Raw genomic sequence first — 144179 nt, 5'->3', positions numbered from 1 at the left:
AAGGGGAAGTGCTCTCTCTTGGATAGAAGCCAAATGGCAACTATTACAGCAAAGGAGAGAGACATAAGGAAGTGAGGGCAAAGCATTAAATGCAAACTGCATCTCATATTGAAAAAGTCTCAATGAGGAGATCATCATATTCACCATGATGCTGGCTCATGATTGAACTTCAGTAAGAGATGGAATTTACAACTGTCCTTTCTCTTCTGGTTATTGAGGAGAGGCACTCTGTCGTAAATCCCTGAAGCTCAGTTTTTTTTTATGTAATCGCTGCTGATTCTCACTGCATATCAGTGCTAAGCTACAGAGAGTGGTTTCCTCGACAAAATATCATCCTTTTCTCAAGGTTATACAACTGAAAAAGAAAAAGAAAAAAAAACACTTGGCTTGCCAGACCAGAACATTGATTATTGATAATGTTTTATATAGTGTGACATTATCATTGCTGCATGTACTGATCATACCTTTGTCTCAGCGAGCCAGTGATGGGGGTCTTTCACTAATCCAGGTTTCTGTGAGATTGCCTGTTAAAACAGTAGAATAACAGCATGTGACAAAAAATATGTAGTATTGAAAATGAATGCACACAAATCTCCTGTCTCCAGTCTCCTGTCAAACACTAAACTTTTGTGAAGAAAGTCTGCTGCCCATCTAAATTGGTGTGTTTGTATTAAACAGCATATGACACACAACACACACGTAAATGAGCTCAGGGAGTAGGTCCCATCCCTCCAAGACAAGCTTGTCAGTATCAGTGAAAGAAACTGACTGACTGCCAACTCCTAATGACTGCTGACACACAAACACACACACACACAGGTTTGTGCAGGTATTCTTCATAGAACACTGCACAGACTTCCATTCATTTGGACAAACTAAACAAAGTGTTAACCCTAACAACCATATGCAATTAATGCCGAACACTAACCTTCACCTAACCACAATTCAACTTTAAAAGCCCAGCTGCTCAGAAATGAGGTTCTGTCTCATTAGGGCCTACCAGGTTTTGGTCTCCACGAGGACCACTGGTACTGAGGAGGTCTGTGTTTAGGCCAGATAAGATCCTTAAGAGGTAACAAGTACAAGTACACTCACATAAACACACTTGAGGACAAGGACACTCACGGATGCACAGATAAACACTCACATTAGTAGTTACTCAGTTGAGGGTCTGCTTCTGCCAGTGATATGAAACTGTTGAGATGTGGCAGCTGTGACTTCACATGCATTTTTATTTTTTTTATTTTATTTTAAACAAAAGGCTGATAATAATCTCCTCATGCTTCATTATCTTTTAATTTATATAAGGAGGTGAACACATTTCATTTGTCTAATCTGTTTATTTTAAAACATTGTGTAGCTGACTTTTCTCCTTTATTAGACCGTGACGGTGCTGACACAAATAGGAAAGCTGGAGGAAATATATGACATGCCTCAAATGATATTGTGGTAATATGTAGTATAATGTGTCTTAATGACCAGGACAATCTAAAGTGACTCTTTTATCTAAAACAGGAAAAAGCTCTCCTGTGCCTTTCTGTTGCCTGATATGGCCAATAATGGAGTCTTATTGATTCCTATGCTTATAGATACCAGTGACGGGCTGTGTTTAGGTACCACTGAGGCATGAAACAAGATCCAGGAAGTCCAGTTTAAGTAACAAATCCATAAATTTAAGGGCTGACAAGAAAAGCCAAACATGAGGCCAAAATACGATACAGCACTTTGTAATACTGACACAGAGTTTAACAACAATAGGAAGTTATCATGGCAGCAATCATTTTATCCTTCAACATGACCAAATATTCCATATTGTCATACATTATTGTAAGCAATGTGAGTTTAGAAATGTTAAATTGGATTGTCTCAGAATATGACATAGCTTGCCCTGAAACAGTGGTTGTCTTTGAGCTTATATCACAGTGCAATGTAGGACTACCATTATTAAACCACAAGCAAAAAAAAACTGCCATGATTGTTTCCCTTTTGTCAGTGATGGTCTGGGACAGCAGGAGCATCAGCCTCAGCAGGCACACAAACGCAAAATTAACGTATATATATTTCCCATGTCCATTTAAGTTTAATATATTAGAACCATTGCTGATTGACAATGAATTCAAAGTAACAGGTACTTGATCATAAACTGACAAATGGTGACAGAGATTAGAAATAACACTTCATCCAAGGAAACAGGAAGGTCTGTACTAAATTAAATGACAAACCATCCAATAATGGGAGACACTGCACTAAACGATGAATGTCAACCCCATAAATGCACTTGAGGATGAGGTGAAGGGATTACCAAAACTATTTAGGATTCATCTTCTGAAAATGTCAACAAAATTTTGTACCAATCCATCTGGTAGATATTGAGGTTTCCTCACAGTCTAAGTGAAAATTCTGCTCTGCAGGTGGCACTACAGGAAAAGTCACCACACAGACACATATCTGCATGCAGCTGGGCACAAAGTTGACAAAAAAAGTCAACTTTTTTTCAAATTCTCCTTTGTGGCAGGGTGTTTACATCAACAGACATTGAAAGCAGGCAGTGGGGGGTTTACCCTTCCTGTCCCATGCCATGTCAAACATCCCTGCACAGGTGTCACAGCAAGTTTTTCCACCTGTTACTCAAATTCTTATGCAAACAAAATGAATTTCCCAAGTTGTTGCCATGGCAGTTTAAAGTAGAGGTAGTGCTGTGCAGTGGTTCCTGTCGCTGAGAGTGTACAACTGCATTGGCAAAGTGTGACATGATGTGGGAAGATAAAAAAAAAAAAAAAGCGCCTCATCTGTGCCTTTGTCGTTACTCTTGCCAGAGTCATCAAAGACTGTTTTGGTGTGTTGGCAGACAAAAAGGAGGTGAAACTGCTGAAAACTTTAGATTTTCAGTTTAAAGGGTTATCTGCGAGGCTGAAGTGAAAGAAATGACACTATTTTTTTTCACAGGCATTCCCGTGGAGTCCTTGTGTCTGCCACAGCTAATTTAAATATGTGACTGCATGCTTCATGTGTCTCTTTCAGAATGTGAGTAAATCTATGACAGTGTGTCTTTGATTACAGTTTGTTTCACGTCCCGCTGAGAAAAAGCTGAAGACAGCTAAGCTGCGAAGATGTGAAACCTAACAGCAGGTGGAAAGGACACAGGAGGAACGACTTTATTGATATTTCCACTGTGGCATTTCACTTCAAACTGTTTAAAGTAAAGCGAAAAAAGAAAGTCCAAAGGAAAATGATATAAAATGACAAATGTATGGCGCCCAAGAGGAATAAGATGTCTATCAGAAGTGGGTCACAAGTGAGAAGAGAGGGGAAACAGCGTTTCCCACCGCACTGATTCACTCTGTAGCAGTATACAAGAACACTTGCAAACACACGGTATTTTGATCTCATTCACAACGGAACCTGTGTCTATGGAGCAGAATAAAGAGTCAGGTGCAAACTACAATAGAAACTGAGATGACGTCTGGTTGTCTGCGAGGACGGCACACAGGTTATGGGTGTTTTTGACGGCTCACAGGTGGCTGGGATTTCTTATGGTCTCAGAGTGATAACGTGTGAGAGATGAACACATCTCTGAACAGACACAAAGGATTATTGTTGTTTATTATTGTAATAAAAAAGCTGTCAAACATTTGTCCTTTCATTATGAAACTATGGTGCACCGCCAATGACAATATCCCACTATTATTTTCATTGTAGGGCGATATAAATTACATATCTCAGTATTTATACACTGACTCTTTGATTGCCAACTGAAGCATCTTTTAACAGGTCTGACTGTAGATGTGTCTCCAAACTCTGTGAATGGTACAAACTCTGTGCCCTTATGGCAAGGCACAGCTCCTAGTAAACTTTCCTTATAACTTCGAATTAGTGCGATATTGTCCCACAACTTCTTGCTTTAATGCATCCGCAGAGAAATAAGAACACAGAGTATCATGAGGTAATTGAAACCTAATATATCCATTAACTGTTCATTATTTCACCCATTAGTCCAATCACTAGTTAGTTTGACTTCTTTTCAACATGGCAGATTACAGATCAGGCTGGGCAGTGGCTCGCATGTCTGGCTTCGGCACTGCTGGTCCAGATTGGGTAATCCATAACAGCAGATAAGAGCTGCCTGGGTTCATTAGCCTGGAACAGCAGAGGAAAACTACCACTAAACAAGTTTGTTTAACAGTGTATGAATACATATGTTTTTTTTTGCAGTAGACAACATGAATAAAACATGTTTGTCAGAAAGCACTTCAGAAACTTGGTTGCATAATAGCTTTTTAAAATTTTCTATAACGAACGCTAAGATTAAGATCTCTTTCTCAAGAGAGTAAACAAGAAATACTCATTACCAGCCATGTCAAACCACAAAAAGACAAAGAACTCGGAAGGATAGAGATGGTTTGATACTACAGAATTTTAGTAGGATAATAGGATACTACAGGAGTTGTTTTTTCTAACCTATCTGCATTTAATTAATCATATTTTTGAGAAGTGAACACCTAAAAGCACCAAGGGAAGGAAGAAGATAAGTTAGTGCCTAAAATGAGGCGGAGAAAGCAAATAAAATGGTATCCTCTGCATACAATATGAACCTTAAGGTACATATTAAGGATTGTCTGCATGGAAGAAGTATGGAAATAGTAGATTAGTAAAATAAGCCACAGTGCTATATGCATTTGTAGTTATTTTAGCCAGGACTGACTAGCCTAGTCTTTTGTTGGCTTTTTTGTACCAGTCTTTTTTTCATGTGGGCAATTGAAATGACGTAAATTACAAATTGAAGAGGAGATTTTAAGCTTTAGTTCTTCCTACTCTGGGCCACTACAGTTTTTCCATTCTCATCAACCCTCCCATACACTGTGAAACTATGGGAAATCATTTTATTTCACAGGAACACATTACTTTCTCAGATGGAATCAACACAAGCTGAAATAAACAAGGAACTGCTTTAGAAAGTTGGATTGTCTCAATCAACTACAGCATCGTTTCTCAGACAACAGTCAACAAAGGACCATTATCTGACAATTTCAGCTGATTGCAATTGTTGGCTTAAAAGTTCATAAACAAGTCTAGGGCATATCGAGCTGAGTTAATTTCTCATCTTTTAATTTGATAGTGGTCAGAAAATTCAAATTACAGACAAAATGTAACGTAATGTCATTAAATACCTGTAGTTTGTCTTCACCATCTCTAGCCAGACTGTGGCAGGCTGCATCTACTTCCTCACCCAAGGAAGTTAGGATTGCTTCTTGTTCTGCTTCCATCCGTAACAATTTCTCCTTAAGCTCTGATTCCAAAACGAATCTCTGTTCACCTGACCTGACCTGTGGAAGATGGCAAAGAGCTGACTGGGCAATAGTGGATGCAAACTAGAGACCACTCTCTGTCACCTGGAGTTTAGAAGACAGTATAGAAACATGTATTCACATCGGGTTGTCTGCGGGTGCGTGAACATACTCTGGGTTCTTTATTATAAAGTGAAAAGTGATTACAGTTTACACAATAATAAACACATAAATACAAGTTCAAATACAACAATTCAGTTTCCCCTCATATAACACACACATGTAGTTCAGTTTCTTGCTATGGCCAGTACTGTCGATACGTTCAGGATCTCTACCAAGACATAGTGGATCAATATGTCGGAGGCACAGGAATCAACTGATCAGTGCTGCTCAGGGAGCGTGAATCGTTATCCTGTCCCAGGGATAATAAACCACCCACGTTACATTAATAAGAGCCCCTTTTTCTCCATTCACCCAATTTCAAATCAATACATGGATCCCCCCAAAGAGGCCCATACAACTTATCAGAGACCTGTCAGAGAGGTACTGGCTGTTGTAAAACACCTTTGAACGTATTGATAGAGGCCCTTTAAAATAGTGCTGATTTGGCACCAATTAACCTTTCGAACCACTCGTAGGTTTTTATGATCACTTGACCTTAACGGATATCCTAAATCTTAATGCCAGAATAGGAGGGAGGATATCTCTTTTAAGGTTTGAATGCTTTTCTTGCTTCCCATTGTAGACTAATCATAAGTTTTGTTCTGGTTGAAGGAAGAAAGAAAGCTCTGTTCTGATCTAAATTTTATTTGATTTTAGTTCTTTATCTTATTCAATACTTGTTAATGTAAATGTTAATTTTTCATTAACATTGGTTAAGCAATTAAGAGTAATTCTGCTGACATACAGACAGAGCCAAAAACAGAAACTCCTTGGCAAAAGTAAAAAATAAATAAAAAACCTTTTCTGATTTATGGGTTGTTTTTTTACCATTTAAAAACTGCTTCCTTTTAATGTCCTTGGACTTTTTTACGTCACGCTTTCACTGATGACAGAGAAACAAAAACCTTGCTCAGCTCATTGTGTAAATAATTAAAACCGATTACTAACACATAAATTGTTAGACTATGAACAAGGTGCTATATCAAATAAGAAACAAAACAGAATCTGGTTTAGTCATATATTGCTTATCAGTAAGTATCAGTGTTTTTTAAATATTAGTCTTGCCCACATTAGTTAACAATTAACTGAAGTGTTCTATAACTTTGATATTGGTCACTTTGTTTAAAAACACAGCAGGGAGAAAAAGAGGTCTTACTTTGTCATCCAGTTTCTGCTTGAGTAGATGGTACTTTCTCTGGAAAAGTGCGTGTGCCTCCTCTTTTGTGCTCAGCTGCGTTGCAAGCTTATCACACTCATCCTTCATCCTGTCCAGCTTGATGCGGAGGACACCACACAGCTCCTTGTTTGAAGCTGCATCTGCCTGGGAGAGAGCAGATGTGTTAAAGGGCATGATGCACAGGCAATAATCAGGACAGATGGTTTGCTCTCGCCACAAACGTGGACTTAAACCCTGTTGCAGATTTTGGATTTCCCAAATCATAAAATATGCTGGGGGAATTAAGAATCCCTTTACACAAATGCTACTCTGTAGATCATAAATATATCATTCCAAATGTGTCATGGGGTTTAAACATTTGTTTTCCCAGACATGACTGACATAACATTCTGTGCTGCACAAACACAGAGCAGTCAACAGTCATAATTGGTCAAAAAAATAGTTACATGCCATTGTCACTTCGCTAAAAACAAGACCTTAATTCCTGCACAGACAAAGGCAGTTCAGACATTAAAGCTTCCAGTCTAGAATTATGGAATTTTTACACACAGCTAAAAATTACAGTAAAGTGGAAGGAACAACAATGACTAGGAGTATAAGGAGTGACACAAACAAAGAAAAAAAAAGGAAACTCAGAAGTGCTTGAAGAGAGAAGTGAGACAAAAGATTGAAAATCCAAAATTAGAACTATTGGGAGCCAGTAAGAAAGGATTTAGATGAGGCAGACAACAAAAGAGAAGATAAAGTGGACCAGAAATCAAAAGAGAGGGCAAGAAAATGCTTCTTTTTTTTCCTGACGACTATATCAATATCATAACAATATGCTTCTGGCAATGCTGTATAAATACTGGGCGGGAGACATCTGCAACAACTGTAGGCTAGTACTTAAAAACATTCCCTTGTCCTTACTGCACTCGTAAATGACACCATTACAATGAGCTATCTCAGATATTAATGCCATCCAGTGCGGCTAATGGGCTAAACTCAAACCATATCGGAGACGTCCATGCCCCTTAAGAAACAATGTACCCATGTGGACTCATCGTGGTGGTAGGGTGATGCTGGAGTGAATCAAGAGGAGTTTGCTATCTCCACCATTGCCATGATGAGACTTCTGAGGCCTGATATTGGAGTTTTTAAATATTCACGCTTGGAGCTTTGGAAAAGGCTGGGAGGATCCACAGGGCACCACACGCCATTAAGAGCTTACCAATTCTCAATTCACTCGTACTCTCATGACAGCGCCACGACCAATGGGGAGAACTACTCTAAATGAGAATTTTGTCTGAGTCTCACTGAGACGGAAATATGCCAGATGTTTAGCAGCTAAAGCATGTTACCCTTTGCTGAACCTGAGGTGAGTGCCAGCAATACTCTAGGTCAAATCGACTGAGGCACCCTGTGATCCATGCCCTGGTATGAAGAAGGGAAATCTCTGGGTGGCTTATGACCTTGACTTCTTTGACAAAGTTAAGAGTGTACAGATGACAGATTTTATTTCAGTCTCATGACTGGACCCTAAATATGTAGCCGCAGCCAGTTAGCTCAGATTAAAGGCCACTGTGTAACATTGGCAGGAATTGAGTCTACTAAGAAGTCTATTTTTTTGCTTTAAATTAAAAACAGTTTGGTTTCTGAGGCATTAGAATAAGCCTTTTATGTGCACTTTAGGCAGGGGCCCGGATTGGGAAGCTGTCATCTTGCACTGTCACATTTTTACAGCAGCCCAAATGGACAAAGCAAAGTGTTTTTGTCTTTTGTAGGGCTTACAGTGCAAATGAAGAAAAATCCACAAAATTATGCATAAACCAATAAAGGAGGAGAAAACAGCAGAGAGTGTCAAATATTTTTGTTTCCTGACACACCTTGGAAAAGTAGGGATAAGTGGAGGAGTCCTTTGTTTCTTGTTGCCTGCAGTCTCACCATTAGATGTCAATAATTGTAAAACACTGGACCTTTAACATAAAGCCTAGAATCAGAGCTACACTGGCTTTGTTTAAATGCAACAATACACACCAGCACCTCTTAAGCTCACTAATTAACAAATAATAATTTACAAATGATGTCTTGCATAATTTACATAAAAAGGGAATATGTGCACACTATTTGGGACCAGATGTCAAAAAAACAGTAAAGACATTGGGAACAGTCTTTATAGTAAGCTAAGCTAACCAGGTGCTGGCTCTTGCTACATATTTAACAATAAGACTAGAGATTGGCGACATCTAACTGGACAAAGCAAACAGACATATTCCTTTCACTGCACATTTCTATTTATAGAGAAATAAAGGGATCTACCTGTGCCTCCTTCAGGTGTGCCTGCATTTCACAATCTTTCTTCACCCTGTTGTCTTCCATCAATGACTTCAGGTTGTCCAGTTCCTTCTGATGCACCTCTCTCTCAAGCTGCAACTGTTGCCCCAGTGCTGCCCATTCCTTCTGTGTCACTGTCAGCTTCATTTGGAAATCTGAAGCACCTTTCTGGAGCTCCTTCCTGGAACTCTCCTCCTCAGCTAGCCGCTGAGCTAGCTGTGCGTGGGCTGCAGTCATCTGCTTCAGGGCGGCCTGAAGCTCAGCCTGTGTGTCCTTCTCTCTTTGAGACCTACGGGTTTGGGTGTTGACTTGTTCCTCCAGCTTCTGGTTCTGTTCCCTTAGTCTGGCTTGGATGGTAGCCTGATGCCGAGTCTCTTCCTCTAGAGCAGCTTTAGCCTCCCTTACCTAGGATTACAAGTAGGATCTTATAATAGCTCTTTTAGGACTCGTTGCTCAAGACCTTTGTACATGTCCTTTTTTTTCAGAGCCTCAATCTGAAATAGACAAAATCCTCTACAAATGTTCAGCCATGTTAATGGTTAGACAACTTAGGAATATTGATGTGAATGTAACCAACAAACAAGGACAATAAATGCATATCTTGCCAGATATACATTTCAATGGCACTACTTCAGTGTTTGCTGACTCTTTCTAAATTGTTACTGTCATTAAATAACATCCAGATAGTGCTTTTTATGGTAGTAGTGTGATTGATGTCTTCCTTGAAAAGCTGATTAACTTGTCTCGAATCAATGAACTGGGGGTTTAAGAATATAAAAAGTAGAAATACATTGTTCAGTGTAAATCCATGGTCTATCATCCTATGAGCGAAATAATTTTTTTTGCTTCCCTGGTGATGTGAAAGGAAAAAAAACTATTTCTGGATACTCATTCCCACACCTCCCGAATTTCCTGCTCCAGTGACAACTGCCGCTGGCGGCTCTCGGACAGTTCCACGTCCTTGCGATGGAGTTCTTCCTCGCGCTGGGCCAGGCGACCTAGGATTTCAGAGAGCTCCCTGCGGGCTGCCTCAATCTGCTGGCTCAGCGCCTTCAGTTGGGCCTGTGAGCTCTCCTTTTCCCTGGTTGCCTGGGGGGAGCAAGAGAAAGCACAAGAGTGGGGGAGAGGAGGAGTGAGAGGAAATGAAAAATGACAAATGAAGAGGAGGAGGAAGATGGTGTACAAAGAGGAGCTCTAACAATAATGATGAGAGGGAGAGAAAGAGTGACAGAGAGACAGAGGGAGAGGAACATACGCAGTACCAGCTCTTGCACTGATAGGAAAATGCTAGCACTCAGCTCCCTGATAAGGGACAATGGTCAGGTCTGTTCAAAGCAGATTGCTTCTAATACTCTGGCTTTGACTGGAATTTGCAAAGACTTTGCTGTAGCTCAGAACCTAATCATTTAATTGAGCACTTGATTCTCTCCCCTAATTCATTAAGGGGGCAGAAATGATTCTGTAATGAATTCATGTCACGTTGAGAATACCAGGTGGGAATCTGTCCGTCTGTCTCTCTGTGAGGCGCGAGACTGCTGACTGTGACTTTGGAGGTGACTCACTCAGTTCAAATGGGATGGAAATCACTGGGAGGTGACTTTCCAGCTAACCATCATAGTCAGCCATTAATTATTCAACTAAAGCACAGCTGCTGTAACATAGCAGGTGAGGGTAGTCAAACTACTTGACTTCATGTTTGGACCGATACATTATTTAGGGGGTTTTAATCTGACTTTGATATAAATCCCACATCCTGTATGCTATTAAGACAAGTGTGAATTCAAATTAAAAGAGCAAGGCACGACTATGCATCCTCTTTGCTTTGTTTAGGTTGAAAAGCAACATCAATAAAAAAAACGTGATTATTACTAGTATGTTTTCAAGGGTGTTCAGTCGCTCTGAATAGCATTGTCACTATTTGAAATGGAGTCCAGTTCCCATCCCTTCATCATTAGAGGGCTGCATGTAGCCATACAATGTAGACCGCACAAGAAATACATTTATATAATGTGTTCAAACAGTATAGAGGATACTATGTTTGCTCATATCCAAATCCATTTCAGCTATAAAAGATAATCAAGGCCTTGAAGGAATTCAACATCTGTATTTCCTCAGTGATGTTTGAGCTTTGTAATGTTTTTATTTCTCTGAAATAACATCATGAGATCTAAGCTTGTATGGTATGGCAAGCATTTCACTACTATAAGAAAAAACTGCAGCACAGCTACACAGAGCTGCAAAAACATGTGAATTGTAGGAACCTGACTTCTACATCCACTGATGCACTCTGACATCAGTGTTTTTTCCCCAAACTACAGGGAGAGTTTGGCTGCCATGAATTTTATTTTTTCCTCACCCCCTGAGGTGGCACTGGACATTAATCTGCTACTGGGGTTGAGAAACGCATTCCAGTACAAACTTTATTGATTACTTCACTTTTTAGAACGTGCTGTCAAAGTCAAAGCAGTCAAGCGCGAGCTAGAGACCACTGCTAAGAAAATGCAGTGTAGAGAGTGTGAAGTTCAATTGTTGTTAAAAGTGCAGCCAGGTGACTCACTGCCTGATGTTGGCGAGTAGTTAAGTGGACTCACATTTGTGCTGCAGTTGCTCAACAGTGTCAACTTATACACAGTCAATAACTTGATACTGGATTCTGTTGATTCTGCAAAAACTCAAGAGAATTTCTAAAACTTTTCAACAGAAGGATCTGATGACTAAGAGGATTTGATTGGCAATTCTGTGATGGTTCAGTGTATAATAATAATCACAGTTATGCATGACTGGTGTCAGATGTTTATGTTTTTACATTGTGCATTTGATACACTGTTTGTTGTACATCAGAGATGGGCAGCCGCCAATGTGTCCTTGCCACACACAGTCTAATTGTATTGTTCCTGCTACAGTTTTTTTTTCCTGTATAGATCTCATCCAATCCTATTCAGCACCATGGACAGCACAGTATCATCAGTGCTAAGCAAGTAGTCTAAAAATACAATATACTGGGAAAGTAATTATCCGACACACCTGACCTCAGTAGAGCTGTAGCCACCTTTATTTAACTTCCTGACATATACCCCTGACTATTATTTTATTAGGATCCTAAACTTCCCACAATGCAATTCAATACCATTTCTGATATCTCTCTGCCTCCCCTTTTCAAACCCCATACCTTCAGTCTATAAAACAAATTTCCCGTTTAAAAAGGTGTCCGGTTCAAGCAAAAATAACAGGTGTGGGAATCACAGTAATCACAGACTATGATGCGATCACAATAGGTTGCTCATGAATTGATTCTGTGACACCAGATATGTTGTAAGACAATCGTCCACAAAACATCAGGCTATCTGTGTAAGCGAAGGAGAAAAGTTACCACCAAAAAGGCAAAGAGCAGGCGCTGCATATTGATATTATGTATTCACTGCATTGTGGCGTTCATTTCACGGAACTGGACAACCGAGATGATACGTGCTCTACCAAGTTCATAGAGTCACTAGACCACACACATGCCCATACTATGTGTGGTATCTTTCCATTGTAAAAAAACAAAAACTACCTATAAATGAACAAAAGGCAGAACAGATATGGGGTTAAAAGGTCTTGAGAAAGTACTGTGAAAATTATGTTTATGGAAACTAAAGGTTTAATAATATTAATAGTAATGCATAAATGCACAGTGATGCAATGGCTGAATGGATAGAATCATTAATTGTGCATCCATCTGCAGCAACCTTGTGTATTTTGGCTCTTTCACTGCAGCAAGCAAATTTAGGCAAAGGCAAAAACTATGCAATGAGGTGCTTAAAAAGTCTAACCAACCAGTTTTTTTTGTGAAACTGGGCACATTTCAGAACTTCTACTTAGTATCAATCAATGCATGAGCAAAGGTCTTAGTAAATAAGTGATAATGACAAAAACAGTGGACTATGCAGGCTCATTGCCTTGCTCATGTACTTTACTTTTATGAGAGAGAATTCTTGCAGATTGAGTTTTCTTTATTGTTTTTGTTTGTCCCATCACTCTTGTAAAATCTGAAGTGGTCCAACACTTTTGATTAAGCATTCTCCCTTGCCTGTCGCTAGGGACGCAATGATTATAGATTTCGAGGAGTTTTATGATTATAATGAATTGTTATTTTTCAACCCTACTTTAGAGTGAATTACATAATATTTTGGAAAGTGTCCAAAAAAAACAACAACTCTTGAATCGCTGCTACTACACTGACTGCAGATGACAGGTTTATGATTGATTCAATACTTTGCGTGCTCAGTGCTTCATTTAGCAATAGCAACTTGGGCCATTGTTTAACTAATGTAGCTGCTGATGTCAGGTGGCAAGTGTTAACTGTGTCATTCTGTGGCCATGTAATTTACTCTCCACTTGGAGAGTGAGACTGGTGAGAGTGTAACCAGTTTCTGGTTACACTTGGTGTAGCTGAGCCTTAACAGCTAAACAACCAACAGGTTGTTTTTTTTGCACAGTTAATTGTGAAATCAGTTAATAGTTCCCCACCTACATGTTTTAACATAAATACTAACATTTAATACCAATGTATCACAAAAGAAAGTAATACAAAAATATTCCAGTTCATGTCATCAGGGTTGTTTTAAAGTCTGAAAAAGCTACAGAAGAGTCTACCTTAATGTTTTAACAGGATAACTAGAACTCAGTATATAAAATAGTGGACTGAATTTCAGGTGTATCAATAGTTGAAATGTAGAGCTAACAATGGCAAATAATTTATGTTAGTAATGTACTTCACTCCTTTATATAATATGCAGCAAAATATCATATATCTTGCATCTTGCTATTGTATTCATATCTTTTTATCAAGTAGAATAGGTCACATCAGACTTCCAGTGAGTTGCTTAGATGGAATGTTTTTTTCCCACAGTAAAAACTGCGATCAGCAGTTAGCAGCAGTTATACAGAAGCTACTTCTGGCTATGGTGTCAAAACCACTATAATGAATGCATCTCAACTAACCTGCGAGGCCTTGTCAGTATGGAACTGAACCTGGGCCTTTGCCTCCTCCAGCTCCTTTTGCATTCTCTTGCACTTTGCCCTCCACTGGCGCACAGCCTCCTGGGCCCTGGTCTTCAATTCATCTTTGCTCCTTGTACTCTCCTGCAGTAAAGCCTCCATGTCCCTCCTCTCCGCCTGCCCCCGGCTCTGGAAGAAATGACTGAACTGTGAATAACACGTATATTCATTCTTTATAATGAGAATCAAACGTTTTAATGATGGGGTGGCTCTGTAATGTCTTACTCTGAAAGACCTCATTAATTGCAACTTTAGTTTTTCAGTTCTTTAAAATTGTAATTGTGAGAAGTTGAGGCCCAGACAAGCCACTGAGTGCAGCATAATTCAAATTATCACCAGCAAAAAGAACTACTTGTTTAAATTACCAATGCCTTGCTGAAACAGGGACAAAAAAATACCTGTATCTCCCTTAACTGTTCCAGCATTCGTAGCTGCTGTTGCTCCCGTCGCGCCAGGTCTGATGATAATTCCTGGTGCACAGAAAAGAGAAAGGTCAAGGACATGTGCGTGTACTTGTATTAGCACAATGGTTTTTGGGTGGGGGAAAAAATCACAAGGGAGAGAAAAGGGGACATGTGGGTTTAGAGGAATGGGTTACGGACAATGGCAGAAGAGATAGCAGACGATAAAAAAAGGCTTGATCGATTTTAAGAAAAGATAAACAGTAAGGTTGCGTTAGAGCGAGCAAAAAGAAGAGAGCAGACAAAGACTAAAAGGTCAAAAGAAGGTTGAGACTGTGTTTACATTCTGCTTACAATTGGATTATGTACTACGCTGAAGTGAAGTCTGAGAGGAGAGCTGCACTGGATTAGCTTCGTATCCACAAGAAAGTCACTTTGAAGTTTCGAGTTTGATTGAAGTCCAAAGTAAGGGCGAATAAGGTGACCATGGTACCATTGTGGTATGATACTGAATAAGACTGTCAGTTAGGAATAATTAGTTATAGCCTGATTAGTCATAGACCTATTAAGCTGTATATGAATTCAGTCACTGAGAAATTTAATCTTTCTACTCATTCTCCTCATTATACTACATTTTTGCTCATTTACCATGAAAATGAAACATTTCAGACAACTATTTTCAACCAGACATAATAACCATATGACAAGCCCTCTGGTGATACATGCTGACACCCACTTCATCTTTTAACACCTACATAACAATAAGGGGGAGTGTGGGAGTTTTAACACATTTTCAGTGAAACATTAGAGATTAGATGAGTGTGCCCAGGTTTCAAGTTTAGTGATTCCTCCTAACTTTACACTGATACCCAACCGTAGCCTTGAATAGTCCAGCTCGGCAAGGAGACGTGTTGTTGTTTTATTTTTAGGGATAACGGACTGCCAGTTGTCTTGTGATCTCTGATTCCAACTGTCACTTCATCTGACAATTTTCAAGTGGCATGGATTTGGTGGAGGATGCAGCCACGGATGAACGGCGCCCTACCAACTGAAACAACCCTGCTCAGTGTGGGACTGCCACTCTTGGGGCAAAGTCAAAAGCATGTTTGTGTTTCAGTTGAGATACCCTAAATATTTCCCATTTAATCAACATTGCAAAGACAGGCAAATGAATGAGTAGTAGAAAACATACACAACTAAATGAAGTGACAATGAGCATTTGCTAAAGCCACTAAACAAATAAAATGTATGAATATTAAATTCAAAATATAATATAACAAATAATCATATTACACCATTTCTCTCTGTCTTAGACATACATACACACCTCCACCTGAAAGCCAAGTTTGACCCGTTCCTTCTCCTTGCGCTCCAATGCTCTCTTCAGTTCCTCAACCTCACCGACAACAGAGGCCTTGCACAGCTGGATTCGCAGCTCCGCCACTTCTTTTTCTAGGTCCGAACGATCTAACACATGTAGGTGCACAAGCATACACACAAACACAGAAGTAGGTTGATGTCCACTGTAGGTGGACACATCAATAGCTTACATTTTATGTTGGTTTTGCCAAGCTTGCAGTTAACCCGCCGCATGTCAACACAGTCAACCATATTATGCAGCCGGAGGTTAGGCCCAAATCTGACCCTCTCTGCAGAACCTGATCGCTCAGTCACACTGGCTGGGCCAGTCTGAGAATGTGTGTAGCACAAATATATTGTTTTTTTGTTTCTCATCTGCGTTTGTATTGACTGACATTCACACTGTTCATGTCTGTAAACAATGCAAGCAGTAACCATGGTAACATTCTACTTGCGAGGAACAGGATTACACAAAGTCTGTGTAGCATCAGCATTTAATAACTGCATCAGAATTGGTTCACTACATCCACAAACATGTGACTCAAGCCACACTCTAACAGAGTGGACTTCCTTTTCCTTATCCTTAAACCTGCCACCTTCAGGCAAAAGAAAGCAGGAGTGTTTGCACTCCTGCAGCAGGACTGAAGACGGTGTGCAGTTTTAACCATGCACGGTTTCCAGGAGCATATTGAAATGGATTTATTTGTAAAATAAAAAGCACAAACATGTCAGTGCATCTGCTCCATGATAACAACAACCTGGAGGAAAAATTCAGCATCTTAAAAATAAATCAAGCCCAGGCAACATTTTTCGAGTAAAGATGAATATTTAAGCAGATCTGAATTTTGAATCATCTTCACCATATGCCCCTGAATTTTATGGCCCCTTCTTTAATATTTTGGAGGCTTACATGCATTGTTCATGGTCAGTCAGTTCACTTGAGGTTGACTAAGATCTTATATATGTGAACAGACTATAAATTGAGTGATTATTCAGTTCAATCTTTATTTGCAAAGCACTGATTCATAACATACATTAGATCAATGGAAATATATATGGGAAATATTTTTTGGGGTGTGTGATATATATCGTTTACGATAGTATCTTAATTGTTGTTTTAATGTTGTGCAAAATCACAATATCAGAGTATGTCGAAATCATTTTGCACAAAACACAATCTCTACCAGCCTCGGAATCGACGTCGTTAGATTTAATAGTTAAACGTGGATCATCCTCACTCACATGGAGGTGGCTTGATTTCGAAAACACTGATTGTTGACAGTTATTTTCAGGCTTTAAGGGCTTTTTAAGGCCAACTAATGTCCTAAAAGCAACATCTTACACTTTTCTCACTAGCACTTACATGTCCTTTCACTGTCGTTATCCTTGCTATCCCTTTATCTGATCTCCGGGCTCTCCCTTGCATTTACTCTTTTCCCCACCGTTACAGGTATTTTGATTAAAAATAACAAAGATAGCCAGCTTCTTCACAGGTTACACAGTTGTCAATTTTACCTACGTCTCAGTCCTTTCTGTCATGTTTATATTCCTTTCCTCAACTCTTGAGTCAGGTAAATTCAGTACCTTGCCCTCTTAGTCCACCTCTTCCCTCCAATCTTTCAGTATGGCTACCATGTGCGTGAGCAGTAGCCTTGGAAGTTTCAACCCGGGCCCTCTGAAGCTCAGTGTTATCGTTCCTCGTCCTCAGGAGTTCACCACGCATGTCCTCCACCTGAAGATCACACAGAGAATCACGTATGACTGTCTCTGACAACTAAAACAACAACACAGGCCAATTTCTGAAAATTCTCTTTGTAGTTCCTCACAGAGGTTTACTGAATGTCTTTATTTACAATCAGGTGCAGTACCCACAAACAAACCTGCTGAACTAGTGACTCTCTGCTGTCTTCTGACTGATCTAAAAGCCTGCGAGCTCTCTCCAGATCCTGCTCCATCTGAGGAGACAACAGAAAGGTCAGAAAACACAACAATAGACACGTACATAATTGATGTCTTAAAATACTTGAAATAGAATGAGGAACATGTACTGTATATTTTATTATGTGTAACACACTTATGAACATGGAGTTTAGGATATTGTATAATTTAAAGGATAAATATGAAGCAATCGGGATACAAAATACAGCAATCGGGAAGATATCAAGAAACGCAATGACCTCTGTGAATATTCAGCACAGCACTAATCTTATGAACAGAGAGTGATGTCACACTCCTTCGCTGTGTCTTGTTGTTAGGCTCTCTGTTTTGGGAGCCAGTTAGGCAGTTGCATTAGAGCACCACAGACAACGTCACACTCTGTATGTATAACGCTGTGATAACGAGTGCACAACTTTCACTCGGCCGTAACAAGAGACACAGCGAGAAACGAGTCGCTCGGAAGCGGCAGTAAGTAGGTCAGTGTCAGCTAAAGGCAACACTCCAGATTTACATCCACAAAAAGCTTGTTAAGTGACGACAAGGGTTAATAATGGTATGGCATTTCCATGATATACAAAAGGGCTCCAAAGTGACTGGATGCTGGCCCATCTCCTCCTGGACAAGTAACATGATGAATACAGTAAGTTTTCATTCATTACGGTTTTCCTTGGTAAAAAAAAAAAAAAGGCACAACAGCTAACTGGCATTAGCCGTCACAATAGCTTTTGATTTGGTCCGACATATCTGCTCAACTGCAACAAATAATGACTCTCAAGTATTGCAAATTGGACTGCTGTTCAAAGCCAAATTACCGGTATGAAAGAATTAAATTAATTCAACATAATTTCCAGCTGATACATTAAGAACCTCTATGTCAAACTTTTAAAGTGTAGTTATTATGTATCACAAACAGTGTTTTAGTCCAATAAACAAACATTCTTATAAAGCTCTTTTAAACAACTACACTTGTTTAAAAGAGCTTGGTGCATCTTTCATCTGAAAACCGGCTCTGTCAAGCAATACTATCAGACCTGGCTGACGGAGTGTTTGTGTGTATACAGTGGCAGAGCAAATAATGAGGGTGGTGGCAAGTATTTATCCCATCAAATTGCTGAACCACCAGTTTTTTTGAGCAGCAGAATTCACTTCTGAAACTTTCTGTGGAGGCTCTTAACGAGCACAATGTTGCTGTTCCCTCAGTCTGTCTAAACATAAAACAAATCACTTCCTGTGCGCAGCGTGGCAATGTTGCCAGGTGGCAGAAGATCTAAACATAACAGCCCTGACAAACACAGTGAGACTCATGTGGAGCTGATAAGACTTACTCAGAATTGCGTGAACTCATCGCACAATGGTTTGAACGCACAGTTTTAAGAACAAATCAATTTACCTTGGACTTCTCTTTCTCTGCTTTCAATAACCTGGCTGTAATGGCCTCCTCTCTCTCATGGGCTTGGACTTGGCGCCTCACTAAAGTCTACAAAACACAAGCAAAAAAAAACAAAACACAGGATACAGCATTTGTTATTATGAGCTCACACATGTACGAACACTGTAGGGATGCAACATCAGAGTACCCACAGTGCACCCTGTCTCTACTTCCTGGAACCTGAAACTGGCATCACTGTTTGATTTGTACATGAGCTTAGATCCCACTCAATCCAAATCATTCTGAGCAGGCTGTGGTGATGAATTGCCGGCTGCTAGCAATAACAGCTACCCAAGTGACTCATCATCTATTTGATTCACATCACAGCGGGTCCATCGGTGGGGAATAAATGTGCCCTCTGCTCTCCCTCCTCTCCTGCTCTTTAGTAGTAAAAGAGATTATTTTCCTCTTCATTTCCTCATGCTTGTTTATTTACCCTTAATTTTTGGACAAATGCATTATTTCCCATCGCCCCAGGCCCTGCTGGTGTCCCATTAGGGCACTACAGAGGAGTGGGATGCAAATGAATTGGTAGCCACCATCATTACACAGTGTGTTGAAAAGTCTATCTGGAGAGGGTTATCAATCTGGGTACAGCTCCACAGTGCCCCTCTGTGGTCTAAAGTTAAATTGCAGCAGACATGATTGATTAAAAGAGACTGATGCCAAGATACTGATTAGCTTATAAAACACTGTCCTCCACACAAGTAACCCAGATATAAATATTCAGTTATTTAAAATGAACAAACATTATGCTGATGATACATAATGTGAATCACTCTTGTAACTAAATTGAAAAAAGAAATGTATGCAAGCAATAATACAAGCCAATGTGTTCCAAACAGACAGATGTGCATCTCTCAATGAGCCTACACCACGAGAGTGCAACCAGTGAGAGCGCTCTCATTTGTTAATGCTTTTAGGCAGATATGTGCCTAAAATGAAGAGAAAAAAAAGAAAAAGACAAGGAAAATCACACAGTGAATGCCCAGCAACCATTTGTACTGCATCACAGCAATTCCCTAAGAGTACTTTATAGCCTCACGATGAAGGAGAGCAAGAGGACCGGGTGACACAACAGGGAATGAAGAAAGATGGCAATGCATTAGAGAGAAAACCCTTCAGTGAGACAATGACTCGCTACGGTATAGAGAAATCTTCTTTTGTTCCATATTCTGACTGTATTCAAGCAGATGTAATGGATAGCACCACAGTAATAAATCCCTGTACCAAACTGTGTGGAGGATTACTAATCACACTGATCAAGTTAGTGAATTTGGCTGGTATCTGTTCTAAATAATAACCTTTCACGTCAAAAATATTTCAGCCATCATTTCAATTTATTGGTACCAGAGGTGGCAACCAGAACAGTAACAATAAACTATTATAAACTATATAAAGTAGTAGTGTAAGTAAGTGTAGTAAATGTCCTACTGACTTAATGTCCCTTGACTGTATCTCTTCAATTACTCCTCATGCTGAAAAACAAGATGAAGGGTCCTTGATTACACCTGTTGCAAAGTGCCAAAAATCAGAGTACACGCAGCGTCTTTCTGACTGACACAGTTAGCTGATGTTTCCTGTCCAGCAACCAGGTAGTGTAGATAGTAAATGCAATTGTTTTTCATGTTGTAAACTACCTTTGAGAACCTTTTAACCGTTATTTAAATAAAATGATTGCTGTTGTTGTTGAGCAAAAAGCAGTTTGCTGTAACTGTTAAGAATATTAATAAAATTAACCTTTTGTGTAAAATTTTGATATCGTGGTAACCAGACACTAAGTCTGAGCATCATAAAACATTTCATCCTTTGGGGACCAGGAATGCTGCATGGTCATGCATCAAAGTTATATTCAACACATTTTACTGAATGTTTTTAATAATACAGAGCATGACTATTACTTATAAAAACAATGATTTCATGACACTGAAAACTCAGTCTCACGTCTGTGGAATGACCTTCATCAGACAAAATGCACTCCAACTTTGAAAACAAAGACCAAATGAATACTTAATGCTTCATGATTGATATTTTCATTTTCAAATCAACTTTCAAAAAAGCTGCTCGACAAGTACAGCAGTTCGTGAAATCATACCAGAAAGTATGAGTTTGTTTGGCCAATTATTCTTTGTCTTTGTAGCATCACTTAGGATAATACATCTAATGAAACATTTGCTTCGAAGTTGAAATATTGGCTTTTCTTAATCCTGCACTTAATGACTAACAGAAGGCCATTTATAATCATCAGTAGTTTTTTTTCTTTTGGTGCTTTTTTCCATACATCATACTACGTCTTTTTGTTATTTACTGTGTTTTTTTACTTCCATGTTCTGCTGTGGTACTGATTTTACTTTGCTGCTGGAAACTTGAATTCCCTAATGAACTAACCGACACTGATTATCTATTATATTATTGGAAACAGTACCGGCATATTTATAAAAAAATAAAAATCAATCCTGCTCTGTTGGTCAGTGTCACTGAAGTGTATTCATGTATACATGTCCTAGTTACTTGCTTACTGAACCACTATTTTGCATTAATTTGTGAAATAATTCTGGCCATCCCTTGTGTATTTGATATCCTAAATAAATACATTTGTTTCTATCTTCCCTGTCCACTGAATTTATGTGGTTTCATATTTTCTTCAATATATTTGGTTTTATTTATGTATGTGAGTGAACTTGAGCGTGTCAACAGGGAGGTGTGGGATGGAGGGATCTCTGTAGACGCATGGTGGCATAGAGTGTTACCTCCTGCAGCTCGTCAGACAAGGCCACCCGCGGCTCGGGCCTTCTTTCTCGCTCCATGCTCCTCTCTTCGCTGTGCATCTCTCTCTCGAGCTCCTGCAGACGCCGCTCCACGCGAGACGACACCTGCAGACAGTCAGACGGTCAGACAAAGGGACATGTATACACACATATATATATATATATATATATATATATATATATAATATATATATATATATATATATATATATATATATATATATATATATATATATATATATATATATATATATATATATATATATATATACATATATACATACATATATACACACAAGTTAAAGTTTTGTGAAAAAGGAAGAAGTTGGTCTGAAGCAGTCTTTTATTTTGAAAAGCTGCATGCACCATGCTTTGTACTTCCATCCATCAAATCACTGTGAAGACAGCTCTTTAAAGTCACACTGTGTTCACCTTTTGTGACACACTGCCAAAAATACATTTGTAATGAAATACACAACTCACTGTGTCTTGTCTTTGGGAAGTAGCCACATGCCCTGTGAGCCTCTCCATCGCTCGCCTGGTGTCAATATCAGACCTATGAGAAATAAACCATTCAGCAGCCTGGAGATATTCACACAGCAGTTCTCAGCGGTTTTGAAAAACCCTATTCCAAGACATCAGAATGCACACGCAACTAAAAATAATCATGCAGCTTCAAACGTTATATGTAATATGGCCTTGTCAGCAGCCCAAGGACAGAGAGCCTTTTTTAATATCTTCAAAATGTCAAATATTAAGGCATGTTCCAGAGAAAGTATTTTTTGCTGTTGGATCTCTTTAAGTTTCCTGCGAAACCTTTATCATTTCCTCATAAATAACATATCAACAAATCTGAAATCCATGCATTTCTTTTCAAAGCTCAAGCAAAACCTATTTATAAACAGTGGATATGGAAAGTACAATATGAGATCAATAACCTGCACTGCTCCAAACCTGAGGCAGGACTTTGAGTTGGTGTACAAAATAATGCAGAATACTGTTTTAACTGTGGGGATACGCTGCAAATCCATGTGCACTTTGTAACTTATTCTAAATCAGTATGTACTAAATTAGTAAGCCTTATCCTTACCCAAACTGTTGGTAATTGGCAATTTAAAACAGGCAGACAGAAATGTAATTTAGCATTTAATTCTAATAAAATATAATGGAAAAATAGTCTTACAAACACTAATTTATCCACAAAATAAATACAAAAAGAGATACATTTTCATTATGGCGGCATCTAAACGAAATAATTCATTTCTGCCATTTTATTCTGTTGCCAAAAGACTGTTTTCTGATAAACAACTGCAAAAAAGTAGCTTTTATTCAGTCCTTAAAACCCCCTTGTGAGGGAAAAAAAACAAAACAAAACGGTGATCTCAGATACCTATTCCTCTTGAAGACTTCTCTGTCCAGGTCTTCAGACAGTCTCTGCTGGTCACAACGAAGATCCCTCAATGACTGATGCAAAGAGTGAATCTGTTTAAGACCACAGGTACACAGTAAATACAAAATATAGGACAAATGCAAGACTTATCAAAGCTCTTTACATTATGTCAACTTTCTAAAATTAGGAGAAAGTTACATGTGGTTACATTGGTGTGTTGCATCACTTACATCTTCTTCTGCCATGCTGACATCGTTGAAGCGAACACCAACAGACTGTGACCTCCGCCTCCTTGTGGCAGTGCCAGTGTAGTCCTTCAGTGGAGATGTGGGGTAGAAACGGTGGCCTTCTTCAATTACAGACAAACAAAAGTTACAATAAATCAAAGCAGGTACCAGAGCTTCTGAATGCTGGTGGCCACTTTGATAAATGTCTGTTCAACCAAACACAACACAGCAAACTTCACTAAAAAGGTGCAATACAGTTAGCAAAAGCCTTTTTGTGTCACTATACCTGACCCAGAGCCGCCCTCCAGCTCACTGGTATGTAGTGTGGAGGCTGATGCAGAAGCACTCTGAGCACCATTGGATCTGCTCAGCCTTTGGGTTTGCAGCTGATTGATCGACTCCTCCAAGTTTTCTCTGAGCTAGTGCAGGAAAAAAAAATGATGAATTAACCAAGAAAACAGAAAATAAAATACAGCTCCTGAATAAAATAACACCCCTGCAGATGAGGACTAGAGGGTAAAAAATAAACAAAAACTGCATGTTGAATAAACAATATGATAATTAACTGTAAGTTCACTTGTTAAATAGTATTTTGAGCAGGGTTTTTTCAGATGTACTCATCATATTTTATGAGATGTACTGCTCTAAGCAAAATTCTGACAAGTGCCTTCATGGAAAACACACACTGTATTTGCACTCAATTTTTCATGGCTGAAGTTTGTGCATAACTACAGGAAGTGAGATGGCAAGAAACAAGAGTCAGAGTGCAAGAGAGGGTGAGATATCAAAGTACACAAAAGCCAGAACAATTGTATTTTGAATAAGAAAAAGGCATATTGCTCTACATTAAATTAAATAATATTAAACATAACATGAACTTACTTTAAGCAAAACAAAATCTGTGTTTCACTAACGAAACATCTACAGTACGTATCAGCGTCAAGATTTTTAAATGCACTGACAACAAGCATTTGAAGAAAATCTGGTGTCTAAACATGGCTGCATATGTAGAAACAAAAGCAGCATCAAACCATATGTAAATACATAATAGAGCAGGTATCTCACCAGTGCCATGGCCTCAGCCTGATCATCAGTGTGGTCCCTGTACTGCCCCAGCATCCGGTCTACTTTAGTCAAGTTTCTACTGGTGTCCTGACAGAGAAAACAGATATAAAAGGAAAATCTCAAAAGATATATACACATGGCATATACTGCTTGGAATGCAATGAATGGTTATTGTTCCTTGTGCTAGTTTTGTTTGGCCAAGAACATTCCATAAAAGGTAGATAACTGTTTTTAGCACACTTCGCTTAAATTCCTGTCATACTGCAAAACCATCATACCACAACTACTTTAAGGGGCAGAGAAATTAATAAAGAATTGGTTAGAAAATTGCAATGAGAGACATAGTAGCTGGATTTAAATTATGTTTATATTTGTTTAATGGTGTAAGAGAGGATTTATTCATAGAAATTGAATATGCTACCCATAAGTATGTTTATGCTAGTGTAAAATCACTTAATAAATACAAAAATGGCAAGGCAATAATGGCATCCTTTATGGTATGTGAAGGCCACTGTAGTTACCAGATGTGCTTGGAAATGGAAGTGGTGGGTGGAGGATTCCTCTGACAATCGAGTCTCACTATTAGACGTCATTAAAACTGAATCTTTAAAACTGTGCTTGTTTTCAGAAATTTATTTACATCAGTAATCCAGGTAGGAGGGATGTTTTGTATAGAAACCCAGAAATTGTTCATTTATTTTTATTACAAGTTTTTAGGTCTCAGGATAAACATAGTGCAATGGAGCAATTGAACATTTTACTAAATTATATTAATTAAATGTTTTGGGTGTGGTATTAAAATTTTACATTTGTTCAATAAAATGTTTATGTTGTTTATCATTGTCTGCATAAACTTCTCACTATGTGGGTCTGTGTTAGCCGTGAACCCAAAGCAATACAACATTAACAATATATACTTAAAGCCTCTATGACTCCCAGATGCCCTCTGAGTAATTACCAAAACATTGTGGTGGTTTTCCTAGTATTCCTAGAGAAATATAAGTAGGTTATGTGTTGCATATCTGTTTATTGTGGCTTTATTGTCCAGACTGCAGATGAAACTTGGAGCTGTGTGCTGATGGAAACAGCAGCACTTGTGATTGAACATGCAGGCACATAGTCCAGCATCTGTTCAGGGGGTACTTGATTGCTGTTGACTGAGCATGAACTTTTTCCATTTTATTTTTAACAGTAGAATCCTTTCCTGAAACTTTTCATTTTATCCACAGTGCTGCTGTATGAAGCTGTCTCACTTTACTTACAGTGTGTGCTTCCTCTGTGAGAGGGAGAGAGACTCAATTGATACTCTTGGAAGTTGAGCTCCTTTGATAATGATTTGAATTAAACAGTTATGTAAGTAATGAAGTACAATGTACATTATTTGTTTATGTATGGCAGGTCATATAGCAATTTAAATATTCAACAATATTTTCTCAATATCGTGGATCACTGGTTATAGGGAAGCTGTACTAATATCAAGTTGTGTTGTGGCACAGCAGGAATATGTGATCAGTGTGGAATACACTACATTGATTGCTTTTAAGAGTATTTTTAAGAAGATTAACTTTGAGTCTGATGAATGAGTACCTCCAAAGTGTTCGCCAGGGTGTTGATCTTCTCGGAGATGTCTGCGGCTTGATCACCACCTCCGCTCCCACTGGCTCTGCCCCTGTCCCGGGCAGGTCTGCGGTGGGCTTCACGCCCCCGATGCCTGTGTCCACGGGTCCTATCGTATGAATCCGAACCGCTAGATGTGTCCATAGTTTGAGTCAGGTTCGCAGGAGTAGTGACAAAAAATGACCGATTGGGTTAAAAATGACGGTTAGTGTTGTGTCCTCGCTTCGTCGACGCAGGACGTTAACTGTTTACTAATCAGATTAACAAAAAGGGTGGGACAGTCCTGATCTTTTTTGACAATACATACTTATCATAGCAAACTGACATATGAGCTCCCTCATCGTCGAGTTAATAAGCCAAAAACAAACGTTCTGATTAGGAAAGCACTGTCCTGGGATGCACTGACTCCCTCACAATCAATCACAGCCGTGGACATTGTTGAGAGTGATGCTCCTCCTGGCTAGCAACAAGTGGCAACTACTGTGAACGATAGCAAGCTAACACAAGGCTAGCCAACTCATTTAGCTCTAAAATAGCACCGTAAAGCTACAAAACACCACGTGTTAAAACAGAGGAAATACTTGCATGCGTTATAAATACTTAAAAAAAGAAGACATTGCGAGTGTTAGCTAACAGAAAAGTAAGCATCAGCTTCTCCGTACTATGGCAACTTGAACTAGCCGCGTCTGAACAGGAATCACAACAGACCCCCGGCGACCGCAAAGGACGCTGGGAAGTGTAGTATGTTCACAATGGAGCGGTGAAGGAATTGTGAACATGTGAACTACATTGTCCAAAGTTATGCGATTGCGCCAGTGCTGCCGCCCTTCAGTTCGAAACGCAACACTGTGTGGGGTGGGAGCTGCACTGACTACAACAGAAAAACACAGCTGGGAAGATCATTGGCGCCCCACTCCCCTCCCTGCAAGACACTTGCCTCACCCGAAAAGCAACCATGATTGTGCGCGACGTCAGCCACCCTGCACACAATCTCTTCTGCTTCCTGTCCTCTGGGAGAAGATACATAATCATCCGTGCCAGCTCCACCAGACTTGCTGAACGCTTTCCCCTCTCACTCACCTCCCATCCACCCCTATCTGCCCCCCCACCCCCAAAAAAAACAACAACTCTGGTCTCTGAAGTTGCTGCTACTGTTTACAAGAGTTATCACATCTCTTGCACAGTTACTTTTTGCACAGCTTTTTGCACTGCACAATAGATGTAGGACTTTGCTGCCTGTGATTTATCTTGTTTTGTTTTGTCCTGTGTTCCTTTGTCCTGGGCTCTTGTTAAGAGCTAGAGAATTGTTCTTATTTAATATGCACTTTACAGCAATGTTAGGTGATGTTTTATCTGTTGTGGGATAGATAGCCAGAAACATACTTTCAATTCCTCTGTATGTCTAGTATATGTGGAGAAATTGACAATACATCTGACTTTGAACAGTTGTTTTCCTCCTTTGTACAAAGAAAACGAAATAAAGTAAAAGAAAAGAAAATAATTACATTTTACAATCACATGCAATAATTGTGTGTCACTGCACTTCTCCTTTTCTGCTCACTTCCACAGTGAGATGAGCATCATTAAGCTATTATTTTTTTAATGTAAAAGATAGGTTAAATATTTTGTTACTTCTTTACATTTGTACACTTGTTCATTCCACTTTTAACATTGTTATTGTATACTTTCAATTATTAATTTGTATTCTTTGTAATACGTTGCTTGTGCTTCCATCCATGCTGTTATAACAAGTGAATTCCCCCAGTGTGGAATCAATAAAGTCAAATCTAGTACAATTACATACAGTAAAAAATTGTACAAAGAGTAATAAAAGAAAATAAACAGAAATGAAAACATATTGGAGTAGTAAGCTGTCAACTATTTTTAACTTGATACACAACGAAAACATTATTCAATGTGTGGAAGGGGGAAAAAGAAAAAAAGAAAAGCACAACACCATTCTCAAGTCTGACACAAGAGTGCCTCAGAAGTCCACCCACCACTCAAGCTGAAGACCACCTCCAAACTGAGCACACAGCGACGGCAGCAGATGTCCGTCCTACAGCATCTGCACCTTCAACACCTCATCCAAACCTCCGGCCCTGGAGACAAACCTGGACATCAGAGACATCAGTCTGTTTCTAGTCCCCCTCTTTATTCAGCCTACTTTAAAAACAAACACCATAGACAACTTCTCCGAAACTGCTGTTGTGAAAGAGTGTTGTTGTTGTTGTGGACACCAAGAGGAACCTCCAGGTGGACTCGCAGAAGTCTTGGACACTTTGGAAGCAGCGACACTGGCGGTGAGCATGCTCTGCAGAAGCGTGCAGGTGATGACAACATGCGCCTTGTTTACGCTGCTCTGTGAGCCTGTGCTCGCCGTGTCGGAGGCTGATTCCTGCCCTGCTGTCTGCGAGTGCTCCGAGTGGCAAACTCACACCATCTCCTGCTTTGACATTGATTTTCTCCCCAGGTTTCCAGCGAGCACGGAGACACTGTGAGTAGGCGTTCATCTGTAAAAGTGATTCCTCTGATGTGTGTGTGTGTGTGTGTGTGTTTTCCACCTCTCATGCATATTGACTTTAAAGTGATCTTAACCCCGAGGAAAAACCATTATAGTGTCAAGAATATTCCTCCAAAGTGTTCCCACTGGGACTCTGAGGCTGTCTGTGTCGTTAAGCAGTTATTCCTTTCCAAGGTATTACCTTTGTCTGTTAGAAGATGACTAACAATTCATGCTCTATAGTTGTCAAAGTGACTTAAATGCTTGACTTGGTAAAAACCAAAAGTGTCTTACAATAAAATAATGACATTGTAATTACTGTCATGACGATTAACTTAGGCTGTATGCAGTGATTTAAATGTATAATCCATTCTAACATGAAAAGAGATTAATATAAACCACCTTCATAACCTGAAGTCATATACAGCCTGTAAAAGCACTAATGTAACTGAGCAGATGTCGTCATTTATGCTCTTTATTTGTCATCATTTGTCTCAAATTGGTCTCGACTGGATTGTTATCATTGTTTAATCGCATGTAATGTACCGTTACAGATCTATGCCGCAGCATATCCCATAGCACTTTAATTTATAAACACCTCCTGTCAACATGGTCACTCCCTAGAGTCAGTTTATGAATGTATGAAAATGCTCCACATTGCAGACATACATGCTATTCTTAGCCGCTAACACTGAGTACATCCTTACATTTAGTATATGAAAGAGAAAAACTAATAATATGGATGATTATTTTTTCATATGTCGACATTTGTTCACAGCCAAACCGCTATTTATTCACATTATTCACATTAGGCGTCTACGAAGTTCTTATTTGATATAATTATACTAAATTACGACCAGCTGTAGAGTATTTTATTAGTTATTAGTAATTGTTTGAGAGCACAAGGGGACGTTTTCAAATCGCTCTCGCTCCCATAATATTAATTCTGAAGTAGCACATGAAGAAAAGCATTGTTGTCCCCCATAAAGAACTATGTTGTTAATAACTCTGTGAGCACTTAGCAATTCAAAACAAGTCACGTTACCCAGTCGACAACAAATCCGCAGTCAGGTTTATTGTAGTCACAGACGCCAATAAATATGTCAAGATTCCCGTGTGCCAACATGATGTCATTGGCCTTTGTCCAATGTCCCCTTGTAAAAAACATGGCAGGGCTTTCGTACTTCCTAAACTGCTTAAGTGCAGGGTGAAAATTATGCAATCGGGAGTGAGTAGTTTGCCGTGGCCTGGCGTGACGGAAACACGCGCCCTTTTCACGGACTCCATGGCAGATGTGAAAACATGGAAGAGTGAGAAGTGGTGTTTCCATTTAAATCAGAAGTCCTCCACGATGCTCTCGGTCAGCACTGGTGTTGTCAAAATGGATACCGTTCATGATATTCTGAGTGCAATTTGAAATATATTGCATGAATAGAAGGTTGAGTCTGTTCATTCGAAACATAACACAGTTATTTGTATGTTTTCAAAGGAGACGGCGGGCTTAGCTCGCACAAGTCTCGGCAAAGTGTCGTCCAGTACGTTGGTCTGTGTCCAAATACCTGTAAAATTAATTACAGTCACATCGGCTGCTTTTTGTGAACGGGATAAACATTCTTCCCTCAACACATCAGCATGTTTTAGCTCTTGTTTCTGACACAAAATTCCCTCTGAAGCCGTGATATACACAGACACAAACTCTCGGAGAAGACGGCGCGGTATGTTGTGATAATCCTCATTCCACTCCTACGGTTTACTTAATCGGATCCTTTAGCCCCAAATACCACTCTGCGTCAATTCCAACATCAGCCATCACATCAAATTATCTCCCTATCAATGCTCCAATTCACACGTCCAAGTGCCCCCTACAATTTCCTCACATTCCTGTCCAAAGTTTACCCAGAGCCTTCCAGGAGGAAGGACGACATGAAAGCGTGACACCGCCATGTCACCTGCCAAATAAACCCAAAATAGAAGGTGAATTGAAGGGAATGTTCTAGTAGATGAGGCGTGAGGGAGTTTGACTTTATTCAAACACACATAAATGAATGACCCTGCTGCCCTTGTCGGGCCAATGGGGTCAAAGATTTTGTCATATTTGGTGTATTTGTCAGTCAACCTCACAGTTTTCTTATGAATCGCCGTGATGAGAATTCATAGCTATTGTGGCCAAGGCTGAGCTCATTTGACACTTAACTTGGTCTCAAATAAAATTGAAAATATACGTGACAGGGTTTTTCTTTAATTTCTTCTTTAATTATGATGCAAACATATGAAATAATATCTACAGTATTTCACTTACTTTATATCATTTCTGGTTAGTTTAGCTTAGCAAATGGACTGAGGGCATTTGAGGTCACATTCCACATTTTTTTCTATGTCATTTAGGTTTTTTTTTGTGTGTATAAAGCAAATTATGTGTTATTATTACGTATTAAACAGGTTTTTTTTCGAGGCACTGGTGGTGGAGAAAAGCAGGTTAACTGCTTTGCACTGTATGCAGTCTTCTTTGTGCTGAGCTAAGATTTTATGAACCTTGCATTTGGTTTTAGCGCGAGCCATGATTGATTTATAGATATGAGAATGGTATAGATATTTCCCCTCTTATTTTCCACAGGAAAGCAAAAAAAAAAATACATTTCCCTTTTCCTTTTAATGCTTCATTTATCAATGTCGTTAAAGGGTTGTGCTCCCAACAATCTCACAATTATTATTTTTTTTATCAGTAAAAACATTATGGTCAAAAACTTTCAGCACTAATTATGTTTTTTTCTTTAATCAAAGGAGTTTAGTTCAAAATGATTAAGTGATATGAAGAATAACGTGGAGAAACTGCTGGCAGAACAAAAGGTGAATGCAAAGCAGACATCTGTGTGTGTGTGACTGCGTGTGAGTGTACGTTTGCGGATACTTAAAGTTTGGAGTCCTTTCAAAGTAACTGTGTGTGTGTGTGTTTCTCTATAAGTGCCACTGGGAGTCAGAGAGGTGGAAAGGAAAAGCACAGACATGCTTAAAAGTCTGTGTAGCGTGACTCCCGGCTACGTCTGCATGATGCATTCAAATACAATATTTACTTTCTACAGCACATTTTCTCAAACACCCTGAGAGTTCCATTTGAGAATAATTAAGAGGAAAAAAAAGACTTCAAGGGAAAAGAGGGAGGGGGGGGGGTTAACGGCACACAGCGGTTCCAGTCTTTTAAATTACTCATATAATTTTTGGATTGGACTTGATAACTCGTGGTGATCAGTGTCCCTGTAAACGCTCATTTAAAAATGACTGAAGAGTGAAATTCTAATGCTGTTGCCTGAACGCTAACAGATGAGCGCTTCATTCTAATATAAGAAGTGGGGCGTTGAACATGATGAGCTGCAACTGCGATTACTGGAAACACTGACAGTCTCCACCAGCGTCTAATTTGCACTGATGGATCGTGGAATGGAAATGGTTACTGTTACTTCACATTCAACGATCACAGCCTTCCTCTATTTACAAGAAAACAAGTGGAAATGCAATCGTGCACGCGGCACTTTAAAAAGAAAACTCTCGAGATAATGAATCAATGTGTGCCACATGTACCCGGCTACCTTTCTTTTTCTATTAACTCACAGTGTTAGCATTCCGGGAAGACATTAAGGATTTTTTTGTAGCGTCTGCATTTTCTACACAAGTGGATTTTACACCTTATCACAGGAGGAGAACGCACAGGTTGAAAATGTAACGCACCCACCGTGCGAGTCACTGCAGATTTATACAGATCATAAATGAGACAGAGCCCAGAGTAAACACAGCCATGTTGTCAATCCAGTGTTGACACCCTTATAAATTATGTGGCTTCTCCCCACTTCAAACTCAATTCCCGGGGGCCTGTTTGTTTTCTTGAGTTTTCTCTCCAGAATTACACATTGACAGGGAGTCACTTTCGCCTTAAGCCTGTGAGATGGCCTCACTGCTCTTCTCCTCGCAATCCGGAGGGAAAACGCACGCTGGTATTTGGGTTTGAGTGAAGGCAGTGAAACACCGTGGTTCTGACTCGGGTGTTTGGTATCAGGGTCTGCTCTGTCTCCCTCTGTTTGTTTGAGTGTGTCAGAGTGTGTGCACGGTGCCGTGCCCCGGTGCCTGACTCACCCTCCCCCATCGTGTGAGTGTGATTCAGATGCCTGGGCAAGATCTGAGACCTTCTGAATTAGTCTATTGTTCCTCTGATGAAGCAGAGGTGCATGGAGGTGCTGCCTTCTTATACCTGGTTTCAATTGGGACATATTCCCTGCTGCTATAGTTGAGGCAAGATGCCGTGGGAGAGGCTGTGAATTCTGCCTCCATACTGCAGTGAGGAATGCAACATGACATGAACACATGTGGAGACCATCTTCACCTCTTTCTTCTATCATCGTGTTGTGATTCCCAAATCTAGCACAACAGAAAATCTGCAGCACAAATCACAGAGTAGAGAGGTTGAGATTAAAGTGCACAAATAATACTCTTTGACATTTTGGGATGGATGAGATCAGTATGCTACGACCAGCAGCAGGTTAACTTAATCAATTATGGACACGGGTAATAAATTCCACCTTAAAAACAGGTGTAAGTCCAAAGCTCACACATTAACACAGTATGTGTTTGGTAAAAAAACTACATACAAAAAATGTCAAATTTAAATTTTTCTCTTGCACAGCAGCCAACAGAGACTCCCCAATAAGAAATAGTGTTAGCATATTTCCCTCCATTTGTGCAAAATAGATACAACATGTACATTTTGGGCTTTAGAAGAACTATTAGGTGGATTTGTTTTACTTACAGCCTTTTTGCAAACCTGACAGTACAGAACAATGGTCATCGTTGTCACCAAAGCTCTAGTTTTAAGGCACAACATGCGCCGTTTATACTCGCATGTGAAGTGTCGGAATAATAGATGTGACAAATTTTACGTCAAATCATTTAATCCTTTCAGATTTCACAGTAAAAGTGTTTTCACATTTTATTCCACAACAGTGCAGAGGTGAATATCTTAACCCCACTCCCTGAAACGTTGTCCTAAACAGACCCAGACATTGTTTGACTTGGCCACTCCAACACCATTCAGTTCCAAGTCTTTGTTTTTTTTCTCCTGTTCCTAGAATAGTGGTTCTGTTTTACAACGGACTTCAAAGAAACCTTTTTTATCTGTACTAATTCATGTGTGTTGGGCCTTTATCTGTGATTCCCCTTCTCCCCTTCTCTCAGGTACGTTTTTTTATCTGGAATAAATATAAAGACGTTTTTCTTTTCTTTTAAGTATCGTTATTGGTGAGTAAACGTTGTATAATGTGAGAGTTCTGTAATGATTCAATGTTTACTCAATATCTTCAGGTGTAAGACATTAAAAGTAAGTCGTTTGGCATCTTTGCCGTGTGTATTTTCCTTTGTAGCTGAGAGTTACGTGAGAAGATGGATACTTTTCTTTTATGTGCTTAAAATAAAGCCATATCCAGGAGACCATTAACGTAGTGAAAGGAGCTAAATCAAACATTTAAAGCCTGGCAGAGGTGCAGAGGCAACAAAATCAAGTACAGTGCCCCCTAAATCACTATCTAACCCATAATATCTCTTTCTCCTTTTTGGCAAAACCAGGTTACATGATTTAATGAGCCATTTGCAGTTTTACATAGTCTAAACTTTGACGATGCTACTGCAGAATTAACCAGGTTTATCCCTGAAGGACCATGGAGGGTCATGTGAGACAAAGACATTTAAATGTTTGCCAGATTTTCAGTGTGTATGTTTTAAATAAAATGCATAAAGTAAGTTGATTTACCCGATTAAAGTAAGAGAAATGGCAGTAAAAATGCTCAGAAATGTTTTATGATGCACACATTTGGGTCATCGTCTTTAAAAGTTTGGGAAACACTGAAACTCGGTGGGGACACTCGCTCGAAGTGACTGAAAATGATAAAAAAAAAATCAAGCTGTCTGCTGGTTTATAGCTTTTTATTCATCCTACAGATGAATTGTATTGATTTTGTCATCTCATCCTGCCCTAACGTGAACAAACTGAGCAATTTTGCCAAACTGTCATACTATTTCTCCACAATTCTTGATATAAAAGGGTTGTTTTTCTTTCATCCAGATGGCTTTTCGAGACCCGTCTGTCATCGGTGCCAGCGGACGCCTTTGCCAACATGGTCAACATCTCGATGATGTAAGTGGCAACTTAGTAGAACTAGTAGTTTGTTCAAGGGCTCATACACAAGCTTCTCATCCACCTGTTGTCTCTAAACTTCTGTCACCAAAATAAAATAACTGGGACTAGATCGCACTTCCAAAACTGCCCGGCCTTTTCCCTTTTGCCTGCCACACAAGCAGATGATATGCTCTCTGTTTAGTATCACTGCTGGCTCCTAATCACAGCTGGAAACGCTAATGCGTTCCTTCATCAGGAATGTTGGTCCTCCAACCGCAGCGGGGCTTGGACATCAGCTTGGTATTTCACTGTGAGCTGATTGTATAGACTCCCTGTAGAGGTGGAGTCTCTCTGTGTAGAGGTAAAAATCCACTCGAGTCTGATCCTCAGCCGCCGAGTCCAACATCTGTGTTCAAGTCATGCGTGCAGAGGACCAGAGGTGGTGGAGACGCTTTGTGTCGTGTTTACAATAATTCTCTGTTCTCCGTCCAGATAAAATGATAGACTATGCGATAAAATGTCAACAGATTCCTGAAAACGAGCAGTTTTTTTAATTCGCTGCCCTGTGCCTGATAAATATTGCTTAAGTTTTTAAGTAAGTAAGACTTTAAGGTTGAGCCAGTGCTAAGTTCACGGTTTATTTTAAAAGCAAACTTGTTACCAAGTAATAACAAATGAGAACAGCGTGACTAATGACTAAGTAATGTATATGCGAGGTGCATACCTTTGAAATTGCTCCTGACTTGGGGGGCTTGGGAGACAAGGTGGGTTCATAAATCCAGGAAACAGTTGCAGGCTTTAGGATCATTTCTGGAACCACACACTTAAACGCTGTTATGAAAACAGGTGTCAAATTTCGCTTTTTCACGCATACACACAGGTACGCCTCTTTTTTTTCCAAAATAACACAGATGGATAAAAGAAGTCATTATTTTTGATTTTTTCCCGTGCAACTGTTGTTTATTTCTTTTAAAAGATATATATCGGTGGACGTGACGCTGCAGAGGCTGGAGAGGCACTCGTTCTACAGCCTGAGGAAAGTCACCCAGATGTGAGTAACTGAAGGGAAAGGGACACGCTCTCTATCGATCGAGAAAAATGTCTAATTTTGAATTGTGCCGGCAACAAATGCAAGTGTGGAAGGAGCGGATTATAAGCTTATTTCTCTCCCACACATCATTGACTTCTCGTCATCAGTGTGGTAAATATAGAGCAGGTTTTCCAAGTGAGAAAATAAAATAACCCTGTTGTGCGATTGCCAAATAAAGTATAAATAAAAATCTTTTTAATTCAGTGAAAGTAACCAATTATCTGGGTCCATTTGGAGCCGTTTTCACTGCGCTCAGTCTAATAGGCATGTTAGAGCAGAGGGGCTAAACAGCAGCCAGTATTTGGCTTCATCTTCTTCATGATGCAGCTCGGGGGGGCAAAATATTGCAAGGTGCACTCTACTCTCAATTATGGGATTGAGATTTATGGCCAAGTCTCTGGTTGGACTCCATACTTTCCAGGAGAACACCTCCGAGCACTTCATATATTACGCCGAGACTTCCCGCCCCGTGCGGAAGATTTGTTCCAAGTTACAACATTCTGTAACACGGCCGTTTGTGTGTACGTAATTTGTTTCCACTCTTCGATTACTGTATAAAACGCGGGCATATAAAGCTCCAGTATGATTTCACAGTTACAGATGATAGGACTTGATGTGTTTGTGGCTGCTATTTATCCCCCATTTTTAGTCTTTCCTCATTGGACTCCTGATTCTAGGTATCATAACACGGAGAGAGATGATAATTCACTCTGCCAGCTCAGGGTTGTGTCTGTGTTTGGGGGGTGTATTTTGGATCTCAGGGGCCTATTGGCTCCTGATTGGTGTGGTGCGGTGCCATCAGATAATGGCATCTCTCTCAGGTTTCCTTCAGGGTCAGACGCAAATTAATGCTCGGCTTCCTGCTGGCTGCTCGAGGCCGACAGCAGCTGCGGGTCGAGGAGTGCAGTTGGCGCTGAAATTTCGGAGGGGGCTTGCTGAAGTTAGAACCATAACACTATCGACCAGAGCAATTATCGCAGGAATTGTAAGGTTTATACCCAAGGAAAACCATTATACAGTAATAATGAGTCAACTTCTACACACACAGTTCAAGACATCTTCTGCCTTCCGGGTAATTTGTTGAGAAAACACATTTGTTTCATCTATTGAAGATAAAATGGATTTTTTATATTAACTTTAGGTCAAATAACTTTTTTTTTCTAACTTGATGCACAGACAACAATAACATTGAGGTGCTGGATGGTCACAGGTACATAAAGTTGAAGACTAAAAAGCAACTGCTGCACAACTTTTATAATAGTGTTATTGTGTTTGTTGAGTGTGTGCGGAGGTGGATTTTTGATTTTGAAGCAAGAGTAGCTTCTTGGGTGGTATATGGATGATATTCACGTAGACAATATGGGTCCCAAGTGGGTTTGTCCATGCCCACTTCAAGCCCGTGCCAACTTCTTACCCTTTCCAGGCTACAAGGCAAATTCTGCAGGTCCCATATGGTTTCAGTAACATGGACCCCATGTGGGCAGGTGGGGGCAACCATGGAAACAACGGACAAACCCACTTGGGACCCATATTGTCAGTCCAAATGTAACCCACATGGACATGCTGTCGATGCTTACGATGCTTCGAAATCAAAATTCAGCCTCCACACACTCAATAAACGCTGGCTGGGGTCAATTTATTAAAGTATGTTCCCATTGAGAGGAAAACAGATGATGAAGTGCTGCACAGTGAGTTCTGTCCTGGTTTCAGGTGACGGCAGTGAGTTATGGTCGGAAAAATCATGGAGCCTGTCAAACTGTGACTCTCAAGGCTGCACTATTTGATGTAAAAGTGACTTGAGATGATACAAAAAGGAAGTTAAATAAAGGATTGAAATAAATAACACTAACAGAGCAGTGTAAAAAGAATGAGAGTTTGATTCTTGTGTGTCTTCTCCCCCTCCACACTTCCCTGTCCTGTCCAATAATAGCAAAAAAGCCCCAGAAATATAAAATTAGGAGTGTTTTTAATTACTTTAAAATACAAATTGCTTGGCTTTTGTCGCCTTAAAATTGCTTTATGGAGGAGGCCATCTAGTGTTGCCATGTTTCAACAGTGGCCTGAACAGACAAACCAGCCAAAACATGCGTTTAACAAGATGAAAGTGTTATCTCGAGATGCAAATGAAGACGAACAACATCCTGTCTGCAATGTGAAGGCCACCGTAGCTCCTGACACGCTGTGTCACTAATTCCTACAGATCAGACTTGTGTCGCAACAGACCTGCAGTTATCTGGAGTTTGTTCCGTGTACGTCGGGTAAAGAAACTGCATGTTTCTTCTCTATGTTTAGTTTTGACGTCGGGGGACAGAAAATAAACCTGCACCGCATTGTACAGCACTTGGCAGGCTCGAAAAAGCAGATACATTAAGTCAGCGACTGGCAAGTGAACACAGTGAAGTATTTAGCGGCGAATTTAGCTGTTTTTCTCAAATGTTGGTGGAGCCCAATCTGGAGTTTAAAGGAGAGCAGCCAAAGGCAATAACAGAGGAAGAGAGCGAGAACACCCTTTTGCATGTGAACGGCCTCTTCTTCACTTTTATCATCATCACAATGTTTCCCATGTGTCAGTGATACTGTTTGTCTTGACTATGAAGACCTGACTCCTCGTTTTATTAAGGCACGATTTATTAATATGAACCTTTTTACATTGTTTGGTTAATACGAACGGCCAACGTGTCTGTGGCAACGGAAAGCAGGACCACACAGAGGAAAATGCACTAATGAAACACTAATTGGACTCCACTTCCCTCCTCCGTGGCTCTTGTGCTGAGCTTCACTTCTTCTCTTGCACCTTGCAATGTCACGTCAGCAAGTTTAAAAAACGGCACCGCAGACATTTCTCCTTTAAATATGCTCCAAACACATTTATATTTAAGTCATAAATATGTCTTTTTTTTGTCTGTTTGTTCCTCCAGTGAGATACGTAATGCAAAGAGTTTGACCTACGTTGACCCAGAAGCCTTTAAGCATCTCCCGAACCTCAAATACCTGTGAGTATTTCAGGTGCATTTCTTTTTTGGCAATGAAGATGACAAAAAAAAACGAGGGGATGTAGAGTTAAAATACTTAAATCTGGCAATAATTTAGACGTTGTGAACTAGTCAGAGAACGGGCAAGACTGAGTCATGCTTCATCTAAAATTAATGCAGCGGTACAGGCCGTGTTTAGACAAAGACACTGCACACTCTAAACAGAGATGGAATACAACAATTTGGCTCATGAATGAACTGTCAATCTCCCGCGAATCTGTGCGTCCGGTAAACAAGTATAAGCTGATGTTTCCTTCCAAAATTCCAAAGTCCACTGTTTTCGAGCTGTGTTTATTTTTACTGTAGTGTTTCGTTTAGTGTCATTTCACAATTACTTAAGCTCCTCCGAAGAAGTACAAGCCTTTAAGAAGCCAGAATCTTACTGGGACTCTTGAAGTTGCATATTGAACGAATTGGGCTCATTATGGTCCACTCTACACCAGAACCCAGAACGGAGATGTTTTAAATGCGGTTGGCTTCCTTTTAGTTTAAAAACTCCAAGGCTGCGTTTTAGTCTGCACGATCGGAACCGGAGACTTTTGGGATCACGTACAGTAGTTACCCGCGTTCACTTCCTGATTGGTTTTTATCAAACACAACTTGATGAGCTGCGAATAAAAAGTTCTGGATGGAGATTGTTTCCTAACGGCAACATAGTAGCATGAATGTAGCAGTAGGACTGTATTTATGATAGCAACGCTCACTGTAATTATGCCCGTGCAACAGAGTTGCCTCCCTTGTATTGTGATTTCCTGACTGTTTCTATCCCTGTTGCTGTTCAGGGGGATTTTCAACACCGGCCTTACTTTGTTCCCTGACCTGAGCAACATCCACTCTCGTGACATGAACTTCATCTTGTAAGTTTCTGCAAACGAAACAAACTATCTAACACAGGGGTGTCCAAACCTTTTTTTTATTTCTTATATTTGATAATATACCGAGAGACCCGTGTCAATCACTGAGAAAACACTCATCGGTGACAGCTGTCGGAATAGATATATTTTTGATTTCAAGGTTTCACAGCTTTAATCATTATCTGTCAGTTATACAAAACAACAAAAAAGCAGAGGAGCTTAAACTGTGAAAGATTGTGAGGTAGGATAGCAAATATGGATTTAGTGTAATATAACATAATAATATATAATTAAAAAGGAAGGAATAAGAGGAATTCTTATATGCCTGTTGTCTTTTGGATGAAAAAACACGTAGAAACATAAAATACAAACACAGGGAATATGGGAAGTGGTTTCAATTGTCTAATGTGGTATAACTGACAAGAGCACTTATCCAAGCAACATGTACTTCTTAACATCACTATAAAATTACAGCCACCATCACATCTCTGCCATCACCCTCTAAAAGGCTCAACTACTTGAGAACTCATTCATTAACAGTACATTTTTGCCTATATGCCATATTTCCAATGAAAGGTACTTTTTACATTATCACTTCATCCGCTCTCTACTCCTCTATTGCAGGGAAATTGTGGATCATCCCTACATGACTGAAATCCCAGCCAATTCCTTCCGTGGCATCACCAGCGATGTGCTGACACTGTAAGAACTCACAAGTATATTGTCAACAAATGTCAAATTTAAACTGTATTGTGGAGTGAGTCCAAAAATGGACAAAAATGGACAAAAATGACCTCACTCTGGAAACATGTTCTCACGCTGAACTGTCTCGGGGAAGACGGTAAAAACAAGACACATGACATACATAACATACATGTGGTTACCGAAGAGGGATCGTAATTTCGATACACAGCACTGGCGAAAGACCGCACAATTGCACGGGGAGACAAAACCTCATGATACAATTGTCAAATTACGAGGTTCTACTTACACTGTAAATGTCCCCGCTGCCTCGACATGGACTGAACGCCAGGATGTGGGAAGTGTTTCAATTCATCTAAAGAGGAAATCTGAAATCATTGCTATTTTGTCTTTGGTTTGTCTTTTGTTGCAGGATGTTGTATGGAAATGGCTTCAGAGAAATCCATCACCACGCTTTCAACGGGACCAGGCTGGATCAAGTGTAGGTTAACAATATTTCTATCATGTGTAGTCTGACATTCTTGAGGTGTGAACGAGATGAATGATTGCATCTTGTTTGTTTAATCTGTAGAAAATCTGGTGTGAAAAGGACTTTATAAAGGGTTTATTTCCTCTCTCTTTCCCCTTTGTTTCCAGTTTTGCTCGGCTAAGCTAACGGGCTGCTGTCAGGCTGTATTTATTCATTCTCAGGAGGATGACAGCATTCCTGAAAATGTCAGACTATTCCTTTAACAATTCGCAGTTTAAACATATTGTTTAATCTTCTTCTTTGTCGGTGTTGCATTACTGCCTCTTTCTTCTCTTTCCTTCACCTCTGTGACATCCCATCCGCTGCTATTTTCTTTAATAAAGTCCACAATGTCTTTTGTCTGGTGGCGATATCTCTTGAGTTAGAATCCACCTTTCCTAAAAAAAGATTCACTCCCTGACTTCATTTTCTCGGCCTGGATTAAACCATCTCTGACATCTGGCAGGTGTATTTTCTTACTCGGAATTAAACTACAAAAGCAGCAGGATCACAGCTGGGTCTCTCTGGGCCGTCTCATATGCACTGAACAGGGATTAAGCCCAGCTCTTGATTAACAAGCTGGAGTTCTCATGGGAAAATATGTATGATTCCAAAAGTGGGCTTCAGGAAGTCTGCATTAAGAATCCCAATCTCCCTTATACTCAGGTATACAAAACAAAAATCACTCAGTGAGAGTAGAATGGGTAAGAACTGCAAGAAATGTGTTTCTCCTCCTGGCACCCCCTTGGTCCAGATTCCCACATACTCAGGATATGAGGTATTAAAGATATTAATTTAAATATTCCCTCTTCTTTTAAAACACCTACTGAAAGCCCAGGTCCTTATAAAAGTCTAATTAAGCCATTGCTCTGTGACTTGTGAGTCTTACCACACGGGTGTTGATGTTGGCGCTTGATCTGCTCTGAGGGGAAAACTGAATCCAGCGCAGCCTGCCCAAGACAAACACGTCCCTCACAAGGCTATTATCCTTATTAAAATTAGGAATCAGACCCTTGTGTAGTGAGGGTGCAGTGTGTTTAAGGAGTACGCCATCACAAGGGCCCGCAAGGCGTAATGTCTCATATGATTCGACTACATGTCATATTTCAGCCCCCAAAACAAGAGAAAATAAACACAGGGATGTGCAGTGATGAGGCTTAGATGAGGAAAATATGAAAGCATGTCTGGCATCGTGATAATCTGAAGTTCTGAAATGTAAAGGATAACTTTTCCCTTAGTAAACTTAAACATCTTCTTCCTGTCCCAGCGACCTTCACAGGAACAAGGATTTGACCAAGATGGATGAAAGGGCTTTCGCGGGCACCATTAGCGGCCCCATGCTTCTGTAAGTACCTGAACTTCTTGAGCGCTTTAACAGCCGACTCACGGGTCACATGTACGAGGGGGGGAGGCGCCCACTGAAACGTCTCAAAGTGGCTCCGTTGTTTCAGAAAAGAGAAAGTGGCAGCCAATCAAAACAGGTCCTGCAAATTATTCCAACACAGGCGATAGCCAATTAAATCATGTTTGTGCATTTAGCTAAAACACTAGCTCAAAGGCTCGCACAGCGGCGCACGTGGCTAGCATTGTTGCCTCACAGCAAGGAGGTTTGCCAGTTCGAGTCCCAATCTGTGTGGAGTTTACACGTTCTCCCTATGAGTGCGTGGGTTTTTACCTACATGTGCAGAAATTGGACACTCCCAAAATGCCCGTAGGTGCGAGTATGACTGGTGACCTGGTCCAGGGCATACCCGGCCTTTTGCCTTACAGTATGTCAGCTGGGATTGGCACCAGCAGCCCCATGACCCTCATGTAGAAGATAGAGCGGTAAACAATGGATGGATGGACTACAGCGCTTAAATCCATTCATGTGATGTTTCGCGATGCACGTGAATCTGGCATTGAGGAAACTATTACTTCAGTGCTTTGTTTGAAATTTATTATACGGCATCAAAAGCCATTTCGGAGGTTTATATATTAATAAACGATAGGGCCAATTTCCTCACTCATAAAGTGCAGACTGGATGAGACGTGTGTGAAATTGGAGAGCAGATTATTCAAAATGTAAAAATCATTTCTCCACAGCTGTGTCTTTGACCAGGAAATCTGACCTGCATGCAAGTGTGTGTGTGTGGGGGGGGGAGAACTTCCTACATTTGTCTGACGCTGTTTAATATTTGCCATTTTCAGTGTTTTTAAAAGCTGTCAAACCTCTTTGCTTCCAGTCGCTGCTGTGGTTCTGCTCTAGCCGTTAAGTGTCTGATTAGGGAAACGGGGTTCGTGTGCAGGTCTTCATCTTCTGTTCCACTGAGGGAAAAAACTGTCCTGAGTGAGGTCACCTCCTGGAGGTCATGAGCTAAACATCTGGGAATGACAAAATCAGACTGACACTCTCAGGGTCTGTGCAGCTTTTACACAATGTGCCCCAGAAGAGGAAAAGAGAGAAGAGGACAGAGAAGTGGTCGGAGCAAATGGGACTAAAAAAGAACAATTGAGCTCTTAGCAAATATGGAATTGCTTGGCCTGTGTTTGTTTTATTTAATCAAATTATTCACTGACTTTGAGGTATAATGGGTTAGAAAGTAAAACAAAAAAAAAAAGCAGAACTTGGCCTCTTTGGCCCCCAGGAGGAGGGGTGGGGGGGAGGAGCGTCCTGATAATGGGACCATACAGGATGTTGGTGAGATTTTCAGTCCCCTGCATGTCTTTGTCCCAATGTATCTGAGCTTTGGCATGACAAGCAGGCGCAAGCATTACCACATGAAATTGCTTAAAGATGATGAAGTAATGAGGAGATCACTTATGGAAACAGATGGAGGACGCTGTCTGATCCAAGTGTGAGCTCTCTGGTCTCATCGGCTCTCTTAATATCTGGCGATACTGTGGCTGAAAGGTACGGGGTTGGTGACCTTGTGCCATAATTTCACTGTGGGATTAGGGTCTGGGGAAGATTCCAGGGTAGCAGGGATGTAGCGTAGATTTCATGACAGTGCTTTTTTTTATAACCTATATTTGAACATAAAGTTGCATCTCCAAGAATGTTCCATTGTTCTTCTCTATGTGGTGAAAGGGAACATCTTTAAATTAGTGGTAGCACCAAACTTTCCCCACACCAGTCTCCTCTAATCACCACCCTTTTGTCTTAAAGAGACGTTTCCCTGACAGGGATCCGATCGCTGCCGACCGCAGGTATGGATTCTCTCCGGGAGCTGAAGGCGCGCAACACCTGGTCCCTCAAGAAACTGCCACCTATCAAAACATTCAAGCACCTCTCCATCGCCAACCTCACCTACCCCAGCCACTGCTGCGGCTTCAAAAACCTCAAGAAGAAACGAGGGTGAGCACTGGTCTCTGCCCTCCATTTTGTATTCATCGACTGTCAGAAATGTAACAAGCAAATAAAATCCAACAGCGTGCTCTTGTAATGTGTGTGTTTTCTGTATTTGGATGGTCTACCACAGTGAGTGGGGCAGCTGCACTTTTATGGTGTGGATCTTGGCAGGGACTGAATCAACTCTCTGACGTGTTTACCTATAAGTTCTTACAGTGCTGCCATAATTAGTGTCACTCACTGCTGTTATTGTAGGACGATGGTTGAACCAGACTAATAATGACTCTCAAAACAGATTCCCTATTCTTCAGCTGGACGTATAAATGATTTGATTGCACACTAAGTGCTATGGAGGATTGCATCCAGGTCTGACGTGTGTTTTGCGTGTTTATTTTCAGCTTTCTCGAGTACCTGATCTGCAACTTGACTGCGCTCCAAGACCAGCATCACAAGCGCTCTGTGGGACCCCTCACCAGGACCTCTTTTCAGGGAGATAGCATGCTCGAGACGGTCTCTGACCTGGAGCCACACGACGGAGGTCAGATTGAGTCCCAGCAGCAAGACTGGAGGAGAGGTGACTTCCATGGCAGCCTCCACTACCACGCCTATTTCGGGGGCCAGCCGGATGAGGATGTGGGTTTCGGAGAGACTCTCAAGAACCCCCAAGAGGACACCAGCCAAGATTTTGACAGTCGTTACGATTATGTGGTGTGTGAGGAGGGAGAGGAGGTGGCATGTTCACCAGTCCCTGATGAGTTCAATCCTTGTGAGGACATAATGGGTTTTGGCTTCCTGCGAGTGTCTGTGTGGTTTGTGAGTCTGCTGGCCATTCTGGGAAATGTGGTGGTGCTACTGGTGCTGCTCACTAGCCATTACAAGCTCTCAGTCTCCCGCTTCCTCATGTGTCACCTCGCCTTTGCAGATCTATGCATGGGGATTTATCTGCTGCTCATTGCCTCCGTAGACCTCCACACAAGGGCCGAGTACTTCAACCATGCCATAGACTGGCAGACAGGTCCTGGATGTGGGCTTGCGGGTTTTTTCACGGTGTTTGCCAGTGAACTGTCCGTCTACACCTTGACAGTGATCACTCTGGAGAGGTGGTACGCCATCACCTTCGCCATGAGGCTGGATCGCAAGTTGCGTCTGCACCATGCGGCGGCCGTGATGCTAGGCGGCTGGATTTTCTGCCTGGTCCTGGCTCTGCTTCCACTCGCCGGGGTGAGCAGTTATCAGAAGGTCAGCATCTGTCTCCCAATGGACACTCAGTCCACAATGGCTCAGGTCTACGTCTTGTCAGTGCTGGTCCTCAACATTCTGGCCTTCCTCGTTATCTGCGCTTGCTACTTCAAGATCTACTGTGCAGTGCACAACCCTCACTACCGTTCTGGATCCAAAGACACCAACATTGCGAAGCGCATGGCGGTCCTCATCTTTACTGACTTCTTGTGCATGGCACCCATTTCCTTCTACGCCATGTCAGCCGTGCTGGACCAGCCTTTAATCACTGTCTCCAACTCCAAGATCTTATTGGTGCTCTTCTACCCGCTTAACTCCTGTGCCAACCCGTTCCTCTATGCAATATTCACCAAAGCCTTCAGGGGGGATGTGTTCATCCTCCTCAGTAAGGTGGGTCTATGTCAGCAACAAGCGCAGTTGTTCAGAGGCCAGACAGTCTCGTCCAAAGGAAGCAGTGGAACATCTCAGGTTCGCAAAGACAAGTGTAAAATTAGGAAGGGAGGAAGTGGAGGGCAGGAGGAGCTGCCCATCCACCTGAGGAAATGCTCCGGATATACCTGCCACCAAGCAGTCGGCCAGGAGACAAGTCCTGAAGAGAGCCAGAGCCTGAACACGTGAGCCAAACATCAGCTTGAAGAAACTGGGGGGAAAAAAAGTAAGTCAGGTTCAAGTGGGACCCGAAGAAGCCTTGAAGTGTTTGTGGACAGAAGTGTTTGGATATTTAACAGAAAGCGCCGGGATTCTGTATCTGCGTCAACTTTCAGGCTAAGTTCAGCTGTTTTCACAATTTTCGGCTGTGATGATTTTATGGTTCCAGTTGTTGGAAAAAACAGAGTGTCAGTGAAACATGAGCTGGACTTCATCTCATTTAGGGTCCTTTTTTTCTCTCTGATAGACTGCAGAGAGGAGGGCATAGACTATTGTACGTTAAACTAAAGATGCATCGCCAACAAACAAATACTGTACATAACTATGAATAAAGTCTATTTTTCTTTTATTTCATATTGAGTGTAATGTGTGCACATTATCTGCTTGCAGTGTGACTATGAGATAAAAGAAAAAGCATAAGCTCGTCACTTGTGATCGAAATACATTACAGTGTTTGATGATTATTGATTAAAACAGGTCACGTTGTCTGAAATCTAATGCATTTATGAAGCTGAAAAGTGAAGTGGGGTTTTTTTTGGACTGCACCAAGCAGATGTTTCTCCTCTTTTGGATCAAACTATGTGCCTACTGTTGTTTTTAAGTGTTGTCATGATGTTTCTCAAGCTATTAAATATTGGTACTTTCACCTATTGCTCAATGATCCGGCTTAACACTGTTTGCACACTCCCAAGAGCATGTGATCCAATTACAAAAGTAAACCCCCAGACACGTTTTAATTATTAGCCGTTTTCCACAAATTACACACAGGTATGATAATCGCAAATATATATACTGCAAAAACCCGTGTCTCCCCTCTGGAATGCTGTGGTTGTTTTTCTAGCGCGATCGTGCTATTTTTCCATCCTCTTACGGAAACGACTGACTTATACAATCAGTGGAGATAGCTTCGCCTTCGCTGGGAGAGCTTAAAGCAAATACAGCTGAGACATATGTGAGCTGCAGCGGCGTAACATGTGCGATATTGAGCTATTATGAGGTAAAGGACACCCTTTGACAATGGCAGCTTAACATCTGGTTAGTATTTCATCTGCTGGGTGACATTTTTTTTTTTAAAGGAAATATACAGATGGAGGGGGGGCTTTCCAGGAAAAAGGGATCATTTCTTTTGATTGCAATGTCGTCTTGAAAATATGTTTCACGATGGAAAATGAAGCGCAGTGTTACCAAATCTATATAACTCCACTGATTTCTCAAAGTTTGAAGAGTTTGATTTGGTTAAAAACCTCAAAACTGGAAGGATTTCTACTTTTTTGTTTGAAAAAAATTGAGAGTGGCATCTGCTCACTGTGTTCCAGGCCGGACTCATGCTGGAAATTCCTTTAAGGACTAAGTAACAGGACATCATGATCTGCTAAAATGTTTTCCACAGCTTTGTGTCCATCTCTTCCAGTCACCCATTAACAACAAATACAGTGTGGACCCTTCAAAAACGCTAAGAAGACAAGAGTCGGAGCATGACGTGCCTGGCTGCCTCTGTGAGGGCCTCCCCCTTCCCTTCCCACTGCCAGTTAATGTTAACTCACAGGTCATGCTTGTTTCACGAGGGTGTGCTCTTCAAGGTTAGTTAAAGTCAAAGTCACTGGGTGAATACAAAAACCATCAATATAGCTGCACAGAATTCCAGAGATATGTGGGTACGTTCACAGTCCAACCTGTGGACGGAGAAGGTCGGACAGAGCGATCGAGACGTGGACAGAATTCATTTTTGACGTTCCGAAGCCGGGCCTAAGAATTCCTCACATGGTATTACAAATAAACGCATCTCTCTCCTGACGATGCACTGGACTCACACCAGATTAGGTTGCTGAACTCAAAACAGAAACAGGAGGAACAGAGTGAACAAAGGAAGGTCACTGGCAGCAGGTTTGGAGCAGGTCTGGAGTTCCTGGGAACACGGAGTCGAGCATTTTTCATGTCATTCCTCACGTTATTCCATGGAACAACAGACACGAACGGCGCTCTTCAGGAGTCAAGTCCTGTCACGGAAAACTCTTCAATGGTAAAGTTGGGTGAACTGTGAAGATGCAAGGACTGGACTTTTTTTTAACCTCTAGTCGCATCAGCGTTCTCTTTAAATCCTGCACAAGACTCGAAGACGCAAGCCTTGAATTTAATGACATTAAAACTGATGTAATACTAATAACCTTTCCTATCTGATGCCTCCTCAGATCACGCTTAAAGTTTTTAATCTTGCACCAAGTGGCCGATGGCCGCTTGCCAAGAGCTTCTGCAGTTGAAGTGACGAGAGGTTTTATAAAACGTCCGCTGAGCAATGCTATTCCTCACTACAATGAAGAATTATCAAAGTGGATAAAAGGAGACGAGCTGGCACCAATCCCGGGACACTTGCTTTAGCACACTAGGTTCAGCAGAAGAAAAAAGCGTTGGAAAGAAAAGTCGTTTTTTTTTTTGCTGCAGCCAGCAGCCAGTCCAAGACTACAGACAGACGCCTTGACAAATCATGAATATTTGCATCACTTGTGCTTTAATCTGTGTGACACACGTCTTAAAGACAGTGAAGAGAAAAATCAAGCAAGTTTCCATGGTCACCGTCTACTTCAATGTCCCGTTTGACCAAAAGAAGAGTGCACAACGACCAACTGAGGTGGAAATTAAGTGTTGTGCTATAAGTACAGTCGGCATGTATGGTCCTCGTGGTCTCACAATAGAGATTATGCAGATGATGAGATTATGTCACGTGGTCCCAAGTGGAAAGTATGACTCGGGGCTCAGAGTTAGCGTCAGCTATCAGCAAATTCTTAACAAAAGGAGGACTGCGCTGCTATTTCCTCCCTTTCCTGTACACGACTGGGAGTTAAGGTTGCTGTTCTTCATCATTTACGTAGTAGAGCTTGTGCCCCAAAGCCTGAAAGACACACCAGTTTGGAAAAGAAACATGGTGGCGCAAAAAGGGCGGCCTCCGTAAAGCACATGCAGTATAAAGTGCGTTGATTCTGCAGGGTGCAAAAAAGCAATTCTAAACTTATACAAACACACCTATGGGAAGTACGTTCAGTTTCTGCCAATAAAACCTTCTAAATGTGACACACGGGACCTTTAACTCACGAGTTTCACTTGTGACGTGGAACAGAACTTTTTCCCCTCCAGCACCTCTGCCCACAGGACACACTCGATTCATTATGGGACATCAAAAGACACAAGACAATGGAGGGCAGAGGAGGAATCTCCATTAGAAATGGATAGAGGCGCTCCGTTGCCATTAAGCTCCACATTTTCTGAGACTAAGTCACCTTAACATGCCACAGCCAACGAGCCTACTATGTTGCGGTGAAGCCGTGCAAACCCATGCCGCTGATTGGCAGTCATCATCAGTAAGAAGAGAGAGCCAGAGTTAAAGCTAGACATCTCCGGGGCCTCATTATGAGACTCATTCCCCGGCAGCTCAGACTCTTATGTCTGAGTGCCCGGGAGTAGCAGGAGGGCCCACTTCATCAGAAGCAGCCAGGGATACATTCTTTCACAACGAGGTCTGTTCAGGCTGAATAAGTCTTTGTCAAGTGTGATATACTGTAGACGTGACAGCTGCCCACAAATCCGTGTACAATCAATAGCGAAAAAATCTCCTGGTATTCTCTGATTTGACTATAATCCATGACAGCACCTTTATCTCATAATTACCTGCAAAGAAACACACAGGGATTGTATCAGTTTGGGTAAGAATTAGAGGAAAAGCAGGGGAAAACGCCCAAAGCCCGACAGCCGCCCAGACGCTGGATTACACAGCGAGAACAGTCGAGTTTGAAAACAGAGCAGGGAAAATTCTGGGTTTTGTGCCACTGTCAAAACAAATTAGCTCAAGGAACTTGAACATATAGGGATTAAGATACTTAATGAGCTGTAACACCGAAACACAACGCACAATAAAACATCAAAGTTAACAGTTGGAATATCTCGGGCACATGTAGTGGAAATAACAGAAATGATCATATCAACTAAAGATGTATCATAATAATAGGACCTAAAATAACCATGTTAAAAGGTCCAGTGTGTGCAAATTAGTGACACCTAATGGTGATAAAAGAGAACTGCTCTGGCTAGTTTGTCCATTTGGGCTCCTGTAGAAACATGGACTTATAAATAACACAAAAAAACAAATGTCATTCCACTTTAAGTGATTAAGCACTGGTTTACGGGTAGAATATTGAATATTTCCGCCACTAAACCACACAATATTTTTCACAATATTCCTTTGAGGACAGTTGGAGGAAATAAATGAGATGTGACTGGGTTTGCAGCAACAAATTAAACGATTGTTTTGAACATAAAATTTGCAATCAGAAAAGCTGCAATTTGACTGTTTAATGCCAGTTAAATAAATGTCGTATGTTATTGACTTAGTGGGACCTTCATTGTGACCTGATCAGTTATTGAATTGGGAGTTGTTTCAGTAAACTTATAACTTTTTAGTTGTTTATTTTATAGTTTTACTGATTTTCAATCCTATTTTTTCAATTATTTTAATTATTTATTTGATATGAATCTTTTTTGATTACCTTGCAGGCACTGTAAAGTGCTATATAAATAAACAAGGATTGATTCAGTGTTAGATTTTGTTTAACATCTTAAAAAAAACAAAAAAAACACGATAAATATGAAAATCAAGGCTCGACTCAAAAAAGACCAAAAGTAGTACAAATAATAGTAAAAAAAAAATAGTAACAAAAACCACTGAATGCCAAGATCAACAGTGCTACATAACGTCCAGTTTAAATCCGTAACGCAATGACGAGCTGCAGATTCACAACTTGTATACAAATGATTTATTCACCAGATTAAAATTAGGGTTGGGGAAAACTAAACAAAAAAATAAACCTTAAGAGACACTTTATTTGCTTTGCCAAACACAACTTAGTGCACCTTCCGAGCCTTAAAAAAAACATAAAATGACAACATATGAACAACACATTTCCTTCAGTATCAGCTGGGGCACACCGAACAATAATTTGAACGTGGCGAGAACATGTTTAATAATCCTGAAATTAATTCAATGAAATGAAGACAACATTCAAAAAATATGATAAACATAAAATGAATCATGAGATATTATTATTATTATTATTATTATTATTATTATTATTATTATTATTAGAATTACTCATGGAGAGTTGCTGGGGGAAACTACCTACCTGAAATGTTTAAAACGTGTGGCACATCTTTCCACGTCATATTATATGAGGATAATTTTTATAAAAACAAAATGGATTAAATTCTGATTTAGGAATTCGGAAATTGTAAAATAAGTTATTTTTGTCCAATTACTTGTGAAACCGTCACTGTGTTTCCCTGATGTTGACGCGGTTGCTCATAAATCACATCGCCAAGAGCATCGACACACCAGTCCAAAAACACATACTTTATTTCAAACTGCTGCAACAGGGGGGGGGGGCACTAAAAACAAACTGCAGTGAAACACACACACGCCCCGAGTTCAACTCACTTTGATAGAAAATATTCTCGTCATTAAAAATCACAAATAAAACGAAAGCACGGGAGAACATGTGGTGGACGAAGAAATCCAAAAACACAGCGGTGCGTAGTTTTGCCAACAGAACCAAAAAAGAAAAAGGAACACTTTGATTATAAGAGCACAGTTTGGTGCGGCTTTCAATCACTTTCAAAAAAATATATAGCACATCTTATGAACTTCCAGGAATAAATAGAAAAAAAAACAAGAGCAGGACACTGTGTTGCCCTTTTAAAAAAAAAAAAAAAGGAGGGGTGATTGTGAAAGAGAAAAGCGGTGGTGACACACACACACACACGTGAACGCACGCACACACACACCACCACGTGTTGACTGTCACTGTTCCTCGCTCTCTCACAGACGACTGCACAGAACAGAGAACGCTGTGGTTACTCGTCAACTTGAAACTTTCTACACGATGAAAAACTGACAGTGCAACATTTTCAGACGGCTGAGGAGAACTATTTAAAAAAAAAAAAAAGCGCAAAGATACACCAGATACACCGACAGGACAAACATTCAGAGAGTTTGTACAATTCTTAAAATTCTTCCTTCTGTTCTGTGTGTGTGTGTGAAGTTTCGAGTCAAAGACGGAATGAAGCTCCAGAGAAGTAGACGATGAAAATTAGCGTTTCTCTCTTGGACTGTGGTCTACTGTTAAATGTGGAGATAAATGCAACTTCACGCTCATTGTCTGAACCCTTAAAACATATACTTTTTTTTTTTCTTTTTCAAATGTTTAAAACAATAACAGGCTGTTAACTACATAAAAACACAACTTTGCGATCTAAGAACAAAAAAAAAAATTAGAAGCCAAAAGCTTTGATTCTGGTCGTTCTAAAAGGCAGCGTTCTCGACTGGTGGCACTAAGTTTGGACTTACAAACGAGACACGAGTCAATCCAGTCAACCGACTACAGTGCATTATGAAGGTGATTCTCATTTACGGGGCGATAATGAATCATCTCTGACCTCCTGCGACAGGGCAGGTCGCGTCGCCCTGGTCCACTACACCTGTACCATGTAAAATGCTTACTTTCCAAAAGTGATGTGAATTCTCTCGGCAAAAAGGGGAAGAGAAGCCAGGAAGAGGAAGAAAAAAGAAGAAGAAGAAGGCGGAAACGACACTCCCCATCGCAGGCTTTTTCCTTCCCCTGTAGGTTTCTCATCCGACAAGGCTCGTCGATTTTACAGTGCCCTCACAGTCCTTTGGGTTTGTCAGAGTTCTCAAAGACTCCAGAAGAAGTTTCCTGAAATGACTCCAGTCACAGGATATGGAAGGATACTTAAGTGTCTGTTAACTGGATAGAAAGGAGTTTCAGAGTTCCTGCTCCTGCTTTGTTATGTCGTTTACCTTCCACTTCACCATTCAGCATCCCCAATGGCTTTGGAGAAGACATAGTCTCTCCCGTTTAGATTCATGATCCCGTCCTTCAGGTAGAATTTCCATTTGTTCTTACTTCTGTGAATCTGAGGAGCAAAGTGAAAGACATTAATTCTGTGGGCGTCAAGGAAACCGACACTGTTTTCAACTCACACTGGACTCTAATGTCTCCGGTCCATGCACGCAGGACGCTCAGTGGGACACGAGCAGTGGTTTAAACAGACGGTGACCTGGTATTTCTTGATCGGCCTTGAATTAGCAACAACCTGCATGTTGACTAGGGTTGTGAAGCGTTCACGTACGTAAAGAAAACATTTAAGTGTTCTTAGAGTCACGACAATGAATGATCATGATTATCACAGAAAAGAAATGACCTCAAGGTTAATGAGCGGTGAATGTTTTGTCATGTGATGCACATGATAAACAGGGTTCCCACACCTTGGTTGACATCAAATTCAAGGACTTTAAGGACTTTCCAGGTCCAATTCCCTCAAATTCCAGGGCCGAATGTGCCGACACAGCTTAAGATGCGAGGGCAACTTGTACGAGCCGATTCACCCATGGCGTCCACTTTTATTGATTTGCAGCACGGACAAGACTTGTCCTTGAGACCTTGGGCAAGACAGTCTTTGTCATTTTCTTTGTTGAGCCAGAGATCTTGGAATATTCATCATGTCATTTGCTCTCCCTTGCTTAGCGTTGCTCGCTCATTGTTCTGCACAGAATCTCATGTCAATGGCAGAGAGACACAGTGGACAGCGTCTTCAACACTGCTAGTAATTACGACTCCACGTTTGCGCTGCGAAACAGTAGGTGGCGTCCTAACAAGGGAGACATTTACCTAAATATCAACTTCTTCTTTCTTGCTCAAAATTCAAGCACTTTCAATGACCTATGTCTAATTAAGATGATTTTCAAAAACTTTCAAGGGATTTTTTTTTCCACATTCATAAACGTTTAAGGATTTCAAGGACCAGTGGGAACCCTGGATAAAACAATGATGTCAAAAATGAGTCGTGTTGCTGAGCATTTTGAAACAATAGAGGGCAAATTCGATGATGATGGAACAACACAGTTTAGGTCGTAGTAGGGAAACACTGTCAAAGTGTGTCACAAGAGTGAGGGTTGTTACATTTAACAGTGGTGTCACACGTTTATTAACCTGGTTAGAAAATGTCCACAATGTGACATCTGGGAGATCTTATTTCTAACAGCCGCCTATGAAGGAATGAATGAAGGAATGTATCGGAGGCAAAAATAAGCCTTCAACCTATTTCTATTGAGTATATTGTGTGAAAAGGAAATGTGTTTTGGAAATGACTTAACTCATCTAAGGACAAATTCTGCTATTACTCTAACAGCTAATTTATTTATTAGCAATCACTTTCTCACAAGGGCTGCAACTGAAATACACGTTCAGAGTCTACTACTACTTTAATCAAAAGAACAAAACAGAAGGCGGCATTACTATTACAAGTAATAAGTACAAGGCTATGTATCATGGCTTAATCACAACTAATGTAATGATATTATAAATATGAACTACACTGGAGTGTGACAAATCAAGCCCGTCTCCTCAAGGAGGTGCGAGGACAACGAACGACGACACTGAACGCGACACAACAGACAACAATGGCGGACATCCAGCATCTCTTTTCTTCTGTTTTGTGGAAGAGTTCCATTTAAAATGTCCTCAAGTTGCATGGGATATTCACACCCGTCACAAAGGACTTATGACCATACCGTACCATTTTACTCTGGTACCCCAAACTACTTCTACTGTGCTACTGTGGCATCTAGAGCCGCAACTAACGATTATTTTCATAACCGATTAATCTGTTGATTATTTTCTCAAACCGAGTAATCGTTTGGTCCAGAAAATGTCAGAAAATGTTAAAAAACGTTGATCAGTGTCTGTCAAAGCTGGAAACGATGATGTTCTTGAACGTCTTGTTTTGTCCACAAAGCAAAATGAATCACTTATAATGATTTCTTTGTGATATGGAGCAAAGGAATGAAGAAAATGTTCACATTTAAGAAGCTAAAATGATCAGAAATCATGTTTTAATCATGAAAAAAAACCTTTAAATCGATTAAACGGCGATCAAAATAGTAATCGTTTCGGCTCTAATGGTATCGTTGGGCGCGACGCGACTTCGGGTCATTTCTTACCTTGTCATACTGGCACACAACTACATTCTCTGTATCAAACAGCTCCTGGTCCTCCTCATCACTGACATCGTCTCCACTGTTCAATGGCTCCTGACAGAGACAAAAAAAAAAGGTGAGGGCTTGGTTATTGACTGCTCAGTGAACATACGCTCACTTCACACTCCTGCACACCTGAGTGACACGTAAACAGAGAGGGACACTTTTATCCTGAGATGTGCCTGCCTGCTGAGAGCCATGTGTCTGTTGCTAGAAAGACACACGGCTTAAGTGGAAACTACCAGTGCTACACAGAGTTCTGTCCACCTGCTCAGGACGGTATAAGATTCATGGGTTTTTTGCGACGGTCTCCCGGCCCACTGCCACAGCAGGATTTCCCCAGGATCATTAATATGAACGATGATGGGTGAAACACCGCACGTCATACAGGATGTGAAAGATTTCCTCTCACCTCCTCCACCTGCCCGTCCTCTCCCCCGTCCTTGTCCTTCTCCTCCTCCTCGTCTTCATCGTACTCCTCCTCCTCGTCCTCGTCTTCATCCGAGGAGGTGTCTCCGGTCCCGTCCACCTGCAGCATCATGGGAGGCTGCTGTGCTTGAGGCTGGGCTTGCTGCTGGGCCTGGGCCTGCTGAGGGCCCTGCGCCGCAGCCGCACCCTGGGCCTGTTGAACCTGCTGCACCAGAGCCGCGGTTGTTGCCTGACCGGGTTGTGGCGCAGTAGCCGCTGCCTGCATCACCTACCCGGGAGGGGGGAAAAAGGGGGACGCAGAAAGAAAACACGGTTGATATGACAACGTGACGATACAGCTTGCTGTAGGTTTCCAGTCTGCTTCATCCGTGCTGACTACAGGGGAAAAAACTCTCCCATCTTTAATATGGCGAGATTAAAACTGCCATAAAAATATAGTGGAAGCGGCACAGTGCGCTACAGAAAAACATACAAGCAGCAGAAACTTCCCGATAAGGACAATATAATCATTTATGAAGGAACAGGAGAAGTGCTGACCTGTGTATTGCCTTGGAGTTTGTTTGAAGCCAAGACGATCTGCTGTGGCTGAATGATGACTCCTGTTTGCTGGGGCAGGCCTCCCTGCAGAGGAGTCAGGACCTGGACACAAGACAAAGCCCTCGTTTTACACAGGCTCTGAGATTCGCGTTCATTAGTGCAATTTCACAAATGCTAAATCTCAACTGTTTTTGTTGCAAAGCGCACAGTAGTGACTGTGTTGTATCACATTCCAGTTGACTTTTAACTGATTTATTTGGACTCGTGTACAGTAGGGTCATGCTAAATTGCACTTTAGGGAAAAGATGTGAGCAGACAGTCTTCCTGATTTCCCAGAACCACTTTGTGTTTTTCATGGCTTTTCTTTCACCATGTTTCCAAAATTCTTGTGCCGCTCCGATGCCAGAGGAACCACAGCTACGCTGCTGCACAGCTCCATCTAACCTCATGTGTCAAGAACAGACTTGTGGACTGATTAGACAGAGAATTACAATTATTATGCACACAGCAACCACACTAGTAAAACAGATAATTGGTTTAATACTGTTGGGTATTTTTTTACTTAGTCAAACTTACGGAAAATTACTGAAACAACAAACAGCGGGATATATATATATATATATATATATATATATATATATAATGTAGTGTATATATATATATATACATATACATACATATACACACACATATATATACATATATACACATATATACATATACATATATACATATATACATATACATATATACACACATATACATACATATACATATATACATATACATATATATATATATACACACATATACATACACATATACACATACATACATACATACATATATATACATACACACACACACACACACTGTGTATACATTGATTGTTTGCTTTTCAATGACAAAATAACCTGCATCTTTGATTCGTTAATAAAAAATACCATTTGAGAAAGTAGCCATTGAGAGGTTTTTACACACTTTTTATAATTTTATGAACAAACCTACTAGTTTTTGGAGATTTTCTCTCCTTTGACCAAGTCTAGACGTACCTGTTGGATGACAGGTGCCTGCACACCACCGGGCTGCATCTGCTGCTGCACGAGGATGGGCTGCTGGGGCTGGTGGATGAGGTACTGAGTTCCATTGGGGCCGCGGAGCACCTGCAGGATCTGACCTGAGAAACAACGAGGCAGATGAGAGATGAGTGAATGGATCATTAGAGAAATCCTTCAAGTGTATGATTGAGGATAAAGATTATTCAAAAGAATATGCTTGTGGGAGTTTTTGTTTTTTCTACCTTGGCTGGTGATGAGCTGTTGGTATGGAGCACAACCTGTGGGCAAAGCAAGTGTTGCTGCAGTAGCTGCTGCACTCTAGAGGACAAAAGGAGAAGACGCATACAATACATGATGACAAACTTTTAGTCATCGCTGAGACAAATTAAAATAAAGATTAAAATGTACTATAGGTATAGCAGATGCACACACAGTATGACCTTAATGTTAAAATGCGAATACTCACACCCCCTTCGGCAGATGTGATGAAAGCTACATTTTTACTTTCATTCAATTTGTCTTAATAGTTAAACAATATGCAAAGGCAAAAAAGTGTGAGTTTAAAAGTGTTGTTTGTAATTTTAGAGGAAAAGCATGGTTGACGTTATGACATTATGAGCATTTGCTGTCTTTATTTCCTGCTATGCATGCTTGTGTATAATGACCAAAAAAAATAAATAAATAAAAGAGGTCACCCCGGCTTTGCGAGTAGCTCAACTGAATCTAGTTAAATCCTGCCAAGGTCTTACACTATTTTTGACACTATACAGAAGCACTTTTTGTTTAGTGGCCCCCAACGTTTTTCCTTCAATTTCATGTTTAATTTATCAGCACATAATTCACTTACCATCCCCGTTGCACTCATGTGCTGCAGGATCTTGGAATCCTGAACAATGACTTGCTGCTGGGGAGCTGTGGAGAGAAATTAGTTATTTAAAACCACAACATTCTAAAATATATGTACCAATTACAGTCAGTCCTAAAAAGTTCACAAATAAAATGTGTAAATGTGTATTTCGTTAAGACATCTGGTGTACTACTAGCTCATGACATCAAATTCTTTCTAGCCAAAGGTGGATAGATAGTTTAAACCTGTTTAATATCATATTTTACAAGTAAATTGATTTGTTGAATGCATTTGTTGCTACTGAGGTGCTGACGTACCTTGCTGCTGCTGTGGGGGCAGGATGACTTGTTGCGCCTGTGCTGGCTGAGTCACCTGCTGGACTTGTTGGACCTGCTGAACCTGCTGAACTTGCTGATGGTGCTGGTGTTGGTGCTGCTGTTGCTGTTGTTGTTGGTGCTGCTGCTGCTGCTGCTGCTGCTGTTGTTGTTGCTGCTGCTGCTGCTGCTGTTGGGCAGCCTGCAACGCTGCCTGCTCTTCAGTATGGAAGCCCTCCACCGCCTTGGACTGCAACAGTTTATTCTCCCACAGCTGCAACAACAGAGGGGCATCATTTGTAAGGATGTGTTTAACTGCAACTGAGAGTTGGGAAAATTAATAACAACAACATTCAGAGCTAGTTTTGCATTACTGTGTTAACACAGCCTTCCCAACTTAAAATAGATTTGTGGATACCACATTAATATACAGAGAAATCTATCCATCCTGGTTACTGGATGATTTCAGGCAAATACTTTCTGGGTGAAGCTTGAAACGACATCATTCTGAAGCAGAATATTAAAACACACCGCACGATACTTCTGCCCAAAATATTATTCCATCTAAGGAGGCTGTGCATAGAAACAACGGTGCAGAGGGTAGTTACCGTTTTCAGCTCCAACAGCACTTGCTCATCCACTCCCTCATCCAGGAACAGCTCTCGCACCTCGTTGATCACATCCTCAATCACAGATTTGTATAGTTTAGGCTGAGAAGAGGAGGAGACAACATGGTCATTATGTCATAGTTTGCCAACAGAGACAAAAAGAGTTAAATCAAACATTACAGCAGTGCCATAATACAAAAAAATAATCATGTCACATAACATTCAACTTTGTTGTGACAAATATACATTATATTGTGTCAAGTGGGATTATCTGGTGTATAGGTCAACTCGAAAACTAGTCCACTGCAACATAATCCCTGGCACAAACACATGCTGGCCACTTTATTAGGTCCCCCTGTTCAACTGCTTGTTATCACACCTGCCACATGGGAGAAACTCTCGTGTTTCAGCACTAAGACAAGCTGTTGACTTTCAAACCGAGCATCAGAACAGCGCAAAGGTGGATTAAGTGACCCTGAACGTGGCGCGGTTGTGGGTTGGTTGAATCTCAGTACCTGCTCATCTAGTAGGATTTTCACACACAATCCGGGGTTTAAACATTAAGATTATTACGAAAATATCCAGTGAAAATGCCTGGTTGGTGCCAGAGGTCAGAAAATGGCCCGAGTGGGGTTGAGATACTAGAAAAGCAACAGTAATTCACCTTAACTACTCTTAACTTCACAAACTATGTATGCAGACGACCATTGTTCAACACACGTCAAACCTTGAAATGGATTAGCTACTGCAGCAAAACACTTTATTAGGTGTCCCCTGTACCTAATAAAGTGACCTGTGACTGTACGTCAAAATACATTCAACTTTGCCCTGATAAATATGCATTGGTTTGTATAACAAAGTATTATCTGGTGCACAGCTGTACTCTTCAACTAGTTCACTGCAAAAATAATCCCTGGGATTTAGGTTTATATACTCAGTTTTGCATGTTTTCCTACACTAATCCACAGGACCCAGACATACATGTTTGTCACGACAAGCGACAACAGCACGTCCGTTCCTCTCGGGACACGGTGACGTACAAAAGATGCATACATTTACAACGTATGTATAATAATACAACATAAAGGGTTGCATTTCGTCGCCACAGGAAAGCAGTAACGTGTAAACCAGGAGACAAGGCAAGGCACACAAACACACAGGCCACTACGCCGCCTGAGCTGCACTGTCCGCCCGCGTCCGCAGCACGGACCTCGGTCTCTGCTTCCCTCCCCCTCGGCCTGTCGCTTCTCCACTATTTAAGGCACAGTCTGGTGTTTATATGTAGAGCCGGTGACGTAGCGTCGAGAAGCACCTTCCCATCCCGGGCAGTCTATATTAGAGAGCCAATATGGCGGTATAAAACCAGGCAGCGGAAAGGAGGAGGGCCAGAAGCGGAGAGACGGGAGACGTGGAAGCCATTTTACGGAGCGGCAACCTCCGCGCTCGACAACCACGTCTTGTGAACACCGTGTAGCGGAATGTGGAGGACATTTTCGGCGTATTTTCTTATGACTGTTTAGGTTTTTTTTTAAGCAGTATGGTCGTGTCGACGGGGAGCAAGAGAAATTTGACATGAGATGGGTAGAAGTGGTGTTTTTGGGGACGGCTAGCGTGTCGTCTGGGCGTGGAATGGTGGACAATGATGAGGCACTTGACTGAGCATTGACGACTTTCTACTACGGATACTTAATTTTTCAAATCGTACGCTAAAGTCATTCGCAGTGGATGATTGGAAGGTGCTTTGAGTACATCAGTATGTTAGTCAATTCTGTTCAAATCAACTATTTTAGCATACGTTAAGCACTGGTCCTTTGATCTCATAGTATGAGAAAAAGCAGTACCCACAACTACAATAAAGCACAACATTAAAGACTGACAAAGATCCACGTTTAGCCTTCATGTTTAAGTTCGTTCTGACACTGTATCATCAACCATTTCATTAAAAATCAAACCTGACAAACATATGGCACTTACAACTTCCATAAATACAACTTAAATGTTTTCTTTTTTTTAAACCAACACACCATTAAACTCATGTTCTTAATTATTAAAATAATATTGTTTTTCTTACGTTGTCCGTTGCTTCTACTAATTGTAGTATCAGTAGGAAAATGTTAGAAAAACTGATTAAAATGGCCGATTGAATGAAATACTTTTTATTTGAAAATTAAGTGTTCTTCTTAAGATTCATTTCACTGCAATAAATAAAACCAGTCTGTCGACAGCTTTCCAACAACTTTACCCCCATTTCCCCCGCTGACAATCCCGAGAGATTGATCCTTACCACTGGGTTCGAGTTAGCCGAGCTCGCCATTATACGCGTAGTGTAAGAACCACACGGAAATAGGGCGAGAAATAAAGCCAAAAAATTACGAAAAACGAACTAAAACAACTGGGAAAGATATTGCGAAACAGCCGGCATCACTTTTGTAAATAAAACACAGTTTCAGCGGTCTTATTTACAATCCCGGGCTGCGACTCCCCAGCCGTCCTCCTTCCGTCGTTGTTCTGCTTTATATACTGAGCGATGGAGCTGCGAGTGCGCGAGACATAGGGCAGGGTCAAACTGCACATAACGCGAGATTTCGTGCGGGGGAAGATGACTCATCATTACAGGTGGTGCCGGGAAATGCAGTTTAAACGGCGTTAGTCGGTGAATAAAAGTACATACTGTATAACGCATTTGACTCATAATGTGATGGTAGATATGGCGTCTGTAGTTTTAGGACCAGCTAATGCTGGACCAGCGGAGTACTAATAAATAGGAGATCAAAGGAATGCCTTTGATCTGCCCCACTCACGTCATTCTCTCTAAGAGAAAATGCAGGAAGAACCGTCAAATTATGATAACATATCAATAATAATGCTATTAATAATAATGCTAACAGCTAACACTATATAGATGGAAATGCTGACTCACTTAAGAGCAATCTAAAATAATATAACTCATTACAAATATATTATAAAGTTAGAATTAAAGTAAAATAAGTAAAGATTAAACATGAAATGTGTTTATTTTTGGTTTTTATACATGACTTAAGATATTGTATGTATATATAGTTTTTAAAATAAAACTACATGTGTATTCCCCCAGAAACTTACTAATACTTGTTGCGTTTGATGTGATGTTTTATCTGCCTTGAATGTCTTTGATCTGCCCTCTGAATTTATTTTCTATAGGGAGGGGGGGGAAATGCAGAAAAAGTAAAATATTTCAAAAAAGAATAAAAAGCAGAGCAAGGCAAACATTTTTGATGTAGGAGATAGTTACCATGAAAAAAAGGTGGATAATAATAGAATTTAAAAAAATAAAGCAAAACAGGAGCACTTCAGTTGGAAATGCTGACTCGGCATTCTCTTACTGTAAGTTGAAAATAAATAAAAAATAGAGAAAGATTTATCTATTTATTTTCCACAATTTAACTGATTAAAATCTACCAGGACCACCTCTAAACTTGTGTATTAATTCATTCAGTCATTCACTCGGCCAATCGTGTGTCAGCAGCAGCGTGCACATAGAGGTCGGGAGCTTCAATTAACTGCAACATCAATCACAATATAATGTCAGGGACTTTGACTCCGGAATGACTGTTGGCGGCAAATTGGCTTGATTGATTGTATCGGGAGAAAATGCAGAGTGAGTATTTCCTTGAAAAAGGCCCAACTCAAGTGTCAACTACAGCTGGAAACATGCAGCTGAAGGGACTAAAGCTCCAAGAAAGAACGCTCTTGATTAAAGTCAACGTTTTTCAGCTTTCCTAGACCACACTGACCAAGATACCCAGACAAGGTTTACTGAGGGAATGCCTTGTTGGTTATGTGGAGCTGCCACATCAGACAAAGTACTGTGAAATGGAATTTTTTTTTCTCTTTTTCAAAAGGACCGCGGCAGAGCAAATGACTCGTATGACACAGACATTCTTCACCAGCCAGGAGGAAATGTAGATCCAAACCAGCTGCGAGTAACATCAGACACCTCGGAGAAGAGAGGCAGGTCCAGCTATCACACTGGAGTTTAGTCTCCACTTTAATCTGCTCCATGAAGGATAAAAATGAAATAGCCGCTGATTGGAGTTTATTCAGAACAAACATGTGGAAACATGTTGTTAAAAAGAGAGAATGGTGAGTGTGGTTGGAGCTTTACATGTCAGTTTCCACAGTGGTCACACTCACCAACGTCGGACAGCTGACGACTGGAAACACGTTTCCCGATCTGACGAGTCTGGATTTCTGCTGAGGCTGCAAATGACGAGAGTCACAATTAGGCATGAGCTGCATGAATCAATGAAACTTAAAGCTGTCTGATGCTGGTTTAGGTGGGGAATGTTTCCTGACCACACTCTGAGCTCCTCCTTCACCAATCAGTCATGGCTTTAATGCCACAGACTGAGGAGTGAATGGAAACCGTGTTCATCCCTTTATGGCCACAGTTGTTTTCTAATGGCTACTTCCAGGTTTCTTGGTTTCACTGTGACTTTGGAACGTGCAGAGCAGGAACACTGGCAGCTGACAAATCTGCAAGAATGATGGGATATTAACATGTCAACATGGAGCAGAACCTCATTGGATTTCCAGACCGTGACACAGAGAACGGAGGCTGATTTAAGAGCGCAGAGAGGAATGACCCAGAATTACTTTAGTGCATATGTACATGTAGACACTGAGTTTGTCTGTTCTCCTGTTTTGTGCCTGGGTTTTCTCCAGGTTAACACAAAAAAAGAAGGAAGATATTTCTCGACTTGTAGGAAACTGGGGTTGGGAAGCACAATTTTTCATTTTTCTTTGTAATACTATTCTAGTTCTCCAAAGCTAAATGCAAATCGGTGAAGTATTCCTTTAATTGCACACTCTAAGTTCCCCGTCTGGTTAATAAAGGAGCTTTCATGGCAATCTAAAGAAGTTTCCAAACCAAATACTGTATTTGAATTCTTTTCACAATAAATGCTCACAATTCCATTGTAGTGCGTTGTGTTCATATTGTGTAGTACCAACATTCTGCCACTAGAGTGTGATCACACTACATCCCAGAACTCGAGAAACACACACTGGTTTGCACAGCTATTCTTTTTAGGACACTGCGTTCATTTAAACAATGCCTTAATCCCAACCATAATTCAAATCTGAGCCCCTTAACTTTAGAAATTAGATTCTACCTCATTAGGACCAGGTTTTGGCATCCACGAGGACTATTAGTCCTGATAAAGACAGTGTTCGGGACAGAGAAAGTCCCAAAGAGGCGACAAATACAAGCACACGCACACACACAAAAATCAATACTTTGTGTGGCATGCAACTATTTTACATGTAATTTAACAGGAGGGAATTGAAGTGAATATTTGGACGAGTCACGGGTCTTGTCTGCTTAATCAAAGACACACCTGCACTCGGCTACCAGGGGAAATTTCCCAAAACAATAAAGCTTTGCAATAAATGAGAACTGACAAGAGAAACGTTACCTCCACTTCTGTCTCCATGGAAACTTGCCTCGCTGGTCATCCTGTGGATATGGATGCTATAGAGTGGGGCACACATCACACCCTCTGTGCATCAGCTCACAGAGTGTGTGATGTGTGCGCCTCCTTTATGGTGAAATGTCACAACAGTTAATACAGACATATTTATTTGAACTGCGGTGAAAGTAAAGACCTCTCTGAGACTGACCACAGTGTGCTTTTCATCCTCTTGTGTCATGTCATTTAAAAAAAAGTCGTGTGGAAACGACTCCTGTCTGGCAGATTGCTTGTCAAGCTATGAGATGTGATGAAACATAAATCAGTGTTATGTTACCTTTGAGTCTCTCTCTCTGTGTTAGTGAGTAGTAAGATGCCCTCTAAAGATCTACAGAAGGCACACTTTTCTCCCCCCCCTCCGCTCCTCCACCCCTTCTTTGCTGTAGTTGCATAGCAACAGAGGAGCTGCTATGGCTCCAGTTGTGTTGATGGTGAGAGCGCGCTGCACGGGGAGGCACTGGCTCGAGATTAAGCCTGTCTCAGCTTCAATTATGAATGGGCTTCCACTGCCACGCGGCTCCAAAATGGCACCACTTGGATTAATAAGATGCTGAGGAACTCTTTTGGTTGCACTTAAATCTTTTCCGTCTTTCCCCCGGAGGAGGAGTGCTGAGTTTGACTTTAATCAGAAGTATTGAACTTAAATGATTAGAGGAGGTAAATGAATAATTAACTGGCAGAACAGGCATGGTTATGATAAGACCCATGTTGATGGAAATATGCAAGGTTAATTATTCGGGTCAGTCTCAAGAGCAAATTAAAGTCTGTGGTCTCACAATGTTGCCACTTCACCAGTAACAGGGCGTTGAAGTGTGGTAAAGGAATTATACACTTTATTATATTTGACGTAATATACTGCTTTTGTTAAGCCATAACCACTAATGCTGGCACAGATACAAATGCTGCTTTTCTACCAATGACTTTGGCTTTAGTATTTGTTTCACTCTTTGTTGATTGTTTGGTACATTCTAACAGGTTAGGGTATGACTGAAAACATAGAAGTTTAAAAAAGTGAATTTTACTGCTCAAAAAAACCCCAATCATCCAGCAGTTTGACAGGATAAATGCTTCTTGTCCCCGTCCGTCCCTGCGCTGCTGCTGCTGCTGCTGTCAGCCTTTAGGCATAAGCGAACTAAGCGATTGCTTGTAGTGTGTGGAGAGAAAAAAACAAGAGTGACACTGGTTTGGTGTAAATAAATAACTCAACTATTCTAGGCGACTATCCAAAACCCCCCCAAAACTTAATTACCAAGAGACTGATTTATTTAGATCAAAAACAAACAATTCAGTAAACAGCAATGTCTAAGCGTGTAATCTAAACGCTTAGTCTAAGCGTGTAATCTAAACGTTTAGTCTAAGTGTGTAATCTAAACGCTTAGTCTAAGCGTGTAGTCTAAACCCGTAGTCTAAACGCGCAGTGTAAGCGTATAGTCTAAGTGTGTAGTCTAAACGCGTAGTCTAAGCGTGTAGTCTAAAGGTATAGTCTAAATGTGTAGTCTAAACGCGTAGTCTAAGTGTGTAGTCTCTACACGCAGTCTAAGCGTGTAGTCTTAAGTATGTAGTCTAAGCGTGTAGTCTAAATGCGTAGTCTAAGTGTGTAATCTAAACGTGTAGTCTAAACGCATTGTCTAAGTGTGCAGTCTAAACGCATTGTCTAAGCGTGTAGTCTTAAGTGTGTAGTCTAAGCATGTAGTCTAAATGCGTAGTCTAAGTGTGTAATCTAAACGTGTAGTCTAAACGCATTGTCTAGTGTAGTCTTGTAGTCTTAAGTAAGCATGTAGTCTAAATGCGTAGTCTAAGTGTGTAATCTAAATGTGTAGTCTAAACGCATTGTCTAAGTATGTAGTCTAAACGCATTGTCTAAGTGTGTAGTCTAAACACATTGTCTAAGCGTGTAGTCTATGTAGTCTAAATGCGTAGGCTAAACGTGCAGTCTATGTAGTCTAAACGTGCAGTCTATGTAGTTTAAACATGTAGTCTAAACGTGTAAAACGTGCAGTCTATGTAGTCTAAACGTGCAGTCTATGTAGTCTAAACGTGTAAAACATGTGGTCTTTGTAGTCTAAATGTATAGTCTAAACGAGTAGTCTAAGTGTGTAGTCTAAGCGTGTAGTCTATGTAGTCTAAGCGTGTAATCTAAGTGTGTAGTTTAAACGCGTAGTTTAAGCATGTAGTCTAAGCATGTAGGTTAACCGCGTAGTTTAAGCATGTAGTCTAAACGTGTAGTCTAAGTAGTAGTAGGACTTCCCAGTTCACCCTCTCTCCATTCAAACACCAAATCCCACCAAGTGAACAGCTGACTCTACAGCTACTCATGCTGATGTAAAACCATGTGACTCTTAACCCCCGTGTGACCATTGACAAATTCAGTGACATAATGATAATTATAAATAAACAATAACATGCAAAGAGCTGTCATCTACCACTATAATAAATGCAATTTAAAGTGTCACATTGATATCAATCTTCTCTGAGGTGGTGGGAGGGGCCCCCCCAAAAAAAATCTAATTCACCTTAGGGCCGGCCCTGGCTGTTGTATCCACACAAAGGCTCCTTCAGTCAGGTCTGATAGTTCTGCTTGACAGAGACATTTTCAGATGAAGGACACGCAACATAGAAATAATGTGACATTGTTTCTGTTCACAAAGAAAATAAAAATAACAACAACAACAGAATTCACCAAAGGTTGCACACTTCTGAAAATTCTGTTGCCAAAACACTGCGAGTTTCTCTTTCACTTTGTTCTCGATATCTCACTACCTCACTTATCTTTGGTTAATTCCTTGCAGTTAAGGAATTGGTCACTCTGTGTCTCCACAGACACCAAAACAATCGTACTGAGAAACACAGAGTCACGTGGAGTGGACAGCCTCGTTTGAATCGAACAACTTACACACTGCAGCTTTAAGACTGTCAGAACAGAATAGTCAAACTAATTTTCTGCAACTTGTATTTTTTATTATTGCAACCAACTGGAAGACAATACATCACATAAACATCATTGTAGTTTTTCAGAAAATGGAAAACAAAATAAAACAACATTTATATATTTTTTTGCCACGGTATTGGACAACGTTGATATTTACATGTAGTGATGAAATAGGTCTTGAAATCATTCTTTGGCAATATGATTGCACAATACGGAGAGAACTGAACACTTACTAAAAGAAAGGAAACAAAAGAAAGAAAAAGAAGGAAAGAACGGAAAAAAAGACGACACGTGGGGGCGTACTCTGCGTCACATCTCACGGATCAATAACAGTTTTGCATTTTGACATCTCTAACCTATGGCTTTCCAATATTCAGCTCAGGCAGTCACAGAAAGAAAATGGCAGTATTGTAGATAACTTTGTCAGACAAAGAAAACACAACATGAACATGTGCATAAAAACGTAAACGAAACAATGGCAAGTACATCTTTCAGAGTGTGTCAATGAATGTTTGGCAGGTTTTGAAGGAAATACGTTGTTTTGGGGGCTTTTTAGGCAGTGAAGTTTATTTCATTTGCTTTAATATGTCCCAGGTTTGTTGGGTTTTTTCCGGACACGTGGGTCAGGGGTTCATCTTTCCCCAGGTCACTGAGTGAGTCAGAGGGAAAGAAAGAAAAAAAAACACATTCTCCCCTCGACGTGCCTCTCGCCAACCGAACACGTTATTAGTCACCACAACAGTGGGTTGTGACTGCAAATACAGCAGAGTGCTTGACCTGGGCCGCTGGAGCACTCAGACAAATATCAGAAAAGAGACGGATGGCACACAACAAGGACACTGACAGTGTGTCTCCTTTTTTTCCTTAAATGGACACCATACAAAATATGAAGCCAGTGATGCATGCTACAGGTGGTAGAAGACTGTACCAGAGGGTGGAACATGCATTTGTTTACCCGGTTGGCTTCAAACAGAACCTCGAGTGACTCTGCTGCTGCTGCTACACCCCATCCCACAAAGCTGCTTTCTTTTTTTATTCATATGCATCGCTGCATGTGAGGGAAAATTAATACTATAATGCGTTGCAGACTTAGCAAAAGCATGCCAAATAATGGCAGTGTGGCGGTATCTAATGTTTATCACTTCTGTCAAAGGCTCACTGCGGCTCTTTCAAATTTACGTCAAGTTTGTGTGAATGTTGAAAAAAAAAATCAAAATAAATCATCCACCTCTGATCCTCGGATTGGGCTCATTAGATAAATCTGTGACAGACTCCATGGAAGCATGACATGCACGAGTAATACATTTCACAGGGTTGAAAACACTGAATGCAAATGATATAAAACAACCTTAAAGGTGCCATATGTAAGACATGTGTTATATGAAGTCATAACATGACCATGATATGTCATTAAATGAAAATACAGAGCTTCACTGACAACAATGGTGCAGCCGGTGTATTCCCAATTTAAATGTTCTTTTGCAGGACACAAACTTTGTTCTTGTTCTGGTTTGATATTTTGTGCCAAACCCAACTGCCACACGCCCAGTGACAGGTTGTCTTTTACCTAAACCTACACTGAAACAGCCCCACTGCTCCTCTTAAAATCGAGGATAAGGGAAAACAAGCGATTGCAGTGGAGCTGTGTTAAAATATAGACGGCTGAAAGACATGAATGCTTTATGCCAAGGTTAGCTAATGGCTAAGCCTTTCCATTATGCAGTTCTAGCACTACTCGGCTTGACTGGACTCGACTTTTTGCTTTTTCCATCAGGGATCGTACACGTGACATCAACACACTGCTGACCACTGACTGGTCAGAGAGTGTCGTCACTGGAAGAGAGAGAATTTTTTGATTGTTTAAATGGCTGCTGTCCACAAACATACACTGTGGCTGCTGGGAGGATCCGGTGTGTTTGTGTCGCGTAGAAAACAACGTCATGGCAGTTTCGCGAAGTAATGGAAAAAAAAAAAAAAGTGCCTAATATCAAACCGAGTAGAACCGAGTAGCGATAGAACTGTATATGGAAAAGCGCCATAACGCTCTGCCGTTGTCGGTGCATAATTGAACTTATTTTAATGTTTTTACAATCCTTTTTTGTCGCCTCCTCTCATCAGGTTTCCCTTTCCTGTCTCTGCCTCTGAATCACTATCAATAGATTCAGCGTTTATAAAAAAAATAAAACACAGAGTGGGACAGTGACGTATATGTACGACGGAGGACACTGTGTAACGTGCGGGCGACCACGGCGTAGTAACCGCTTTAAATGCTTAAGGTAGCTGTTGTACATATTTTACATATATCACCTTTAACCGCGTCATTCCAACGATCCTCAACTCCCAGGTTATGCCACTTTGACATATGAGGTTCTTATCTGATTCCACACATTTACACTGAACAATGCGGATGGAAAATAAAGAACACATGTACATTGACACACAGGAGGGGGGGCGGGGGGTGGGGGAACCCAACCCCCCCAACAATGTTATAAATAAAGACAAGTTAACGTCCTGTCAACACATGTCAGAGACATGACAACAGAGGTACTGAGGGCAGGCAGGCAGGCAGGCACAATGTTAAAGGGCATGTGTTCCTGGGCACACAAACGCACACACTCTACAGACGTGTTCTGAAATAACACTGGGGTTAACACTGAACACCAAAAAATCACTGTACAGGCAGAAGAAGACGGAAGCCCACCCCTAAGAGGTGATTCAGCTGGCCTACATAAGCCTGAACCCGAAGCCCACAGGTGGCACCCTTGGGCCTCTAATTGCAGAGTGATCCCCCCCACATTCCTCCCTGAAGACGTGTCTTTGAAAGCCCGCTCAGAAGAAACATAACAGGAACCCAAAAGTTTTTTAAAGAAAAAAAAACAAAACAAACAAAACAAAAATCCAATAATATAACCACGGGTATAAGAATTGGCGGCAAAACTTTTTTTCTTTCCTCTAGATTCAAGGTTTATATGAAAATAAGTCATGCTTCATGCTAAATACATTGTTTATCTTACATGATCTTTGAATAAAAAAGATTTGCTTTTTATCTTATTTACAAGCACCCATGCAATATAACTGAGAAAGTCCTGCAGGTCAAATTGCTTCAATTAAGAAAGGAAAAAAATAAAATATTTTCTAACCTTTTTACAGAGTTGTCCGCGCGGGACAAATTGCTTATATCTTTATGAGGGTAGAGTGAGGGTAAACAGACACAAACGGAAATCTAAAAACCCACAGTTTTATGTATATAGTTCTTTGACGTCGTCAAATGAATAGGAAGGTTGTGGTAGCTATGGTATCTATACCTGGTGTCTACGCTTATGGACACAAATACTGAGGGGGAAGTTTCAGGGACGTTTACATAATGCAACAACAACAACAAAATGAAGGAGATATTGCCTCAGACCCGGCACACTATCCATCTCTATGGTGATAAACATGATCATTATTTTTTTTTATTTTTTTTCACTTTAATAAATCTATTCTTAAATACTATGAGTGCTCTTGAAATAAACCATGTCTTTACCCATGATGCTTTTATTATAAGTGGCGTAAAATAATCTTAAGTGCATGAATATATATCACATTGGGTTTTACAATTATTTTGACGCGTACGGTCATTCTCTCTCTAGCTGTTCTTTACTACTATGCCTTCTCTCATTTCATGTGTTTATTTTATTTTTTTCATTTTTTGTCAGCTGTCGTATCGGCTACATGAAGCAACCTGGTCACTTATCTTTGGCACAGTCTCACATTTGTGCTCGTGGATGTAGGAGAGTGATGCTAGCCGGCGGCCGAGAGAGTCTTGGTGGAGAGGCTGTGTCTCGTCGGCTCTGCCGCCGCCGTTGCTGGCATTGCTGCAAGATTGCTACAGATTCACAAAGAAACAAACAGGTAAGACAAAACAGCCGTCTTCTGCTCATGGACTGCACGCTCCGCGATGTGATTCAGTTTCGTCGGGTTCGACTTTTTCCAAATTAGTGACAAAACATGCTCTTTTTTTTTTTTTCCTTTTTTTTTTGTATGGCTTTCATCCCCTTTTTAAACAACAAAAACAACAAAGACACATGAGAAATACCCATTGATGTTAGTGTTGCTGAACATGTAGGAAAACATAGATTTTTGATATTGCCACAAATAAGTAGGATTCACCTAATGCCCTGCAGATAGATAGAGGGAGATGAGAAGTGTCCGTAGAGACTAATGCTGAAGTAACATTACCTGTTGACCTATTTGTGTATTGTATGTGTTTGTGTGTGTGTGTGTGTGTGTGTGTGTGTTTGCATGACGGTGTACTTGTTCTATGTGTGTGTCTTAGTTTCTCAGGGCCTCTTTCTGCTCCTTCTGGCCCTTGGCGGTGCGGTTTGTGATGTTGTTGAGGCAGGCTCTGACCCCCGCCAGGTGGAGCAGCGACCCCGCCGCCTCCTTCATCTCCTCGTCGTCGCTCTCTGGCGGCTTCTCCACTGCCGCCGCGCGCCGCTTTTTCAGTGGCAGTGTGTCGCTAATGCCCTTCGCTCGGTTTTTGGTCCAGGGCAAACTGCTGCCTGCCAGAGTCCCAGCTCCCGACCCCGAACTACGTCTCTGTCCGCGCAGGGGCTGCTGGGAAATGTAGGCAGTGGCGGCAGTGGTGATGTGAGAGTCCAATGGGATCTCCCGGGGCTCGGCTTTGACGTCTGATTGGATCTCCACGGCGATGATGTCGTCGTCGTCGTCCAGAGGGCAGGAAGACGCTGCGACCTGGGAGGAGCACAGCCTGCTGGGGGATTTGGCGGTGCTGTAAGTGTGGTCGTCCTGGAGGTCCTCACTGCCGGGCGGAGGGGAGTAGCGGGATGGGCTGTCCTGTCCTCGGCTTAGATAATCTCCCAGGGATGATCTGTAAGAAGCAAGGACACAGAGCAGGACAGAATATTGTTACTCCTGCTGTCACACTGCCAGGTGGCCTGCGCTGCCTCTGTACTCCTCACTCCAATGAATCTGCCCCAGTTTACTCTGCATTTGGCTAGAAAGCAAACGCCTGAGTGATAATCTATCACCTTTAAATAAGCCCCTTGGGCCTAAAGTGCATATTTCTCAGGTCAGATTAAAATCATGTACGCGTCTACAAATAGCTAGTCTTTCCCATAGAAATGAGCACGCTCGTTTTCAGAATGCGACCTACGCATTTTTTTCAAATGATACAGTGCATTTTGAGCAGCTCTCGTGTTCCCTCAGGTTGTGGAATTTGCTCAGCAGAATAAAAAGGACCTTGTAAGCCCGAAAGTCACACACACCGCAGGAGTGACGATCCTGCAGCAAAGCCATTTGACCAGTGTCCACTATACATTAAACTGCAACACGTATTTTTTTGCTCTATTAGTGAGGCGACGCCTCCTCTGTGAGACTTTAAAGGACAGGGGCGCATTCAGGCAAGCGATAAATCACAGGGAGCTTCAGCAGCAGCAGCGGCGTGCCCTGTCCCCTGGACATTTTCTCCCCCTTAAGAATGGGAGGGTTAGCATATTAATATCTTATAAGGAAAAACATGCTCCCCTTACAGTGATCAAATATTCACTGCATACCTTTAGCGAGCCTTTGGTTATGTTTAATTCATTAATTCTGTGGTGCAGACCATCATACTCTTGTGCTCCTATGATGGATGTGCATGTCCATGCATGCTGCGAACGTCTTTGGAGTCGTGAGGCCACTCCCTCCAATATACCTGTGTATGTGTGTGTGTGTGTGTGTGTGAGACGTTACATAACCACACCTGGATAAAAACTTCTGCCCAGTGGGGAGTGTGTAAATGTCAGATGTCTTTTGAACAGATGTAATTATGTAAACTATCTACTCGTGGAAAGTTTCAGTATGAGGTCTGGTTTGTGTAGGTGCGGTGCTGTTGTGTTTGTTTGGAGGCTACTGTGTGTGTGTGTGTGTGGATGTGGGTGAGGGTGTGTCTGTGTGTGTGTGAGGAACACGTTTGAGCAGGGAAAGACCTGACTGACATGAATTACACCGTTGAAAGCAGCAGCAGCAGCAGCGCTGTTTACCCACCGTATGGCCGAGGTTCTGCTTCCCACAGGGCTTACAGGTAGGGGTCTGATCACAGGAAAGAGGGCCTGGCTCCGGACACGGGCACCATTTTGGATCACACCACGAGGAACTGAAAGACAGAACAGAGGAAATTGCAACTTAGTCCACGTGCAAACATGAGTCCCCTTCAGACCTGGCATAAATATCATAGATTCAATCACGTACTACTACCAAGTACTACTGTTCATTCATAACACTGACCTTGTCAGGACTAGTCACCCTTGTGGAGATTAAAACCTGGTCCCAAAGAGGCAGACCCTAATTTCTGAGAAACTGGTGAAGTTTAGGGCTAAGATTTGAATTAGTTATGGTTAGGTATTAACAAATCATGATTAAGGTTTGGGATAACGCTTTCTTACGTGGTCCAAATGAACGGGAGTCAACGCATTGTGACAAGAAGACCAGCTCAGCAAACCTGTGTGTGTGTGTTTCTGCACGAGAGAGTCACTCAGTGCAGCAGAGCTCTACTTGCATTGCTGCAATGTGAAACGACATTATACACATTTGAAAAACGATGCTGCGTGTAAATTCTTTCCGAGGACAGATTGTGTTATGCGCGCTCCTGAATGTGGCCACATACGACCTCAAGCCACCTCCACATGTGTTTTTTGTGACTGCATCTGAAGACGCATTCAAGACGGACCGGGAGCGTTCACATCTGCGTGTGATCAGATCACACAGCGCTGATGTAAATCCGTCCTGAGTGAAGCCAACAAGGTCAAAGACACAGTTCATGCCACAGTGTTTCAAAGTTGATCCCGAGGGTTGATGTAAACACACGGAGAGGGAGATTCTCTCAAACCTTTTTGGACTTTGGCAGCAGCTCGGTGAGCATTCACTGAACATCTGAGGAGGCCAACAGGGCAATATTGATGAGCAAGGCAAGGTTAAATTGAGCAAGAAAGCGTCATAAATGAGTTAAGGCCGCTGCAAGTCATTCAATTACCAACGACCGCTGGGCTCGGCTAAATCCAACCTCTGATGCTGTTGGTTGAACAGCAGGAAGCTGGAATAGCACTGGTGGAGAAGATGGATAACGCTGGCCTTAATATTTAAGAGCATGGACACTATTTTCAGGTTTAGAACTTGTAAAAAGCAAATAAAGAGTGTCAAGGAATTTTCACACGAAGCAAATGAGACCAAGAAATTGATAGAAAACACAACGATATTTACCAACATTTCCCAAAAGGCTTAGTCCTCTTGGGATTTTCCAGCAAAAACACTCAACAAATAATTTGTTTAATGACCACCAACAAATATGCATGTAGTAGAAGCTGGACCTGTGAGGTGAGCTAGATTTTGTTCATTATGTCCCACAGGTTCAGTGTGAAGCAACACATTACAGAAACCCTCAGCTGACCACCAGACAGGACTGTGGATGTAGATGCAGACAAGCATGCTGGGAAAATGTTTAAAGATCCTACGTTTCCGACAACAGAGAGCCCATCATTAAGTCGAGGAGTTCTGGACCCATCCAAGCTCCCATGAACAGTAACCAGGCAGGAAGGGCCTTGGTCAGGGAGGAGGCCACGGGTAGGTGAGTTTCAAAGAAAGTGGAAAACCTGCCAGAAGGACAGGCATCTCTCCAGCGCTCCATTGTACTCTTGTGATTAACCAGCATATGGCAAGCCCACCTGGAGTTTACCAAATAGTGCTTTCTCTCATCTAATTAGACAGAAATTGAATTCTCAGGCATTTTAACTGGCAACTACCAGGTGCTGTTGATTACCTAACTATCACCTGGTGCCACAGCACTGCAGCGCGAATGTTGGCACCATCTTCCAGACAAGTCCTCGAAAAGAAACGGAGGCAGAGATGGAGCAACACAACACCCGGAAAAACACTTCCAGGATAATAGACTGGCTTTGGAACAAATCCTTAAATGTCCTCGAGTGGCCCACCCAAAGCCTGCTCTTGAAGCCATTTGAGAATCCATGGGAAAAGCTGAAGATCACAGGTTACAAACACCCTGATCCACTCTGGCAGCTGGTAGACGCGAGGCTTTAAGCTGCCACCTCTGTCACTGCAGCTTCTGTGCACTCAAGTCACTAGCATTCACTTGTTGATTGTTAAAACATTTGCAAATAAGTCGTATTATACATCTTGAGTGAAGTAAGATGCTAGAGCTAGCAACTGGTCACTACTAGCTTAGCATAAAGACTAAGAAAAAGTGGGCACAACATGCTGTTTTTGGACATAAACCAGATGTAACAAGTAAATGGATTAACTTTGGTTGAATTCAGTTACCTATAGGCTAACATTCGGCCCAATATCCAGCCTTTACCTTGAGCTACGGCGCTAACCAGCTATTAGCTGCTCGTTGGTCATATTTACTCAATTCTCATCGGTTTCTCGACAATAAATTCAAAAAAGTACATTTCCTGAAATATGTTTTAATAAATAGTCATTTAGAATGTGGCTGTAGACGAACTGAACATGAAATACCACCACCAGAGATGTAAACTTTATTTTCCAGTGTGTCCTGAGAGAGAAGAAACTGGAATATTTTTTCTACTTCAAAACCAACAGCAGATCGGGATAAAAACCACTTTAAAATGAAATCAAACCACCAGCGACTCCAAAGAAAATTTAGTTTCTTATGGGGCTTCAGCATGTTTCTATCAAGGTCAAACTCCCTCTCTTTCCCGACTTGTGAAAAGACCTAATCTATGCACAGAAGAGAAGAGAAGAGAAGAGAGTGTGTACATGTCAGCCAACAGCTCTCATTACTCAGGCCTGGTTGCTCACCACAGCTATCCCAGCTCCCTAAAACAGCTGTCATTTTCATCTCTAGGGTCAGTTTGAATTTTGCAAATGATGACCTGCTGTTTGCTTTGTCTGCTGCACAAGCATTTGTTAAGGTGCAAAAAAAAAAATAAAATGCCGCAGCGTCAATATACTGTCGCTGAAGACCCGCCGCCCCCCGAGCCAATACAGAAAATTTATGATTGATATTATGAGGAGAAATCTAATTCTCCCAAAGGAACCTCGCGCTCATTAAAACATACAAGTTGTCATGACGAGGCTCCGCAGAAAACAATCCCACAACGTGTATTTGCTTCATGCAGTAACACATGAAGATGAATTATGATAGGTCCTGCTTGTCGTTTGTCATTGTTGGTGTGTCTCTCTCTCTCTCTCTCTCCCTCCCTCCCTCCCTCTCCCCGCGGCTGGCTGTGTCCACAGTAATCTTATTGACTCCAGTTAGCGTGGCTCTGCCCCTGATATCTCCAGCTCTGCTCTCCATAACCTTATAAGTAAGTCACTGCACAGAGTCTCTTTTGTAATCTTGATCACTCGTTGCGTGGTTTTGTGCGTGCGTGTGCGTGTGTGTGTGTGTGTGTGTGTGGGCAGTGCATTAGGTCTCCCCGGGTTGACATGCGCCCACCCCTCCTTCCCCACCTCTCGCTCCAGTCAGGCTTTGGGTTGCCATAGCAACGACTCCCCTTCCACATGCCACAGAGAGGTAGATCATGCATCAGCAGAGAAAGTGATAGAGAGAGAGAGAGGAGGAAAGGAAATACCAAGCTTTGTTTGACATGGCCTCTCATACTTCAACCCCACACTCCTGACCACTTGTGTTTACCCTGGATACACACACACACACACACATATGTACATGTGTGTCCTCTGTCTTTACCTCCTCGCGTCGCTTGTTTGAAATTCTCGGCAAAACGCCTCTCTTTGTCTTTCTAATTCTGTCCTCGCGTGTTGATTTCTTTCTCTCTCTATCAAGCCGGCTGTCGCTCTGTGTATAGTGGTGAGTCATATCTCCAGCCGAGCATGCATGCTGTCTCTGCAGGTAAAAAAGCCTGGGACATATGCTGAGGAGATGAAGTGACAAACTAAGCTGGAAGCGAGCAGGCAGCACTCCCAACTCGCCTGTCCTCACTAAATTTACATTGAGAAAAAAAACAAACATTTTACAAGCTCAAAGCAATGAGGAGGGGAAAAAAGAAGCAGGAAGTGGGTTTCTGCGTCTATGCTTCTTTCCTGAAGAGAAAATATCCTATTTTTTTTTTTCCCTATGTCTGGTCAGCTGCTCTGCCTTTTCTGTCTGCTTCCTACGTCCTTGCCTGCCGCCCGGCTCTCTGCCTGCCTGCCCGTCTGCCTCTTTTCCGAGGCGAGCGGAGCCCTCAGCCTCCCTCCTCCCCTCTCTCTGCTCTCGTGTGCCTCCCCTGCTTCTCCTGTTAAATGAGTTCCACATGGCCCCGCAGGCTGCAGTCGCCGCACGGTCGGCAGAGGAGCAGAGCAGACGGACGGCGAGCGCACACAAAGACGCACATGCTCCGCGAACTCGCGCGCGCACGCGGAGAGCGGCGGGTTCAGAGGTCACTTCCAGCAGACCTTGAGAATGCAACTGTTTGCATGTGGCCCCTCGCTCAGTCAAAACACTCGGTGCCTGAGTCTGAGGGCAGGATACTAGTGTGCTAATGTTGTCTGACTGGCTGGTGCGCTGAAGTGGCCGGCAGTTTAACTGGCTTGTGTGTGTGAGACACTTCAGTCAGAGTGTTAGAGTGGTTTGCTGACATGTGCAATAACAATAAAAAAGAAGAAGTAACATTTAACTTATGGGACTTAATAAGCCTTTAAAACTTGGCTTCAGAGTCTGTCAAACACCAGTTGTCCTTTATGGTACATCCTCAGCGATTGGATTGATTTCCATTTATTTCAGTAGACGCAAACAGACAAAAAAAGCACATTTTCTTAAGCCGTATTTTTGAAAGGTTGGATAAAGTTGGCTCGAGTTAGTTTTAATTTGCCCTTTTTTTTTTTTTTAACTTTCTCCATAACATACAGCACAAGGTGAAGAGAGTGCGTTCAAAGACCACAACACGGCGTTTTCGCCAGAGCTGCCAGCAGAAAGTGCAAAGCTCCTATCAGGATATTTCTTTGCTGAGTGTTTGGCTGTAAAAGGCCTGTAATTTTGTGGCAGAAACGGATCAAGGCTGTTTTTCTTTGAAATCGGGGTTGAATAAAAGCTTGTTTTAATTGAGCGGGGACATGACCAGATGACGGGTTGTTGGATTATGGAGAGCATGGCACAAAAAAATTAAATACTCCCAAGTACAAATCGCTGCTTTCTCGCTGTCTGTGGCTGAAAAACAGCCCGGACAACAAATATAGTGCAATTAGACATTTAAGAGTGGGTCAATTTTTCCACTGGCTTGGATACCCACTTTTTTTTTTTTTACAGCTGACAGGTTAATAAAGTCTCCAAATGAGTCCAACTTAATGGCTTCTTTTTTTTAAATGAGAGCAGGTAACATAAGAAGTTAAATAAAACAAGAACACTTTGGCTGAAGTGATCCTCTATAATTTACAGCCACTGAATGATGAACTTGTAGAGGTGGCGTGACGGGTTGGGTTAAGGACATGGCTCCCAGCCATGGTCCTTGTGTTCATTCTGAGCTGGTGCTGGGCCACAGGGAGAGGCAGATTTCAGCCTACATCAACTCAGAGCGCAGCAGCTCTGGAAGCTCTGGGAATGGGAGATGGAAGTAATAAGAGAGGGCACTAACAGCCCCCAACAGCCTCTCTCTCTCTCTGGCAGTACACCCCACCATCTTTTTCCTTGTCTTTGCCTCTGGCAATCTACCGCAACTTCCTTTCTCCCTTCTGCCTCTGAATATCATGCCCGGCCGTCCTCTCCCTTCTGAAGCGCATTATACATTTAAAAAGTTTTTCTTTGCCTGTCTCGCGCTGTCACATGTGCACTCCGAGCTGGGCTTTCCAACTGTCTACCTATCTATTCATCCATCGATCTATCCATCCAGCCTCTCAGACTGTGTGCGTCTAGAGGGAGTCCAGGTTTTCAGACACTCTCTCCAACATCCCGGCTCCTTGACCATTACTACTCCATTATCAGCGGCAATGGAGGGCGCGCCGCAGACGCCTAATGTATCCATTTCCCCCCTCCATTTAGGACTCGGCAGCCCAGCGAGCTCCCGGAGTGCTCCCTGATTGGGATTGAATGTCCATTTAAACTGCCGTCCAGCCACCAGTGGAGGGGACGGAGGGAGAGGAAGAGGAAGAGGAGGAGAGAGGAACAATGGGAAATACAGGGTGAAGGTGTATAAGAGCGACGGAGTGTGTCCGTATGATTTGTTGATTGAAGGAGGCAGGGGGATTTTGCTCAAGGGGCTGCGATGATTAATCAATTACAAAATGAATTAACCGTAGACTAGAGGTCGACTGTTATGGGGTTTTCTCATGGCCAATGCTGATTTATAGAAATCAGGGCGACCGAAGGCAAATAGTTCTTTTCTGCTCAATTTTAACTGTCAATCCTGTTTAATAATTACAAATAATACAAAAGAAACTTTAGGAACTTTAACCACTTATTGAACAACATTGCTTATCTTATGTCTGCACTAAGCAATAAGTGCAATAAGGTACAGGGTTTTCAACAAGAATGATGCGTAAAATAAATATTTAAGACATGAACAGGTCATGAAAAAATAATTTTAAAAAACAAACGTGAGTTTTTGTGACTTACCAACATTTAGTAAGTTTCTGACAACAAAAATGTGTTTTTTTTTGTAATAATTTGACGATTAATAAATAATGATTGGCCAGTGCTGATCATGAAAAATGGAAAAATCGATGAATTGGTAATCCTCAAATCAACTATTCAGTGTGTGTGTTTTTTCTAAATAATTAATAATTAAAACAAGTTTTCAGCTTGTTGTGTGTGAACGTTTTCTGGTTTCTTTGCTCCATAAAAGAAGGTAAATCATGAGAACTGAATCATTTTGGCTTTCAGGACACAAATAAGACATTTGAGAACATCATCATGTGACATTTTCTGGACCAAACAAATACTCAATTAACCGAGAAAGTGATCAACGGAGTAATCGACGATGAAAATAAGTCAGTCGCAGCTTCTATTTTGCTCCCAAAGCTGAGATTTTTTCCCCTTGCTCACTTGCTGCATCTGCATCACCCTCCCTTTATATATATAAAAAAAACTTTTAAACACGCCTCCATAGAAAAGCATCCCTCCTCTGGAACCAATCCAAGTGTCAGAACTCAGCACTCAGTATTCTTTAGGTGCACTTCTTTATAAAAGAAAAAAAAAGAAGCAGAGGGATTTGGAATTGAGATGATTGGAGTTGGCACATCCATAGCGAGTGGAAGGAGGTGGTGGTGGGGGAACGGTGAGAAAGAGTTTGAGACAGTAGAGAAGAGAAAGAAAGAAAGGAAAAAACAGGGGGATCTCTCACTCTCTCTCTCTCTCACACACACACACTTATAAGACTTGCAGGGGTGAAACTGTACCTTGTAGGAGAACTCCTCCGTTCTTTCTGAAGAGGGGACTCCCCGACCACAATGGAGGGCTGGAAATTAAAGAAGAGAGGATGGAGGGGGGGTGAGAGGGAGAGCAAGAGAAAACTGGTCACTCATTTGATCATGTTGCAGTAGCCAAACAGACCAGCAGGCTTCATCATGAGGCAGATAGCGAGGCAGGAATTTGAGCCCATAAGCCAGTGCTTCTGATTATAGTGATTAGATTCGCGGGTGTCCCACTGTTGCCATTATTCCCTGTGATTACCTCAGAGAATTACAGCCTCGCCGCTCTAGTCCATGGGGGTAATTTCTCATGACAACCTCCCACCGTCCGCCACTGTTCCATTCATACACATTCATAAAAATAAAAAAAAAAATCATCATCATCATCAGCAGCAGCAGCACACATGCATCGAACACGCGCTCGTGTCACAGGTTGAAGACAGATGTGCGTACATGTGTGACATGCTTCCACTTTAGCTGCAAACACACACACACACACACACACAGAGAAGAAGAAGAAGAAGAAGAAGAAGAAGAAGAAGAATACACAAAGCCAAGGACTCGGTTTACGTGATCATTGCACCACTAATGAGGGAGGTAATGATGGCATTTCTCACACAGACAGAGACATTTTCACTCACACACAAGAGGAGAAGAGACACAGTTCCCGTGGCTGAATCTATAATTTTAAGACAAAGGGAGAAAGACGGGGGGGGGGTGAGGATGGAGGGAAAGAGCGAGGGAGAGGATGTGAGAGATTGCTCAGGTTCAGTGGTCTTTAGTTCCCCATTAGCCAACACGTCTGACTGCTCCTTTTTTTTCTCTTTTTTAAAAATCTCTGTGTGCTTTAGACGAGGCTGGACTCACACACACAGTCGCTGAGCGTGGGGCTGGCGACGTACAGTTTGGTCATATGTAAACACTCGGGCGGGCAGACAGGAGAGGAAACACCTGGTGATGCTGTGAACTCTGAAAGTGAAGCGCTTTTCACTCATCAGGAGACTTTCCTTTGTGATGCGAGTCCTGTTTTATGTTCTGCTGAGCGGCTGAATGAGAGGAGGATCTGGACGTGTGCACTTGCGCGCTCTCACCTCGCCAGATGCAGGGAAGAGATGGACACACACACACGCACGCACGCACGCACACACACATGCGTGCTCGCACACACACACACACGCACGCATGGCACCACGGGAAAAAAGCGAGAGCAGAACGCACATTTCAGCCCTGAGCCACCTGCTGTTGCCATGGAGAGTTGCCACATTGCGTTGCCACGGCGATAACATATTTTTCCTGCACTAACAGCCTGTCTGTTTTCCCTACCACCCCGCCCCCCCCATACTGCTCCCTCTCCTTTTTCTTACTCTTTACTTCTGTCTCTCTACACATACTCTCTCTCTCTCTCTCTCTCTCTTTCAACAAATGGCTTCACAGCGCGACAGCACCTGCCCTGTGCTACTTGTGTTGCCATGGCGGCGTTCCCGTTGCCAGGGCAACGCTGTACATTTAATGTAGTGGGCGAGGGGCTAAACCCGTGGCAGACATCCCCCCCATCCCTCCCCTTTACATCTCCCCTCATCTTTTTTCTCCAAGGATAGAGAGAGGGAGGGAGGGTGGAGAGGATGGAAAGAAAGAGTGAAATGGAGTGAGAGAGTGAGAGAGAGCATCTCCCCATCTCCAGTGAGACACCCTTCCCTCCTTCCTTCCATCCATTCTTCATTCTTCCCTCCCCTCCTTCTCCCATCCAGATGCTGATGGGGTGTGAAGGAATGCACCATGGAGCTGACCTCCTACAAGACCTCTCTGCCTCTCTCTCTCTCTCTCTCTCTCTCTCTCTCCCTCCCTCTCACTCACACACACACCAACACACATTTTTTGATTGGAATTGCACTGGCGCACACGTGCGTGTGCACAGGTTCGCACTGACACCCATTCATTTGGACAGCGTAAACAAAGCATTATCCCTTAACCTTAACCATAACCAGTTAACACCTAACCCTAACCTTAACCAAACCACACCTCACAAGACAGCCCTAAACTTAACCAGCTCCTCAGAAATGAGGTTGTGGACTTCTGGTCCTGACAAGGTCAGTGTTTATGCCAGAAAAGAGGCAGCAAATACAAGTACACACACACACATACACACACGTGCATGAACTACAGGGGGAGGGGGTGGGTGCTGCGTGAGTTATTATGGTCCATGAAAAACCAAGAGGTGTAAGCGACAAAGAGTAGAGGACAAAGAAGCGTCATTGCTCTGCCTCCACACCTCCTTCCTTCCTTCCTTCCTCCACTGCCTCGTCTCTCCATCTCCTCACGCTGCCACTTTCCTCTCCCGCTCTTCCATCTCCTCGTTCTCCGCGTATCGTCTCCCACTCCCGACACGTGTGGAACTGCTTGAGACAGCCCTTGACCTCGGCGTAATAGACACGCGCCGCGCACCCATTTGCAGTCGTTACATACATCAGGCTGTAATATTCTTAACAGAGAGTGCTCTTCAGACGGATATGGCGTGATGTGGACTGAGGTCCAAGATATACATGAAGGGATTTATTCTTTCTAATTATTCTACTGAGAGAGAATTTACATTTGTGCTCACTGTGTTCTGATTAAATGACTGATTCCACTAATCTAAACCTTAAAGCTCACTAATATACTTTCTGTGCTATCAAAAATAATCAGATTTTTTCCAAAGTGATATGTTTAAAGTGTTTAATATAGACCTGTAGTTCACAACAGTATAATGGGGGTGGTTTAACTAAAAGTGATTCTTTTAAAGCCTCTGAGCTTTTATTAACAATAATAATAATAATGATAATAATAATGATGATAATAATAACAATATTGATAATAATAACAATGATAATAATAATGATGATACTAATAATAATAATACTACTAATAATAATGTGTAGTCTTCATTAGCATATTTTCATTAACCCCCCCACAAAATATGTGCATGTAAACAGATTAATCTCCATGACAAGTATGAAAAATGCCCAAAATAGGAAAAACAAACAAACAAACAAACAAAAAAACAACTAGAATTTGAGTGTTTTCTATGAGACGTATAACTGCAGTGTGTAACTTTTAAACGTCTGATTCATTCAAAACATTGTGAAATGAGTTCACACGGTGCTAATTAAGCCATCTCACCTTCACAAAACTCTCTCTGTGTGTGTTTCTAAGTATATGACTGAAAAAACAAATAAAGTGCCCACAAAAAGCTTCAGAAGTAAAAAACAACAACAAAAAAAATCAAACTGCTGCTGCCGTAAACACACAAAAACGCGCTCTCTCAACAGACTGCTTTTCCAGCTGAAGGAATCAGCAAATAAAACATATTACATCATTAAAAACTCCACAATAAGTGCTCACAATATTGTAAAGCAAATGATGTCTGAGCTCTGCTGTTTACAGCCTTTGCTAAATCGGTGCCATCGCAGGAGGCTTGGACCAATCACAGTGGGCGACTCTGCTGGTTGCGTAAATAAGTCCGGCTCCGGTAAAACTTCCCAGTAAACATTTCCATGATGAGATTAAGGTCTCAATCACAAGTTTCTTATCTTCTCTAATCAAGCAAGATGACAATTCTGTGAATTTTGGTCCCAAAAAAGGAAAAAAAAAAGGTGTTTCCGTCCAATAAGAACCTGGCTGCAGGTGACGCCTCTGAACTTAGACTGTTCTGAGTGACGTCACGACAGGTTGTCACTTTTTCAGGCTTTTAAACAACAACAAGGCAATCAGAGATGGCAGACTTCACCCCATTCACGCAACAAGCCTCTGGCGGCGTCACATTAGCAAGTGCAAGTGTGGAAGCACAAACAGACAAACAGACAGACAGACACACAGAGCCACCGAAAACAATACTTCACGACCACTCTGTGGAGCGAAGTAACTAGTCTGCGTACAGGTGCCCTTGGTGGAAGGAGTCGGACTATAAACACAATAACACCTGAGTGAAGATGAGAAAAATTAATGAGATGAGGACAGAGACTTGTGATATGTGGATCACTCAACATGTTGTTTTTAAAAAAACTTAAGTGGACACGTTTGGTTATCTCATAACTTGATTTGTTATCCTACCGCTCTCAAATCAAAGTTTGTTATTATTTTTACACACTGGAAACTATAATCTAATCATTTTCGCAATCAATCGATCTGTCGATTACTTTCTCGATCAGTCAAGTCATCGTTTGGTCCATAACATGTCAGAAAACTTAAAAAAAACGTTGATCAGTGTGTCAAACCTGGAAATGACGATGTTCTCAAACGTCTTGTTCGAAATTCTTATAATGATTTCTTTGTTATACGGAGCAAAGAAATGAAGAAAATATTCACATTTAAGAAGCTAAAACAATCAGAAATCTTGTTTTAAATAATGAAAAAAAAAAATTAATCGACTACCAAAATAGTTGACGATTCATTTAGTAATAGATTAATCCAGTAACTGTTTCAGCTTTACTGGAAACGTGTTTTTATTAATGCCATTGTGTTAATGGTTTTCTGTTTTTAACCTTAAAAGGCACCTTAAATTAAATCTCTTATCATTATTAATATTATTAGGGCTACACAGTGGAGTAGTGGCCCTAATCCATGAATTTTTGCATGTTTTCACCGCGTGTGTGTGCGTTTTCTCCGGGTTTTCCGATTCCCTCCCACAGTCTAAAAACATGCAGAGGTTAATTGGACACGGTAAACTGACCTTAGGTGTGAATGTGAATAGATATTGGCACCAGCGGCCCCCGTGACCCTCATGTAGAGGACAAAGCGGTAGACAATGGATGTATTATATTATTTTTATTACTATAACCACCTTAAATTCTGACCTTCTGACCCCAATGACCTCAGTCTGCTAAATTATAACATGGAGCACTAAGTGGGGAATTATAATTTCCCAGAAACCTCTTAAATTCTCCATAAGTGCCTTCAAAGTTCGAAAAAATCCATCCCCCTACACTGCAGGATAACATCACATCAACATCAGCCCGCTCCAGCACAAATGTATTTTATTGCTGCCCTGTTGGATCTAATTAAAAATCACGGATATCTCGTGGATGCACTTTAACATGTTTTGCTTAGAGAGAGAGAAAAGGAGGAGGATTCATCATCGCTGTGTAATGGACCAGTAGCTCAGTGTTGCTTAAAAAAAAAGAAAAAGGTTCAAAGGACCATACAAGTGGTTTTAATGTAGCCCATTAACAACAAAACTGTGAATATACTGTAAATGCTGTGCCTGTACGTTGCATCGAGGCCAGTCTGTACGGCTCATTTTCTACATTCTATGCAGCCTCTGGCTTCTATTCATTTAAGTGCGATGTAATCATTTAGATTTCCCTTTATACGGTTTTGCAAAAGTTGCGGCTGAAAGCGGTGACATTTTGACAGCTCTTCTTTTCGAGGATTCAAGGACGCCCGCGAGTCCCGAGAGTCAAGTGTCTGCTGCTTTCAGCTGGACAAAAGGACGCAAGAAATGAAGTCACGGAATGCTAGTGTTGTGATTTTGCCCTCTTTGAACTCAAGTTCACTCTGTGTTTGACACTGAAATGAGCTTAAACACACTTGATCGCTGCAGAACCGTACGACTGCCACCACCGCCTGTGTTTCTGACAGAAGATCATGATTAAGGTTTTTCAGTCTCTGCCAGTTCATTCTCATATTGTGAGGAAATGAACGGAGACTAACGCTGCAAATGTTATGGAACAAGTAAGTCAACGTATCATATCATTTATCTGTTTTTAAAACACTGTAAAGAAGAAGTACTGGACTCTCAAGGAACTATTTCACGGATGGATCAAATAATAAATCCATAATTACCAGACAAAGAAAGGATTGTAAGTTATTTACCACCTAGTTATAAGCACCCAAACATCTGCAGCCCTAACTCATGACGGTGGTAGAGGACATTTTTCTCTGATTCACAGTGGCTGTGTGCGCAGTGCATGAAGGCATCCGTGCTGATCTGCTGCGTCTCACACACGTTTGTCATTCACACCAGGTGAGCGTCTCCCGCTCACCTGCCGCAGAGCTGCCGTGCAGCTGCTGCCAGGTTTTCCCACAGAGTTTGCCTCTGAATGTCACACTCTTCGGGACTCTTCAGTGACGGTGCTGCACACACAGTGTTTCACAATAAAGCTTTGAGGAAAAGAATTAGTGGAGTGGGTGAACTGAAAGGCTGGAGTGCTCTTACTTTGAAAGGTGCTGTGTTTGTGACATACGAGACGGATATAGACGCTGTAACTGGGAAGAACGAGTGGTCAGTTTTCTGGCGGCACACACGGGCAGCGTGAACGCGTCTCGTTACAGAGATACACTGTAACGTGCCGCAGAGCATGTGGAGGCGTTTAAGTCACATCTAGACTTTAGGAATCATATCGAGCTCATCTCCACTCCAGGTGGACGTCAGCTCCACTCTCCAAACTCAACTCTCCTCACACTCTCTCACGTTCCCCCCACTGCGAGCCACAATGCAAATGCACAACCTGCCGTCTGCACCACTCCTCCCCTCGCTACACCCCCGCGCCTCCCCTCCCTCCACATCCCCCCAATTTGTTCCACTTCCCCATACCTCATTGTTCAAAATGACACTTTTACATTTTATGGTGAACCAATTATTCTGTCTTACACAGTCCGCTGGCTCTGCAAGCCAGCCTGCCCGGATCAACTGGGGAGCGGGGTGGAGGGGAGGCGGTGGTCTTGGGGAAAATTCACAGAGAGAGAAAGGATGAGGGATGAGAGAGAGAGAGAGAGAGAGAGCAGAAGAAAAAGAAAAAAGACGACTAATGGTACCTCTCACTAACATATCCACAGGGATGTGCAAAAGAGTCGGAAACCAAGAAGTTAGAAAAAAAAGAGGCACGTGGGTGGAGGAGAGGTCAGTGGAGTGTGTGTGTGCGTATGCCTGTGTGTGTGAGCACGCGAAGGGGCTGGAGAACGGGGTGAACGTAGACAAAAGAGGATGTAATTGAATGATAAAGTGGTGGAGGGGGTGAGTGAAAAGAGTGGGGGGAGAGAGAGCGGGGATAAATCACAGCGGGGGTAAATAAAGAAGACGGAGTAGTGGGCTTCACCGCGAGTTGTAATGTACGCCTGAGGACGAGCGGGAGGGTGGGTGAGATATTAAAAGAGGAGACAAGAGAGTGAGAGGAGCGCAACGGAACGGAGGAGTGTTAGGAGCTGCAGGAGAGGCAAAACAAGGGGGGTGGACAAGATGAGTCGGAGTGTGTGGGGGAGAGAAGGTGAGGAGGGAGAGAAAGAGGGGAAAAAAATAGAGGCAACCAGTGCTTTACATGTGATGTGCCTGAGGGGGGAGGGAGATCGGAGGAGAGACAGGAGTGTTGTTGCAAAGAGGGAGAGAAAAAAGAAGAAGAAGAGGGTTTGAAGAAAAGATGGGGCGGGTCAGCTTTATAATGCCCGGGGCAGGTGGGAGGAGAGGCGGAGGTGGAGGAGAGCACATGTGTCATGCGGCGAACAAATACTTTTATCATCGATTGACGCGCTGGTGATTAAAAGCTGTGGCGTGTGACTTTTTTCTGATGACTTTTGTTGTTGTTGATGTTTTCACTCTGCCTCTGTTTGCTCTGCGTAAACTGGAACAAAGTTAGTTTTACTTTGGGTGTAAAAAGGTCAGGCTGAGCTTAAATCTATATCACAATATTTCATCATGGTGTAGCAATAACATATGTGATGATATGTTTGTGTTTATATTGATACTCAACGATATCCTTCTTCTTCTTTTCGGCTTCTCTCGTTAGGTGTCGCCACATTATTTATGCAAAATGAAGCTAGAAATATGAAAAACAGACGTTTAAATGGTAATTATTCCTAATATACACACATTTCAGAGAATCGTTCACTTCACCCTGCCACCTGTTCAACACCGGGATGATTGTTTGAGAAAACTGATCATTTTAAGCATAATCACGGCCCCTAAATTGCCACATCATTTAAGCAAAAAAAAATAATGTCCTGCTCAGAGGTCAAACGTAATCATGCCAGTAGTAGATTTAAAAGAAACTTAGCCTCCATCAAACAAACTGACGGTGCCGCTGCTGCAGCAGTGAGTGAGTGTGAAAGAAAGAAATGAGGTGGAAATTGTCACACTGAGTTAAATGCAAAAAGACATCTAAAGTAAAGTTGTCAGAGTAACAGAGTGGAGGAGGAGGTTGTGGTCAAGGTGAAGTGACAGTCAGAGATTGACAGGAGAATATTACAGCCTTCACTGGGACATGTTGCATTGTCAGCTGCAACAGAGACGATAGCGAGGGTTCAGCCGACCCACTGAGACGCGTTTCCTCTAAAAACCACTATAAGGCATCGATGGCTACACTAATAAAAGTAAATATACTGGACGTGTATGTGTGTATCGTGGCAAGAATAGAAGACCGGTGAGGAGCCAGGAAACATTTATGAAAACCTTGCTTACAGTAAATGAGTCTCTCCATCGATGAAACAAAGCAAAAAAAAGTTTGTTTTTTCAAAAGTTAAATCAGATAAACAGCTGATCGCTCTTACCTGTGGTGAAATGTCTGAGGCAGGGTGGGTGGAGAGGTGGAGGGCGTGGCCAGGCCGGGCGAGTAAGGATGATACGGCGTCTTCTTCAATGCCTGGATCAGATTGTGCCTATACTCCGGATCTATGGACCACAGGGAGCCTTTGCCTATGCTCTGGAGGAGAGGAAGGGAAGAAAGGAAGACAAGAAGGAGGAGGAGGAGGGAGGAAAGTGAGGGTTGGAGAGGGCAGAGCGAGACAGATGAGAGAGATGTTATTGGATGTGCTATCTGGCCCCTCAAAGCACATCACAAACACAGCACACAACAGCACACTGGCCTGAGCCAACAAGTCCAAAAGCTCAAACATGGGCTCAAAGTACAGAGTGTGTGCTGGATTCTTATTTACCAACCTGTACACACACACACACACACACACACATGCTGCACACTGACATGACATTCCGAGATAAAGAGCTCGAGAAAAACGACATTCCGGGCATCTTCATGTTCTAACACTGATGAGTTTCTGCCTCATTCACCCTTCAAACAAAACCACCCCCCCACCACCACCACCACCACCATCTGAACATCATCTACACAGTATACAAACATCCTAAGGAATAAAAAAATGAGAATGAATGCATCCCTCAATCTGCATCACTTCACTCACTATCTTCCAATCCTCTGCTTTTCCCCACAGGTGAAAAAAAAAATCATCTTTTTTTTGGATTAAGACACAGGGAAACTCTTTAACTTTTTTTTCCCCCCACTCCAGAGGTGCTGATGGTGTGTATTTTTAGATCAAAGCTGCCTCCCGCTCACCTAATGAAGCTGTCGGCTCCCAAACTGAGTGAAACCAGCGTATATGGATTACAGAGAGGGGAGGGATCTCAGATGGGCCGCCGTGAAAAAAGAAAACACACACACACACTCCCCGCCTCTGTCTCCCACAGCCTTCTCCGCGCTTTCATCTGCCTTGTCATCGGAATGTGGTGAAAATTAAAGCTGTCCTGCTTTCGTGTTCGGCTCACTTTGTAATAATCTGTGGTGTGTTACAGGTACAGGCTAGAAGGTGGGGAGATGTCAGGACTGCAGGCTTCTGATTTCTCCAAATACTGCAAGGAATCCAGGGAGACGTCACATGTGCCAGTGATCTGCGTTAATTGGAGACAGAGTCGAAAATCTGAGGAGCTTTTTGTGTTGAAGTGAATGAGAAAAGGAAACGCTAGTATGCCTAATATTTTGGCTGACCAATTATGGGGCCGATATTTGACAATATTTTATATATATATATACATATATATACATATATATATACATACATATATATATATATATATTTATACATATGTATGTACTGTATATATATACATATATATGTATTGGATCCAAAATTAATTTCTTTTTAGTTTTTAAAGAGTTGTTTCATGTATTTAATAAATAATAAGAGAAAGAGAGAGAGCAGCATTAGTGTGAAATTGTGCAGCTTTTTGTATTACTAAACAGTTATACTTCACTACATGGGGGTAAAAAAGAAAATTGGTCAAAAACAGCTGTATGCCGTAAACCCATGATCGGTCGACCTCCGAGCTAAAGGGTCAGTTCACACAAATAATGTAAACAAATGTATTTTCCTACTAATTCTATAACATTTCTGCACTAAAATGGTTTGTAAAAAAAAACCCACACCTTGGCTGACATCAAATTCAAGGACTTTTCAAGGGCTTTCCAGGACCAATTCCCTCAAATTCAAGGACTGAATGTGCTGACACAGCTTAAGATGAGAGGGCAACTTGTATTGATTTGCAGCATGCTCTGCATCTGCATGCTCTGCATCTGGACAAGTGTTTGACCTTGGGGATCTTCAGTCAGTCTTTGTAGTTTTCTTTAGTGAGACAGAGATCTTGGAATTTGCATTTCCCAGGTATCACGTTGCTTAACGTTATTGTTCTGCATGGAATCTCACATCAATGGCTGAGAGAGACAGTGGACAGTGTCCACAACACCGCTGGTAATTATGACTCCACATTTGTTCTGAGTCCACGTACATCAAGCAATTCAGGGCCCGTAAAACAGTAGGTGGCGTCGTAACAACCTAAATATCAACTTTTTTCAAAAACGGGCCTTGACATTTTTTTTTCCAACTTCACAAACTTTCAAGTATTTCAACAACCCGTGGGAACCCTAAAAAAAAGAAAACATCCGAAGAGGGAGTTTGTACCAAAAAGAGACAAGAAAAACAAGTTATTTTCTGTTTTCTAACCATGTTAATGATATTAAAGTCATTTATTTTGCCACCTCCTCAGGGTTCCTGGGCCAACTGTTTTCACACATCTAAATACATACTTGTAAGCATGTGGGAAAGTTCAAAAGCTCATGACTAAGAGTGAAAAAACAGTTTTAACAAGCATCTTAATCACATATACGGCAAGACGCACGAGTAACGACACTTCACTTTAAAGTTTTTAGCGCCACATTTGCCCCTTTTCTTTTTTTTATTTAATCAGAGAATCACCTTAATCACACCTCCAGTGTGATTACCCCTCACCTCAGGTGAGCCTGCACATTTTTTCTTTTATTCCTTATTCCGGGAACTAAAGTTCTCTTTCGCCTCACTTACGTTTCAGAGAACACAAAAAAATCACACAAAAAAAACATGATGATTTCATGTCCTTTTCCTGCTGCCGTGGAGGTCATTTAAATATTGAATTTTAATGCAAAGAATTGATACAACTTTTCTCAACTTTTGGTAAAAACCATGTTACTGCACCCTCATTATGAGGACGATACCGCTAAATAAATAAAGGACTTTACACTTATCACTTTAAATTTCTGTGCACAAACTTTGACGGGTCGTGTAAATAGACACTCACCAGTCACTTTATTAGGTACACCTGTTAAACTACACATCAAGTAACTTAGCTTCCCTATTCAAGCATCAGAATAGGGAAGAAATATGATTTCAATAAACCTAAAATAACCTTTTCATTAATTAGGGTTCAACTCTAAACACTTAACACTAGATATGTAAATGGGTAGAACTGTTTTATTACCCCCCCCAAAAAAATATTGTTACTTCATTCACTTTTCCTGTATTTTCTGGATGTGTTCCAATACATTTTTTACAGGTTATCCCATTGAGACTTGTCAAATATGATTAAGACATAATTGTACTTAACATTTAGTCACAAAGACATGGCCGTCTTAACGTAATGGTGGCCTAGGACATTTGCACAGCACTGTTTATTTTGGTCAAAATCAGTAGTGATCCGAAAAGTGATCCCAAAATCATTTGGATATTAGAAAAAGCATAGATCCAATAACACCCTAAATATCACATAAACGCTTCACTCGTCACAGGCTGTGCAGAGCGACGTGGCCACAGCTGCTGACTCTCAAACCAAACATCAGAGTGGGGCAGAGAGATGAGCTATGTGACTGTGAATGTGGCATGGTTGATGATGCTGCCAGACAGGATTGTCTGAGTATTTCAGCAAAACCATCTCTAGTGTTTACAGAACACGGGTATGGAAAGAGAAAAGAAGAAAATCTCCAGTAAATGCCCAGAGAACTGTTGATACCGGGGGTCAGAGAAGAATGACCTCACAAAAGGAACTCAAATAGCCACGGAGGCACAGATAGAGGACCATCTCTGACTGTGCCACACATTTAACCTTAAAGCAGCACAGAGACCACACCGAGTGCCACTCCTGTCATTGTATGTGTGCCTAATAAAGTGGCTGCTGTGTACATACTGTATATAGTAAAATGTGAGGACATTGCACCTCTTACAACACCTTGTAAAACCCAATCAAGTCTATTATGTGGAGATAAGAAGTAGCTAGTGCCACAGCGTTCTCTGTGCTTTAACTAAAACAAGTGTAACTTAAATTATGGATGTTTTAAAGTCAGAAGAAATTGATAAATAGTTTGTAAGGAGAAGTCATTTGGAGTCATTATTCACTTCAGTTCAAAACTAAACTTAAAACAGTTTGATGAACTTATTTGCTGAATAAATAGTTTGTTTACGCCAAGAAATGTCATTCCTATTGTCATTTTAAGTATTCCTCTTCTCTTTGTGAGAAATAAACGTTTTTAGCGAGGACACACACACATGCAGTTTATATACCAAACTATATCAAGTGAAATTGTACGACACATTACTGTCAGTATCATTTCAAAGACAGACTAATTAAAAGCACGGATATCTGCTGCTCCACTTGTACTGCTGCAGGCTTCCAAATATTGGATTTAATTAACCCACACGTTTATGCCCAGTACCTGATTTTTTTTCCTCCACTCCTCTCCTCTCCTCTTGTATTCTGTTTCTCATGAGAGAAAACCAGAGCCTCTCTTTTCTCCCAGCGTGTCCTAACGTGCCCCTCACCCCTCACCCCATCACCTGACCTTGTAAGATCTGCAAGACGATAAAAGCACACGTGTGGACGGATGATTTGTGTCCCCCCCCGTCTGGATCTTTGCATTAGTATGTCATTCATTTTGAACACAGGCCATATGCACTGTGTTTTGTTGTGCATGTGTGTGTGTGTGTGTGTGTGGAGTTCCCTGGGGAGTGTGATATTACCCAGCGTGGTCTGCTCCTGGGAGTGCTTCTATTACTGCCAGCAACGCCTCTCCTGGAGAGCATGATATTACACACACTTACAATCGCTCCCACAGAGGTGACCCCCACTGGGCCAAATTTCCCCTTGCACCTCCAGCCTGCCAGCCGTTTGTATAAATGTGTGTGTGTGTGTGTGCACGTGCACCAACTGTCTGCCGGGCTTGCCAGCCGATTAAATCAATACCCTGCTCAGAATCTCTGTCTGCCTATGCCAGCCAAGCAACCAATCAAAAGGCTAAACACACACACACACACATGCGCGCACACACCACTGTCAGCAAGCCAATCACAGGGCACAGCTCACAGGAAGGGTCTGTCATCTGGGTTATAGCAGTCGCCTTGGAAACAGGCATCATCTGGAAGCAAGAGGAGGTGAAATGGACTTTTCATTTTCTGACAAATTCACAAAGTTGAGAACAAGGCAGCGTGTCTCCGAATCGATTGGCACAAAAAAAAAAAAAACGTATCTGAGGTCAGGGATGGGGTTTTTAAGTTTTTCTGAGGGGGTTTTTAAACTTTGATACAGACTTTTAAACTTCTTTGAGCATCAAAGCAGGTGAGAGTCACGCCACAGTCTGGACATTCACCTCCACACACTCTACATCTACATTTCTATTATTTTCAGTGAGGTTTTACTCCTCCGAGGTGGATAATGTGTTTATTCTGCACACACTGGGGAAAAAAAGTCATGTCTGGAGCCGACAAGCAGAATTAAAGAACAAATAATCCTCAACTCCTTCTTAAATAAATACCTCCTACACGGTGAAACCTAAAGTGAATAGAGACAGCGTTGGACTCAAAACTGCAAAACCTACACTCAAAAGTGATTTAATTGTATGTATCTGTGTCACTACACTGTAGTCTGTAGTAGTTCTGATGTGAAATGCAGTCGCGCAGAAAATCTGCGGAAGGTCTGCGGGTAAAAAGTGCAGGTGTCTCTCTTTGTGATGGAGAAAACAAACGTAAGAGTTAGGACATGGCACGTGTGAAGAGGACAAAAGAGGAAGAGAGAGGACAAAAGCACAGAGAGACACAGAGAGAGAGAGAGAGAGAGAGATGATTGCGTGTTGCCAACATCTGTTTCCTGTGTTATATAAGCTGTGGGGGCTGGTCTCCCTTGGAAATAGGAGATATTAAAAAGTCCTGCTGCCGCTGACCTCGAGACTAGCACTGCATTACTGCTACTGCATTCCTGACTGCATTATTTATATATCATTTCACATGTAGTGTACATTAACAATCAATACTGAGAGCACACAACTCCCTCTCCATTTAAACGCTCTATGTCATGAAACGCCTTCAGGGTTAAAATCATTTTGAAATCAGTTTAAAAACCTTTGTAAACCCTAATAGATTTTGAATTTTAATACAATTTTACTTCTATTGTTTTCACACAGTAATGCTGAAATAATCATTTTTTTCTCTCCACCCCCTGATACCAGATAGTTCACCACACTTGATAATGAGGAGAATATGAATTCCTGTCCCATATTTCAACGCCAACAGAAGAGGAGTCAACAGGATTTGTCCTCAGGGTGTCATAAATGTACCACACCTAACGCCCTATTTGTCACTTATTTGACATAATATGAGTGTTGCAGAAAGTGACAAATCAGTGACATGAAGCAGAAAATCATGTCTTAAAGGTACAGGAGCAGGAGGATTTGGCATTATTTATCAATCACTGTTGGACGTTATGTCAGTGAAGTGATCTGAGAGAGAGAACAACACTTATTTACTTCATGTAGGCTCCTAATAACCTTTTTCTCACAGCAGATGTTTGTTGATTAACATTAATTCGGGTTCCACTCCCGATTTAAAAGAGTCAGGGTCGTGCTATAGTTCAAGTGGAAGTGGAGGTCACACACACACAAAAAAGAAAGCGTTATTTTAACACTGCTTTTATGTTTCCTGTATTTTCTGGGTGTGGTCCAATAAAAAGATTGAGACATCCTTATAATGGAATGGTTGACTAAGACTTTCACACAGTACTGTTCATACAGGTATCGATCCAAATCACTAGTGATCGGAAAAGTCATCTGTGATCAGTTTTCAGATATTAGAAAAAGAAGAACAGAAAACAGGCTGTGAAGAGAGACGTGTTCCACCAACGTCATGTGACCAGAATGTGAGTGAGGAATGCACATGGCTGCTACACTGCGGTCATCATTTGAACTATGTAGATACATTTGAACCCTTTAACACCGAGCATATCGCAGACGACGCGTGGTATCGGAAAAATTCACGCCGTTTAGTTCACTCGCTCTGTTGCGGGAAACCGGCAAATCAGCATCTTTGTCGCCAGAAAGGGAAAAAGTGGGAAAAACGTCTGTACATAGTTTCCATAGTTTTACACACTGAGACAAAAACTAACTTTAAATATGTTTTGTACTGTTCAAATTTCAAATTTAACGTGCAAAATCTGGTGTTCAAGTGTGTTTTTTTTTAATACATTTGTTTGTTTTTCTTCATTTTAAATTGTTAACCCTATAAAGCCGTTTGTATCATATTATCTTATATATATCTTGTCAACAGGATCAATTATTTCCTTTAAAACCTTTTTTTTAAACACAATATATATTTTTTTTAATTAAAATGAACATTGTTGTGAGCAAAACATTGCCAAAAATGCCGAACGTATGAAATATCTCATAAACAAAATGTTATGGCAACTTTTTTTTTTTTGAAATTCGTTACAAGGTTTAATAAATATCTCAGTTCCAAAAATTTTGAATTTTGTGCCAGGCTTTACAGGGTTAATACACTATTTTAACAGGCAGTGAACTGTAAATCACTGCCAGATATTGAAAGTTAAAACTGGGCAATAGAACTTCATCACAGGACATTTTCTGGTTAAAATAAGCAAAAAAGGTCCAGATTGACATTTTGAGACTTAGATGTTAAACGGTTAATAAACTGTATATTAAAAAACGAGGGGAGGGAATGCTAAACAGCAGCAGACAGAGAGTGGGGAGAGATGGAGGGACTGCCTCGAGTCATCTGTCATGCGTGAAACAGGTGCGTCTGTCTGAGAGCAGCTCAGGACAGAGCGCCTCAGTCCCACGGTCCCCAAAAAACCAGCGTACTTCCACGGCGAGAGATGAAACTCGACAATCAACTACATTTCCAGTGATCCTGTCAACAGCGGCTTTAACACTTTAATAATAATCCACGGCGTGATCCCAACAGTCAGTGTCCACCATGTGACTTAACCTATGCGACTAATGTAAACTGTAATTTTATCATAAACGTCCACAGATGGAGTAAAAGCACCGACCTTAGCTGTGATTAAGCCCGATTAACCCCCGATGATACCCGGGATCTATCGTTACCTACTGCACATTTACAGATAAACACAGGATTAATGGCATAGAAGCACTGCTATACAGTACGTCGTATACAGTCAGTGCAGATTACAGGATATGTATGTTCCAAATGGCGCAATTGAACGCCGAGTTTCTGAAAAGAGGAGAAACAGATGCGTGCGGGGGGGTATTTCCTCTGATATAGTTGCTGTTTTGTGCTGGTTCTGTTCTAGTTGAAGACCGTTTGACAACAAAGACACTCTCAGACAAGTGAGGCCTGTAACACGCTGCTTGGACAACAGGCGCAGGGTAAAATGTGGAAATTTCTGCCACAGGTGTTATGAATCGACTATTCTTCCACAAACCTGTCTTCCATGTGGATTTAATTTAGCTCAACGCTTGCCCTACTTTCTGGTTCTCCTGCAGATTTCATTTCTTTTTTTTTTTTTACTTTTCAGTTTTTTCCACTGGATACTGCAGGCGAGTCACAGATAAGGTTCTGTTTTCCTCAAAGATGGAATACGAAGGAGAAGTTGGCAGGTCGAGTCTTACCCCGAGTCTTCACAATTCACATGATTCAGAAAGCAAAAAAAGGACGCCTGCGATGTATGTGACACATTAGTGGCAACAAACTCGCTATTAATTCCAGTGAGGTCACTCACTGTGGTTTTGCTGCTTCTTTGGTTTGTCTGTGGCATCTTTTTCTTTTTTTTCTTTTCACATTTGGGAAAGTTCTCCAAGTACACCAAGTGCCAGTCCTACGGGAGTTTAAATTGTTTCCTTTTGGCTGGTTATGGTACCAAACAACAAGGCTCGTCTTCATATTCATGAGTCACGGATAGAGAGACAAACATGTTACTACACAGAGGAGGAAAAATAACCAAATTAAAATGCCTGCCACAGTCTGTAGTCTGCTTCTTTTTTTTGTTAAAAGTAAATAAATAAATAGCATTAGGTCATTTTTTTTTTGGGCAAATGTGAAACAGCAGACCAGGCTGCAAACACATTAACATATCTCCATTTTGATGTGGGTCAATATGTTGCAGGCATGAAGCGACATTAGCATATATTTGTTTGGCTCCTAAATAATTAATTATATTCCCGGCTGCATATTTCTCATGTTGTAATAATGTTGTCACTCAGACACGGTGGTGGTAAGAAGTCAGTTAATTACACTATGACCAAAGTCTGAGAGAAAAACAACAATTTCTATGAAAAATCATGAAATTGTGCCGTGTGAACAGCAGACGCAATTTGTGCCTGAAGAAAATTAAAAATGATGATGAATGCACAGCAACGACAAACCATCAGTGAGACGACACGACCTCACCTCGGCTCACCTCAGCTCACCTCGCCTGCTGCAGTTCACGCAAGCAGGCGCACGAGGAGGACGCCTCGCGTCTGAACAGGGAAAGGTCAAGTTGGAGGTGACACACTTAAGTGCAACATGGAGAGACTTCATAGTGAGTGTTAGATTACAAAACTGCCTGTTCTCTCTGCTGTGATTTCATAAGAGGCTTTGAGAGATATATCACGGCGCGGGTGTACGTGCGTGTGCACGTGCGCGTGCGCGCTGTGCTTTTACGACACAACACTTGTCATTAAGGCATGTCATTCAGCGCAGTCAAGAATCCTGTTTGTAAACAAAGCCATGGCAACCGTGGGACTCGCACTCTCTCACAAGTTTGCACTCCCACACGCAAAGGCTGACACGCGCGTGTGTGTGCGTGCACACATGCGCGCACACCCACAACGGCGAGCTTTTTCTGAACTAATCCTCATCTGCCTGGATATGACCCAGAAATACAGTCACTGGAACAAATAGGCCACTGTCATATTAATCTCCACCTCTGTAAATTGATGGAAATATGATTTGGTGTGTTCACAGTCAGCCATGTCTCCTCACTTTTTTTTGTTTTAATCTCTCCATCCCCATGTCTCTCCCTCACAACAATAACTTAACCTGTGCGCGACCAAAATCTGCCTCCCTCCCTGCGTCTCTGCTTTTACCACGCCGAACAATGAGGGGAACATAATGCAGCGTGAAGACAAAGACCCGAGGCCCTGTAATTGTACGCACACACATTCACGACGACATAAACAGGTAAAAAGAAAAAAGAGGACGAAGCAAAGCGGCGAGAGAAAGAGAGAGGATTCGTGTGCGGGGATTCTCGGCGAAAAAGCTCAGAACGGGAGTCTTACTAAAATTACAGAGATTCTGTAATTGCAGCTTCAGATAAAGCTCAACACTTGGCAGGTAGAGTAGGAGTCTGCAGAGATGTGCCCTCATTTCTACACTCAGCTCTCCTGTGAGTGTGTGTGTGAGTCCTTTTTAAGCATTCATGCATACTCGCATGTGTGTGCGCTTTCACGTAAGTGCGCACTTGTTTGCTGGTGTGTGTGTGTGTGTGTGTGTGAGAGAGAGAGAGAGAGGAAACGATTTGAAGGGTTAATTATTGTGCTGTCTTAAACGGTGTGCAGTGACAGAAGACAAGACAGGGTGTCCTTGCCAAAATCACCTCTACACATGCTGCTCCACACACACACACACACGTTGTTGTCCTATCTTTGTGAGGACAGGTTTGAGGGTGAAGACTTGGTTTTAGGGTCGAGATGGGGATTAGATTTGTTTTTTTTTTTTGTTGTTGTAAGGATAAGGTTTAAGGTAAGGGAATGTTTTATGTAAATGAGCGTCCTCTCAAAGCTCACACACACACACACACACACACACCTAAGTCAGTAAAGCCAAATCAGTTTTCCTGTTGCTACAGCAACAGCATACTTTTATGTCAACTGCAACCTAGTTACTATGGAGATATGTATACAAGAGAAACTCTGTGCCGTCGTAGTCAAGGGCCAGATGACAGCATAGCGTGAGGGATTGTGAGCATGCACACATGCACGCACACATGCACACATGCGTGCACGCACACATGCACGCACACACACATAAACACACAGCTCACTCAAAAGGAAGAGATTCACATGCTGGTCAAGGAAAAGCATAAAAAGCTCCCATATCCTTCAGTACAATTACAATCAGCAAAGCTACATGCAAACAAACATGCAAAGCTATAGTCCTGGTCCTCGCTGTTTGTGCCCCCCACCCCCACCCCCAGCACCCCGAGGCAAGATGAAATCTGAAGTCTGCTGGCATCTGTGTTATTAAATCCTCCAGTATTAATTTAGCACTAATTGAGTGAGGGATTTGCTCCCCGTTTACCCCGAGTCTTTAATGGAGAGAATATCCAGATGAGAAAGGCGGTATGAAAAGGCTGCATCGAGACTTAAATCAGAAGTGAAACGCTGTTCCCACCGGGGGGAAGCTCAGAATGACAGAGTGAAAAAAAGAAGTATGAAAGCAAGGAAAATCATCAACTATTGATAAGGCCGAATCTGGTACAGCTGTAGACAAAATACAGAATAAGTTAGGCTTCAAGTGGGATATGTCTGCGAACGGCTGATAACTGTCTGGATGTGAAATAAGTTATAACCGCACACGTGATTGATTTTAATGAAAAATGGGCCTGTATTTACCTCGCGGCAGGCGGAGGTATTTTACCTGTCAGGATTGAGAATGTGATTGAGGAAGACATTTAAAATATGCTGCTTTAGTGTCGCAGCTCGAATTTGGGGAGAATTCATGTGTTTTTCTGAAAATGTCCCGCTCCATCAAAGAATGGAATCAATTATTTTTGTAAAAAAGAACATCCTCAAAACATAAATATCTTAATATTAAAATGTCATATTAAATATATTAAAGTTTAGCATTTAGAAGGGTTTCTAGACTGTGGAATTGCCTTTTAAAAAATGTTTTTTTAATAGCTTTTTAGATGTACTTACCAAAAACAGCTTTGCATTTTAAAGCTACATCACTACACAAGATCCTTTCTGGAATGCAAAGGCCACCGTAGTTCTCTTGGATGCACTTGGATAAGGAAATAGTTTGAGTAAAGGAGTTCCACTTTGGTTACAATCTGTAGTCTCACCACTAGATGTCACTAATTGCTACACACCGCACCTTTAACAACTTCAAAAAAAACAAAGTTATTATACTATGAAATAAAAGCCTCCCTATTGGGATATTTAAACGCCGCTTACTCACAAAACTAAACTATGTTTTGACACATCAAAGTTATGTAAATTAGTTTCACACAGTGACAGGACAAGCTGCAGCTCAGCCCCGAGTGTTCCACTGTTCCTGAATATGACGCCGTACAGCATGTTTAGAAGGATAAACTACAGTTTTTCTGCCACGTGCTGGAGGTCAGTGTTTCAGTTATCAGATATTCTAATTTTTGTTTCTGTTCTGATGAAATTAAAACGACAAAAGGACAAAGTGTTCTTGTCTTTACAGTCTCGTTTTGCTCTTCACAGCCAGGCAAAGGAATTCTGTTACAGAATACACCCGGAAATGTTCTTCACTAAAGCACTGCTGTGGAGTTTTAAATTATTTTGCCAAGACAAATATATGAACATAATAAAAAATGTTGAAGGAAGGGAAGAATCTTTTTTTTTTGTTACTGAGGTTTGATACAAAGCTGTTAAAAGTTGAAGTCAGTGTGATCCAACATTTCTCTACTCGACTGCTGGCATCTTTACCTGGCTCCGGTCTTTATCCACCTTCTTGAAGCACTTGTTCAGTGACAGATTGTGGCGCACCGAGTTCTTCCATCCTGTGGGGGCGTTAGCAAAGTATGGGAAGTGCTCCAGGATCCAGCCGTAGATATCCTTAACGGGCAGTCGTTTGTTTGGCGCGTCCTCGATGGCCATGAAGATCAGGCAGCTGAAGGAGTACGGCGGTTTCCTGTTCGCCCCTGCTGCCAAGTCGTACGCCGAGTGTGCGTCGCCAAGCAGGGGGTCGTCTGGGGAGGGAGACGAGGAGGAGGGCGAGCGTGGGTGCTGACCGTCTGGGTCTTGTAGAGGGGAGACGCTACGCAGCCCTGAGTGGCTGAAGCTGTTGAGGAGGTCCGTGCTTTCGTGGAGCCAGGAGAGGCTGGTGAGCTCCTCGTCCTCAGCCTTGGAGAAGGAGGCAGAAAGGGACAGGGAGAGGTCAGCTGCCTCCGCCTCTGATGCTGCCGTGGCGGCGTCCCCCTGCCGGTACGGCGGGCTCATGCCCTGCGAGGCACTGGCTCCACTACTGGGGCTCTGGGCCTTCTTACTGGGGGGCATGGTGGGTCCCATCCAGCCCAGGGCTCACACCTGGATGAAAGAAAGGGGGGAGGACAAAGAGAGGCAGAGAGGTAGAAGGGTTTTGAACGGGTAAGAAGAGGAGCAGGGAGAGAGAGAGAGAGAGAAAAAAAGAAACAAGGTCAGCTTGTGTAATTCAGTTGGCTTCTCACATTAAACCATTGTTTCAGTTAAAGGCCAGAGGGAGGCAGCCACATTTTGACCACATTCTGAATTATGTTGCATTAGATCATCATTTATCTCTGGGGCTTCCCATCCAGTTCTGTCTGGGACGGCAAATTCAGTGCTTCATCGGCTGAGGAATTCTTGCCTTGTACAACAACCCCCCAATTACTGGCGTACCAGTAAAATGACATGGGGTTGCTGTCATATCATGTGAATGCTGTTAAAAGGTCTGATTGTGGCGTTGTCCACGTCTCGTCAAGGTTGGAGCTGTGACTGAGAGCAAAATAAACCTCCACTGCTGGCCTCAGCTGCACAGCGGGATCTGTGACCAGAGACCATCACGACTGGGAGATTTGCCAAGAAAAGAAAGAAACAAATTAGGAGTGCGAGTTCAAGTCCGTCCCTAGTCTAATCAGGCCATTATTCTCTTAACATAAGAGCAATGCTGCACTCATTAGATGCAGGCAGAGTGTGGTAATTGAAGGGGAACAGTTCTGGGTATCACACCATAATCAGAAGCCTCACAAACCAGGCCTTTGATTGTCCTCTCGCCTAAACAGCTGTGGTGAGGATGAACGAGGCAGCCCCTGCAGCAGAAATGTAATCTGCTCCACTCACCCTGTAAATCTGGACACAAATGGGCTGCGTTCAGATTACAGGGGTGAAGCGACTTGTATCTGATGTTTTCGGTTGATCGGGCTCAAATTACATTTTCTTTCCCCGATCGTCAAATTCAAATTTTCAAATCAGAGTTGTGTCACTTCGGGATGTGGTCCGAGGTCACATATGTACCTCATACGTGGCCAATGCAACAGGAACCAGACGCGTCGTATCAGAATCCACGCTATCTTCAAAAACAGCTGCAACAGCTCCAACAACAATGTGGGAGAGCGACGTCCTCTGAAGCAAACTCTCGCTCATGTATCCGCTATAATGGCTCCCATTTCTAAATTTCCCCCGTGTGTGATCAATAAAAGAACATCTTATCTCATCTTACTTAAGTTCCACTTCAATTCCGAGTGGTGTCACAAGTACGGCGTTTTCTGCTGCTGCTGCTGTTGTTGTTGTTGTTGTTGTTCTTGACGCATGCGAGAGGTATGAATGCACATTTGTGGAACCGTCCAAATCTGATCTGGAGCGATTTGGACAACGCGGCTGGTAATTTGAACGCACACATGGGATCACCACGGGAACCGGCGAAGGTTTTTGTATCGTATCAGCGTGAAGAAATCTCACTTACACCACCCTTGCCTTTTTTTTCGTGTAATCAACCAAAACACAAGTTTGTCAAAACAATGATGTCACAGTCCCACCGCTCTACTCTCATGCTTCACCTCATTAGCCTTATGTGCAGGCTCCGTGTTCTCCATTTTTATACAGATTTTACAGCGACACATACAGGCCTGGCATATATACTTCAGTGTTTTGAGTCGTGCATGAAGACATTCTTAAATGATGCCATGTTTACTGTGAAAGTTGTGTTTCCATGTGGATGCATGGGTGCTCTCTCACTCTCTCTCACTTTCACAAACAACCACGGACTTGAACCTAAATTTACATGCACGCCACAGAATATGCGGGAAAAGAATGTACACAGATGCAAAAGCATACACAGATGTGTACTAAAAATGTGCATACACACACACACACAGCACGCAGAGACCAGGACCAGCATTAGGACATGAATACGGTCCAGATATATTGTGTCTGTCTGGCCTCGTGCCTCTGTCTGTGTGGCGCGATCGTTCTCTAATCCAAGGTGATCATCAGCCGATCTGTCCCCTCATTCTGCGTGATTGACTGACAGCTGTCACCCATGGCAACCCGCTGTGCCGTGACAACTGTCAGCTCGCTGCAGCTCTGGCCGCCATGTCACCATGGCAACAGAGCATAACAACTCAGCTCCTCTCTCTCGATGCTGCTGCTGCTGTTTTCCTTTCTTTTCTCCCCCTCCTCCTCTGTGTCTGTCGCGCATCCACGCATCTCTCCGTCTCCTCTTCTTCCCCTCGTCTTTTTTTTTTTCTTCTTTTTTTTTAACCAGCGCAGATAACTCTGCTTAACAGTGTTGATAGGCTGTAGTGGAAGGACTGAGCTAAATATAGAATTGTGATGTATAGCTGCTGCACTGTTGCTCCGCGTATAGTCGACCAGCCTCTGCTCGCCCCGCCGCTCGATTCCGACTCTATGCACAGCCGCACGTCTTTGATCTGCTCTACACTTCTCACACCGCTCACACTTTCTGACAGCTCGCACGCGCTCATTCAACAAGCGGTACCTGTGCGCGGTTCAGCATTGTTGCACAAATATTGACATTGAGCGTAATGAATTCAAATTGCCCTGGTGACAATAACGCTGCGGCTGAAAATAGTGAGCGCGCAATCAAAGGGACGGGCGAAGTGGAAGGGAGTTTGACAGACGAGATGTGTGTATTTATACAAGTGTCTGACAGGCTTTTCATGGTGTGTGTGTGTGTGTCTTAGAAAGAAAGTGAGGGCATCATGGTGACATTGTTCCTGGTAGGAGTCTGGCGGAATGCAGCGATGGCTTTGATGCTCTCTTTCTCTCAATCTCTCCTTCTTCCTCCTCCTTGTTATGTTGCCATAGCGGCAAGAGGGCCATGAAACATTACGGCTGACAGTAAAGTCATCTCATTTTACTGTTGCTATGACAACAAACTCCTCACTGTTGGTTGGGGCCAGCACGAGCTGCCGCCCAAGCCTCGTGCCTGGGTGTGTATGAGCGGATGAATGTTTGTGTGTGTGTGTGTGTGTGTGTGTGTGTGTGCGCCACCACATCTCCCATGGGCTCTCGTAAAGCTTAACACACTCGCTCAGCTCTAAACAAACTTTCATGCAACTCCTACAGCAGCGGCCCCTCAGGACCGACTGCTAAAGGACAAAGGCAGATATCGCTCAAGTTCAGACTAAATGACGGCTGCTGTGTGTGTGTGTGTGTGTGTGTGTGTGTGTGTAAAAAAGCATCCTCACATTTGTCTGACAGATGGGACTTTGCAATTCTCCCTGTCTTCTTCATTCTCTGGATCTCTTTTGTGTTTGTCTGCTTTGTTGTCATTTGTGTTCATCTCTGTTTGGCATGTCCACATTTGGCTTAGTGAGTGTGTGTGTGTGTGTGTGTGTGTGCAAGTATACTCTGACCATTTGTCTTTTAAGCACACTCACTCTCCATCTAAGTGCCTGTGCATACCATAATGTGCGAGCTACACAGCTCAAACCTTTAGCACCACACTGGTTCTGTTTTCACTCTGCGTCCCCATATCAGGGGTTTTAAACGACGCCGTTCAATTAGAGTAAATGGCTTCCACCATTCAAAGCCCCATTCTCCAACAGTGGGTGATTGGTACACTTAAGTCAGACGATTCCTATTATTATGCTGTGATGAATATAGCCTTCACAAGAATCTGACAGGAACCAAAAGCTGAAAATGACTGTGGCAACTGTGCTGAACACTGTAGCTTCTCCAGACTCTGCAAGTGAAACAAACGTCCACTCAGTGATATCATTGTTATTATTATAGAGGACAGCAGATACTACGATATCGTGGATTTAGTGGTATCTGAAAATTGAATGTACAATAATTCTTAAATTTGATGATTTGATTAAAAACGAACTTTCAGTGAAGCTTTCGCCCATTATTACATGCTCAAATGTTCCTTTTTTCTTTATCAGAGACAAAGAACTGCTGACATGTTATGGTTTTATTCAATGCACACAGGAATACAAATGTAGGAAGAGGTCAACATCCCCAAAAATGCACATTTTCTGTGTCTGCATTCAATATTCTGCATCAGGTTACCGTCAGGAGCCAGAAAGCTGATCCGAGTCTCCACCGGTTGCCTGGCAACCTCACTGTAACTCCAGGGAGTGATGGCACCTAAGAGTGCGGGGCATAACCCCATATAAAAACCGCAATTTGCCAGTTTTACTCTTCGTGTTCTGCACAGATTAAACAAACAGATTATAATCTGTCCACTGGAGATCTCTGAAAGCCTTTGATGAAGCCGTTTCCATTTCACTCTCATTCATTGTCTCTAAAGATCCTTCACAATGAATCTTTTAGAAAGAAGACACAAGCGTATTTTAACATATTCTTTGCCTTTTTTTAATTCACTTCCATCTAAAAAAGCTTATAGGACTATTTCTTTTACAAGCTATCAAATGAACTCTCACCTCTACCTTGATAAAGATTAATAGTCTGTGGAATACATAATCATTAGAAAAAAAACTATTCCCTAATGAACATTAATGGCAGCCAAAAGACTTCTACTTCCTTATTCAGTGAGGATAGACTGCAGTCGTTCTTTAACATCCATCACACGCTTTCTTTAAACTACAGTATTTTTAAAAGTGAATTTTTTAAAGGTACTACCTCCACATAAATTGTGCAACCCAATTCCTCCTGCCTCAGTCGTCGAAGGAGAATAAACCAAGAGGCTAAATCGGAGCTAAATTTACCAGTATGTTGTTGTCATGGTTCTTTAACAGGATCCAGACAAAGCTTAAGGCCCATGTCGTCAGTGTTGTGCTTGATTCCAACCATATCGAGCCTCAGCTCAACGGTGTGTGCTATTAAAGGAGTCAACATGTTCTGTTTCTGTTGTCATGAGGCACAGTGGAAATTTGGATGCAGGGGTTAATACTGCACTAGGTATCTGAAATCATAAATGAATCAAACTTAATAATGAATTGATGAGCTGATATTGGTTAACATCACAGTAATGGATCTTTAGAACTCACCCAAAAGCTTTAATTACCATATACATGCTTCATTTGTGCACAACAAATGTGTCCGTATACTCTGCGTTTTTATCGTCGGTCATCGCACACGTCGCAGGTGAGCGTACGACAACCGGCAAAATAAAGCAATACCATCGGAAATCGTGGGGGGGCAGTATAGAGTCAATCGTCTAATCAGTCAGGAAAAAGTCAGGCATGTTTAATTCCAGCAGAGCAAGTTATCAAAAGTCTAGGATGACGAAAAAAGTCTCCTACTAACCCCCTAATATATCATGATTCCACCGATGCTAAATTCGCTTGTGTTTCTGTCTATGTCGGATCACGCACAACACAAGAACCTCTTCAACGGTCGCGAGTTTATTGGTGCCTGCAACTCTGCAACTGCCCTCTAGAGGAAGTATTGTGTAACGCCCATACCGATGCAAGAGACGCACAGACTACACACAAATGTAGAATAAATGGGAATTAACACGTCAACCACACTGCAGTGATCTTGTCAACTTATTTTAAGAAAAAAGCAAAACAGACGAGTGTAATTTGTAAAAAAGTTTGCGTTGTGATATCATTATTGATACATACTCAAGGCTGTGATAGCGGACATTGAGCCATCCCTATTTTCAATATGACCAAAGAATATTGTGTTCATTTTTTTAGAGAACATCATTGACGCCTGCTGACCTATGTTCAGCTCCAACCCCATAAAGACTTTGCAACTGGAGGCAGAGCACAGTCGGTGTTTACACGGAGGGGAGAAAGGTTAACAAACCCCTCTGAGACTGGAGAGGGTGTGGGCTAATTCATATTCCCTAATTGACAGCGTAATCATCTTACACTGCATTCATGCATGTCGCCAAGTGCGCGCCTAAATCACATGCCGCATTTACGTAATCCTCAGAAGATCTCCGTTCCCCCCGTTGGCAGCGCTTTCTGTCTGACTCGCAGCCGTTTCTTTCTTCTTTTTTTTTTGTGTGCAGACGCCAGAGGCAACATTTCAACAATGCACTTCAATTCACTGTCTTTTACTAGTCTGCCGCAACATTAGCCAAACTGACTCTCACTGAAATCCTCAAGTCATCGAGTTACAGAACCCCTGAAACCACATCAGTGCAGAAATATTAAAATAAAACCCACACGGGCTTGTGACATGCTGTCAGCAGTGCTTTTACACTCCACTCCCGGTCTGGGCGGACTGAAGCAACAATTACAACTTTGTCAGTTTGATCGCAGCTCATGGTATGTGTTGCATGTCACATTCTCCTGCTCCACACTTTCCTGCCAGTCTTTACTATGTAGCCCAATAAAGACGGTGCCATGAAAATAATCCCCCACCCCACCCCAGAATGGAGTAGTAATAGTAGTGTAGGAGATAGCGGCGAAGAATGGAATAGTAGCTGGTAGGAGTTATTACTTGGCAGAGGGGTGAGCTGAACCTTGTGGCTCCTCTGGCCACAGTGATAAAGAAGAGAGTCAGATGCACCGAGGCAAAACTAATCTGGGGTTTTGATGACAAAAAGACGACCTTTATCCCTCCGACACATACACTGGATGGATTGAAGGGGAAAAGAAGACCAACAGAGAGTAGGAGAAAATGAGAAGTCTCTCAGAGGCGGGGAAATACAGTAATAACCTCTGCTACATATATGTCAACACCGTTTGTAAGGAAACCCAGTCATGTTTTCAATGTTTTCAGCCCATGAAATCAAACCCCTGCATCCCTCGCCGTCTGTATTCCCCGCTTTTCCCCCCAGACGACAAGTATCAAGGATCCGGAGGGTTTTAAGAGAGCGAGGCAGGACCAATCACATCCTATAAGGTCTGACTATGTCTTCCTTTTATGTCTTCCACAGCAGCAAAGAGTTATGGAATAGTGGTCAGGGGGTCAGGGTGTCCCGGTGGACTGCTCCTGACCCCTCAGCCCTGGCTTGTGCTGTCGGCTGCCTGGCAACTCACACAGTCGCACATGCATTTGCGCACACTAACCGTATACAGACATACTACACACTACTACTACACAAACAACTGTCTCAGAGAGATGAGGCACAAACACAACACATCGGCAACCACAAGGATGATATGTCATTCATCTATTTAGTATTTATTAATAAATAATAATTATTCCAGTGTCACCTGTGGGACTGATGGTCCGAGGAGAGCGCAAATGTTGGAGTAACTATAGAGCCATGTTGATAATCTGAATATAAATGTAATGACTTGCTACTTTCTCTGTTGCAGGTCATTTGAAATTGGGTTTTTTTTCCATGACTTTTCACCTTTTTTGATTAATATGGGAAAAACCAAGAGATTTCTGGATTATAATGTCTACAACCAATGACACTAATGTTCAGTGTTTAGTTGAGCAATGTACTTACATTAGCCTCTCTCAACTCCTTATGCAACATTACATGAAATATTCAATGCCACTAGTTAACCCGTGTGTTGTATAACCTTTTTTCCCCCCATTTTTTCCGTATGCATGTGTCACTAATTTATGATAAATGCAACTACTGCAACCACTCATTACTCTTTGCTGCGCATTCTGCAGATGAAGCTCTTCTCATGAAGCTCAAACGCACAGGGGAAACCAAACAAGACAACAAAACAACAATTCCCAAGATCCCACGTCGCCTACCGATGTCATCAAACTCTGTGTTTTGCTATTATTTTTGACCGAGAGGCCTCTAGTGGCAGAAATTGCACGCTGTGCATTTAAAGTGCTGCTAAAATTTGTACAAGTATGAATTATACACAGTGGATAATTAGGTGTAGATATATGTAAATGGTGTAAGAAACTTAACCACTTGGCTCCGTGGTCTAAAAGGTCAAAGCCCTTTGTTTGCACACTCAGTAAGAGTGAAAACAGAGTAAGTGATTTCAGAGTGTGTTCTGCGAGAGGATCACCTCCTCTGCCTATTGGCAAACAAACTAAGCAGATAATAAGCACATAATATATGGTATTTAGAGGAACTGAGCCCCAGAACTTTCAAATTGAAAGATGATAGTGCAGAACACATCAATGGGGCCACTGCTTATGCTGTAAGGACACTACACTGTTTCACAAAAAAAAGAAAAAAGACACCGAGTATGGGGCAGGGAAATTAAATATCGCCCGGTGAATAATTCAAGACGGCAAAGACGTACAGACACACTGCGCCACCGTCCTCCAAAGTAGGCTAACCAACAAAGCAAACAGACATTTGCATCCGGGCAAACACAGACTAAGTTCGGTATGATTCATCAGCAGCCAGCGTTCATGAAGTCACGCTCATCCTCGCTCTCCAAGGATGGCGGACAAACAGACTCAGACGTACAGTACACACACATGCACACACGCACTCGCGTGCACAAAGCGTGCGGAGTTTTCCGAATGTCAGCGCTTGAAGGTGACTTGCACGCGTGTGCAGCCTGGGGGGCGGGTCCCTTAGTGGATTGTGTGTGTCTGTATTTGTGTGGTGGACTCACAGTGAGGTCAAGCTTAAAAAAAGCCCGAGCCCAGGCTCTAGTCTTCCATGGTAATGGCCATGACACACCATGCGCCGACATGCAATCCCATGACTGTACACACTCACTTGTTCACTCGCTTGTGCTGTTGCTCATTCAGTCATCCTCCTGTGTTCACACTCATTCAGTCCGCGTCATGTCAGTTGTCCTGCTACGTTGTTTTTTGAACGTGCGTCTGTTCTGTTCGGTCCAGGCGATATTAATAACATCCTGATATTTTTAGGCTAGGTCCCGATATAAAACTGGACCATATTCATATCTTAGCAGTTTATGATCTGTATTAAATATTGTATTAAATATACAGTTGTTGCCTTTGTTTTTAGTTTATATCAGTATTGTAGTTATTTGGCTTTTTGAGTTTTCTTGAATTGCATGTCAATTCCATCTATTTTTTAATGAATTATTAATTATAATTAATTACTGTCATGAATATCAAAGTATTTGACGACATGCCTTATTAGCAGTGTGACAACAGCCATTAAAACCAGGAAATGTAATTGATTAATCAGTGGATTAATCGTCGTATTCTCCAGAAAATGTCAAAAAAGGTTGAAAAATGTTGATCAATGTTTCCCAAACCTTGAAATGTCGACGTCCCCGAATGTCTCGTTTTGTCCACACACCAAAATGATTCCGTTTTAATGATTTATTTGTTATATGGAGCAAAGAAAACAGAACATTTTAACATTTAATAAGCTGAAAAAAATCTGCGTTTCTATTAATTATAAACAAACAAACAAACACTGAAACTGATTAATTGCCACAACTTTGACTGGGTGCCAATAGGTTCAGGTTCCAAATATCAAAAGAACTAGGAGAGTCCTCATTAATATCTCTCATCTCACAGCAATTAATGTACAGGACATGGCAGTCGCTGGCTTTTCATTTCCCGTTAAAGTGACAAATGTAGCCAAAAGGCTCAAATTTAAGTCCTGGCTGTTGTCTAGTTAACTCTTCCAAGTCGGCGTGTGCCTCTGGCTGACAATCATTAGTTAGATAAGGCAAACAGAAAGCTCTACAACCATTTTATTACAGCAAGAGCACTGTGTGTGTTTGTTCTGTTCAACAAGACAAACACAGCACTGTTTCCCCTCTTGTGAAATTATCAGCTGATTGTGTCCTATCAGTTTTGAGTGTCCAGAGTCTATGCTGTTCAGTTTTATTTTAATTACCACACTGTTTGCCCATAATAAAGAAAATCCCAACATGAATATTTCACCAATTTGTGAAACTTGCTAATTTATTAACTTTCAGTTCAGAGCTGGGGCCAATAAGCAATTGGACTTGCCACACATTAACATGTTGACTCCCGTCAGCTCGATCTACATTTAAATATAAACGAAAAGAAATGCCAATTTCTACATGTGAGAATTACATTTTATGTCACTTATGAAAATGTTACAACACATTTTCATAATTACCCTTTTTAATGAAACATATTTTGATTGTGTAATGAAACATGCCAATTAACAATCTTCTTATAGCGCTCTATCCACTATACAGTTCCAGCATGGCTTGGCTCAACTCAACTCTACTTTCTTTTTCTGCTTTTCATATTGAACACGCTGAACAATGAATCTACATTTTATCTAAATCGCAGTACAGCCTACTGCAATTTTCAAATCACAGGAGGCGCAATATTTGTCAAAGCCAAAATGTGTGTCAAAATATCATTTTAGATTAATTATTGTCTTCTAATCTATACCAGGGGTGTCAAATGTAAGGCCCGTGGGCCAGAACTGACCCACCAGAGAGTCCAATCCGGCCCACAGTATGAATTTGTGAAAATGTATGATCATAATACTATAAATACTATATTTCTCATTTCCAGATACCTGTTTAAATAAATCAATTATGCATTTGTAGATTCACTGTGATCTGTAAGTTGGAATGCACATGTGTAAATGGTAAATTTGTTTTGTTTTGTCAGGTTTCGTTCATATGTTTTGTAAAAAGATGCTTCCTTAAATGTACAAAGTGAAACGTTTGGAGTACTTGTTGTTTTATAGGTTATGGTGCTATTATTCTAGTGCTACGGCCCACTTGAGATGAAATTGTGCTGTATGTGGCCCCTGAACTATAATGAGCTTAACACCCCTGATCTATACACATCATATTCTGCAGACTGAAAAACATCTTTGTTTCTCACAGATCTGCACAACTTTCACACAGTAATCATTTTAAATAGGTTATTCAAATGAAAATGAGAATAATGATTTAAAAATGACCATTCCCTCTAATATCACAAATCATATCGTAATCACAACTTTGTGTCAAAATAATCGCAATTAGATAGTTATTAAATTTACATGTGTTAATCTCCAACATTTAACAAAGGAAATTTGTAAAATCTCAATATTTAACAGAGGAGTCTGGTGTATTTAGTGATGGCACTGAATGTTCTGGTGCTGAATGTAGTTAATTGTGGTTTGAAACTTGTTAATAGACAGAAATCAACAAGTACTTCTGCACAACAAGTCAGTGTGAGGCAACACATTCAAAGCAATTACGTGTTCCACAACAAATAAAGATGATATATTGAACCATTGTTATGGGACAATTATAATTATTAGCCCACTATGAAAATGTCATTGTTTTAAAGGTATTTCCCCCAAGTGCTGTTAAACAGAGCAAAGAAAGTTTAACACAGCTTTTTCAAACATCCGTGTTTTATTTTGGATACTTCCATTATTTGACTTTGCACATAGAAATTAAATTGTTCAACTACAACTACACAAACCACTGTTGTGCAATGATGTTGTGCTTAACTTTGCAACACTCTAAACTTTTAAAAATCTAATTAAAACTGAAACTAGTTTTTGGTTTTGTGGAATAAAACTAACTCAAATAATGGAAGTCTCCAAAATAAAAGTAGGATGTTGAAAAAGCTGCGTTAAGAATGATTTGCTCTGTTTAACAGCACTTTTAAAACAAGGAAACTTTCATAGGATGGCTAATAATTTCGTTCTCAGATGTGTATTGTTATTGAATTATCACCTCGGCCCAACTACACACACCTTTTGCCACTTTTATGAATAATAAAGCCCCAAAAAATCAATGATGGTTTAGAAAAGATTGAGGCACGGAGACGCTATATTCACATTTGATTTACACAACTCTATTAACACCCGGTGGCCAGCAACTGCTGCTATAATAATAATAGTAGTAATAGAATTACACTGACTATGTCTTTATCTCACTCTTTTCACCTTTTCTTCCTCTGCTCCTTCAGCACCTTCCCTCCCTCGCCTGAAGTCCCTGCCTCACTCCCTCTAAGGCCTCCCTGTCTTTTCTCTTTGACAGTGAGCAGGTCCCTGTTGGCACTTTGTGCTCTTTTACAATATTGTGGGAAAGAGACAGAGTGTGAGAGCAAGAGAGGCAGAAAAAGAAAGAGCGAGGGAGACTGCCAGAAACACTATATAATATCAAAGCAGCCAGTGAACAGCTTTGATAGCATGCAGGGAGGGGAGCTGGTCAGAAAAAGCTCCAGGAGAAAGGCTCAGTGAACTGTTTAAAGAGGGGGAATGTGATCTAACGGGATCCCTACATTAAGGGGAGAGTGGTGTGGATGAGGCTTTGAGGTAGTGAGCGTTTTTCAGCTGGATGTCCTGCAGTCAAATACAAAAAAAAAATACAAAAAATTAAGCAGGACTCCCGTTCTGTGTCTGCCTGTCTCCCACTCTCTCTTCCCCCCTCTGGCTTTTCCACTTATCTTTAACAAACAGCAGCTCAGGCTCTCAGCCACTGGCCGACAGTTTGTCCCGACAACAAAAAACCATGGCAACAACCACTGGAGGAGCCTGTCCAGTTCCAAAGATCCGCCCTCTTTGGCTTTTCAACTCCCTCCTCTTTGAGTCTCTTGCAAATGTGGCCCAAACAGACGACTAGAATCAATGAGCACACGACCTGAAAGTTGGTGGATGATAGAGTCGTGGTCATGAAACTGCACCGTCTGGCTGAAGAAAGACGATCGAGATTGAAATGAAAATAATCACGTTTGAGCTGAGGGTGGCGAACACAGAGTGTGTGTTCAGGGTTTAGAAGAGAAAAAAAGTAAGAAGGACAAAAGAGTGAGGCAGCAGCTTGTCAGTAGCCTATAGACTACCGTCCTCTCCGGCCTGCCTCTGCTGACGACACATACACGGCTTCTGCTGATGATACAACTCTGCTTACATCCTTCACTCCTCCCTCCCACTCCTACAAGCTGTTTTTAACACTGCACAAGATACCTTATGTCAACGGAAACACGTTCTGAATGCTGACGAGACAAAATTCCGACTCACAAACAAGCCTAAAAAGGGAAAAGTGATATGATGAATCACTTTCAAGAGCCTTTTCTCCCCACACTGCAAGATAAAGAGAAAATAATGGCGCATACAGGATTATATTAAGATTATCGTTCCAGGGGGAGCAATCAGGGAGCAATGCACCACCCTCACGTGATTTCATGGGGAGGCAGATGTAAACAAAATGGAGACTGTGATTCAGCAACACGCTGCAGTGTTAAATATGCTAAAGAGGAGCAGGAGGTTAAAAGAGTCTGAACGGGAAGGCGGTTGAGGAGAACACGGGACATCTATAATTTAGCGAGAACTGGAGGTGAGATTTGACCCGTCACGTTTAATCTGTCAACAGTACACACGCTGTTCAGATCAGATTGAAAATCAACATCTTCGATCATTCCGATGAGGCTCAGATGTAGATTATAGATCAGACTTGATCTATAACGGTATCAGAAAGTAGCTTTTTCAATGCCAGACCTGATATTAGTCACATTTCTCGAGATGTATTTATTTTAGATTCTACATTTTAGCGGAACTCTGCCAGTGTGGTCATTCATCCATCTATTGTCTACCACTTTGTCCTCCAATGACGTTCCCCCTCCCTTCCCCTCTCCTGGCCATGTGCATTTGTTTTCAACAGAGGCGGCAAACACAGGCCATGGAGGTATGTTTGCATGCTGTATTTTTCATTTTTCTCTATCAAAAAAAGGCTGCTCCGATGTTTACTCCTGTGTGACCCCTGTGTTGGTCAGACAGTCGTTTCCTCTTTCTCGTTTCCTCCGACAACACTTTTTTGTCTGCTTCTTTTTCCACCAGCTCTGCCATGATGAACGTCTAAAATAGCACTATCGCCGCCTTGATGAAGCAATTTGTGTTTCTCCTGATTCTGAGGACCATGCAAGACTGGTTTCCCACAAACAGACAGTAGGGGGGAGTGGAGACAGCCCCCCAATCTCCCCGCAACAAGACATTTAACCATCACAATGACTCGGAAACTGTTAGGGTAAAAAGAAATCCTGCATAGTTCTGATTAAAAAATTCTGTGTGGTGGGTGAGACAGTTCACCAGAGAAAGACTGCATTTGAATGGAACACATCTCGACACATTTAAGCCCCAAGATGATACTGACAAAGAAATGCAAATGCCGTCAAGAAGATGTTTGCAGTCCTCTAACATGACTATTCAAGGAGGAATCTACTTTGACACAAATAAACATAGAAGGGAGCAATATTTCGCTAATTTCACCCAAATGTTGGTTGATTTCTGTCAGAAAGAAAGAAAGAAAGAAACTTTCTTGCAAAGTATATGAAACACAAATCATGATTTTCTTTCTTTTCTTGTGCCGTCACAGATTGTTTGCTCCCGGTGCCATGCGAGCACTCGATTATGTCGTTTGCACATCATCCCTTTTTTGTCGCTACTTTAGCCAGGGAGTCATTGTAGCTGCCTGCTCCTCTGTTTCTCATCAGTGTCGCCTTCTGTGTTCAAGGTAACAGCTGCCTTATCCCCTGCTCTACTTATTCCCCATAACAGTTTTATATAAATATACAGTATGAGGCCATTCTGCACCAAGTCACTGTTTTCCTACAGTTCTTCCCCCCAACAAAAAAAAGAGTAAATGGAAAATTACTATTTACAGTCCATGGATTTGTTTTTGTTATCTGTCCCTGAGGTCAGAGATGAATTAGGCAACAGCGCCTTTATGTCCTCTGCTCCTTCTTCAAGGCACTTGCTGCAAAATTATTTAAAGCTGAAAGCTCGCTCAGTGAATTTACACCGTTAATGAAGGTTCTCGTGGCAGATTCAATAAGGAGCTGTCTCGGCTTTGTTTAGTTGAGATTTAAATAGGTTTGGCAATGCGCCTGCTAGTTTGACGCTGACGTGTTGCCCATTGGAAAGCTTATAAAGTAGTCTCTCGGCTATGTGGCTTTCAGTGTGTTTTCTTTGGTCAGTGTGTGTTTCTGTAGCGTGCCTCGTCTAGCCTCCTCTGCAGTTTCAATGTAGGTTAAACAACAGTGGGACTGAAGCTCGTGCAGTGTGATTCGCACACACACAATTTAAACAAAAGAGATGAAGTTGCGAAGTAAGCGAGGATACTCTGACTATAGGAGAAGGTCAAATTGGTCTTTGTCCACGCCTGAAGCCAACCAGGAAATAATATAATGAATAGCCACTAGCGGGAACACGGGAAAAGCGATCAGTTAAAATGAAAATGAAAAATAAAATGGTCTACTTGACCTGATTGTCTCAGTCACTACTTTTGGGTCAGATCCAATAGAACATTGGGGACAAGTTTGTGAATTATGTTCCCGTTTAGAGGAACATAGATGAAGTACAGCATATATGAGTGGATACAGGTGTGACTCGCAGCCGCTATCATCCCCAGGAGCCTGGTTGCAGGTAAAGTCTGTAAACTTTTGTTTGCAAAATGCCAACATGGCGCCGGCCAAGATTCCAGCTGGTTGCCACTTGCTCCTGAATCAGATGGTGAAGTATAAGATGCACCCAGGCGCGGCAAGTATTTCTCTTTTTTTTCCCAAACATAAGTACTGATTAGCAAAGCTGCTGTGAGGGAAATGTGGTGCTGATAATCCATTGTCTGTGGTTTAGTTTTATTCTCAGTAGAATCGGTTAATTAATTCACTGAGGCTGCAGCACTTTCAGCAGTTCCTAGGTTTTGATTGCAGGGGAATGACAGACACAACAGAGGCACAACCCTAAAAGTGCATTGGTTAAAAACTCCTTTGGCTTCTTCTTGAGACGTCGCACGTGAACAGCGCCTAGCCCTTAATGACTCCGCTTCCAAATCTGCAGCCATCGAGTTTCGTCTCTCATATGAAATAAAAAAATAAATGGCACGATTTCCCTTGCTCTTTCACTCCCTCTCCCTTGCCTTTTCAAATCAGTCGACACAGATAATAGCAGTGAACAAGAAAGAGGATGACCACAACTGCAACTGACAGGAGTGGACATGAGAGCAAGAGTGAGGGGGAGTAAAAGAAAGAAAAAGAGAGTAGTTATATCCTGGGGTCATTAGCAGCATTTCAAAGTCACCCGCTCTTTCAGCGTATGCTGTTTGACAGCCATTGCCAAAGGAATTAGGGATGAGGGATGATTGTGCTGTGATTAGATGTTTAACTCACGAGAAAAGACAGGGCCTGATCCATGGTTACAGTACACACACACACACTCAAATATATGCACGGAGTAAAGAGAAAAGGACTGTGAAGAAAAGGGAGTGGGATTAGAGATATGATAACCCGAGTCTTGAGATGCGGTCAGCATCGATTAGATAGACCCCAGAACCTCTATTTCAAAGCACAGACCTGATGCGAGTCAGTCTGATAAACACCATGAGCTCCTCTTGTTCTCCCAGTGAGTGAATTGAATTCCCAAATTACCAGGCTTAAGATAACATACCTGGCTAAATTGCCGCGCTTTATAAATCTCAAATCTCTCTGTAGATATTCATCAAAGGCTGTTTCACTCCTGATGCGGAGAACACAGGAGATGGGGAAACAAGAGAACAACACACAATGTGGTTCATATTAGGGCCTCTGATCTTCTATCTCGAGTCCCTCGTTTTCCACTACATTCCTTTAGCCAGGGGTGATGTGTGGGAGAAGGGGGGGGGTGGGGTCAAGCCGAGGATTTCTAGGAGAAAGTGGAGGGAGGGGGGGAGGCAAAAGATGCTTCATCTGCCTCTCCTTCTTGAGCAGTTTATCACACCATAACATGATGAGGCTTTGCCTGAGCTCCTGTGAAACAATCATCTATCCCTGTTACCTTTTTTTTCCCGCATCAGGTTACTTCAATCCCTCCCCCTCGTCGTCTACTTTCAGTTTATCTTACAACGTCTTCTCTCACCCCCCCCCTCCTGATGAAATGCATGACATCAGCTGTGGAGCTGAAGACTGAAGTTTCCATCTGCCCAGTGCCAAATGAAAGCCAATGATAGGAGCATTTGTTGGAAAACGACCAACGTGGCCACTTAAGGAGAAGCTAACCAGTAAGCAGTCTGTTAAAACAACACAAAGAGCTGAGTGCTTGTTGGTGTGCTGCCACACGTACCAGCATGAAGCAACAAAATACAATCCCGGAGTAGAGTCTGAATACTTTCTTAATGCACTGTACTGTTGAGCTAAATATAGCTGAAACGTCTTCTGCACACGATCCCGAGCACAACAGTTGTTTCCATGAAAAAAAGCCAAGAGAAGTTGAGTCAGTGCCACTGCTGCTCAGATTTTTACACCTAATTCAACCGCATTTAATAGCTGAATGAGTAAAATGGAATTTCAACACTGGGCCTGTCCATTCAACAGCTCACAGACATCCATAGTGTGTGTTGATGCAGACACCAATGATAATAATAATAATCCGTGACGGTGAGTTTGACAGATTAATCCGTGAGGTGAAGGGCTCAACGGTACAGCTAAACAATTAATTGTTTTTTAAATTGAAATTGCAATTTGAAAATAGCAAAGACAGCATTTACACAGTACTATTTTTTATTTGTCTATGTTCCTAATGAAGCTGATTCTACCACTAACAAGAAACAGCAATAGGGGAAGTAATAAGAGCCAGGATTTCTGTTATGAGACCGACAACAAGGTGAAACTAAAACTGATTTTCAAGTGTTAAAGTAGCTTATAGTCAAGTTGAGGCCGACATCAATCAGGAAGTGAATGCGGGTAAACCGCAGTATCGTTTCCAAAGACCTCGGCTTCTGCCCATTCAAACTAAAATGCAGCGCACGACTTTGTTGAACCAAAAATGGCATTATCAAACTTCATTATCCACCGGGGCATTGGGGATGGCAGGTGTATCTGCAGCAGAATTTATGCATTTTTAAATGGAAACTGGAGTAATGTGGATGTAGCCTTAGAGTATAGTCGTTAACATTTTAACGGTGTCACTCATTAATGCTCCGGGTTTTCAAATTTATAGCACAGTAAATATTGAACTGAATCTTAACTTTTTATTTGAAAAATCATATAGCAATACTTCAAGTTGCTCGGCCAAAAGACTGCGCTGAGGTCAACGGTGTATTACCACTGCGGATAAATCAACAACCCTAGGAGGTTAACATCACGGCGGGCTGTCCTTTGTCACGATGATTGCCGTGTCAACAGCTGTAATACAGAAGTCACCGCCTCTTGCTGGATGACAGCAGGTTGTGTTGCAACTAAAGTACTCTGTGTGGTGATAACTGCAGTGGTCACATCCAAACTGACTGCACATGGGGTTTTTTCTTGAGCATGAAAATAATGTTGTTGTTTTTTTTTTTGCATAAATGGCATTTACGGTGAATAAACTCTGAGCTGAACTGAGTTGATTCTCGGCGCTGAGTCTGTGGTGCTGAGTGCAGCTCAGACTGCAGATCATGTGTAGAAGAAAGCCTTCAGTTTGCCCTATCCACAGCTGTCTCTAAAGGGCGAGCGTTTCAATTCAGTCAAATTCTGTAATCTGCAAGAAGTAGATCAGATCCATTTATTCAGGGTCAGACTGGGTGATAACATTAAAATGTTAATTATACAGGGGAACATTATCCCTGTTTCAGCCTGCTCTTCTACCACGGCCTCAGCTCCCAATTCTTTGTCAGGTTCAACCTGTTTATTACTCGTATGCCAGTAGCAGCCATAGTTGTAGTCCATCTGGTAAACAATGATTCCTGCTGGGTTTAAACCTTAGTTTAACAGCTGTTGGCAGGTGAGCCACAAATTTAATTTCAGCCATTGCTCCTGAGAAATATCACAGCGCGGAGAAAAACCATCAGGTAGACAGTCAAATAAAATCGTTGTTCTCTAGTGTTTCCCCATAATGTTATTCTTGTAAGGGTAACCTGTGAAACAGTATTGGACACTCCAGCTCTCCTGTGGAAGCCATACTAATGAAATATGTTGAGGTTTGCTGGAGCCCGCACCAAAGGAAAAATACACCTTTAAACTCTTCAAGTACTCAGTCTAAGCTTTTGCTGTTCTTTGGAAAGTGTAACAGACATTATAATCAGGATTTATTTAGAAGGAAAACTCAAATTAACAGTTTTAAGTAAAGTTCCTTAATTTTAAAAAGTTGCACTCAATATAAATTCCCATTGTATTTGTGACAACTTTCACCCACAGACAGTTTGTTACAGTAGCAACTGAAGAGATTCTCAGAGTAGAGGAAGAGGATGGAACAGGAGTGTCAAAGGGCATTGTGGGAAATGTAGGAAAAACGCTAAGTAAACATGATGAGGAAGGCTGCGGAAAGTGGATACAACAAAAAAGGCAAATAACAAAAGCTTATTCACAAAAAAAGGAGAATGCGTTGGACATCCCAGCTCGCTGATTTATAACAGTGTAGGAGCAGCTGAGGATGGAATTTTCCTCTGAGGCAGGGCGTTCCACTCTTTTACCAAACAGCAAGGGAAACTCCAGTAATCGTACATGCACACACACACAGACACACACGGGCATCTTGTATTTCTCCACAGATATACACATGAAAACTGAAGACGAGAAGACAAAACCAGTTACTTGTACGTCTTCTCTCCTTTTGTTCTTTTACAGCAGGTTCCCGTGCACACAGTCTACCTCTCATGGTACATTCAGAGCATGAACACCCGGAGTCAGCAAGTCTGGACACAGCTGCTGAATATTCAGTCCTGCAATCCCCCGTTCTCTCCCCATTTCTGTCTTTTCCCACCTTAAACCCCCCTTATTTCGCCCCCCCCCAGTCCTACTCTTCTTCTATCTCCATGCCGCCGCCGCTGCCGCCGCTGCCTCTGCTCTCTGTGCTCCACTTTCATTAAGGGGCTCTCCTCTGATAGCCCTTCATATAACACTTAATCATCATAACAATAAGAGCACTCTTCCGACGAATCACCTCAAGGGGCCGGTCCTAAAGATCCTCCGCTAACTGATGTCATTAACTGCCAGGGCTCCTGACTGGCTGGAGGGGAGCGCGAGAGCCCGCCCCAGGTGGTTGACAGAGGGCTCAGTGGGAGCATGCAGGTCGAACAGGCCAAGGACATTCCTCTTATGGAGAGAAGCGGAGAAAACCCACACGCAAGCACCCGCTCGCCTGCACATGGGCACAAAGCCTCTTGCCAGGAAGCAGAAGACAAGGCGTGTTTGGTTTTGCAGTCAAGAGAGAGATGAATAAGATTATTGAATAAGAGGGAGAGAGAGGTTTGAAAAACAGTATTTTACATGAATGGATCTTGAGGGAAATGACTGCTTCGTCGCTCCCTCTGCTCTGTACTTTGGGCTGTGATTTGACAACAGAATTGAGCGTGCGCGTGTGGGAATAGGGTGGTGGGATAGTGTGTGTGTGTGTGTGTGTGGGGGGTACATTTTTGGCTGATAGAGTCTTTGCCGATAACACACTGTGGAAGTGACAGTGTGCTATATTATTGTGGGAGTGTGCGTAGACGAACAGAGACGTCGACTTCACACCAACAAAAATGCGCACACACACACATGCGCACGCACAGTGAAATCACAGCTGTTCTCAGTTGCTATGTGGCAGTCGCATCATCGTCTCAGATAACACACACACACATGCACACACATACAAGTGTGAGACGGGGACAGCAACACTGACTTTGGCAGGGTCGGAAGGTCACAGGGGTATTGTGACAAAGTTGCCTAGCAACAGACACACAGCACATGTAATTTCTAATGTGATCTCCTGTGTGCCCCCTGACCAGATCTGACTGTGTGTATGATGAATATGATGACAGGAGGAGGTTGTTTTGCACCTGGCTCTTAATGTTTGTGCAGAGAAGTGTTGAATGTGTTCCTGCTTCATTATAGACCGCAATAAATCTTGCCCCATTGTGAGCACTCCACACAGAAACCCAAGAGGACAGTTAGTTTTCTTAATTTGCAGCTGCTGCTGGGTATGAGTGGACAAATGTACTCACATTTGAGGGTTTGTGCGTGTTTTATCATCCGTGTGAATGTCAATCATGCCGGACTGACAATTGTCAGTCACGGCCATAACTTCGGTTTGGGCTTGAAACCAGCAGCAGGAACACATTTAACACCGAAAAGCAAACGTCTGCCGTGCAAAAAAAGCCACATTCACATATGGTTCTTTATTAAAACTGTAGTGTGTAATTGTAAATATAAACAAATGTCTGTTATATTCATTTCTTCATACATTTTATGTCAAGACAGATGGAGGCAACAGCAACCTCCAAACAGGCTGGAATATGACTGAAAACAAAGAAACAAAGAAACCCCCACAAAAACTTCTAGACATGAATTATTGTCCCCGTCTGCCCCTGCAACGCTGTTGTTTACACACATGCACACCCTCAGTCAGGTCTGATAGTTTTTCTTGACAGAGCCTGTTTTTAGACCAATCAGAGGCAGAATAATAACAACAAAAGTCAAACAGCTACGCACTGTAGCTTTAACTTTATAATTCCTTATCATGACTGCATTTGCCAATATTGTCCCTTAAGGCTTTCCCTACTGCTGTATACAGCAAGCTGCAGCGGCGTTACTAGACACAGGGTCAGTCCAGTACCAGGAAAGTGACATTGACTACAACACAGAAAGCTGTGTTTCATCAGGACTGCAGGTAGCTCAGCCCATCTGTGTACTGAATTCTTTATAGGTTATCACAGGAACAAGGCAGATGTCCCCTCTGCCTCAATCTCAATGCGCACAGTGGTGTTTCGAATCATAAGCAGTAGGCTGGGGAGGAATTTGGGGTTATGCAGGAGCTAAATTATGGCCCATTTTTTAGATGTCTCACCAGCTTAAACGGTTCATATTGTTCATTCAGCCTGCAAAAAGCAATAGGATTCAGGATACAGCAAGGAATCTTTGACTCTTGGTTAGTTTATGGGGGGTAGAAGTGGTAAATTACGCTGTTGTTAAAACTGGTGCAATGTCCCATTGTGCTGATAGTGCTGCAAGAATAACAGTGTTTGAATAAGTGCTGTGTTGCATCAATGTGTAACAGTAGGCATGTGCATGTGTGTGTGTGTGTGTGTGTGCGCGCACTTCTCTACTTCCGCTCCTTAATATAAGTGCTCTCTCCGACCTTCCACAGCTTGTCTGCAGATGCAAGAAGCGAAATATGGTATTACTTCACAAACAAATCCGACAGTCGGGGCAAGTCCATGGTCATGGGAAAGCATGTTACCCAAACAAATACGCCTGAAACACATTTTCTACTTTTCTATTCAGGCAGACTAGAATATTTAAAATAAAAAAAACACAATCACCACAAAACATGGTCTCCTACTTTCATGTTCTCTTTAATCTTGTTCCATTACTTTTCCTGACATTTTAGGTTTCTGCCCTCCAGATAAGTTGATAGATACACTTTCTTTGTCATCTGAACCTTGAATTAACAGATAAAAGTACATAGAAAAGACTTTATAAAGGGACTTGTATCAAGTGAATAGTATAGACAAAAATTGTGTGCGATGGCTGCAACACACTCAAAATAACTGTCTGCAAAACAGAAAAGGCTACATAAGTAATGCTGTCCTGGAAGATTCCACAATTAGCAGGTCCTCATCTTCAGAACATGATACTGTAAAAAGATTGAGGGAGTCAGGGGAAATCTTGGTGCTGAATATGCGAGAACATCAGGACCTCAGGCTGTATTACAAGAGAAAATGTCATTGCCGCTGTGATGGACTCAGCCACATGGGTTTGGGAATGCCTTGGAAAATCACTGTCACTTAACACAGTCCGCCGCTGTATCAAGAAATGCGACCCGAGTTCTCTGGGACAGACATCAGTGCCCATAGCATAGGCAATCTGCATATATGTGAAAGTATCATTGATGCCAAGGCTAATATTTTACATTTGCCCCCATCAAGACATAATTGTTTCCCAGGAGATCCATGTCTACTTCAGACAATGCCAGTTATGCTTCACTGGCCTGTCTGCAGTCCAGATCTGTGTCCTATTGAAAATGTTTGGTAGATTATGACGAGGAAAAATCAGACAACAGTGACTGCTGAGCAACTCACATCTTGTATATGGGAAGAGTGGGCGAAAATTCCACCTACTAAAGTGCAACAATTACTATTTTCATTTCCAAAACGATTAAAAAGTGTAATTAAAAGATAAGGCGATAAGACCCAGTGGTAAACTTGGCTCTGTCCCAACATTCTTTGAGTGGGTTGCATGCATACATTGTTCAGGTTTATCAAACAGAGCAAAGTTTGTCAGCGGCTGCACGAGCGAGAAAGTGAAGGAAATGAGCTTTTGAAGCTTGAGCCACAGTTAAGACGGAAACTCAGGATATCTTTCCCTCTGCTGCACCGATCTTCCCGTTTTTAATCAGCCTTTTGCAAACTAGTCACTGCAGTATTTCACTACACTTTACCTTAGTTAGTTTAGAATAGTAAACAAAGCTTAACTCATGCAGTGGAGTAATAATAATGTGACATTGTATTTGGGCTACATTAATATTTAAGTACTTTTTATGCCAGGGATATACTGATCCTTGATTGAGTGATCTTTGAGATTTGACATTTTCTCATAGGGCACACACACATTCAATGTGACTCAGGTACCAAATTAAACCAAAAAAAAAAAAGGAATAACAATAATGGGCCTCCTGAAGATTCAGTAATTATTATTTCTATAAAAATGGTAAAAAATAATGAGGCTCACTTGTTTGGCATTACTCACTGACTATCATGCTGTGTGCATGAAAACCAAAAAAAAGAGAGATTTTTTTAAAGTGAAAAGCTGTGACCTCTGTTTTTACCTCCCTGCCTCGCCTCAGTTAGTGATGTCACATGTCAGTTCCTCCGTCTCCTATGTCTTTGCCATCTCTTTCCACTGTGAGCAGCGGAACAAAGCAGAGATGGCAGAGAAACTTATCTTTAAAAAGAAACTGCACAGTGCTGTGGAATAATTTGGAAAACTGTCAGACAGAGCGAATCCTACATGCCAGTCACACACACTCACACACACACAGAGCAACTTTGGTGTTTACATCATACAGGAAGGTATTTTTCCCCCCTCACACTGCCAGAGAACAGGCCCACGCATGGACACACAGACGCTGACTAAGACCCTGGGAGTCCCAGGAGGGGGTGCAGGGGTGACATGGGGGGGAGTGTATGCATGTATACATACTGTACGTTTATGTAAATGTGTATAATTACTGTAGCTCTGAAGCCTGGCTTCCAACAAGCATTACAGTTTGGTGTGTTACGCAATAGTCAGCTTCTAGATTTGTCAGAACCTGTAAAAAAAAAGGTTCCACAATTACGAGGTACCAAAATCTGTACCATCCCACTTTTTGGCATCCTTCTGTCGGGGTAATTAGCACAGTGGCAGAGCACATGACTGGAGTCAAACACTCTGCAGTGCACTGATTGGTTGACGGATAAGGCAACAAGAGGGACGGAAGGGGAACGAAAACACAAACCGTGCCTTATGATTTAGGGATGAGTTAAAGTTTCTGGCGTTTCTTTATTAATTATTCTTTCTTAATGATGTCAGCGCACACAAGTGTATCCTGTGTTGCATTCTGCTTTGTTTAATCTGCTGTTATGATGTCACACTATTTACAAAGATGAGGCAGCTACCACCATCATCAGCCTACACGTCCCACAGTGGAAATGTGGGATGTACCACTTTGTGGAAGTGCAGCTAATGCCAAACTAGGGCTGAATAATTAATTGTTTTTCAAACAACCTAATTAGCAAATGTCGTAAATACTGCAGTTAAATTGTTCTACTTTTGATTGCTCAATGCCGCATGCCAATCCAAGAATGAAAAAAACAACAAAACACTCTCATCCTTACTATCTACAATTTGACATAAAAATGAATTCTATGTAAAAAAAAGAATTCCACATTTGTATTTTACTCACTATGTAAGTAAAGGCACGATTGAAACGGTTTCTTGTTGCATCTATGTGTGTCGGTCCATGTGTGCTTGTGTGTGTTCCAGTTTGTACAGTGTTAAGCTCTTATGTGGTTAGTGGAATGTGTTTGTGGTCTAAGCAGAGCTAATGCTAATCAGTTTATTAGAAAAATCTGCATATTTTGTGTTTGTGCACGTGCAAAGCGTGTATCCTTAAAGCATTTGTGTGCATGTGTTGCTACTAGGTTCATAAACTGTTAAGTCAGTGTGCGGTGTGATTTCCCTTTGGTTTGGGGTTTGAGGTTAGAGAGAGAAACGTGTAAGAGGACTGCAGAGAGACAAAGTGTGTTTATTTGTCTTTGTGCGTGTCTTTATGTCTGTTAAAAGCTCCCAGTTCTCCCATCCAAAGCTGGCTAGTGCTCACAGCTTCAACCACAACGGTCGGAGAACACAACAGGCAGCCTATTCAAGCAAAGACACAAATAGAGCACTCTGTGCTTAAAACCTCGTAGCTCAAACAACACGCTAAAAACGGATATTTCTGCTGAAAGCGGAGCAAGGCCAACCACTAGAATTATGCATTTTCTTTTGCTAAAATAAGAACTGGCACATACAGTATCTGTGGAGACGACTGTGCATAATCTCTCTTCATTCATTCACTGACTGCCTGTGATTGTTGAAGCTTCTCAGTATGAGCATCAACAAAAGGTCAGACAGTCACAGACTGGGGGCAACGTGGAGATGGAGTTACCAATTGCGAGACACTGGAGTATCCATTTCAAATAGAATCCACTCTCAGGGGTGCTGCAATTGTGTATGTATGTGTGCAAGCGTGCGTGTGTGTGTGTGTGGACTGAAACATTTGTAGTGCTCATGGAGAGCAAGATCTGCTTCAAGTTTATGGCTAAGATTTGAATTTTGGTTAAGGTAGGGATAATGCTTTGTCAGTGCAGTGTCCTTAGAATAATAGCTGTGCAAAGTCTTGTGTGTGTGTTTATGTCTTTATGTGCCTCGTGTTGCTCAGACCAATACATACAGAACAATAAACTATCTATTAGCTGTTGCTAGAAGAAAAGGGGACAATATGGGAGGAGCGAGCGCATTATATAAATCAGACAGTTCCTGAGGTCATTTTTGTCCCAACACACATGTGATTATGCATGCCAGCACACAAGCACACACACCCCATATGGCTGCAACAACTTATGACATCACTGTAGCTGGCCAGAAAGACAGGATAGTCAGAGGGAGCCAAGGTGACGTCATCCCATTCAGTCAGTGTCAATTACATAATCATGATGTCCAACGCCTGCAGGACAGCCAGGCTCTGTGTGTGTTTATTTGTATTTATATATTTGTGTGATCCAAAACAAAATATAAAAACCTACCTTTGTGGGGATATTTTAATCAGAATCAGAATACTTTATTAATCCCGGGGGGAATCTGTTTATCTTAAATCTGTTTTTATCTCGGCTTCACAACTTTAAAGGGCTTTTTCAGGGTTAAGACCTGGTTTTAGGATTAGGGTTAGAATTGGGTTCAGGTAAGGGTTTAGGTTAGGCACTTGGTTGAGACGGTTAAGGTTAGGGTAAGGGGAAAGGGTGTGCATCATGTCAAGGGTATGTCCTCAATAAGATATAAAAACAAGTTTGTGTGTGTGTGTGTTCACGATCACATGCAGGGCAAGAACACATAATTACGATTTCATGTGAGAGAAGAGACATAAACTGAGACATGCTGATGACATCATTAATGGGAGGCGGCCTGGCGTGAGTGCGGTGGGCTGGCGTTAGTGTGACACAGGGAGAGTGTTTGGGTAGAACAGGAGGAGACAGCGCTCAGCAAACAGACACAGCTAGAGGACTTATGCAACACAAATCTAACTCAACAGACGAGAGAGGGATGGGTTTTTATTTTTTTTGTTCCTTTTCTCTCTTCCTGTACAGCATGTGTACACAGTGGGTTTATGCATGTGTGTGTGTTTGTCTTAAGTGACTTCTCTTTAGCACTTGTACTTGAGGCAAAAAGAAATACATTAAACACACACAAGCACTCAAGCATACGGCTGAAATGTACACTCAAACCTATACACACACACACACACACACACACACATACATACATACAGAGACTCCACCCCCACTTGTAAACAAAGCTTCCTAAGGACAGGAAATCCTTCCACCCACGTTCCTGTGTTGCTAGGCAACCAGATCAGCGTCACCGCGTGCATGTCTCCACCGCAGCGAACACCACATACACACACAAGTACGAAGACAGAGGCAGACACACACACATACATATGTGTATATATACATATATATGTATATATATATATATATATATATATATATATATGTACAAGAGGCAACTCCTCTGCTCCTTTAAAAGCACAAAAAGAGACATCAGATAACAGAGCCAAGGCTGAGCAGGCTGATACTCGCCACAGCTGCCCTCCAATACGTCAACTATGGATCGACACCAAACATGACATCACCACTCGTAAACATGAAAAAACTTTTTCCCCTCGTTTATAAGCTCTATTTTTACCCGCTGAAGTTTTTCTGTGAGTGTCAATGCACGCACACACGTGCACGCGTGACCGCTCTGTATGTAACATGTGCGCTGCACTGTGAGGATGCGACCAGCGATAGCTCAGCATGGCTAAGTAGAGGGAGCCTAATTGAGCTGAGGTGCCCAGCACTGTGGACAATGAGTCCATTTCAAATCAGCAGGAGGCCTATTGAAGGCAATTATAACCTGGGGGATACAGAGGAGCATTATTCTTCTAAGCCATCTTGGCCACTTAGGCCGACTGTGTTTCCACCACAGCTTTAAACCGTACTTTTAACTCCCCAGTTGTGTTAACACATTAGAGGCACAGTTCACCAAACAGGGCACAAATTAAACACCGCAAACTAGGCAAACCATAATTCCGATGTCAGGTAAACCAAATATATCATAATACCCATTTTATTATGAAACGATTGCACTGTGGACCTAAGAGTCATCTGTACAATTTACTGTGTGTGTTGCCACAGAGACGCTGCTTTATTCTGGCCTGAGCCAAATGCCACTTCCCATCACTGTTGGTGCAAAAGAACTGCACAGCAACAGCATAAATGAAACACTGCCGAAAACATTCAAAGCTTAGCATAAATGCATTTTGCTTAAAAAAGAATTTCAGCAGCTGTGCTGTTGTGCCAGCGTCCATGAGGATGCCACAACAGCTCAAAATAGTGTTAAATTAAATGGCTTAATATCACTGTTGATTAATCATTTTTGTCTTCTGTATTTTAATTAGTGGCTTTTTGGTGCTCACTTGTGCAAGTTATGAGTGATAATCGTTAGTGGCACATTGATATTAATGATGAATGGGGAATTTTAACATCGGCGCTCAAAATTGGGAGTAGCAGTGGTGAATGTCGGGGAAACGTTGACATGTTTAGAATCTCAAACACAAGTCCTGGTTGTGCAGAGTTTAAAAAAATCATCAGGTTAACCAGGAAGACACTGAGGTACTTGCTGGGTAACTTAAAACTAATGACTACATAACCAGCATATTTATTTGAACAAGAAGAAGGCGTTCAGGAGAATCTGCAAACTTCAGGAGCCCTAAAATACCCAGAGTTAAAAAATCTCAAATTTGATCATTTCATCCCATTTTTACTGGAAACTAAAAAAGAAAAAGTACGTGTAGGGGGAACATCTTTCTCTGTATGAACAAGGCTTAATAATTCTAACAGTTAAATAGACTTTATTCCACATAATTGATTAGAAAGAATCATTTCAGTGTGATTAAGCACTAAAACGGAGTTGAATGAAAGTTTACTCAGCCACAGTGCTTCAAGTTAACTTAACACAGAGCCTATGGAAAGCTAGTGCAACACTGTCGGAATGTCATAGCAACCAAGGTCGTGCAACAGAACCCTAGAGATATCCTGGACCAAGCCTCTGGTCAAAGTCATAACACAGGAGCCCTTCAGTTCAGGGACAAACGGTGTGCTCATGAAGAGGTATTTCCACTGCACATCTGTTCTTCTTCTATGAGTTTAACAGCGTAACATTGGTGAAGTTCCGTGACACTTTGTAATTTAGTTCTGCACAGAATCTGCACATGGGCAGTTCAGTGTTAAATGAGCTTATTTTGGGGTTAAATACATTAAGAGAGGCACAACCTTCAGAAATGACAAGCAATTACAGTGTTAACGAATTAGAGCGCAGGACTTTTGCGGCATCTAGACTTAGCCTCCAAATAAACGCCTCACTCCTCACTCTTGTGGTCACCAATCATCTAGAAGAAGCTAAAGTGGCCCGCAGGAGACATTAAAAACAAAATCTCCCTTGGGTTTGTGATAAAACTCAAGAAACATGGCAGTGCAACATGGCAGGTGCCATATAAGAGGAGCTGCTCAAGAAGTTGTGATTAACTGATCAAATTCTGCAGGCAGATTACACTAAATACCCTTCTAGTGGTATGTATACTGTCACATCATTTGCATCAGTAATTGCTTCTGCTTTAATAAGTCTGGGTCACCTGACACTTCCTCCAGCAGCTCACAAGATTTCCAACACAAGCTGGAGCTGATTTTTCTCCAGCCAGGAACTGTGAACAGAGTCGATGGAAGTTTTTGTTGGGCCACAGGTCCACACTTGGGGAAAATTTGGGTATAAATAGACTTTTAATAGGGTAAGGTAAAACCGATAAGGGACAGAAGGAGAAGACGAGGCAATGGAAAGAGAAGGCAGTAAGGCAATATTCTGAGATTCCGACTGCCAAAAAACACAAGGAACAACAACAATGACTTATAATAGAGAAATCAGAGAAGAAACTTAAACTGAAGGAACTTTTAACAGTTACGCCATGTTCTATATGTGTGTAGGACTATTGTTTTCCATGAAAGGTTTTCCACTTTTTCATTGATCACCTTCTTACAGTACACGTAGACACACTGGCAAGACTAATGAATTGGAAGATGAATCCAAACAGACCTATCATGCTTTCCTCCGACATTAGCATTGGGTTTTTGTCGTTTTTTTTGGGGGTTAATGAAAGTTTGGAAACAGGCTGTGCTAGAGGGACAAGGTTATTTCCTGCGTGTTAGTCAAGTTTTCACTGAGCCAGAGGTGAACGTTTAATGACTGGTGGAGGGTGCTTTAATCTATTTTTTTTTTTTCATTTGTGTGTGTGAAAGATGCTTTTAATTAGTTAAACTATTTTTAGTCTACTTGTACCAAGTGGGAATCAAACCCTTGACTACCGAATTTGTAGGACCATGATGTGCTGTAGAAATTTTACAATCATAGAGACACACAGCACATTTAACAATTACATGATGTTAGAAAAAAATCTAATTAATGTGTTGGCTTGACTTAACCTGGACTTTTAAAATACATACTCAACATACACAAAGGACAGAGAGGGAGACGGACGGAGAAACAGAGCAATACCACTGGAAATTTCGGGGGCAGTATAGAGTCAATAGTCCAATCAGTCAGGAAAATGAGAAAGAGTCGATTTAAAAATGGCAAGATTGCGGGGAATTACATCCACGGCGACTTAAATTCAGTGGTCTTAGATTCCACCCATGCTAAACTCCACTTGTGTTTCTATTTCAGATCAAGCAAAATAAAATAACCTCTTAATTGATGCCAGCATTGCTCTCTAGAGGAAGTATTGCGTCACGTCCATACCAACGCAAATGACAAAAAAAAAAGTATGTAGGGTAGTGATCGGTGCATTATTTGACTGACAAGATCTGTCAGTTTAAAGAACTTAACATTTTGAAGCTAAAGCTGTTTTAGTCTGACATAGTTCAACTGGAAAATGCCAAATACTGATAAGCTAAAGGGAGCCATATCGCCCCCTAGTGTAGCGGAGGCTGACACACGTCCTTGTGGGCATGTTTACTAGGACATGGACAAGAGTCAAATAAAATGTCAAAGTTCAGGAAACTGTGCATTGAGACATAGTGAATATCTATTCCTTGGATACACGGCGGTTTTTGTCTTTACAAAAACTGCATCTCTGGCAAACACAACTCAAAGGTCAGACACGTTTTAGCAGTGAATGTCAACACTGTATTTTCCGAGTCCACCAATACCTCTGAAAATTAAAGAAGTCAGGGCATTTTTTACCATTTCTGCTGATAAGGTGTAATCCTCTACTGTTTACCTCTCAGAACTAAATGTTCTTTGATACCGATGCAGTGCACTTTTTTTCTGACTGCATTTTAGAAACCGCCATATGGCTCATGGGCCACAGCTGACCACCGCACAGGAGGGGTGTTTTTGTGTCGCTCCAGGCAAGGATAACACAAAAGGAAATATTTAAATGGTCATTTTTGAGCATTTATACTGCATAAATTATGAGGAAAACTGGCTGCTGCTTTTCTTCTAAACCCACACTATTCAGTTAATTCACACATTAATTATAGATCCATTACAGGCTGTTTGAGCCGTGTTAAGGGAATAAGACCAACAACAGTTGTACAAAGAGCACTAACCCACTGAGCCATCCATACCAATTATCTGTGTCTGGGGTGGGGACTGAATTCAATATTCAATTTACACATTTCAATCTCACATCACAGCTTCCAAGCGAAAAACAACCGGTGTCAAAAGAACCATAATGGACAAAAACAGTGTAGGCTGTTGTGTGAGAGCTTCAGCTGTCTCCAAAGTGAACACTAACTGAACAGGGCGCCACAGGAGGTGTCCATTGAGAGACAGCGCGGGGTTGAGGGGCGAGAACTCCATTGAGCGCGGCCATGGGGGGTCAATATGTGAATGAACGTTTGCCATAGAGGTGAATTATGAATGAGCAGCACTCTGAGCTCTCCCGGAGAGAGCGTGTCAGCCTCCGTCTCCTTCACTCCATCTCCCCTGCTTTCATTCCATTTCTCCTCATCCTCCTCCTCCTCATAGTCCTGTCCTCAGTGTCCCCGTTTCATCTCTAACTACTGGATTAATCTTCTCATCTGTCTTATTCTTGGTCATCTGATCGCCTTGATTCCCTCCCACCCTCCTCCATCCCCTCTGCCATCCTCCACCTTCTGTCTCCAGACCAGGGGAGACGGAGGAAGACGCACACACGCCACCTGTGTGAGGACATGACACAACATTCTTTCCCTTCACATTATGCATTTACACAGCCTCACACACACACAGTAGCAAAGGATAATACCAAAGCAAACAGTCCTGCACATGTATAGACAGACACATGCATTAAGTGAAAATGCTCACAGGCACTGACACAAACACACATTTCCCCCAGCTGTTCTCCTGGACACAGCTTGTGTGTATGTGTGTGTGTGTGTGTGTGTGTTCATCTGTGTGTAATCCAATGTGCTGCTGCTCAGCCTGTGCCACGCTCTCTCCTCTGTTGCTGTGCGTCTGATCAGATCTGCCTCCCCTCAACCTGTTTGCCATCTATGACACGCATGCACACACACACACACACACACACACAGAGGAGCTGCTACTACTACTTAACAAGCCTCATTCACTAACAAGCAGGCAAAGTCAACAGAAAATCTGTCCAGCGCTTCTGTTGCAACTGCGAACTGTCTGTTTTTGTTACCTACTACATACAAACTCCTGTTCTCACACACACACACACACACACACACACACAGAGACTCAGGGGCTGTTGTCAGGCTCAACTTAAAGAGAAGTAGAGAAGTGTGTGTGTGTGTGTGTGTTGGAACGCGATCACGCTGTTCCCTAAAAAAAAGTATCCACTCCTTTTGATCCCTTCACTCCAGTTTACAGCGGTCAGCTCAGCTCGCTTACACACTTTGCCCCCTTTTTAAAGCTTGTGGGAAAAAAACAACCCTTAAAACTCTAACACACTCACACACACATGAATGTATATTTAGGCTACACACACACACACGCAGTCTCTCTCTCTTTCCCCCCACACACACACACACACACCTCCACTCTTCCCTTTAAGTACAGAGCCAGGCAGAATATGTCAACACCATACACGCACACGCACGCGCGCGCACACACACACTCACACACACACCTGCATGCAGCAGTGAAAGCCCCATAAAGTCACCTTAGAATCCTTCTGTGTTCCAGACGAGCCCCTTCTTCGCACTCTTCCTCTCCTCTTTCAGACTTATCTATCTCCTTTCCTTCCGTCCTTCCTTCCGTGCTGTCCGTCCTTCTTCTTCTCTCTCTATCTCTCTCTTTCTCTTTCTCGCTCCCTCTCTTCGTCTCGGTGCTCGGTCAGTTCCCAGCGTTTTTCCTGAGCCCCTCCATATCCGCCCCGCCAGTCGCTTGTACCACCGAGCGAGCGAGCGAGCGAGCTATCGTACCTAAACACACACACACACGGACACACACAAGTCGCTGCGTTCCTATAGTCTCTCTCTCTCTCTCTCTGTGTATCCCTCTGCTCTCTCTCTCCTCTGTCAGAGAGCCTCAGTGTGTATGTGCGCGCGCGCGTGAATGCGTGTGTTTCTGTGCTCTTGCCCCGCCAGCAGAGAGGACTTCCCCCGGTGCCCGACCTCGGTCCTAGCGCCAGTCTCGTTTACTGAAAGAATGCCATTGTGTACGGTAGGCATGAACAAAGATCGTCTATGTTTGTTGACAGGACAACTCACTTCGCATCTTGGAGCCAGTTTGTCCACACACACATACTCACACACAATGGCCAATTCCCTGACATTGATCTTCACCATTGTCTGTAATTTTGCGAATAAACAGGTGTGTCATGTAAAATAAAATGGATGAATTATTCAATAACAAGGCACACATAAACATTAACATCCACCAACAATGTTGGAATTCTATTAAATTGTCTCTTATGGGTTATATAGTGCACACAAAACGACCAAATCGATGGAGAAAACTAACAAAAATGAATACATATAAAAAAAAAAGAGCAGGAAAACTATCTACTGGAGTCACATACATGACATTTCCAGGTAGCTTAATTAATAAATACAGGCAGAAATTAGCAGAGAACAAACTGAACATTTTGTCTTAATCAGACAAAGAATCGTAAGTCAGAACTAAGTCAGAAAGGTTTTGAATTTAAAAGTATGGATTAGTTATATTAGCTTTTAATGTTGTACGCTTTTAATGCTAGCTTGTCCTGCTAACTAGCTTAATAACAATATAGTGACCTAGCTTTCTTTTCGTAGCCTAGCTTGTCCTGCTAACTAGCTTACTTACAAAATAGTACCCTACCTTCCTTTTCGTAGCCAGTTGGATCTGTTTCTAGTGAAATTGCAAATTAATTTAAATAAATGTATTGCTTACAGCTAAAGCTATAGCACTTTTTTTCCCGTGTGGCCTTGACAGTCAAGACTTGTCAATTTTACGTAAATCCTGCACACACACACACACTCCATGCCCCCAAAATGTTAATTGAGGACATTTTAATGACCTAATAATAACACCCAAATAAAGCATAGACCTAATGGCCACCAGCTGGTTGACCACGAGGGATGGTTAAGACAATATTTAAAAACAGGTCATCCTCTCATAGACCAAAGACAGAAATTTGCAGTACCACAGACGAATACCGTTTGGTTTTTTATCTACGTATGAAGCTCATTTAGAGCAGTTAACATCCAAATGTGTTGGTTTTTCTTTCTTTCTCTCTTTTTTGTCAGTAAGTTGTTTTGAGTCTGTATCTCAGTGGTTTCTATGGCAACAGCAGGGCAGAAGCAGAGGCTGACAGCCATGCAAGGGTGTAGGAGCCAGTATAGATGGAGAAAGGAGGGTTTGTGTCCTCTGTATATGATCAAGTTTGAGCTCTGTCTGATCGAATTACTCAGACCATAAATCAAAATTTCACACTGTCTGATGTAAAGTTGGAGTCTGACTGAGGAGCAAATACATTTGACCTGTTATGCTGTGTGTGTTCCCACCATATATCACAGTATCATAGTGTGTCCCTTGTTCTTTTTCCCCAAAATCAACTGCATCAGTATGTGAGACGCAGGCAGAGACTGAGTGATGTGAGTGCACGCACATCTTTTTTTTTTTTCTAAAGTACAGAGTGAGTCATCTTCCCAAATGTACTCAATCTTTGGAGTGGCTACCTTCTTCCTCATCTCTCCACCCCTCCCTCCCTCCTCTCCCTCCCTTCTTTCCTCAGAGCGTCATCAGGTTGCCATAGCAACGGCCCGCCTATGGGAGACAGAGATCAGTTCATTATGGACCATGGGATCCAAAAACTGAAGGACAAGGGTTTTTTTTTTCTTTGAACACAGGAAGTGGGAGCCCTTAACAGGAAAGCTTGAACTTGTTTTCTTGGTTAAACAGCCTGTGCAGCACTGTGTGGCTTTGCTGAAGGAAGTTTTGCTGAGTGCCGTTTGTGGTGGAAAAGAAACAGCACTCATCCATTTAAGCCCTTGAAAAACACAAGTCATGATGAAAATACGCCAAATTTGATTAGACGAGCAAACTGGACTGCTTTGAGATGTAAACATGTAGCCTCCAGAAATGATTAACCAGAGCTCGCTTGCACAATTCTGAATTAATGAATCTGACAGACGTGGCAGTGAACGGCCTGTTGAAAGCCCACTGCCAGGAAATCCAAATGTGTTCTCGTTTTATTTATGGGTGTGGAAAGTGAAGTGGGAAAAGAGCATTGCAGCGCGTTCAAGCCCAGAGATGGAAACACAAAATACACCAAAGGAAACTGTTTTGTTTGATAAAGATCAAAGAGACTTGTTGGGAGAATGAAGTGTGTTTACGAGTCCTCGAATCTATGCTGCTTCTCCCTGCCCTTATTATTACTTGGGGTGTCGTGTGTGTGTATGTGCATCGTGTGTGTGTCTGTGTGTGCTTTTGTAGTGCAAGCCCAGAGGGCTCCATTAAGCTGAAGTGACAGAGGGGATCTTAAAGATGTCTTCCAAAGTTTGCTATTGAGGGAGATCCTATCTCTGAGCCCTAGAAGGAGAGGAGAAGAGAGGAAAGGAGAGGAGAGGAGAGGAGAGAAAGAGTGGAAACTCCAGCTGTATTGAGGAAAAAAAAATTAAATAACCAAGACATAGTCCATTTATTATGGGGATGAATTATACGGCCAACAACTGCCACAAAATGTTCTGTGCCACTGCTAATAACCGTTACTGCTCACCGTTAGTTTGAAAGGACGAAAACAGGTTCCTATAGCAACAACAGCGTTAGCATACGTTACTATAGTAACCGTCCAGCCATTGCAGTCACACGCCAACTCCCCCCCCCGCCCCCACCCCGAAATGATCACACTGACGCCTGAACTTTTATTTGTTCAGCTTGAACATTATCTCATCAGTTCTCTCGTCTTCCTTGTGTAGTTATGTTTTTCCCAGATCCCAACAATTATTTGGGTGAGTGTAATGTTCTGTTATCGTAACTGATTAAAAAAAAGAATGCAAAATAGGTCAAGACAAGATAGATGCAGTGACCTGGATGTCAGAACTTGGTATAATGTCACACGGCGTGTAATGTCATGGTTTAACAGTGATGTGTGCAGGAGCCCCGTCCAGCAACACCCAGCGAAAATCAACAACCTGGTGTTTGACTAACAGTCTCATAGGAACAGCTGAACACAGTGTACACATGTTCGGTGTGTGCCATTTATAAGGTTTGTATAGCTGCTCTCAGACATTCACTGAAGTCCAGACACATCCCTGAAGGGCTATGTGTAATATGGATATAATAAAAATTAAATATTTATGTGTTAAAATGTCTCCTCAAACTCACAACAATCCATATTTCTATTCACAGTAACGGTCACTCTTTAATGACGCCGTAAGATTTGTGCGTATTTGTCATTAATGGATATACTCACTGCCTTTTCCTGCATGTTCTGCCAGTGAAGCACTTCAAACACACAGGGAAACAAAACAAGACAACAAGACAACAATTCCCATGATCCCACGCTGCTTCCGAATATCAACTCTTTGTCTTTTGTTGTTGTTGTTTTGACGGAGAGACCCCGCGTGGCAGAAATTACATACAAAGAAAATATTTCCCGAAAGTCTGCAACTGTTCCCAAACAATACAATACGACAAAAGTTGAGCGTTCCAGTTATGTGATAGCGATCCAGCTGTTCTTTACATTAAACTGGAACGCACACACACACACACACACAGGTCACACACAGTGAACGACCTGGGAGGCGTCCGTCTCTTCATGATCCTTCATTCTTTAAGTGGGGCTGCCATCTTGGTCCGACTACCCAGGGGCGTCAGCCAGGCAGAGGGGTGGGTCAGCAATCATGTGTGTGTGACAGGAAACAGGCAGGCCTATTGGCTGTCAATCAAACCGCCTCTTTATCTCCTTTCTCCAGTCTGTCTCTCACCATGTGCGTTCCTCCACTTTTCACTGTCTCTTTTCTCCCCCCTCGCACCCGGTCTCGTCTCGTTTCTCCCCCTCAAGTCTGACAAGCCAAAGATTTTCACTTCAGAGGGAGACAAAAAAGCGAGTGTAAGTGTAAGAGTCTCCCTGTCTCCTTTTACCGTTCACACTCTCTCCCTCTCTCACTTTCACACACACTCACAGAGTCGTCGTCTCACATGTCTGAAAGACAACTCGCAGTGGTTTGTCATTGTAACACTTAAGTGGACTGTGTTTCCAAAGCATCCCTTGCACTTTTTCTGCAGACAGGCAGACGTAACATTCCTAAGACATGCGGTGCAGCAAAAGACAGAGAGAGGAAGTCGTACGTCTCTCTCGACGATCAATTACAAGTCACTTCTTTCGGAATGTCCACATTCACACTCACACATGCCTGCAACATAATACGTCTCGCTGCATCTGGTGTCAACGCCGCGCGTGCCAGTGCAGACAAACTGACGCACAAAGTTAAGCACAGTGACAACGAGTGCACACTCAACGCGCTCAGGGCCTGACAAGCAAAGCCTCCTGTTGGGCTGGGCCCTCGTTCCTCCTCCTCCGCTGAGCAGAGCTCACAGGGCTCCAGGCTGGAGGAGGGGGACCCACAGTGTCTCAACACTGTCCCCTGCCAAGGTCTCCTTTTCTGGGGATGGCAGCTCTCAGCAGCTGGCTAGGCTGGAGCTCTCTGTACGCTGACTCCAAAGCGGCTGGCTGTCTAGTCCTGCCAGGAATTTATAATTCAATCACAAAGGAACTTTTTCCGCACACAAGGGTAAGCGAAACAATATGTTTTGATTTTTCAGACACAAAACAAAACCAGTTAGATTGTGAATTATTTTTTTTCCCTCCCCCCGTTTAAATAAAAACAGGAGAATTAGAGATTCAGCTCAGCAGAATCATTGTTTGCTTTCTTGAATCAAAAAAAAAACTTCAAATCTGAACCTCGACGAGTGAATGTGAAGTGACTGAGTCAGTCAGAAGTGGCAGAGGTTGATGGTTCCAGGAGTGTGTTTTTTTTTCTCCTTTTATTCCCATCATTTCAATTTCTTTTCTAAGAACTCACATGAGGACAATGACTCACAGTCAGAGGAACTCACTCGAGGCTTGATGTAATTTAGGAGGTAATAGTCTCTACTCAAGTCCAAGAGGGAAATAAAACTGACAAGGAGCAGGCAAAACTCAAGAACCCCGGGTACAGAGGCTAAAGTTAAAAAAAGAAGAAGAAATGTTAAGCCATACAACAGGATGAACCCAAAAGAGATAAGTCACGCAAGGAGTGACAAAGACGATCTGGCAAAGAACTAAAGGGAGCAGGTGCACACGATACTGTAACAGGTTGAACAGCAGGGGCAGAAACTGAAACAACACAAGAAGTAACAACAATGAATTTCAATGAGATGGTGCAAGTTTGGCACGGAGCACAACGCTAAATACTGTCGCTATTAGTTTAGCATCTGTCCCCCCGCTTTTGGTGCTCGTGGAGGATTTTTAACCACAGTGAGTGGTTGTTACACACTGAAATGAGTCTTGGGGGGGGGTGGAGTTAAAGGTAAAAGAGGTAAAACTGAGCGTAAATGAAAGTAGAGCTTTTCATTCACAGCTGATGGAAGAGTTGTGGTTGATGAGCCCTTCTGCCCTTTCAGACTAAACCTCCAGCAGCATTTTCAAGGACTCTCAAATGCTGAGGTAAAGTGGACAGCAGGTGTATTCAGAGCAGAATTTACACGTTTGGTTAAGGAAAAAGAGAGTGACGTGGATGTTGCCTGAAATGATCTGTAGACAAATGAATGGGATTGCGATGTCCGACTCTAAAAAGACTTTCCTGCCTCTCCAAGCCTCAGCGATCACTGTTCCACTTTCTGGTGTGACTGCAACGACTGCAAGTTACTGAGAAATATCATAACTTTTTTTTTTATGACTGTGATGCTCCATTGACACGCCTACCAACACCTCTTTTTCTCCCCCATTTAATTTTAATTCAAGAAATCGTTGCAAATGGGCTCTTAATTTTTCCAGACAGGATGCTGTGCATGAGTCGTGATCAGGGTCCAGTAATCACACCATCATCTCTGGAGGGTTTGTGTGGCATCGTGCTGTGAGGGCTTGTCTGGGCTGGCAGTCGGGACTTTTTTTGTGAATCAGTTGGGATCTTTTTTGGGCAGGGACGCTCTCCTTAGAGGCAGCCAGGCACACACACACACACACACACACACACAGCACCTGAGCTTCACTTGAGAACACAGAATAATATAGAAGTACCACGGCTCCTGCTTATAGACTGTATATAAAGTCTTCTGATTGCAAAAGGAACTCCCATTTGTGATATTCCTTGCACCATGCATGTCAAGTTTTTGAAACAGGAAGTGCGCGTGCGGCACTATTGGACGATACTAGCTGTCAATCATCCTGCTGTCCACTCATATGTAAAGTGTCACTATCTTCATCTAAATGGGAAGATAATTCACAAAACTGACACCACAGGCCACTGAAAATGAGATGACACCATCAACCTGAATAGAGTAGAATAGAACAGCCTTTCTCGTCGCCCCCTGGTGGCCAATTGCTACTTCCATCCTACTTTCCAGGCTTCACTTTTCTACGATCCTGCTAGAATTTCTGCAGGGGCAGAAGTCAGATCAGGGGAAAATGACCAAGAAGTGGGGATTGAGCAAATGGGATTGAAATATAAAAGCTGTCACGTTCAGTGTAAAGCTGCCTGGTATGGAATGACATGCTGCAGCACACACTGATGAGGAAACTGGTCTTTGAGACGACGTACCCATTTAGTTAATGCCTTTACACCGAGTGAGCGGTCATCGGTTTAAAATTGAGGTCCATTTTGGGAGCTTGTTTGACGCTCATCTTAAACCTGCCATTAAAACCATTACATTAACCATACAGCATTGTGTAGCGACGTCCAACTCTCAATACAAGGTCATTTTTATACTCAGTCGCATCAGATTCCATCACCACACACAGTAACAGCCGTAGTGTCCTTAGCCAGTTCAGTGAGGAGAGGATGATGGTGCAGCAGTATTTGCTGTGTGTTGATCTACAGGCACATGGGAACTGACCACTCAACCATCCCAGGGCTTTGCAGGAGTCAGCAACACAGACATATCCTCAGCAACACACATCTTATCCCCGGCAATACAGCGGGCTCAATAGTCTGCCTCCTTCAATACAGAATAATCACCACTTCTGACAACATGCCTGCTCCTCAGGAGCCCATCTACCTCCTCAAATACCCTCGCACCATAAGATAAAGACATTAGAGACTATGGGATTTGGAGAGAGAGGGAGTGAAGAATTGGGTCTAGACTCTGTGATGCACAGCGATACCGACTTGGAACGCCTGGGAAGTTTGGGATCTCTCTCTAATAGATACCATCAAATGAGCAGCACAGCGGAGTGGCGGGGCCGGACCGGAGGAGAAGCTCAGCGTGTTGCTGAGGCGGTGAGGAGGATTTCTGTTGTCTGTCTCCAGCATGCAAAAAAAAAGAATATATATGGATAGGCATTTTAAAACAAGAGGAGAATCATCTCTGAGATTCCATGACGGAACGAGAGAGAGAATGATAATTATTTCATTTCATTTGCCTATTTAAAAACCACCGAGACAGACAGACACGACTAAAAGCAAACAGCAAAAGGGAAAGAATATATCAGCCGCGCTTGCAGGATTGAATAAATGTGACTGTAAGAGTGGATACACACAGTCCGATAATAATATATCATTAAAATAAAATGTCATATCATGTGTGTGTGTGTGTGCGGCGCTGTGAATGTATAGCGTTTCCCTCTTTACTTTCGTGTCACCTCTCACACTCTCCCATCCTTCTCCTCCTCCTCCTCCTCCTCCTCTCTGGTTCTCCACCCTCACTCTCCCTCACTCACTCACTCGCTGTCCCTGGGTGGGATGAGTCATCGAAGAGAGAGAGGGAGAGAGAGGGAGAGAGAGAAGAAAAGAAAGGAGAGGAGGTGTTTGTGTGTGTACTGCATGCATGCGTGTGTGTGCGAGTGCATGTGTTGTGTCATTCCTCCTGAGGTGCTGTGCCCTTCACACTCCTTTTGCAGCTTCACGTCAACCTTGCTGCTGGAGTCCAGACATTAGCTCCAAAGGTACGCATAGAACACACACACACACACACACACACACACAGATGTTGCGTGCTACTTTTGTGTTAACATCATCTCTTATGATGGGACTTAAACACCTACACCTTTATTCCTGGTGAACAATAAAATCAACCCACCACGGTTTAACACCTGCTATCCCTTGTGAACAGACACAACACATGAGGAGAAAAAAAACCCAAAAACCTTTTGCTACAACTTTTTTCCCACACATTTTTTAATTAAAATAGTGTGATCCTCTCATACTGGCACCTACGCCTAACTTTTCACTTATTTTAAAAGCTCCCGATTGAAGAAACTATGTTGTCCTAAAGTTTTTGCCGCCTCTCAGCCGCCCCGCCTTCAACATGTTTCTTTAAGTGTGTGTGCAAACACAACGCTTGCTCCATATATACAGTAGTTAGTGGTTAATCTCTGCAGGATACCTTTAAGTGGTGTGCATTACTAACTGCTGCACTGTTTTCGTTCCGAGTACCACTGAGGGACAGTGAATTCTTTTATATTCTACATAAAGTAGTCTAATTAAAAGGCAAAAACAAAGCGAGAAGCTTTTCATAAAGGCTGCAGCATAAAAAAAAAATCTAGACTTGAGGACACAATAGAAGCTGTTTCTCTTTAC

General features: G+C 42.0%; 4 protein-coding genes across 6 annotated transcripts in view; 1 reads left to right on the top strand and 3 right to left on the bottom strand.

The window, feature by feature from the left end:
- LOC122784051 (centrosomal protein of 128 kDa-like) overlaps nt 1–26891 on the bottom strand; it is a 39151-nt gene extending 12260 nt beyond the window's left edge. The window contains exons 1-19 of one of the 3 annotated variants that reach the window (XM_044049115.1): nt 26479–26891; nt 26142–26301; nt 24555–24641; nt 23776–23908; nt 23493–23611; nt 23263–23354; nt 22356–22428; nt 21855–21977; nt 19066–19152; nt 17618–17692; nt 17322–17469; nt 15706–15845; nt 14376–14447; nt 13921–14106; nt 9838–10026; nt 8923–9342; nt 6604–6768; nt 5169–5324; nt 465–524 (exon numbers count right to left, since the gene is read on the bottom strand). In XM_044049115.1, coding sequence (XP_043905050.1) covers nt 465–524; nt 5169–5324; nt 6604–6768; nt 8923–9342; nt 9838–10026; nt 13921–14106; nt 14376–14447; nt 15706–15845; nt 17322–17469; nt 17618–17692; nt 19066–19152; nt 21855–21977; nt 22356–22428; nt 23263–23354; nt 23493–23611; nt 23776–23908; nt 24555–24641; nt 26142–26301; nt 26479–26498 — 2505 coding nt within the window. In that variant the 5' untranslated portion in view covers nt 26499–26891. Of the gene's footprint in view, nt 1–464; nt 525–5168; nt 5325–6603; nt 6769–8922; nt 9343–9837; nt 10027–13920; nt 14107–14375; nt 14448–15705; nt 15846–17321; nt 17470–17617; nt 17693–19065; nt 19153–21854; nt 21978–22355; nt 22429–23262; nt 23355–23492; nt 23612–23775; nt 23909–24554; nt 24642–26141 lie in introns of all 3 variants that reach the window. The other 2 variants (XM_044049117.1, XM_044049118.1) reach the window with 2 other exon arrangements.
- A 1506-nt stretch (nt 26892–28397) lies between these two features.
- Nucleotides 28398–46960, top strand: tshr (thyroid stimulating hormone receptor). The gene is given in 11 exon segments (XM_044049119.1): nt 28398–28668; nt 34778–34849; nt 35808–35882; nt 38840–38914; nt 39736–39810; nt 40432–40509; nt 40922–40990; nt 42285–42362; nt 44166–44354; nt 44747–46172; nt 46174–46960. Coding segments are annotated over 11 exon segments (2349 nt in total). The 5' UTR covers nt 28398–28480; the 3' UTR covers nt 46198–46960.
- A 4655-nt stretch (nt 46961–51615) lies between these two features.
- gtf2a1 (general transcription factor IIA, 1) lies at nt 51616–61591 on the bottom strand. Its single transcript, XM_044049676.1, has 10 exons — nt 61410–61591; nt 59126–59227; nt 58521–58791; nt 58204–58268; nt 57599–57674; nt 57351–57475; nt 56299–56400; nt 55745–56029; nt 55297–55386; nt 51616–53210 (listed from the first exon to the last, which is right to left on the bottom strand). The coding sequence occupies exons 1-10, from the start codon at nt 61437–61439 to the stop codon at nt 53103–53105; spliced, it is 1254 nt and encodes a 417-aa protein (XP_043905611.1). The 5' UTR covers nt 61440–61591; the 3' UTR covers nt 51616–53102.
- A 5985-nt stretch (nt 61592–67576) lies between these two features.
- On the bottom strand, nt 67577–135425 carry ches1 (checkpoint suppressor 1). Its single transcript, XM_044048819.1, has 6 exons — nt 135140–135425; nt 101950–102549; nt 89441–89592; nt 80915–80973; nt 73595–73703; nt 67577–72437 (listed from the first exon to the last, which is right to left on the bottom strand). Exons 2-6 carry the CDS (start codon nt 102529–102531, stop codon nt 71879–71881), a joined length of 1461 nt encoding a protein of 486 aa, XP_043904754.1. The 5' UTR covers nt 102532–102549; nt 135140–135425; the 3' UTR covers nt 67577–71878.
- Nucleotides 135426–144179: the final 8754 nt, after the last annotated feature.

Source organism: Solea senegalensis, linkage group LG17, assembly GCF_019176455.1.
Source record: "Solea senegalensis isolate Sse05_10M linkage group LG17, IFAPA_SoseM_1, whole genome shotgun sequence".
NCBI classification, from domain to species: domain Eukaryota; kingdom Metazoa; phylum Chordata; class Actinopteri; order Pleuronectiformes; family Soleidae; genus Solea; species Solea senegalensis.
This window is presented reverse-complemented; position numbering and strand designations above follow the sequence as displayed.

Bases quoted from the DNA above. Each gene is read 5' to 3' on its own strand.
- gtf2a1 (XM_044049676.1), bottom strand. From the start codon at position 61,439: ATGGCGAGCTCGGCTAACTCGAACCCAGTG. The intron at 59,228-61,409 runs GTAAGGATCAAT...TCCTCTTCTCAG, and splicing joins CGGCTAACTCGAACCCAGTG to CCTAAACTATACAAATCTGT. The intron at 57,675-58,203 runs GTAAGTGAATTA...TTTGTCCTCTAG, and splicing joins ACATGAGTGCAACGGGGATG to AGTGCAGCAGCTACTGCAGC.
- ches1 (XM_044048819.1), bottom strand. From the start codon at position 102,531: ATGGGACCCACCATGCCCCCCAGTAAGAAGGCCCAGAGCCCCAGTAGT. The intron at 73,704-80,914 runs GTACAGTTTCAC...TCTGTCTTTCAG, and splicing joins CGGAGGAGTTCTCCTACAAG to TTCCTCGTGGTGTGATCCAA. The intron at 72,438-73,594 runs GTGGGTAAACAG...TGCTTCTTACAG, and splicing joins AGCAGAACCTCGGCCATACG to ATCATCCCTGGGAGATTATC.